Source organism: Toxorhynchites rutilus, chromosome 3 (genome assembly GCF_029784135.1).
Source record: "Toxorhynchites rutilus septentrionalis strain SRP chromosome 3, ASM2978413v1, whole genome shotgun sequence".
Taxonomy (NCBI): domain Eukaryota; kingdom Metazoa; phylum Arthropoda; class Insecta; order Diptera; family Culicidae; genus Toxorhynchites; species Toxorhynchites rutilus.
In genome coordinates this window covers 202673474-202795369 of record NC_073746.1, presented here as the reverse complement: position 1 = coordinate 202795369, position 121896 = coordinate 202673474, and the positions used below count along the sequence as shown (strand labels likewise).

Genomic DNA, 121896 nt, shown 5'->3' with positions numbered 1-121896 from the left:
TGTAAACATTATAAACCTTCACGAAGATGGCCAATAGCTACTTACTTCAACCGGGATTATTTCTTCAATTTCCAGTGAATCTGCTTCTCTATTCGTGCTTGTGGCGTCGTGGATCGAAAAAGCCAGAATAAAAAAAAATAAAGTTCAACGAGATCAATTTATTCTTACTGAAGAGACGTCTGTAATGCAAATGGCCGTATCGTATGGCAATTTGCTTATAAAAAGCGTATTGTGTTTTGTTTGTAAACAGAGCACAGTAGATTTTCAAGATGGCTGCAGAGTGGTTTTAGCAGATTGGCCCACCTAGTAATAATACTTCTATACATCTTGATGTCTACCACGGCTTACAGAGACCAAGACGGGTCTATGGTACTAGGTGAGGCCGTTTCGTCACTAAGTTGGTTAGGGGAGCGGTATATGAAAACAGCACGGAAGAAAGTAGAAGGGGAATTATTTGCTTGTAGCGTGAAAGAGACAGACTGATCACGAGCGAGCTTCGGCAATAGCGTATTGTGTTTTGTTTACAAACAAAACACAGTAGACTTCCAAGATGGCTGAAGAGTGGTTTTAGCAAGTTGGCCCACCTTAGTATATACTTCTAGGCGCCTTGACAGAGACAAGGCTAGCTACTCCGGATCAGTCATTTTTTAGTGACGTCATCTGAGTCGTTGAAGTAAACAATGTGTTCTTATTTTTTATTTTTCGTGCTTTGTAAGTTTGTGCGTTGATAATATAGTTGATTATATTTAACACCATGAATAATTTGATAAAACATTTATCCACAAAGAACATAATTTTCGGTTTTTCGGAAAGCGAAAGAATCTTTTTTTTGGTCCGATAATGTCATTTTCATAATTTATACACCCGCTCACAGCTCATTGAACCATTTTCGATTTTTCATTTCAGGAACATTTACGCGTAAGTCAGAAAACAAAATACAACTGGCGACTGTTTACACTGACGACTCGGATGACGTCATCAAAAAACTCGCTAAAGAACTAGCCTTGTCTCTGTAAGCTGTGATGTCTACCAGGTATTTCTTCATTCCATGAGAAGTTTTACATTTCAATTAAAAATTGTATTTTCCATGATTTTAGAATTGCCTCATTAGGGCGTAGCATCGCTGAAAACTAGTTTTTCATGAAACGTGCAATACTTTGTGATGAGAGTATATTATACGAGATTTTTGCAGTTCACAAATTATAAAAAAATAATTTTAGAGGAGTGTTAAAGTCAAATGTTTAAAGACCAATGTTGCTGTCTTGTTAGAATAAACAGATTGGTGATCGTAAACGGTGTCTCTCATAAGGAAATATGAATTTCATCGATAGTTTACTGAATCATATGTCTTCCACATTCAATCAGGAAAGTGTGTTGCCGAGACAAGCAGAAATCTCTATGGATGAAACCTTCAAATGGCGGGCTTTAAAAAATAATCAATTTGCCAGTCGGTCGAAGAACAGACGTCTATCAAAACACAAATCGAACAGTGCATGTAACATTTCCAATAACATAAAAGTCGTCGAAAGCTACACCAGCACCTCGGTTATTCTCGAAGACAATGTCATCGAAATTCAGATTGCAAACGACATAAGTAATGTTGAAATTCAAGAAGCTCTTGCCATTTCTATAGCTAGCCCCGATAAACCGGAGAATATAACCGGAATGAATCAGGAAAATAAAACATCATCAAATGAAAATGAAAACACTACACTTTACGCCAACGAAGAAAAAAGTCTCGAATCGTATGAGGAGAATGAAACCGTAAGTGCAAAACAGTTTGACAAAGATCTGCCTGATACGAATTCTTCGCCAACCGTATTCGTTTGCACGTCTCTTAAGTCGAGCCAGGAGAATTTAGATTGTTCGGAAAATATTCAACAACATCAAATTTCGCAATATGAGAAACAAGTCGATCAACTCGTGAATAACCATGAAAATCAAGTTGATACATTGAATATTTCAAAGAAACATCTTCCGATTCGGAGGTCAAAAAGACTGAATAATCAATCCGATAGGGAACTTGAACAGAAAATTGTTGAACAGACACAACAACCTGAGACAAAGAATCTGGAGAAATCGTTAACGCCAGTTAAATCGTTACAGTTATTGAGCTCGGAAGGTGTTGATGATTGTGGTTTTAATAATCCATTTGACAGTGATATTAAAATGAAGAATTCTAGTGTCAATACGCCAAAAAGTCAACACTGCGATACGCGTAAGGATAAACCGGTGAATAAATCTATGAAAATGACGAGATCTCGTTATGCCCAGAATACGAGAGCGAGAACAAGGAACAAACCTAAGGCGATTATCGACAATAATTCTCAACATATCAGTGTCAGGAATGGTAAAAATCGAAACCTACACACATCCATAGTTAAAAGTGTGTCGATTAACACTAACTGGAAAACTACAAGACAATGTAACAGAACCGCTAAGCACTATCGTAAGTCTCAGGAGCGTGCACGAAAAATAAAAAGTCTCAAAAAATACTACGCAAGATCATCGCAGCGTGTTTCGAAGGACGGAAGTGATGGGATATTAGCTTCAGCAATCGCTCGGAGAGAGAAAAATGATGCAGTAGGTTTCCAAGGAAGACTATCGCGTCCAATAAAACTGTCTGCTAAAATACTGGCAAACGAAGATCTGAAGAACGAATTTGAACTGCGAAAAATTGCGAGATCAAACACATTTTCAGATATAAAGGAAAATGCCATGCCAGCTGAAGCTAACAGCTCAGATAATTTAGAAAAATCAAAGCATCTACATCAACACAGATTGCCTCTAGAGCCACCCGATGACTGTTCTAATAAGAATTCGAAAAAATACCAAAGTGCACAAGACTGTTTAGGAGGTGGAGGAGAATCAGACCAAACTAGCGGTAAAAATAAGTTGTCTGAAGATGAAAGTTCATTTTGTCAAACTCAAAAAATGCTTGACTTAAAAGAAAAACATTTCTTAATGCTTGGTTTGAGAAGAAGAGACAGTCGTGATGTGGCACTTGAAGTATCTCAGGAACATGAGTCGAAAGCTACGGAATCGTGCCATAAAACGAATTCAAAATCGACCTTTGCACAAGACAGTGTAATTTTAGATAAAACAGAACATGCTGAAACCGCATCATCCGCAAAGATTATCTCCAAACAAGATGAACTAACCATGCTCCCGGTGGTACGACACCAGAAGAAATACGTTTGCCATTGCCAACAACGAAGCAAATTTTTCATAGCCAAAACACAAAGTAATGGTTTGTGTACCGCAATTGATGACATCGATGGATATTATGTGGGATGTAGGAAGAAGTTACACGGTGACCTTCAAAATTTGTTGCGGCCTGGTTGTAAAGTCAGCTATCAACTTTTATGCCACATGCATCGCAGGAGGCTAAGGTGTCACGACTGTTGTCCTGCGTGTGGAATTTTTTGTACGCAGGTAATTAAAATAATAACGTTTTTTCATTCGATTGGTCAAGGTTTTTTTTATTCCGGGTTGGAATTTTCGTTGAGTTCACGAGCCATCATCATTATTCAAACATTTTTAGCGGCTGTCTCTTGCTAACAGTGAACGGTCTTAATTTCTGAACACTTAATTTTTAAATGTAAATTTACTAAACTTTTATGTTATAAATAATTGAATAATAAAAACACAGACATTCTTTGAGGCATAGGCTTCATTTTGACATCAGTTACAGGTATCGATACAGCCTATAATTTAGATTATTAGACATTTGCAAAAAAAGTGACAGACAAAACTAATGATAAAATGTTTGCGTTAGCAAATTCCGTAAAAAACGAGCATCGTTCATTTTTTGTAATTTGTTTCAATTTTTGTAGTTGTTTCAACTATTTTGTAGACACTGTTCAATGGCCATATCAAAGCTTAAGTGTTTGGAATATGAGACAAAACGGTACGATTCATATTCCTGTGCAAGCTCAAGATCTTTTTAACCCTTTCGTCGCCCCGTCACCCAGATATGGGTGACACTTTCCTCGTTCAAATTTGATAGGATTTTCAAAAGGAATTTGACTGCATAAGCACCTAATTGTAACTATAGGATGTGTAGAAAAATAATAAAATCATAATCATATTAATATAATGTTTATACTATACTTTTTATGAATTCATAGTACAGAAGGTTTGTACTGGAGTTTTTTGCGAAACCCGTATAATATGACTTTGACATGTGCTATTGTTGTCAATTCGTCTTCAAATAGAAAGAAATTTCACTAGATCATGTAAAAGTTGTCTAAAAACTATGTTAGGTCTTCATTTAATAAATCATCCGCAATTTGGGCCTCGTGAGAAACTCAAAACCAGCGCATTAGGCGACGAACGTGTTAAGTATTGGGTCAATACTAACAGTGTTGTATGTTTTTGCAGGGTGATTTTGTTATTTGTTCCAGAAGACATCTTTTCCACCGTAGCTGCAGCAATCGGTACACTACCATTGAGAATAAGAATTCCAACATTATGCATTTGAAGTGCCCTCACTGTGGAATACAAAATCCAGATAACTGCTCCAATGTGCAACTCCGATGTTACATTGCACCCAGTCTGTTCAGAGTTGAAGGTGAGTCTGTTTATGATTTGGTAAATCTGAAGTGTAAATACTGTGAATACTTACACTCCAGACGAGCGAACGACATGCGTTTGTACGCCTTTTCAGATCTGTTTTTGAACATTGACCAACAGCTTTAGTAGAACCCTTTATGCTATAATACATTCAAGATATGTGGTTTACACTCTATGTGTACTAGTTTAGAGTTGATACTATCATTTCCAGGGTGTCGACTACCTGGAAAACCTTTAAAATCCAGGACCCGAAAATTGCGACAAAATCGCTGAATTAGCCGAGAAAGACCGGCATAGTAGCAGCCGTAGCATCGGCCAAGAGCTGGGGATAAGTCATCAAACCGTTATTAACCATTTGAAGAAGCTTGGATTCACAAAGAAGCTCGATATATGGTTGCCACACACGTTGACGCAAAAAAACATCTTTGTCCGTATTGACGCATGTGAATCGCTGCTGAATCGCAACAAAATCGACCCGTTTCTGAAGCGGATGGTGACTGGCGATGAAAAGTGGGTCACTTACGACAACGTGAAGCGCAAACGGTCGTGGTCGAAGCCCGCTGAAGCGGCTCAGACGGTGGCCAAGCCCTCATTAACGGCCAGGAAGGTTCTGCTGTGTGTTTGGTGGGATTGTCAAGGAATAATCTATTATGAGCAGCTTCCCTATGGCCAAACGCTCAATTCGGACCTGTACTGCCAACAACTGGACCGCTTGAAGGTAGCACTCATGAAGAAGAGGCCATCTTTGATAAACAGAGGCCGCATTGTCTTCCATCAGGACAACGCCAGGCCACACACTTCTTTGGTGACGCGCTAGAAGCTCCGGGAGCTCGGATGGGGGGTTCTTTTGCATCCGCCGTATAGTCCGGACCTTGCACCAAGTGACTACCACCTGTTTTTGTCCATGGCGAACGAGCTAGGTAGACAGAAGTTAGCCACAAAAAAGGCCTGTGAAAATTGGCTATCCGAGCTTTTTGCCAATAAGGAAGCGAGCTTCTATAACAGGGGTATTATGAAGTTAGCATCTCGTTGGGAACAAGTCATCGAACAAAACGGCGCATATTTGACTTAAAACAGATTTTTTTTTCCAAAAATCTATTTTTTATTAAGGCACATGTGGCGTTAGCCTGACGGGGCCGGGAGTCCAATATTTTGACAATTTTTGTCTTACAACTATGTTAGTAATATGTAACCGATTACTCGCGGTTGGCTCGAGGTTAGTATTACAAGTGTTCTCTTAATTGGTATGTTGCAGTCTTCGATGCTCTATACGTGTGCCCGACACGGGCTACTTCCTATTGGGATGCAGCTGACCATTAATCAGCAACGCTCCCTAGTCTGTACCCCATATCTAGCGTGGTGCGTCTTTCTCGACTCGAGGAATCCAGGATAGAATGGTCACTAGCCGGCGCAATCATCAGTTCGTGTAGAGTTGTCATGAGCGGTACAACCTTTGGCTCTTGTTGAATGATCAGTGGACTGCACAACCTTTGGCCCGTGCATCTGTAAAGAGTGTGTGTATGTATTGCCGCGACTAAGTAAAAGTTTATCGATCGGGTAGGAGGGTTATGAAACGGGGACACAACGAAGGAAACATCATTAAACGTTGACATCGGCGTTTCTGAGGAACAGGTATAGATGAAGCAGAAGATCAGGATCCCGGCTACCTAAGATATCCCGGACGGGGATATCCGATTGTCTGCCTTTTGCTCTCAGTGCTCTAGAGAGCTGAGAGCGAGCAGCATGGAACCGGATACACGACCAGACAACATGCTCGATGTCGTGGTAGCCATCGCCACAATCACAAAGATTGTTTGCTGCGAGCCCAATGCGATAGAGATGCGCGTTTAGGTTGTAGTGATTGGACATAAGCCGAGATATCACGCGAATGAAATCACGACCTACATTCAATCCCTTGAACCATGCACTCGTCGAGACCTTAGAGATAATCGTGTGTAACCAACGACCGAACTCATCTTCACTCCACATGCGCTGCCAACTAACGAGTGTGTCCTGACGAGGAATGTGAAAAAATTCGTTATAAGCAATTTGCCTTTCAAAAAGTGTGCCTTCTGAAGCGCCCAACTTAGCTAGCGAGTCCGCTTTCTCATTCCCCGGAATCGAGCAATGAGAGGGAACCCATGCTAAGGTAATCTTGAATAATTTTTCGACCAAAACACTCAATGTCTTATTCTTGTTAGGAAATAAGATGAGCGTTTATCAACTTTCATTGAGCGGATTGCCTCTATTGAGCTGAGACTGTCTGAAAAAATAAAATAATGGTCGATGGGCAGTGTTTCAACGATTCCTAGAGCATAGTATATCGCACCCATTTCTGCGACATACACGGAACAAGGATCTTTGAGTTTGAAAGAGGCACTGGAATTTTCATTGAAGATGCCGAAGCCAGTGGACCCGTTTATGTATGAACCGTCAGTAAAGAACATTTTATCAGATCCAACTTTCCCATATTTTTCCGAAAATATCGACGGAATAACATTGGAGCGCAGGTGATCTGGTATTCCATGGATTTTTTTGTCGCATGGACAGATCAAAAATGACAGAGGAATTGCAAAAGTATGGGAAGCAAACTTGGTTGGAGATGCCTGGTGAAGGGTGCACGTCGTGGGTAAGGTACTCATGGTATAAAGACATAAAACTTGACTGAGGAGTCAGCTGGAGTAGATTTTCGAAGTTATCAATCACCAATGGATTCATGATCTTGCAACGGATGAGAAATCTGTAGGATAATTCTGTGAACCGAAGAGTAAGCGGGGGTACTCCTGCCAAAACTTCGAGACTCATCGTATGTGTCGAATGCAAACACCCCATGGCTATACGCAAGCAACGATATTGTATCCTCTCCAGCTTGAGAATATGAATCCTGGCAGCTGATCGGAAGCAAAAACTGCCATATTCTAACACTGACAATATCGTTGTTTTGTACAACTGAATGAGGTCTCCTGGATGGGCACCCCACCATGTTCCGGTTATTGTTTGGAGAAAACTGATTCTTTGCTGGCATTTCTGTTTCAAATACGCAATGTGTCTCCCCCAGGTACATTTAGAATCAAAATATACACCCAGGTATTTGAAAAACATAGAGTGTTGGATCGTTTTGCCGGATAGGTAAAGCTGGAATTGGGCGGGTTCGTGCTTCCTAGAAAAAACGACCATTTCAGTTTTCTCCGTAGAGAATTCGATACCCAGCTTGAGGGCCCACGTGAACAGATTGTTCATGGTATCTTGCAACGACTTTTGCAGAGCGACGGGATTAGTACCCGTGATGGAAATAACTCCATCGTCTGCAAGTTGTCTCAGCGTGCAGTCTCTAGTTAGACAATCATCCATATCATTGACGTAAAAACTGTACAAGAGGGGGCTTAGGCAGGAGCCTTGCGGTAGGCCCATAAAACTGTAACGAGAAGATTTTGAGTTGCCATGAGAGAAATTCATGTGCTTTTCTGACAGTAAATTGTACAGGAAATTATTCAGAATTGGTGAAAGTCCACGATTATGAAGCTTCTCTGAGAGAATTTCCATGGAAACTGAATGAAATGCCCCTTTGATATCGAGAAAAACGGAAGCCATTTGTTCTTTGCGAGCAAATGCGATTTGGATTTCAGAAGATAGCAGCGCGAGACAATCATTCGTCCCTTTACCTCGGCGGAAGCCAAACTGCGTATTTGACAGCAAATTGTTCGTTTCGACCCACTTGTCTAAACGAAGTAGAATCATTTTCTCTAACAATTTGCGAATACAGGATAACATTGCAATCGGCCTATACGAGTTGTGATCGCAAGCCGGCTTGTTGGGTTTTCGTATGGCTATCACTCTCACTTGTCTCTAGTCATGCGGGACAATATTCAGCTCCAGAAACTTGTTGAACAAGTTCAGCAAACGCTGTTTTGCCAAGTCGGGAAGATTCTTCAACAAGTTGAATTTAATCTTGTCCGACCCCGGAGCTGAATTGTTACATGAGAGGAGGGCAATTGAGAATTCTACCATCGAAAAATTCTCATAATCGCATTGGAGCGGAATATCGCGTACGACGCTTTGTGCAGGAACAGAATCGGGACAAACCTTCCTTGCAAATTTGAAAATCCAACGGTCAGAATATTCCTCACTTTCATTGGTATGGTTCCAGCCACGCATTCTCCTAGCCGTATTCTAAAGAGTACTCATAGCGGTTTCCCTTGACAAACCATTGACGAACTTCCGCCAATATCCACGCTTTTTTGCTTTAATCAGACCTTTTAGTTTGGCTTCTAGAGCTTGGTACTTTCGAAACCATTCCACTAATCCAGTTTTCCTGAATTTTTTGAAAGCGGATGATTTTTCAAGGTAGACCTTTGAACATTCCTTGTCCCACCAAAGTGATGGAGGACGACGTCGGAAAGTGGTAGCCGGTACACGTTTCTTTTGAGCTTGAAGTGCGCTATCGTAAATCAAACTTGATATAAAATTATACTCTTCAAGGGGAGGAAGTTCATGCATCGAAATGATTGCTTCAGATATTAATTCTGCAAATTTTCTCCAGTCAATATTCTTCGTGAGGTCATACGCAATATCGACTGACTCACTAGATTTTGATTCATTGGCGATCGATAAAATTATTGGTAGGTGATCACTACCGTGGGGATCTTGGATTACCTTCCATGTGCAATCCAGGGATAATGAAGAAGAGCAGAGAGATATGTCTAGCATGCTTGCCCGTGCAGGAGGGTTGGCTATCCTAGTTGCTTCCCCAGTATTTAAAACTGTCATGTTGAAGTTGTCGCACAGATCATAAATCAACGTGGCACGGTTGTCATCGTAGAGTGACCCCCATGCTGTTCCATGGGAGTTGAAGTCACCTAAGATTGACCGCGGCTCCGGCAATGCCTCGATAATATCAAAGAACTGATGGCGGCCTACCGTAGTCCTGGGAGGAATATATATCGAAGCAATGCAGAGTTCTTTGCCATTGATTTGTATCTGGCAAGCGACAACTTCAATACCTGTAATCGATGGGATAGTGACTCTATAGAAGGAGTGACGTTTTTTGATCCCTAATAGTACGCCACCAAACGAGTCGTTACGATCTAGGCGAATAATGTTGAAATCGTGAAAATTCAGCTCGTCGGCTGAACAAAGCCATGTTTCACAGAGAGAAAATACATCACAGTTAGAACTGTGAACTAAAAATTTAAATTGGTCTAGTTTAGGGATGATGCTTCTGCAATTCCACTGTATGACAGTGGTCAAATCCTTGACCTCTTGCGCTGAATTAGGCATCGAGGGAAATGAACGCTGCTAAAAAGCCACATTTTTTTTTCAAAAATGTTCTCACAACCGGAAGCAAACATAATACTATGCTTTTAAGAGGATCATTTATATTTAAAGCATTTAAAATGTTATTCACAAGGTCTGAAGCGCAAGCAGGCCAGGTAGTGGCTGTTGCTTCGACCGCGAAAATGGAACAGACGTGTTCGTTGTTGTTCCGGGAAGTGCTGAGGACCCCTGGTTGGTAGCATGACCACGTAAACCGGGAGGTACTTGCTTCGGCCTATTCTCAGCACGTTCAGTTCGAGGCTTCATTCCAACTTGGGAAGTTTCGGTATTCTTTCTGGGGAGTGATGGAAAAGAAGTAATTTTTCTTTTCCTGATGGCACCCTGCGATGTACCGGAACATCCGGCATTGGGAGCGTCAGCAACAGGCTCGTCGTTCTGCAGAATGGAGTAGGGATTGTCCTGTGTCGTTGGCACGGAACTCTTAAGCATTTCTGCAAAAGTCCGCTTGGAACGTTCCTTTAAGGAACGCTTGAGTTTTTCCCCTCGTTGTTTGTACACCGGGCATTGAATAAGATCATGAGGAGTCCCGCCGCAATGAAGACACTTGTGCTCTTTCGCGCAAGGATTCTCATCATGGCTCTCTCCACAATCTGCGCAACGTTTTTTATTGCAACAATAGGCGGCCGTGTGACCGAGTTACATACATTTGTTGCATTTCATTACCCGGGGTACAAACAATCGAACAGGTAAACGAAGTGCCCCTATTGCAACGTAATTTGGAAGGGCGGAACCCTCAAAAGTCACACGAACAATCGTGACAGATGATTGTAACTAATTTTATGAACAAATTAAAATTTAAAAAAAATACCGCAGGACTTTTTTGACAGCCTAATATTACCAGACCTTCCGTCTGTGATCGATAAGCGACCGGCTCCTATTTCTACATATTTACGGTTCTCACCATAAATTCTTCCAGTGCAGGCGGACGATAAGCATCCGCTGCAACATATTTATTTCTTGCTCTTCGTTTCCTACGAGGATGAACAATTACTTTCACGCTGCGCGGCATCACTGGGAAATGCCTCCTGCCGGCCCTGATTTGGCCCTTTCGTCCGTGACAGTAAGAGTATTCCTTCTGTTTTTCCATTATCCAGTTAAACCACCGGACGGCGGAGACAGTTGATATGATCATGGTTGAGTTATCAATAGAACAGCAGCCCGATGTGTCTTGCAGAGCAGAGCAGTTGTATGGATGAATCGATCTTATTTCGACCGTGGATCAATCTCCATCGCTGATGATTGTTGCGTGGACGTAGTTATTCTGTAACAACACAAAGATGGTCAATGAGGGCCCCGAGTTTTGAACTCTCGATCGATCGCTTACTAAGCAAACGCGCAACCAATGTGGCTACGGAGACCACCCTTCCCAGCTTTATGATAAGTGGAAATATGGAGTTTTGTGGCTTTATTCCCGTTTCCTCTTCACGGTGTATCCGCGATGACAACGTTACGGTGTCGACATCCGGATACGACAATAGTTTTCTACCCAAGCTAAAGCTTCTAATATAAAATAATTTTCAAAACAATTTTTGCAAGAGATTATTTTACTACATGAAGAAAACAAAGTTTTCCATTCACATTGAACACTAATTAGATACTGAGTAGTTAATATTTATTCATACGTTCTATTTGAAAGGTGTTCATCCTGCATGAAAACCCCTTATTATCTTTGACGCTTCACTAACTCGTAAAACGTAGTTCAATGGCGTGCCTTTCATTTCGTTTTCATCGTGAAGTGGAAACAATATTTCACACGGTGCATTCAAGGATGGATGGATTGAACAAAAAAAAATTACAACAGACAAATCCTGTAATTTTCGTCTAGAATGTTAAAAACAGGAAGTGGGTTATATCTATGGTATAACCGCAAGGGTGACGTAGGACTATCGTTGATTTAGAGAGTGTCCCAGTGAAGCAGCAGCAGTGAAATCCATTCTGGTCAACAGGGCGACCAACGTAGATTCCATCCTCCGTTGTCTTGTGAGTCACTGAGCGACAAACAAGCAACGAATGTGTTCGATCCTGTCGTCCTTTTGCCAGCATCGTGTTGTGCAGCGGTTAATGGCGTGTTTCAGCCGCTGAAATTTCTCTGCTGGTGCGGCTGTGTGTCGCTGAGGGTAAATTATTTCGTGTTGTTTTACGGCGAATGTGCGCCGTGGTCCTTCGACGAGTCAATGCAAGCTGCGATCTGAGTGTGCGATCGTCAGCGACTTTGTGTTGTGTTGAGACAAAACAACGGGCACTTTATTGTCTCACTGGCACGGAAACATTTTGTACTGTGTCTGTGGATTCAATTTTTCCACTAGACGCTCAATTCTTGATCTGGCAGGACGATTATGGCGACCATAAACTTGACTGAGCGCTCTTAAAGTTGAGGCCATTGATTCCGAATTTCGGTAGTAAATTTTAATAATCACGACTCGTTGTTGGATTGTATATCTTTCCATTACGAAATGGCAAACCTTACCGAAGAGAGATGTCAAGAGAGTGGGAAACTAAAAGGTTCTGATAGTTTCCGTGATCGGCTCGTGTTGAACAAACGATGTACGATGTGAAAGCGGTTGCAGCAAAAACGATGATCGTAGAAGTCTACTGAGTGCGCGGAAGTTCACCCCCTCGAGCAAGTTAGGCGCATCGATTTGACCATAAAGCAGTTTTACAACGAAGGTGGCTTGTTGAATACGCCTACGAAGCTCAAGAGTATTCAAAATCAGTAAGCGACATCTAGCTGTATATGACGGCAGGGATAAGCGTTTGTTTTTTCGAATGTGTAATTTGTGAGAAATCCGAATCTAGTACAGTTTGCCATGTTAAAAAATGCTTATTGAAGTGATATTGAGTAGCACACATTGTTTCATCTTCGTTAATTGTTGCCCCTACACTAAAAGACAAATTTTCACTTCGGCCGCTTTTTTACTGTTTAGTTAGTGCAGATTTTTACGCGTGTTTGTCAGGGCCGTGAAGAATAGGCTTTTGAGCACAAATGTGAATTATTTGTTAAATAGGAGTTCGTGCCAAGGAATCAAAAACTGAACATTTAAGTTGGGTTTTTGTTCGTTGAAAATGATTCTGTTATGTGAAACTATTTTCATTCCCGGCGGACGGATTCATGTTCGTTCGTGTTCGTGTAGCTGGAAATGTGGATGTGCCTGTGTGAACTACTAAGTTGCATCGAGCAAGGATGGAAAACAAGGGAGCATGATGTGATTTACGATTAATCGCAAACTGCACAGATCGCAATCTGTGCAAACTGCGACTAACTATTAATCCTCACCCATCATAACCAAATGATTTTCTCTTGGTAACTCTGAGTTGACCAAAGCATTGCTAGACTGAAACTAGTTCGAATAATTGAGTTACTCTCCGTCCTCGTTTTGTTTACAACTCCTAACAAGAATTTGCTTTGAATGAGTGTCTCTATGACGTACGCTTTACGATTCTCGCTCTCTCGTCCGGGCGTTCAATTTTCCTTTCCGAGTGCGTTTACTTCGATGAAACTGGGTAAAATAAAAAAATGCGCTACAGCAGATAGGACGACTTTCATGTTTAATGTTTCACAGAGGATTTCTCAGATGGTGTTTAAATTAATCTACAAGAGACTACAATCAATAATCCTCCTCAAATCACTAATTTTATGAGTTAATGTAAATGCGTTATTGGCCAAGGCTATTACGACATCGAACACGTGGTCTTGCGAGATATATTTTTCCGCCACTCATCCATACTCATACAACTCAAATGGATAATGATTCTCTGCTATCACAAAGCTGAGAAAGTTTTTGACATTTTGTTTTACTATTGGTTCATTCAAAAAAAACTTTATTTTTCAATGTTTTCTTATCCTGAGACTGGCTCACCATATTGCACTGCTACTAAAACCGTAGGCTAACTTCAAGGATATTTTTTATTCATTTTCGGCGAATAATCAATAGAGTGCCGTGTTATGAAACATCAGAATAATAGCAGAAACAATATTACGATCATAAGGTGTTGGACAGGTTATTCCAGATCACATTGGAATATATTCCATCTGATCATCTTTAGAAAGGTTAATGACCTTCAAAGGATAAATTTATCTTGGGCACATTGAATTGATGTTCATGACTTCCAGTCGGATGTTTATCAGCTCTGATAATAATTGTGTGGTCCTCACAAAGCATATATTCCAATGCCGTCAGTTCACTGAAATTCTTCGCATACCGTTTGATGAAAAGGTAGGATGTTGATAATCATTTGCTGCGATACCTATTGTTCCAACAGTATTCATTCGACAAAATGAAGACTGAATACCTGAAATTAACCAGATTTAACCATGCAAATCTGCGGTCAAAGCAGTATGCACACTTGAGAGATGCAACAAGTTTGAAGTGATATAAAAAACATTAGTCGTTCGATAAATCTACTGCCAGATATGTCGGAAGTCCACGATATATGAATAAAATACGTCCATACTAATTCATTACATTTATTCGCAACGAAGAACGTAACCACACAGAATTGAATTAATCAAATATGTGATCCATTTTATCTACAAAATAAAAAAGGGTCTGAAATTCAATCGAATTCGAAAGGTGTTTCGTGAAGTCACTAATTGAATTACTATTGGAAAAATTATTTGGAGAGAACTGTGAATGTTCAGAATTATTGGTATCTAAAAAACGATTTTTGGCGGAATGAGATTCGCCCAAATCTGCTGGTAATAAAATTAATCAATTGCATCCATTTCCCGTCTGCTGTTAATCGGACGGGAGACGACAGCATAATAAAATCGACACGAGACTGAGTCAGCCACTCACTGCGGACAATGCAATAGAGAATTAAAAATTCCTCGATGAGTGTCGTAAGATTTCAGTTGATCGTCTCTTATTACACTTTCCGATCAAGAACTCATCATCCGCTCTATGGAATGGGATTAACCGTTTGTGGCTTGCACTCACGATAAAACTTGAGTAGTGGAAGTAATGCTTCGAGAGTGCAAGTAGTGGGGATTCCGCTTTTATATTGCTTTTTTGAGATCTTGGTAGCTCACCGTTCCAAGTATTCTCTCTGTGTACATATGAAGAATAAAAGAGCATCGCCTGCTGGGGGTGATTTAAAAATTTCCGACTAGAGGGATATACTTATTCATTGATCGTTGAATGTGATTTTTTACCATCCCTGGCATAGAGGCAGGGCAGATGCAGCGAAATAAGGAAAATTACGTTTTTCTAGGAGACCTACTCACAAAGTACAGCCGTCTCTGTACTTAGATTGAGCAGTGATGGTATCACAGTATCAATATGGTTGAGACGTCGCAGCTCAGTAGGACGATTAAGCTAAGCTACAGCATGCATTATTTATTATTCTTCTCTCCCTCTCTCCCACAGTATGTGGTTACTGCGTACATACAATTTTTTTTTTCATTAATTTGCACACGTGTTGTGTGTTACTCTTGTGATAACTGGGGGTGTCTGGTGTTTTGAATTGTTAATTGGAACGTAGAGTATATCTTTACGTTATAATAGCCATTCGTCTCTCATGACGTGGTTTTGAATGCATGGCTGTGTAATGTATGTGCGTATGATGTGTGCCTGTGCGCATTGCTGGAGATACAGTGCAGTTCCTCGTTAAAGAAGTCTTCCGATTTCAAACATAAATTCATGTGTCGTGCGGTTTTGAATTTCTCTCATATAAATGTGTCTTGTGTAAACATTCTGTTTCGTACTTATTCTGTGTCAAATGTGCCATTTTATTGTTGCGTATACTAGCGTCCAGCGCTATAAATGAAGAGATTTCAGAGGCAGATCTTTAAGTTGTGGATACAAATTCACAAAAATGGAAATTCATTTTTATTCATTACTCAATATATGTTTCTGTGGATACAACTTTGTTTTTTGTTTTAATAGATCTATAGGTCAATGCGAATCTTGTGCAGCATATAATAAAACAAGGATAGTGAACAGATAGTTTGTGTATACGAGTCGCCATCGTAGTGTACGCCATAATTATTTAACCCTTAAATTCTTTGATTCTTTTTGTTATTTTTTTGTTCCCGAATTATTCAATTCTTGAATTTTTAAATTATTTAATAATTGAACTATTTAGTTATTTGATTCTACAATTATTCAATTCTTTAACTCTTCAGTTCTTTAGAGTTTTTAGAGAAGTTTTCTACCTTCTCAGGTCAGGAAAAGTATCTATGTACTATGCACGATGAATAATGAAATGCATGACCGGTCCGATAAGAATGTATGTTTTCTTCAAATCTCATCTCGCCGCATAATTGAGAGTTCACGTTTTTAGAATCACATCACTTACCGCAGTGAATCCTGATTTTTCTTAACCATTCCCACTAACAACTATCCCATCCATGATAAACGCTAGGGAAACAAGCTATAGAGGCGACCCTTCTGGCCTTCGGGCGGCGAATATCATACTAACATTCCTTTCCTTCCCCTGGTGACTGTAAGGACGTGGCCGGCGTCGTTATTGACCATTTAAAGCTCGAATCACCGAAAATTGTACAACGAGAATGATTTGCTAGTCCCAAGCGTCATTCTGTGTGTTCTTTGTGCAATTTGGTTGGTTCAGGTCAATCACGGAGAGCAACTACGAATTGTACAGTCTACCCAAGCTCAAGCTCTAGCTGTATATGACGGCAGGTTCCGCGGGTCACGCCAAAGCAGATCTCTAAGCGCTCTACGGATGAACCATTATTGAATCCGTTCAATCCTGACGATCCACATTTGTTGGAAAGGGCTCCATAATGCAGATGCGGTTTCAAGAATTGGCCGAACCAGCGGGCAGAAGAGATATTTCAGGCAGTAGAGATCAGTAAAGTTCCTAGAGATTCTCGGAACAAACCCAAGCTGACGATTGACCTTGGATATCAATGCAGATTGGTGTGCGTCGAAGATGAGCTTAGGGTCAAGAGTTACACCCCAGTCGTTGACCTGACTGACTCTCTCCAAGATGAAATCATCGATCGTGTAGTCGAATATAGTTGGCTGTCTTTTTCGATGGAACCTCATGATGAAACAGTTATGCTGATGGTTAGTTTCTCCAGGCGACACCAACTCACGAACTGGTCAAGCAGGCTCTATAACCGATGGCAACCCTCGAGAGTATTGATGGCTAGATAGATTTTCAAATTGTCTGCATAGATCGACACACAGTCAGATGCTAGAAAAAGCGACACATCGTTATAGAAGATCGCGAACAGCAGTAGCCCTAGATTGCTGCCTTGCTGAACTCCCGAAGAAACAGCAAATGGAGATGAAGTGTGAGGATCTTGACACGGAGCATTTTTCCATAAAGGTTTGACCTCAGCCAGTTGATGAATTCGTCGGAAGCACCAAGACGGGATAGTTTTCTCAATAGGATGCGATGGTCAATTCGATCGAAAGCGGCTTTTATGTCGGTGTAGATAGCATCAACTTGGGCGCGCTCCTCTATTTAGAGGCGGCAGATAAACTGGTTATGCCACGATGCCACGTTACACTTGTCACCTCTTTTAAACACGTGAACTGTGTGGAAATAAAACTTTTCTTCAGCCTTGAGAAAGGCAGGCAATGGTTTCTGTGTGACATACCCAGTTTTGGCAACACGGACATATAGATATGTAGAGGTTTTAGGGCGCAATAAATGTTTTCACGGTGGTTAGACACTCCACCCCCCTCTCTAAGGGGGGGCTGCCATACTAATGAAACACAAATTTCTGCATTAAGCGCGATTCACATACAACATCCACGTCACGTTCACGTTCCGTCACGTAAAGTTGCGTCAATTATTCTTCCATGCAAATCTTATTGAAGCATTCACAAACACCAGCAACGGCAAGTCGATGTTGCCGTTGCTGGTGTATGTGAATGTTTGCATAAGAACTGCTTGGAAGAATAATTGACGCAACGTGACGTGGATCTTGTATGTGAATCGCATTTTACTCGAGAATTATCAAGCAAATGAAACGAAATTAGGTATATGGAGGTTTTAGGGCGCAATAAATGTTTTCACGGTGGTCAGGCAATACGAATGAAACACACATTTCTGCATTATTCGAGAATTAATCAAGCAAACGAAATCAAATTAGGTATATGGAGGTTTCAGGGCGCAATAAATGTTTTCACGGTGGTTAAACACTCTACCCCCCTCTCTAAGGGGGGCTGCCATACAAATGAAACACAAATTACTGCATTACTCGAAAATAATAAAGCAAACGAAACCAAATTTGGCATGTGGAGGTTTTAGGGTGCAATAAATGATTCTATGGTGGTTAGATACTCCACCCCCTCTCTAAGGGGGAGCTGCCATACAAATGAAAGGCAAATTTCTTCATAACTCGAAAACTAATCAAGCATACGAAACCAAATTTGGCATTTGGAGGTTTTAGGTTTGCAATTAATGTTCCTATGGTGGTTCGAAAACAAGTGAATCAAGAAAGTGCCAAATTTGGCATGCGAAGGTTTTAGGGTACCCAAAAAAGCATACATTTCCGCATAATTCAAGAACTAATCAAGCAAACGGAACTAAATTTAGCATGTGGAGGTTTTATGAGAGAGACATTTCTAAGGCGGTTCGACACTCCTCCCCCCTATCTAAGGGGTGCTCTCATCCAAATGAAACACAAATTTCTGCATAACTCGAGAACTAATCAAGTATACGAAACGTAATTTGGCATGTGGAGGTTCTAGGGTGCAATAAATGTTTCTATGCTGGTTCGGCATTCCTCCCCCTCTCTTAGGGTGGGCCGTCATACGAAAGAAGAACAAATTTCTTCATACCTCGAAAACTAATCAAGCAAATGGAGTCAAATTTGGCATGTGAAGATTTTAGGGGACACAAAACGTTTCTATGGTGAATAGACACTCCTCTCCCCTCTCTAAGGGAAAAGAGGGGAGGGGACTGTCTATATTCTATCATATTTTCTGTATCAAACATTTATTCCATGTAACGGAGAAACATGTTAACTTCAAGTGGTTTAAAAATCTTGAGCGAGAATTGTGTCTGAAAATAATCTGATGTTATAATGATGAGTTTTGGTAGAAGTACTAGGAGTTTTATAGTAAAAGGTAAATTCAACGGGGTCGATTAGGAGATCAGTCAATGAACAGTTCTGCGATTGGACTCATGAACCTGTGCTTAGTAACAAAACGTGAATGTTTGAAGGTGTTGATAACAAAAAACAAATTTTGGGCGGGACGAAGTTTGCCGGGTCAGGTTGTATAGTAAAACCAATTTTAGGAAATTTCCGAATCGTTTGGTATATCAATCGTCTTATTCCGTTCGCGACAAAAATAGTTATTAACGTTAACTTTATTTCATAAAATCGTGACCTGTTTTCTGATTTGGCACCCATAATGAAAGACGTAGTTCTCCGTCAAAATTGTCCCGCGCAGGCGCTCAATGTGTACATCGATGACGTCATGCCGGACCGGTCGAGTTTGGCGCGAACAACGACAAATGGTCGTAAGTCTATTAAACTCTCTGGAAAGTTAGCTGCAGCTCTCTTGGCTTCTGATGGGGTGGCTGCATCAGAAACAAACACCGATGCAAAGTGTTTTGAAAATAAATCGCACATTTCAGAAACAGAGGACGATTCCTGAATGCCCGAGAACACCTTAGACGAAATATCTGCTGTTTTTCGCTTGGAATCCACCGCTGTCAGTGGCGATACAGATTCGTTGATAGCAATGGTAATATCGGGAGCACAAAAAAAACAGATTCAGTTGAAGTTGCGCTACTGGAGATCGAGAAAGGTGACTCCATCCAATAGAACAGCACTCCCCGCAGAGGTCAAAGAGGGATTCAGATTAACAACAGAGTTAGTCTCCGGATGACACCAATACGTTACAACGTCATCAAACTGGTGCGATCCTCACGAGAGTAGCTGTGACGGAACACGCGTCATGATGGAGGGCACCATCTAACCGGTGCTTCGTTGGGAAGAGAAATCCCGCGAGGATGGCTGTGACGGGTTGCGCGTCAAGTTGGAGGGCAATTCCTAATCGGTACACGTCTCGACGGGTAAATGAATGCCTGCGCAATAAACATTCGGGAACAACGAATTGTGAATAAGAATATATAGGAAAAGGGTACGAACAACGCAAGTCAGCGTTGGAGACTCGTGAAGTGCATGAGCACAGCCGCCCCCTCAAGTAGTCGCCTAGATATGGTTCCGGGGGAAATGAGGCAACGAGTAGAGGGTTTGGTTTTAGTGGGTGAGAGCCCCACTCGACGTCTGGGTTAACCCTTCCCAGATAAGGATGTTGTACGAGGAACGATCACATCGAAAAACTTCGTAGTGCTGGTCAAGAATCTGAGTTGAGAGGGTTCTATCGTCCAGCTTAGTTTCGGTGAACGCAATAATGTCATTCGCGTCATCCGATGTTGCCAAAAGGTAATCGTTGGCACGCGTATTTCATCCATCTACGTTCTGGTAGTAGCAACGTAGCAACTAGCAACGGTCGATCAGATAACGTTGGCGGAGGTTGGCTGAAATCGAAGGACGAAATAAGAGTCATCGTGTGCGAAAATAGATACCGCGTTGCTTTTGAGAAGAGAAGAAATGTGATTCAACAACCAGAACATTTAGAATTTATCTTCACAATATTGTACCGGTTTCTTCAAAAGTCCAGCTCAGAAGCTAGTCACAACGCTTGTGTATCTTGGACCTTCGTGGTAGTCAAACTTCCAGTCGCTTTGTTGTTTGGACAACGAGTAAGCAACATCCGACGTTGTACATTGTTGAGTTGAAATATTTTATAAACCCGTAGTTTGACGAGATTTCCGTGCTATTTCTTTCGTAATCGATTCATCGAGTTTCGACCAACCTCAAAAGCTCATTGGTTTAACCCTTTGCGGTCGTATGTCTACTCTCAGCCACCACAGCAAGGAATCATTCTAAATACTTTGTCCACCAATATGTAATAGTTTACTCTTTTTCCAAACGAATTTTAATGTCTAGTGGACTTATTCACGAATTAATACGCAGTGTCTATGAATAATAAATAACAGTACTCGGTGTAAACAACGAATTATTAGCGTGGAAAGAGAAAGGGATCTCTTTCAAGGAAAATTTATTCCGACCACAAAGGGTTAAATGTCGCCACATATTCTTAGTTCCATAAAAAACCGTTCTTACTTCGATCCATGATTTTGAAGTTTATAAAATTGTTATGTAAACTAACGTTTCCTTTTATTCTTTATTTCCAGATAATGCTAAAGTCAATTGATGACATTTCAAATCAAAATCGTAGCAACATTATTAGATTTTATTCAGTAAAAGAACATTACAGTAGTAATTTATGTTTGTTAACTAAACATTTTGGAACGATCCCCAAAACCAAATTTAGTTCCTAGTTGTAAGATGGTACTGATCGGCGGGATTCCGTGAAGAAAATGTATTTTTGTGTTAGTGTTATGATTTAATAGAAAAAAAAAGTTTTAGATACCCGTGAATATGTCGATTAAAATAAACCAGCATCATCACTGTTTTTTTGTATGTATTAACGATAATTTGTGATAAATTTTGTAGTTAATCAGCCTAAACAAGAGAAATAAAATAAAATTATGTACATTTTTATTTTGTGGGTTCGGAAATATTTACACCTCCATTGTACCACTTTGACATCCATTGAAGATTAATGCGATATAGTGTCCTGAATTATCAAAACCGTAACACTGGACAACACCGTGAAGAGGTCTTGATGAATACATATTGCCATGATATTGTTCCTTCCGCGAAAATATGCTCTCAACCCCGAGATCAGTAGCGAGAACTGTAGGCAGACTCTTGGTGTTGAAGCCCCAGACGTTGAAGAAGCAGCCGTTCAACAACTAGTCGAAGAGTGCTTATCGATGGATAGTTCCAAAGGGTCAGGCGTTGTAAACGATGAGCTTCTTTTTTTTTCAAGGTAGGAGTTCAAAGTTGCAGTCAGACGAGATCTAAAATCTACCATCCGAACCCATCTACTAGGCCCCACAAATAGAGTATGGTTGAAATGTTCAATATTTTTGGAAACTCCCGCAATGCATCGATCCGGCCGCCAATTAAATTGACATTTGTCGCAATTAGACTTCTATATGCTTCTGCAACACGCGACATTTGTCCCTTTGTTTTGAGCCATATCATGTTGTACTCGCGTTGCGTATGTAATGCGTATTGGCGTTCATGACGCGTCACAACGAATAATCAAATTGATTAGGACCGGGACTGAATAGCATTCGAAGGTTCGAAACGTAGCAGGGGTCCCGTCTTGTTGAAATGCCACATTCTGACCATTATACTCTGTAACCCACAGAAGGATATACTTATTGAGATTGCCCATGTACATCTCCATATTCACGTCATCGTCTCCTGAAATGAATGCTGGCCCATTTTTTACCATCCGAAGTCCAAATCCATATACCTTAACACTAGTAGGAACGGACATATGGTCCACACGAACAAAACATTAAAACCGCTTAACACGTTGAGCCTCGACCAAGATATGGGCGACATTGTCGGAATGATCTTTTCGTTCGGCCCACGTCAGTCCCTGCTAGTGGTGGACTTTTCTTGGATTCATTTCATAACTTTGTTGCTGTCGTTTTCAGTACCTCTCCAAACGAAAAGTGCTCTGTAGGTGCGATGAGATCGTTGCAAAAAAGGCGGAAAAAGCAGTGTCAGTCTCCAGACACCGACGCGGGGCTTGACGTGTTAATGGTATTCATTCCGATCTGCATTTGGCTTCACATTAATAACCAGCAACAATGTGTGCGTGTGATGCAAAAATACACAAGCGCTCTCGACCAAACGGTCTGTATATTTTCTTTGACTTCCACGTTGTTAAATAAAGTTGCAAACAAAATCGAACCAATATTCCATCACTAACACGCCCCTTAAACAAATTCATGTAGACCGCTTGCTGTTAGGGGCCGGTTAATAGAGTTTGCAAATATTCTGCTTTTACGATCTGGCAGTGAGAGCAAGTTGCCATCGAGAGGAGCTTAAATTGCTAAATTTCCCCTATCCATACTGTCCGTTCACATGCGGCAGCATTTCGAGCGACCGATTTACGTGCGACTGTATTGTATGTAGTGATATTAGCAGTGGTAGTGTTAAGTAAGCACGCAAATGAGCAGAAAAAATGTATGGTAAAAAGGGAATGCTTCTTATTTTCATCAATTTGAACTACTTACACACTGTGGCTTTGTAGAGTATAGCATTAAAAATCTCGTGTCGCGATGTTCGTGGTCGAACTCCTCCGAAACGACTCGACGGATTCTTATGAAATTATACACAAAAAACTTGGTAGGCATGAGAATAGGTCATCAACTATTATGATAACGCTAGGATACCGATTACCGTGTATTCAATACCGACCAGGGTGGCCCTAGGCCCTAGGGCCCTAGGGTAGGCCCTAGTTGATGACCTATTCTCATGCCTACCAAGTTTTTTGTGTAGGGTGGGTGGCCCTAGGTCGGTATTAGGGCCACCCTGGTCGGTATTGAATACACGGTAATCGGTAATCGGCAGAAAAAAAAAACTGAATAATTATTATTGTATTTTTTTCTTAAATTTGGCTTCAAAATACATATAGTCCTTTATTCCATATTTCTAATCCCGGTTTCACATTTTTTATATAAACAATATCCATATAGTTTAACCGTCGTTTGTTTTTTCAAACAAAACGAATTTATTTACGTAGTCGCAGATGGCGATACGTCCGTTTCATCGAACCTTCATATATGAGGGGCTTAGAATGCAAGGGGTGTAAGTGACTTGATCGATTTCTCTTCATCAACTTTTTCTTTAGTTAATTACTCAATTGCAAAAACGTTCCAATTTAAGTTTGCTATATAATCTGATAGGTGAGGTTATGACCTGTCTTCCACATTGTCAAATACAGCTGGGAATGTATTTACAGCTAAGCTATGACCAAAAGAGAGAGTCGATGTAGAGAAATCGATCAAATCACTTACACCCCTTTCATTCTTAGCCCCTCATATGCATGCGCAAGCAAACTCAATTCGTCTAAAGCTAGGCGCTCAGCACAGTGACGCGAGAAATTGTAATTCGAAGAACGTTCGCCTTCTCAGCTTAGTATTACTTGCGTTATCTATTTTTATTAGTACTTAGTTGAGATTTCTGTGCCAAGCAACACGTCTTGAATTAATTCTGAGTGACAAGCTTTAGAATATGTGTGACCACAGTACAAGCCAGAAGACATTTTTTTGACGAAAAATCTCCCAGGCGTTCTGAAGAGACAAGACTGATATTGTATAAACATTAACCCTCTATAGCTCAAGCCCGCCTTTAGACGGGCTTCGCGGATTCTCTTTTCATATTATTCAGACATTATTTTCAATGTTCACCCCCACTAGAGCGTCTTTAGAATATTTTCATCTATCACATTGTTTTTATGCTGGCAGCTTTCTGCTAGAAGTATTTTATGTTGAAAGTCTGAAATTCGAGATAAAAGTGGAGTAGGTTTTTTTATCAATAAAAAACTTGGGCGGTAGAGGGTTAAACAACGAGATCCCGCAACAGGTTCTTCATTCATTAGAACACAATTTCTCATTTTGAATTATTATTTATAAATATGTAGTTAGAGGTGACCAAAGAGTGGAGTGAGTTCGACGAATTTTTATTTGTATCGTATAATAAGTGCACCCATGGCCGAGTGGTTAGCGTCTCACATTATTATGTCAGAGAAATTTCCTTCGACTTGCACTGTAGTCACGCGTATTCTAGAGCTTGCCCCTCGGAATACATTCAAGGCGTGTTATTTGGCTTATGAAATCTCATCTTAGTATTAATAAATGACGCTAGTTAATGCATACGTTGAGACGGCAAAAGTTCCACAGGGAACGTTAACGTCATTCAAGATGATAAGTAGACACGGCCAGGACAACGTCATTCTACGATGTCATGAACTGTGCCAACAGATCATGGTTGATATGTCGGCGAAAGTAGAGCACGAACGAATGCGATTCCTATGACACAACATGACCGGGGTGAGGGAGAATACATTCACTTGCGAGACGCTATCATGGGCAATGCCGACACAGTCGTTCGCTATATCTATATAACCAAACCGAAATGCAATGCATTCTCATGACGTTACAGATCGTGTGTTCAAACAAAAAATAAAATCTTTAATGAGTTTCAATGCAACATTTCACGTATTCGATCCCACACGTTGCTGAATGCATGAGGTTGAATGGTTGATTCCCCATAGACACATTTTTAGTTTGGATAGTCGAAGATTTACGCCTCGAGGTAATCGGAGGTATTTCGGAGCTTCCAGATCCGTCTACTAGTCCGCCATTCACCCGTATTGTGAAATCCAATCGAGTCATAATTACCCGAATGGATCGCAATTTTGCATTCTGTACTCCGTTGGACCAAAGCCCAAGTGAGTTGTGCGTTCTCATGAATTGTGCATCTCCCAAACCTCACTGTGTCGTATTTTCTGAAAAGCTATTGAGCTACATCCTTACAAGATCAAATTGACTCAAATACAAAAGCCACTTGACCATATGACGCGCTGAAACATCTCCGATTGGGCTCTGGAGAATTTCGAAGAAATTGATGAGTTTCATCGCAAAATCATCTTCAGTGATGAGGCTCATTTTTGGCTAATAGCTTTGCCAAAAGTTTGGTGAACGTGTTCTTTAAAAAAATTGACCTGTCAATTGGCCGCCTCGTTCATGCGATTTGACGCCATTGGATTTCTTTTTTGTGGGGCCATGTCAAGTCACTGGTCTATGCCAAAAAACAACTTTAGAAGAGCTCATAGACAACATCCAGCGCGAAATTCGCAACATTCCGGTCGAAATGTGTGGCTGAGTAGTTTAAAATTGGGTCATCGCTGTAACCGGGCCCGTTGTGGTATGACCGAAATCGAATTTCAGTCTTCAAATGTTAGAGTTGAACTAAGACCAGAATAAATTTGAAATTGAGTTCCTGTGTTTTATTGAAAATAGTTGACAAATCCCTAATGAAAGATCCGTTACTTATTTGAGATTTCTATGTCGGATAACACACCTTGAATGTATTCTGGAGTGGCAAGCTCTGAAGTACTCGTGGTCACAGTGCAAGTCGGAAGAAATCTTTTTCACGAAAAATCGCGGCATGATTATAAGGGACACTAACTACTCGGCCACGGGAGCACAAGTATGTGTTCTATATTACAGAGCAACGAATTCTCTGCAATTGATGAAAAATACTGAACGAAATAGTATCTGATAACGATTTTATATTATGGATAAAGTTCTGACGGAAATGCAAGGTAATTTATAGAAAAATAGTTAGGTTGGAGTCAGGCCCAGGGACCGACATCTTCGAGCTTGAGCTTCTCTCGTTTTCACAACACTCGGCATAGATTGCCTATTTTTGGACCGGTTATATATTCTATCATTAATGGCACATACTTTTTATAAAAATCCATAAAAATCGCGACGACCGAAAATTATCTTTGGAAAACCTGATAAGGTAACCGAGAAAACTCCTCTAGTATCAATCGATTATACTCTTTATAGAACTTTTATCGCTATGAGGGAAGGTCTTTGGGAAACCTGAGAAAGTAACCGTGACAACCCATCCTAAATCATTCGAACCGGCAATATATTCCATCAGGACCAGGGCCCGATATCTTCGAAGCTATACAAATATATGCCAAAGTAATCCTAGTCGGAGCGAAGCAACTGAGAGGAGAGTCGATTTTCATGTTTTCTCTTCGAAGGTGTCGGACCCTAGTCAGGAATATGTCTTCTAAGTATTTGAATAATATTTGCACAACTCGATTGTACTAGGGCCAAACGGGTTACAAAATGCTAAATTGCTATACATTCGGTTAGTAATTTAAATTTTTTTACATTTTAGATTTGATACATACATTGAAAATTTTTTGGTTTTGGTTTTTTGACGTAGAACTACGACTTTTAGGAAGGGTGCCAAATCAGAAAACAGCTCACGTTTTTAAACGGTTTTATTTAGCTTGCCCTGTAATCTGTTTGTATGTTTGTAGCATGTTTGTCTGTAGCGCTGACCCACATTAATAGAAATTTGACCCCCTTTCTGTTGACCGATTGATCTGAAATTTTGAACACACCTTTATCTCTGTATTCATTATAAAACTGCATATTTCATGATCTTGAAAATCCAAGATGGCGGATCACATATTCTCTCAAAACCTCATCGATATGGGTTTTCCAAAACCCCATCAATATGGGTATCAAATGAAAGGGCTTGACTAGTAGAACACAGTTATTTATGAAAAATACAAACCCAAGATTGCTGCCAATACAAAATGTCGGACTATATATTTTCTCAAAACTTCATTGATATGGGTATCAAATGAAAGGGCTTCATTAGTAGAACACAGTTATTTATTAAAAATGCAAATCCAAGATGGCTGCCACTACCAGAGGCGGGCTACATATTTTCTCAATACCCGATTAATATGGGTATCAAATGAAAGAACTTGAATAGTAGATCACAGTAGATCATGAAAAATCCAAACCCAAGATGGTCGCAATCACAAAATAGCAAATTACTTTATTAAACGGTTTTATTTAGCTTGAACTGCTTGCACGTCTGTAGGGTTGTCCCACATTAATAGAAATTCGACCAACAGGAACTGACCGAGTTTATAAAACACCTTTATCTCTGCTGTTATTTTAAAACTGCTTATCTTGAAAAATCCAATTTACCGCTACAAAATAGCTGATTCACCTAAAAAAAGGTTGATTGAGAAATGTGTATCAAATGAAAGAAATTGACTTGGAGAACACATTATGTATTTTTTGCTATTCACTCAATATCGGTATCAAATGAAATTATTTGACTAGTAGAATACAGTACAATGGTTTTATTGTAGAGAAATATTCTAATGAAACAGATAATGTACTAAAAACTAAAAATAAAATAAGTAAAAAAAACATTTTAAGTTAAACGGTTTAATTGTGATTAAACATAATAATGTACTGAAAACTAGAAAATAATTAGGCAAGTCGCAGTTAGCAGTTATCACACCTCTCCTTCATTAGTCTAGGGCATTGATAAGACTAAAATAAAATCGTGGGGCACGTTGGATTTCCATTATCCACAATTAGCGACTTCATCATATGTCCCACGATTTTGATTTGTGTGCTAACCCTATCCGTATTTCGAATGCTTATAACTCGAAAATTTCTTTATAGATCGGAAAGATGTTTGCATCAATTGATAGGAAATATTTCTACGCGTCTATCACAATTAATAAAATGTTATTTTTCATAAGATGAATAATTGAATAACTGTGAAATGCCAATCGTTATCTAAACGCCCTAACTGCCAAGTTTTGATTGACTTGATTTACGGTTTCCCCAACACAGACTTCAAAATCGATATACCTGTGGAAATCCGCTTTGCAAATATACATGCATGTCGGGAGTATTTTTGTTCCCACCGAGCTGTGTTCCCCTAACACGGACATCAAAATCAATGTGCCTGGGGGAATCCGCTTCGTCAAAACATGCAAGTCGGGGGTATTTTTGTTCCCACCGAGTTGTGTTTTCCTAACACGGACTTCAAAATTAATGTGCCTGGGGGAATCCGCTTTGTAAATACATGCAAGTCGGGGGTATTTTTTGGTGGTGAGTACTTTTGTACTCGCTTGTTGCTGTGCAGACCGGAATATGTTTTCCTTAAACGTGCTTTAAAACTGAGAAGCCTAGGAAAATCGTCATTTCAGATACTAGAGGTGAATGAACTTCGCGGTTCGAGAACTACGTAAACATGAGATATGCAATAATTTCAGAGGGAGATGTAAAATGCAATGATCGTTTGACAATTCTTCCGTTCAAATTTTTTTTTGTAGTCCTAGGCATCATATCAAACGTAAAAGGACGTTCATCCAATTTACTTTTAGCGAAGAACATAATCTATTACAAAAATTTCGATGCATTCTAAAATAATATTTGAAGTGGTAAACAAGTGGATATCATAATATAATTGCGTAGTTCTACGTCGCAAAAGCGGTCGTGTCCTAGATACAACCCCTCCCATTTTTTTATTTTTGTCGACGGTCATCGTCTATAGCACTCCATTATTCTGTATGTCATAGAAATGCTTGATGGCACTGATATTTCTGAATTGCTCCTTAATAAAACACAAGAGTCACGAACGTTCCACGTTTGTTTATCGAATGACATCAAACACACTTTCGTTGAAATCATCTCCGTTATCCTATCACAATAAAATTCGATTAATTCACATAAAACACATGCGAATAATCTACAAAGCACAACATCAATTGCCGGGTATTTCCTTTTTCGACTGGTATTGGGAGAGAGAGAGGGGAAAGAGAAAGAGAGAAAAAGAGTCTGGCCTCACAAAGACTTGTACTGAAGATCAAATTTCGTTACATTTCAAACAATGTATCCAGTGAGCGATTGATACTAAATATTTTCGTAGTCATATTTCAAAAACGCGGTCTAGTCATTTGATTATGACTGACGAACCCATGACAGAATCGCATTATTATCATACACAATTGCATTTTTTGTTCTACCGTGAAATATTGTAGCTTAGATTGAAGCACTCTCGCAATCCATTTAAGTTAAATCGCATACTCGTATTATGGAAAAACAAACAAGAATTATATGCGAGTCGCGGAATACAAATTCTATTCCAATGTTCATTTTTGTTGCAACCCACGTTTCAATATAAATGAAAATTACCAGTTTGTATTCGAATATCATTTATTAAATATTTTGATTTTAATTACTTCACTGAATTTTGTAACCAAACGTTAGGTTACAATAATGAATTTGGTGGGAAGGCCAACCGTGGGTTTGGACTTTACCGATATTGTACAAAAAAATGTAAAATATTTGTTTGTGCTGTCTTGTCATTTGAGAAATTTACAGTTCATGTCCACATCCTGTGTTTGACTTAATGTTGTTTCTCATATGACAATAAAAAAAGTAGTATTGGGAGTCTGTGATTAGCTGTCGTAGAAAAGATGACGTATGAGTCCAATTTTTGCAATAAACCAAATAAACAGTTAATCGCAGACCCCCAGGTTGGTGTATAACGAAGAGCTAATTTTATCGTAGTTTAGTTTTGTTGTATTTATTTACATAGTAGTAGGGAAAAAATATGTTTATTTATTTAGTTATTGATTTATTCATTCATTTATTTATTTATTTATTTATTTATTCATTTATTTGCTTATTTATTTATTTATTTATTTATTTATTTATTCAATTATTTATTTATACATTCATAGATATTTATTATATTCATATACAATTGCTTATTTTGCTTGTTCAATGATTTTTCATTTATTTATTCATATATGCGGAAAGCAAGTGTTAGGTTTAGTTGTCCAGGTATAGCATGCTACCTTAAATGTTTAGATGATAGTCGTGACACCAACCTAAACCAATATATTTAAGTGTGTTTGTTTGTCGGAGTAACCATCGTGTGTCTCGTCGTCGCAGCGAAAGAGGGATAGGGCGTCGGCATTGGAAACAGACCTTAATGGAAAAGTACCAGGGAACCTGAATAAGGTCAAAAGCTTGAATAGTTTGAAAGAATTGAAAAAGGCGAGCAAAGAATTTGAAAAGAAAAAAAAAGCGTTGAGAGGAGAAAATGAGACAGAATCGGGGAGTCTTCGTGAAGATTTTAAGGAGTACGGACGCAGTTGTGATAGCTGCCAGAAATTTGAAAACGATATCCCCAAAACTCAAAAGGGAAGCGACTGTCCGTGTGTGTGAGCTAGAAATACGATATTGCTAGTCTCCCAAAAAGTTGATCCGGAACCGGTTACAATAACCACATTAGTTTTCACAAGTTTTGTGAGTGTGGAAAATTGGAAAAAGCCATCTAGACACCCAGGCTTATTAATGTGGCCGGCCACCATCAAATCAGGCCGCGCCACGTTGTGAAAGGTGTTCCCGTCTTGTGATCGTCATCCAGTATCCTGTCCAGCCGAAGCCGCCCCGTTACCGTCATCAGTTCCAGCCCAGAATATCCCGGAAGTGCACCAACGCAGCGAACGGCCGCAACGTAACCGGTGAGCTCGAGCCATTTTGAGAAAAATTGTAATAAATAAAAAAAAGTACAGGAAAAGAAAATATTTATTAAGCGTTAATTGTGTGGCCCTCCAAACCGCGGTGTTTTCTTGTTCTTCGTTTTAATAGGTTATTGTGTAAATCTTGTTTTCCGCCTTTCCGTCAGTGATTTTGTAACGTGCTTTTCCACCAAATAGTCCGTCATTTTGTGTCCACCATTGTTCTGTGTCCGCGTCGCGAGTAAGAGATTCCTCAGCAAACGACCCAAGCTGCGTCGACAGAACCAGCTAAATCAAGTAAAAAACTATCAATTTCAATAAATGTATCGTCGTTAACAGTAGAGTCGAATCATACGGAAATGAGGAAAATGACAAACTTTACACACCCTTTGCAAATATTTATTCATTTGAGAAGCAACGCGTTGTGGTTACATGAGGGGAAAATGCCCACAATTTACAATCGGTCAACATGGCCAGACAATTTGGTGTAGTGGTAACATCCGTACTTGTCACACTAAAGATCACGAGCTCAATTCTCACTCCCGACCAGGGTTACCATCTACAGAATAATCTGTATTTATACATTTACACAGATTATTAAGACTTTTTTAATCCTAGAATCTGTAGATACATATTACAGATTTTTCTGGTTTTCATATAGACTTACAGATTTTTCAAAATAACTATCCAATATTAGTTTTTTTTTCCAAAATATATATTTTTATCAAGGCTCATATGGCGCTAGCCTGACGGGGCCGGAGTTCAATATTTTAATTTTTTTTTGTGCTCTTGAAATATTAGTTATGGCTCGATCTCAATAATATTTTGCAACTCACCACTTTTATTCATATATCATTTGAATCAATCTGAATGAGAGTCTTTTGGTATTCATATGTAGTACTGCTTTCTCATGTTCAATCCAAGGCGAAAGATACAAAAGTCTGTGTCATCGACTAGCTTTACAATAAATAAATAACATTGTTTATCTTTTTCCCACTAAAGCACAATGAATGCGGAGTTTTACGTCGCTACCAATAACATCACCGAATTCATATTAACTATTCCAATCAATAATACTAGAGCTAAGATTATGCTTCAAAATTGAACTTATAAATTTATATATAACTAGCTAACCCGGCAAACTTCGTCCCGCCCATTTACTTGATTAATTCTCGAGTAATGCAGAAATTTGTGTTTTATTTGTATGGCAGCCACCCCTAAGAGAGGGGGGAGGGGTATCTAACCACCATAGAAACATTCATTGCACCCTAAAGTTTCCATATGCCTAATTTGCTTTAATTTGCTTGATTAATTCTCGGGTAATGCAAAAATTTTGTTTCATTTGTACGGCAGCCCCCTCTAAGAGAGGGGGAAGGAGTATCTTAACACCATAGAAACATTTATTGCATCCTAAAACCTCCACATGCCAAATTTGGTTTCATTTGCTTGATTATTTATCGAGTAATGCAGAAATTTGTGTTTCATTTGTATGGCAGCCCCCCCCCCCTTTGAGTGGGGGAAGGACTGTCTAACCATCATAGAAACATTTATTGCACCCTAAAACTTTCACATGCCAACTTTGGTTTCGTTTGATTGATTAATTTCCGAGTAATGCAGAAATTTGTGTTTCATTTGTATGGCAGCTCCTCCTTAGAGAGGGGGGAGGGGTCTCAAAATATCACGAAAACCTTCCCCGGCCCCAAAAACCCCTACATACCAATTTTCATGTCGATCGGTTCAGTAGTTTCCGAGTCTATAAGAATCAGACAGACAGACAGACATCACTCCATTTTTATATATATATATATAGATAGATAGATAGATAATTCTTCTTCATGTGATAATCCTCAAAATCCAGTACTGGTTTTCGCATGTATCACAAAAAAATAGTTGGATGTCTTTCGACTTTTATCTTTTATCTGAACATGCAGAACAATGCTCTTGACATCTACACAGTTCCGTAATACATGGAGTTTTCCATTAATCCTTTCCTCAAGCATGAATGACAACTTTTGTTGATACTGAGTACCGTTATCTATCATTCATAATAGCATCGTTTTGGTTCTTGAATAAGTTCACAAGACATTAACATTCGTTTAGAAAAAGTGAGAGCTGATAAATTGTTACATAAATTATATTATTAATATACTTCTTTGCTGTGGTGGTTGGGAGCAAACAAGCGACCGTAAGGGTTTAATACAGATTTCGATACAGATTTTCTGAGATAAAACTCAGATAAAAAAAAAATTTGAGAACAAAAACACAGATTTTATTATGGCAAACTCAGAGACATTCAAAAGCCCCGCGAAACTGATACCCCCAGTTTCACTATATGACGTAGCTATTTATTTTCACCTACATATCAATTTATAAAGTACGCTCACACCTTACCTTAACTCATTGTGACCGGACAAACTTTGCACACCAGTCTCGCGTTACTAGAAAGTCATTTGATCAAACAGATGATCATTCACTTGGTAGAAGTAACGTTCGCTCACCCATTATTAGTATTGCGTAGTGCGTAGTGGAAAGATTAAAGAGTAAGTATTGCTTAATTTTCACATTTTTTCGGTGCATTACAAAATGAGAGAATTGTTAGCTTTTCGCGGAATAATAATGTTCGCCAATAAAAGTGTCTGTGATGCGTATCGGGAGCGTTTTGCGTCCCACATAAGTAGGAAACAGTTATTTCACCTCTCGAAGATCAATGATCGAGAGGAACGTGTCGGCTCATCGCTTTCATTGAAGTCTATCGATGGAGTTGTCTCGTGTTGTCCTATGATTGAAACCACTTGTAATTTTCCTGTTTTACAAGTATTTGAATTCATGAGAAGAGAGGGATAAGTTAAATTAAAATCAGCTTGAAATGCTTTCATTCACTTGCGCTATAGTTGTTTTTTTCCTAATTCGTTTTCGGTAGAACTTGATTTATTTTTTATGACTTTGAATCACGGTTGAATAAGACGTGCATTTATTCGAGGTTTGTTTAGTTATGTCGCTAAATGTTTCAATATTATAAGCTCATTCATTTTATTCTTATCAACCCCAAGAATCACGAAAGGAAAAAGTTTACAGTTCTATTATTTTGTAGTATAACTTTTGTTCCTGTTAGTGATCGCGCATCCCTTCTTCATTAAGTACACAAGTGTTTGGCACCGGTAAGGGGTATTGCAATCCACGAATAACAGAGCGCTAGTGCGGTGTTACTTGATCTTCAACAGGATTGAGGCACAGAGTTCGCGCAGCCGCATAGCAACAATCTTCTAATTTTTATTCAAATGTTAAAGTACAAACAAAACCGTGAATATATAATTAACGAATAACGAAACATGAATACAAAAACAATAAACACACGTTTTCTTTATTGAGAATAATAATATCGACATTTGATTTTCGGTTTTCCTCGTTCATTTCATTGGACTTAATGCACCGTTCTGACTCTAACGGTCTATCCCTTAATTTTTTGTTCATTCGTTTTCCGATCACTCGTACACCGTTATGTTTAAAACGGTTTATCGTTTCGCTCCGTTCACCGTTTATATGATTAACTTTTCAATTAAGTAGAAATAACCACTGTTCGTATCTTATTTGGGATTTTCGTCTGATGAGTTTGTAATGATTGAACAATTTTTCCCACGGCCAATTTTGATGGAACTTATTGTGAAACAAACAAAGCAAACAGTTCGGGGTTTGCGTGCTTTCTCTCACAGTTCAAGATGAGTAGTTTTTTTCCGGTATAACGTAATGCATCGAAATCCGGCCATATAAGCGCTTACGATGATAACATCAACTACTAAAAAATATTGACATATCAGAGCATGAAAAATTACCGTTCCTATAGAATAACATGGATTTCATGAAAGTTATCAATCACAGAATTCTACACAATCATGTTATATTAGTTCAAAGTTTGTAAATTTCTTTATTGTTTTCATTTTTGAATCATGAATTGAATTCCGCACACTTTTGCTTCAAATTTCGGACAAGTTTTGTCAGCAGCATTTCTTTGAGAGAAATTAGTTATTCGATTTCATTGTTATTCAATTAAAATCTTAAATCAAACATCAATGATGAACAAAAGATATGAGATTTATTTTATGATTTACTTATAGTTTTCATTTATCACTAGCCGTTTGACCAAGTTATTAACAACGCTCTTGGAAAGTTACTGGTGTAATTTCCTGAAGTTTTTGATCCATTTTGGGTCCATGGGTTTTGAGGGTATCCAACTTTCTGAGATTTTCGGCGACTTTTCCACCCCACGATAATTTTTTCGTCGAAAAGAATGTTGCTACATCTTTTTTTTTTGTGAATGGGTAGCGTTCCTTAATCTGATCTTCCAGTGTACTCCATGATATATTGAAGAGTTTTGCGTCTCCCGGATCGAACATCGTTGCTTCATACTTTCTATGGCTCGTAACATACATTTACATTTTTTTTTTTTTTACATTTACATTTACATTTATTCATCGAACAGAGAAGTCTAGATGAATTCCATAACACATTCTTTATACTTTGATCGTAGTCGTTCGGTATATACATTAACACTAACATTGAAATCAAATAAGTTGAAAACTTCGTTAAAAATAGCACACATTGCTCTGATTGGTTCGTTCTGCGCATATCATAAAAGTTCAGCCTAAGGATTTGCTGTGGACGGAGTTGTCTGTAAGGGACGCTGAAGTTGATTCGCGAAAGTATGTTGGGAGCGTCAATTTCTCCTAGCAGTAACTTCCCAACAAATATGGCTTCTTATTGGTTCCTCCTTATCTTCAAGGTAGTCATTCCAAGTAAACGACATCGACTCTCATACGGCGGAAGCTCGATTGGGTTATTCCAGAGTAAAACCCGTAGCGCATAACTAACAAATCTCGCTTGTACTGCTTTAATCCGCTTTATCCAAATACCATGGTGGGAACTCCATACGACAGTTGCTGTAGTATAGTACAAAGCTCGTAAGCAGTAGGAATCACGAAACTCCTTCGAGACGCGAAAGATGAAGCCTAGAATCCTGTTAGCCTTAGCGATTATGCTGGAGTAATGATCACGAAAGATCATTTATCCAGTTCAACTCCTAGATCTCTTATGCTCGAGACTCTTTCGAGCGTTTCTCCGCAGATAGTATAAGACCAAAATGGGTCAAGATAACGCTGCAGTTGCTTGCAGTCTTCAGTAGACCGTACTGTTGAGTAGATTTTTAAGTCATCTGCGTACAGAATTTTTCATCCTTGAGCCAGAACAAAGCACACGTCGTTGAAGAACCGAGAAAACAGAAGCGGTTCAAAATTACTCCCCTGAGGAACTCCAGAGCTGTTGGTAAAGATGCATGACTCGTGACAACCAAGCTTTACGCGAAGACGGCGATCTTCGATACCTAATCGTTACAGTTTAGCAAGCAAGATGCGATTATTAACACGGTCAAACGCAGCCTTTAAATCTGTATATGCAGTATCAGTGTGATAATCATCATGCATACTTAATAAGTAGCCAGATGTGAACTGGACCAGGTTAGTGGAAAAATCCATGCTGATCAGGAGATATATACGTTTTAGCGGTGTGTATCAGTATATTGTAAACTAGAATTTCCAACAACGTTGAACAAGCACACAATGATGTAACTCCATGGTAGTTTTCAATGTTTCTCTTGTCTCCTTTCTTAAAAGTCGGGAACATGAAAGAGTCGTTCCATCTATCTTGGAAAACAGAGTCCGAAAGTGATTTATTGCAGATGAATCTCAAAGGCTCACATACATTTTCAGCACATCTTTTCAAAATGATAGCTGGGATTCCATCCGGTCCCGCTGACACCGAGGACTTCATTTTTATCAAGGATGTAAGAACGTCCGAAACTGCGATGCCACCAATACGCAAGGAGAGTGCATTCACTGGAACGTTCCTCATAGCATTCCCGACTTGATTCTGACCCACCACAGTTTCGTCGAATACGCTTGAAAAATGTTCGGTGAATAAATTGCAGATGCCATCGAAAGACTCGGATGATTTGTCCTTCAAGAACATGTTAGATGGAAGACCATCTTCCTTTCTTTTGCTGTTCACGAACTTCCAGAAACTTTTTGGATTTTCTATGAAGTTAGATTGAAGCCGACGAACATGTCTAGCATATAAGAAGCGATTATATTTTTTATAACTAGCACTAGCTGCACAAAATTTCCTCCGACTTGCACTGTGATCACGCGTATTCTAGAGCTTGCCACTCAGAATGCATTCAAGGCGTGTAATTTGGCATAGAAATCTCAACTAAGTACTAATAAAAATGACGCAAGTAATACTACGTTGAGACGGCGAAGTTCCTCTAGGAACGTTAGTGCCATTGAAGAAGAAGAAGACTAGCTGCACAAAACCTTCTATTCGTCCAAGGGTTTTTGTATCTTGAATATTGTCTCAATGCTACTGCCCTCTCTCGGAGATAATGGTTTGACCATGGCGGTGATGGACGAGAGCGTGGTGGGAGAACATGTTCACAGAACAGCCGATATAGAATGCTAGTGAATAAATCAACAGCTTCATTGACATCATTGGAATCATATAGTCGGGACCAGTTAATCGAATAGAGAGCTTGATTTAAAGCAGCAAAGTTAGTTTTACTGAAGTTGAATTCCCTGTTGTCATTTGGTTCCTCGAATCTAATGGGGGCTGAGCATTTCAATAAAACTTGGAACGGGGGTGTAACTGATCAGCACATGTGAGCGGCTCGGGGGGATTAGAAACAACACAGAGCGATCTGGTATCTGCACTTACGAACAACAGATCTAATGTTCTGTTCCCTACGTTCCTAAATGAAATAAGTTGCTTCAAGCATAGAACCGACATACCGTCGAGCAACGCGATACTATATTGCGGGAACGATGATTCGTGAGGATCAGCAGTAGCGAACCCTCCGAAGGAAGTGTGCCAAACAAGTGAGGGTTGATTGAAATCCCCAAATATCAAGTGCAAGTCTAGGTCTTCAGATGAACTCAAAACTTTGTCAGCCGATTCAACAAGATTACTAATGTTGTTGGCATTCCCTGCTTGGTCAGGAAGAATATCAACAACTCCAACGTAAATTTTCCGAATTTTCGCGTCGATAATAGTCCAAACCTGTTCAATGTCGTCATCTACCTCAACAGAGCAACCGCTGGAGCTAAGTCGATTATGCACTGCTACTAGTACTCCTCCACCTCTTGTCTTACCGGTGCGTGCGCGATCACGATCCTTACGGTAAACTTGGTTTTGTCGTCCGGAGATTTTACGCGAAGAGATCTCGTCGTTCAGCCAGGTTTCAGTCACAACTTCGACGTCGTATTCGGTATTCGATATCCGACACTGCGAGAAGGAAATCGTCGAGTTTGGTTATACTCGACAATAGAAGCTGATGTTCTCTTCGGTGTGGGTACGAAAGCGCAAGGATGTTACAACATCTAGAGAAACAGTAAGTGCAGCCAAGTGGTATGCTTCGGAATCGTCACGAGTTGAATAGCTGGTATCCTCACTGTGATCACGTTGCATTATATCGGTGGGTGGCTCGACATTTAATAGTGTGGAATCAGCTGATGGAGCAATAGAACTGACAACGGCTTCATCATCCAATATGATTATGGTATTCTGATGGAAGGTACTTTTTTCAGTTGGTGTAGAATCTCGTCCAGCCTCGGCAGGACATATACCACTGTAAAACTTACCGGGAGAAACAGTAAATTCGGCAAAGTGGTATGTACCGTAGTCGTTGGCTTGGTTAGATGATGATGGTGATTGCTAGCTGAAGTAGTCGATTCGCTGCTTTGCATTCTTCAACCTTCTGTGAAAAATGGCGCACGCAGAGCTCCATGCTGCGTGTGAGGTGTCTATCGGATCATCCGCTGGCAAATGTTGACCTCTGTTCCGCTAATCGCAATTGATTAATTTTTCGTAGTTTGAATTACACTCGCTGATTAGGTGGCATTCCGCACACCTGGGGCAGCAGTAGGGGCTGAAAAACTACTTGGATATTGAAGGAGATCAGTATTTCAGGTTCAGTGCAACGAGCAATCAACAGTACATATTCCACGAATGTCGATGCATTTCAAAACAATGTCCGAAATGATAAACAAGCGGATTGGATGAAATATTTTTTGTCCCATGTCAAAAATGCGGTCGTGTGCTAGACACAACTCCAACCTTTTTTTTAGAAAGATAGCCGAATGAAATAAAAAATACTAATCATGGTTTATTATTCTGTTTTTCAGAAATATTATAGATACCACAATGGCAGAGTCGGATGCTAGTGTTAAAAGTTTCTATAAGAACAAAAACATCCTCATAACCGGAGGAACGGGATTTCTTGGAATTGCCTTGATCGAAAAAGTTTTGCGCGCATGTCCAGAGGTAAGTTTTGTCAGAGTTTATAAACGTAAGTCATCTATGTTCTATCCATGGTATCATATTCACCAATGGGTCATGAGTGCTGAGTAGCAGCTGATTGGACACATGACTTGCCCTTGCCGGTTGGATCAGAACTCGTAGTTCAGTGATCGAGATGGTATGCCTCCACTGAGTCACACCCAACGGACCTGAGGTTTTGGAAGTAGCTGAAGAGGCATCTGACTTGTATCGCACTTTCCGCTGTGACTTACTGTGCTGTGACACAGTGAAGGCAAAATATCGTGGAGGGTATGTTGCTGAAGAATGAATCTGATACGGGTTCGAAGCATAAACACTGATGGGTACAAACTTTTCCAACGCACTTATATATCACCCGAGCTTTATAAATCAAATTAGTTGCATAAAAAGCAGGTCGTTTGATACTGTGAAGACTATTTCGACAATTAGAATAGCATGCTTCACAACCACGTACATTTCGACAATTTAAAATGGTTCATTGTATTAGTTTTTTAATTTCTTTTCCAGGTCGGCGGAATCTATTTACTAATGAGGCCCAAGAAAGGAAAAGAAATCAACGAACGAATCGAAGAACTCACAAAAAATCCGGTATGATCTATTATTGTGTTTCAACAAAAACAGAAACTACTACCGACCTTTACTGAATTATTCGCTTTACTTTCAGGTCTTTGAAACATTACTTCAACAAACTTCCCCAGAAGTATTCAGTAAACTGTATGCGATTGCTGGCGATGTTGGGGAAGAAAATTTAGGAATATCTAAAGACGATCGTAGCACATTAGCCAAAACCATCGATGTAGTTATTCATTCGGCTGCAACTTTAGATTTCCAAGCCAACCTAAGGCCAACAGTTCAAATCAATCTGTTAGGAACGCGAAGAGTAATGCAACTCTGCCAGGAAATGCAAAACTTAAAAGTAATGTAGCAGCTGTTCTGTACATATTGTATATTTGAATGGCCTGAAGATTATTACTTGTTTTTCATTTTAATTTATGAATATCCACAAATTTCTAGTTAGTTTAGTGGTATTGGGTGTGTTAACGTTTGCATTAAAAAAGTGTTCTTTTTCGGATGGTGATAAAAAATCTAAGACAGATAATTGAGTTTGATAAATTTTCCATGGAAGGTAATTATATTAGCTAACTTGAAAAAAAATCTACGCCCTTGCGAGCGGTCTTCCGATAGTTAACCGGAACATTCGCCATGGAGAACGAAAACATGCGTATAGACATGTTTATGAGTTCTTTCTTCGTTTTATTTATCAATTCCTTCCCAGTTTTCGCGAAGAAATTGTTGAAGTTGATCTTACGCTCCAGGTTTGCCCAAACATTCTCGATGGGACGCAGGTGGGGGACGTCTGGCGGGTTCGCCGACTTGGGTGACACATCGATATTCAGCCGCTCCATCTCCTCTAACGATCGCTTCGAGTAGTTGGCCGACGCCAGATCCGGCAAGAATACCGCTTCTTCGCCCTTATGGTATTTCTTGATGAATGACGCAACTTCCGGCAGGCACTTCGTACTATAAATTTCCTCGTTCACGGCCAGTCCGGAGCTAGAGAAGAGCGGCTTTGAATCCCATCCTCGCTGATTGTCAGCCATAGCAGCACCTTCTTGGGGAACTTGGTGTGTGAAATGAACTTCACTTCGGAGCTCACTTCCTTCGTGGGGAATTTAACTACGAAGTTCCCTGCCAGTCGTTGCCATCCAGGGTGAGATAGGTCTCGTTGTCCATCACCACTGCGATTCGCCGGGAAAATCAACTTGACCATCTGATTCAGCCGCCGTCGCTGCGTCATTGCCTGCAGCTCCGAGACCAGTGGACGGGACTTCCGCTTTCTGACATGTATGTCCATGTTCGCCAGGTACTTCTCACTGTTTGGCCGGTTGCACCGACCTCCCGACCAAGCGCACGCAGCGATTTAGCCACTTTTCCCTCGAGCTTCCTCTTCAGCATTCATTGGAGCTTTTTGTCGCTCAGGATCGTCGGCTGCCCGAAACCGGGTTTTCTTTCGATGCTCTGATTGTTGTCCAATAGTGCCAAGATGTTGTAGTTGCCGGAACGGGCGTATCCGGCGTCCACAAAGTGCCATACAATTTTCGTTTTTGACGCGGCGAGATAACGTTCTTTGAACGCGCACACTTCTGAACGAAGCTTCACTGTTTTCGCCATTACGGTTAGAGTTTGACTGATAGAGCTGTCAATTTTTTTCTGCTGACTCATGGGTTACTATGATTGATGCTGCATGGGTAGTTTAGTCAGTGCGTGTGATCGACAATTTTTGTTAATTTTTTTAATGCAAACGTTAATATGAGTCCACAAATTCGCTTGTTTAGCTACGGACTATGCCTTCGCCCATTTGATAGTCAATTTACGGAGCTGCAATGTGCCCTCTCATTTTTGGTATAAATTTCGAAAGATGAATGAAACGAATGAATTTCTGCTACTTACAGTGCATGGTCCACGTGTCAAGCGCATACGTAAATGCCTATCTGAAGGAAGCCGACGAGAAACTTTATCCTGTCCATGAGAGCGCTGAGAAAGTTATAGATCTTGTCAATACATTGACCGACGATGCGTTAGATCCACTGACTGATCGGTATGTTTAACGATAAACAATAAACACATGTGTTCGAAATGCTCTTGAGCATTGAACGGGGTTCTGAAATGTCCAGCAAATATCCACTTATAACATTCTATACGGAACTGTCGATTTTCTTATTTTCATAATTTTAAGTTTTTGATTGTACCAAATGACAATAATATCACAACTATTTAAATAACGTGTGGTGAGTTTTTCCGAACCTAGTGTCATCCTGTCGGCGAGAAAAATTAGGCTACAAACTTTATGAATGCACTTTGTATTCGGAACGAATATTCTAGCCCAGCCTGGAGGAACAAAAAAAACAACAACAAAAATAGGATACTAATTATTTTTCTTTCGATTTTATCATTTTAGGCTGTTGGGAGAGCATCTAAACACCTACACTTTCACTAAGCACTTGGCAGAGCATGAAGTAGCAAAATGTACCGCGCTCTTCCCTTGCGGCATTGTAAGACCTAGCATGAGTGAGTTGTTTAAGTTTTATTACGAAGAGCACATGACGCAACCTACACACATAAGCACGTCAAGAATATTAAGTCTTTGGAAACTCCCGTACTGAAGTACCGGTTCGGTTCCTGGCTGCGCCTTTCTTAGAAAATGAATGCCTCAAGCTCTATTGGGATCGTACTGTTCTGAGAAATCTCACAATGTAGGAGAAATGCGGTTAAGACGGACAGTGGGGGTAATATGGACATGCGGTTGATTTGTATAGTTTAATTTTTAATAAGTTGAGGGGGGATCTGTACGTCCCTGAGCATCCGCGGGATAATCGAAGACCGCCCGAAACCGAACAGTAATTGCCTGCTAATAAGATGGCGGAAAATGCACGGAGTGCCCAACCCACTTGATCGCTAAACTGACGATGCCGTGTTGCCAGAATTGGGTGTGCCACACATCGTCCTTCCCCCTAAAAAAGAATTGAATAAAATAGACGAAAAGAACAAATGCATGTTGATTTTGTTTCAGTTTATTTTCCTTCACAGAAAACATTTGAACCACCTATCGTTATCATTTTCTATATGGTCGTTCTGAGCCGTATTTGTTCTGCATTTTTACATTTACCATTTTTACACGGCACGGTCGTTCTCTTATCATTATAATCCGTTCCGAGCCGTACTTGTTATGCGCGGTCGTCCCGATCCACACTCTTATCATTATTATTTTTTTTCATACGGTTGTTCCGATCCGCAAATATTTTTATTTCCATTTTTAAACCGCACTGTCATTCCGATTCGTACTTATAATAAAAGATTTATCTATTTGTACCTTGCTATATTTAAAAAAAAGTATCATATCGTAACATATCGATGTTAACAATTTGTTCGTGTTCCTTGTGCATCTAACGCAAATCGTCGTAATCTTGAGTTTTAATGCGTTATTGCGAAGAAATATGTATTGATGCAATGGAATAACAAGACATCAGTACTTTTTTTTTCAATATCGCCTACTAAACATAGAAACATAATTTTAAAAAAACATTTTGTTTTGTTACCCTAAAGCAACCAAAGTGTTAAGCTGCATTAGTTGAAAAATAAAACGTTGTTTCTGGAAACAGGTCTCAATTTGGCTATCATTCGAGTCAACCTGCAGTTCAACATGGAGCATTAAAATTTCTGCCAACCATGCTGTTTATTTTATACTTTTTCAAACGTATCATTTACTTACTACCATGCCTCCCATGGTAGGATAGTTCTGCTACTTGTAGTCTTCCGCTTCCTGGCAGGATCGCCAAAATGTGTGTCCCTGAGCTTCCGCGGGACAATCGGAAAGCCCACGAAGGCAACATTGGCGGTTGTCACTGTCCGGCTATATATTGGTGGCAATATAGCTCCCACCTGCCCGTAAAAGGGCTAACGTAAAATGTTTGTGGCAATATAGTTGCTGCCCGTCTAGCGGTGAACAAGAAAACAGGAAGTGGGTTATATCTGTGTTATAACCGCAAGGTTGACGTAGAACTATCGTTGATTTAGTGATCATTTGTTTGAAGTTGAATATGAATCCATCCTGAATGAATGAATAAATGAATATTTGGGGGACTTCGAAAACGAGAGCGTTACGTTGGAGGCACAAGGTTTTATGCATCCGATATTGGATATGAAATTATTCTACTGGTGGGGAAGATTAATCTATAGAAGCTTTCCAGTTAATTGCACTTGATTGAAAAATCACAAGACAAAATGCATTTGATCGCAGTATTATATGAATAGAAAACATTAAAATAAATACTTTCGCTTGAATGTAATTTTCAATTCCTAGGGGAACTGGCAGATTATTTTTCAGCAACGATAACATCTTTCCGGATTCTTCTCGATGCTCGATGCCCGCCAGTGGTTAATGCTAACTCGATAAACACCTGTGAATTGCACTTGATTGAAAAATCACAAAACAAATGTATTTTGTATTTTGTATTTTGAAAAAGTCATTTTTGGCAAAAATGCGAAAAAATGGATTTTTCGGACCACCCTAAAATGGAAATGGCCACTCTAACAAAAAAATAAAAAATACGGGTCTAATAATTTGCGACAAAGAACAAAACTACCACTTTTGACGAAAATCTGAGAACCACTATATCGGTTTGGCATGGAATGGCTGTATAGATATGCAAAATTTGCTGAAAAAATGACTTTCCAATTTCCCAACATTCCGAATGGTTTTCATAACTTTCTTGGCGTATAAACCTGACGCAGACTAAGATGCATCAAACCTGATACTGACTGTTAAATCCGTTGCTTCGTCCTTGAGTTAAATCGTGAGGAACGGTACCAATTAATTTTTATTTATATAGATACATCAGTATAGTAAAATATATTTTTAGGAGTTACATTGAAAAACACTTGAAGACATGACTTTTTTTTTATTTTTCTACATGACTTCTATATTATATGATTTTTTTTAAATTAAAAATACATATTTTAGATATTGCAAATCAAAGTTTTTCTTTCGTTAATAAAAAAAAGTGTACTATTTTTCCGTTTAAACATTTCTATAACTCTTCCTAAAACACTATTTCGGTACGACTCATAGTTCCTGAGATATAAATTATCAAAGATTTCTCTTACTAAAATCGATACGCCCTATTGAAAAGTTACACTTGAATTAAAATAGTACCAATTGCTGTGGAAAACTCATATTTCCTCCAACCCAAATGGAACACAAACTTTTATTCGAATCAAAAATACTCATGTTTTGTCATTTGTCGATTTCATTTGAAACTGCTCAGAAGCGTTATTAGGTATGTGCGGAAAAGTAAATTCATTTTTGAATGGAAAGTTTAAATTATTGAAATGATCGTACTGCTAGAGTTGAAATGGACAGTAAAACATTGAGATCACATCCAACGCATGATGGAAACTAATGGGAAGACCATTCACCTTTTTTCGTTCGTTCTTTTTGTTTGTTCTATTTTAGTTGCTGGACAAACGATGAGCGAAGTTATTCTTCTCGTGAGCAATAAATATCTACGTTTCGTATATTACAAACCTGTTCATTTTCCCGCACTGCCCGCAACGAAGAAGTTTAATTTTTTGAAAAACACTGTAAAACATTTGGTCGATTCATTCGATAAACAGTATATTGAATTGCATGAAACCGCCTTTAAGTTTTGAGATACAATTGAAGTTCTTCTTAACATGTCCGTATTCCTCTCACCTCTCCTTCTACTATTTAGCTAAATTGAGATGCGTATATCGTACCCAAACTTAATACTAAAATTTAACTTTTTGATCAGTAACTGGAGCCTGGAAAGAGCCTGTGCCCGGATGGACAATTTCAAAAAATGGACCTCAAGGTTTTCTTATGGGAGCAGCAAAAGGTGTAATTCGCAGACTGCCGGTCGGAACGGAACTCATTTACGACTACATTCCAGTAGACATAGTGGTGAATCAAATACTTGTGACGGGATTTTACATAGCAAAGAATGGGTAAGGTAGTCAACATCGGCTAATATCCATAGTAACAACATCATATTCTACATATAGGTTGAAGGAATTGTCCATCTTCCATTGTACATCCAGCACATGTAATCCATTCAGATGGATTTCTGTGAAGGATCAGATTAACGAATATTTACATAAGTATCCGTTAACCTCAGCAATTTGGTAAGCATATTATACGAGAGTCGTTCAAAAAATAAGTTTCAGTGCCTCAGAAATCGCGGAAAATAAAGTTAGGACAAAAAAAAGGTGATTTTCGTAATCTACGTTTTATTTTCTATTTTTCTACATAATCACCGTAACGTTCGAGACTTTTTTCATAGCGTGGCACGAGTTTTTCTATTCCGAGCGCGAAGTGCGCAGCGTCCAACTTTTTGAAGTACGATGCAACTACGTCACGAATTTCTTCAGTGTTATCGAATCGTTGACCGCCGAACGCCTGTTTCATCACCGTACTATTGTGAAGTTTTGAACCGATTAAGAACAAATGGCCAGATTTATTGACGAAAGGAGTGTTCCTCATCCACGATAATGCGCGTCCCCATTATACTCGCATAACTCAAGAGCAATTGAAAAAATTCAAATGGACTGTATTCGAGCATCCTCCTTACTCCCCAGACCTCGCCCCTAGCGACTATCACTTATTCCCGGTGATGAAACAGGCGTTCGGCGGTTAACGATTCGATAACACTGAAGAAATTCGTGACGCAGTTACATCGTACTTCAAAAAGTTGGACGCTACGCACTTCGTAGATTACGAAAGTCATCTTGTTTTTTGTCCTAACTTTATTTTTCCGCGATTTCAGAGGCACTGAAACTTATTTTATGAACGACCCTCGTATACCGATGTAAGCGTACACAGCAATGAATTAATGCACTTTGGAATTATAGGTATCCTCATCTGAAATTTCTACCAAACTTGTGGTCATACAAGATAGCAGCCATTTTTGTTCATTTCCTACCAGCGTATTGTCTGGATTTGTTAACGAAATTGTTCGGAGGAAGACCGATGTAAGTAAAAATTTGTAAAAGCACTTAACAAGTGCGATTAATGCGATTAATTTCCAGATTGGTGCGATTACATACGAATGTTTGGAAATCACTCAACACACTCGAAAAATTTATTTTCAATGAATGGAAATTCAACAACAAAAAAACACTGGCACTTTCTAAAACGTTATCTCGTGAAGATGATGAACTTTTCAAAATAGATATTTCTGAGCTGAAATGGCCCGAATATTTTGTATCTTTGGCACAAGGAGTAAGACGCTACTTGCACAATGAACACCCCAAAACGTTGGCAGCAGCTCGCAAAAAGGACTCAATGTAAGTTTTCGAATGCAGAGTGTTAACATTACCATCCTAATTTTTCTCTCTTTCAGACTCTATTTCGTTCATGCAATCTTCCAAGTATTCATCCTTTCTATGATATGGATGGTAACCTCGAAGCTTCTAGGTTTACCGATGCTCATATGCACAATATTGGTTGCCATATTGTACATTCTTATGAAATTGTTATAAGCATTTAACTGTTATAAGCATTGTTTGACCTAAATATTTATCGTGTTTGGTGAAATTTTGTTATTCGTTAGTATTAACATATTGAACGGTAAATGGCGTGGTAATAAAAGTTGTGAAACAGGTGATTCATTTTCTCCTCCATGCTTCGAAAACCATTCTGTGCACATGACTTTTTAAAAATCTCAGTAATCTCAATTCCTCTTCAATCATAGTCTCTAGATTCGAGGTTGTTTGAGACTGTCGGCTCGAATGGGACTTTAAACATGCTGAACTTCATTCGGTTGGATCGCGAGCCCCTGTTGAACTTGTGATAGATACGACCACAGATGACAGTTGTTTTTTTCGTTTCAATGTAGATCATAGGTGCGCAACTTTTTCTATGGGAATATTGTCAAATGTTCAGGATTACTCTTCCCTATGTATGAACGGAATTTTGTAAATAAACTTTATTGTTCACACTGGCTCAATATATTGTTGTCCAGTGGAGGATAACGACTTACAATGTTCTGTTTACTAGAGCTGATAAACCCTTATCACTTACTGTTATTGAAGAAGTCACTTGTGGCTGGCCTTATCAGAAAATTTCCGATAGATGGTGGTACTTTACCCTAAGCAACTCTAACAACATTTTTGTAAGTATGAGGAAATTTTCATTACGTCTCTAGGTAAATAGGTCCAGCTTATTTCACATATGTTTATCAAATTGAGCCAAGAAATGATGAAACAACACATAAATCTATCCCATTTAGTGTAATATATGTAAGTGGCCATTTTAAAAGTTTTACTCATAATGCGGGTCGATGCTCATTATAAGTTATTTATCAGCTGGCAGAATCAATGGAGGGATGATCTTGGATGGTTTTACTCTATTCTCCCCAATAATTTATTTATTTATTTATTTATTTATTCATTTTTGTAAAACAAATGTAGACTACATAATTATATATTAATGTTACAATGTTTTTTATTCATTGTTGTGTCAATTAATTCGCAGTATTCTGATTGTATATACGCATAATGCGATTGATAGGAGCGTTGTTTGCATAATTTGTTCTGGATTTTTTGGTTAGAAAACAATTGCGTGTTCTTAGTTGACGCCCAGGTACATAGAAACATAATTTTTCTAGTAATTCAGCTGTTTGTACTCGTTGTGAAATTAGGTCATTAACAAAAGAAAGCATTGCGAATTTACGGCGTTTCTTTAGGGCTTGGATGTTTATGAGCATGCAACGTGCTTCATATGAAGGAAATGGAAATGAGGTCCAGTTCAACATACGGAGTGCAAATAAGAGAAACTGTTTCTGGAATGACTCAATGCGTTCTTCATGTACGACCATATACGGGGTTCAAACGATGTTACAGTATTCCAGAATGGGCCTCACGTACGTGATATACGAAAGCTTGATTGTGTATGGGTCCTGGATGTTATATGAGAAGCGTTTGACAAAGCTTAACACACTATTTGCCTTATTGATTACAGAGTTGTAGTGTTCTATGAATGTGAGTTTACAGTCCAGGACGACGCCTAGATCTCTAACTATTTCACATTTCTCTACATTTTGATTTCCAAGACGTATTACAATATTCGGTACATAATTCTTTCTGCTTTTGCGTGAGAGGTATGGATGTTACCTTCACGCCAGATCGCCTCCATACTCGGGATCAATCTTTCAATATCGGGCGTTGATTTTATTAGAATAATTTTTTCGAACACTCTTGAGAAGATTGCTAATAGGTTCCACTTTCTGGGCGTCTTTCCCTGGCTTAGGAATCATAATGATAGTCGAAATTTTACATGCTCTCTGTCCGTTGATGTGGTCAATACCGGATGACTTTTTCACATTGATTTGATTTTTAATAACATGTCTCACCAGCCGATGTTTGATTTTAATTTTGTTTTGGTTAGTAGCACCAGAAAATTGGAGCGTTTCTTGAGTAGATTCCGATTGATTCGGAGTGAAAACTTTTTGAAGATGGCTATAAAAGTTGCTGCTTTATTATCGTCACTTCTGGCCCAATTCTCAGAGGGCATTCTAAACGGCGGGACCTGTAACTGATGTTGTTTTAGATATTTAGTTGTCTTCCATAGCTAGTAGTTAGTATCTGGATTTGACGACAATTCAGTGAGGTAATTATGGAATTCTTGATCTTTCTCGTCTTTTTTAGTTTAGTTTAGTTTAGTTTACATTGTGCCATATTGCGTTGGTTTTTAGATTCTGGCGATCATTTGTTTTGCCAGATACGTCTTAGTAGTCGCTTTTCTGCAACTGCTGCTGGGAGGCAGAAACAATTTTTTCGTGTTTCTGGGTCTTCATAGGTCATTTTTCATGAGTAAACTGAGCTGGTTAGCTGCGTTCTCGATATGATATTCGTTATCCAGAGGTAGATCAAGGATGTTAGAGGAGATATATAGATATTGGTGAGTGATCAGATGATAATTCCAGAATCTTGATCCCCAAAAGTGTGTTTTGCGTTGAAGTCACCAGCGACGATAAATAAGTATCCTTGAATTGAGAAGTCTTTCAGTTCCTCCTCCGAAAGGTGGTGGTTCGTCGAAGAGTAGAGTGCTGTTAATACTAATTTCTCTGATTTACTCTCGATGCACACAGTCGCTACTTGGGTATTTAGAGTACTGTGACGGTGCCATAGTGTGGAATATCTCGTTTGATGAGGACCGCAGTCCCTCCTCTTGCTAACTCGTGCGGGTGATTTGTACCATAGAAATCATTTTCGAAAAAGATTTTAAAAAAACTTTTGAACATTGCAGTTTTTGGATGAGAAGTTGCTGGCTGTGCAGCATTTCTTGCATCATTGTTTGCACTGATGTCATGAATTGCATAATCGAACCCATAAATACTTGTAATTGGTCCGCGGCAAAAATTATTGGTGTTGGAGGTAGGAAGATTAGAGCATCCCTATAAGTTGTGCTAGGTGTGTGCGTGAAACCAGGAGGTTGGAGTTTCGGGAGTGTGGCTGTATTTACCGTTGGTTGCAGATTTGGCTGATGCTTTGCAAGCCTGCTAGTTGTACCTTTTTGTCGAGATTACTTTTTTTTATCAATTTTTCTTCAATCAAGTGTATACAGGGCACCCTGTAGTTTGCAGTGTAGTTGCCACCGCAATTGCTGCAATTTTTTTGCATCTTTTGCTGTTCTTGGGATTGGGCATTTTTTTGTCTCATGTATGCCACTGCATACGACGCAGACTGCTGGAAGGTTACAATATCCTTTGGTGTGCCCGTATTCTTGGCTTGGTTTGTGCGGCTCTTCGAACATCACTACTTGATTCAAAAGTCGGGTGACTTTATAAATTGAATGCATTCCACCAGGCTTCAATTTTCTTGATGATGGCTCGAACTCTATTCTACAGAGCGGCTGGTGGTCGCATTTTGGCCGGCCGGGTGTCCGGGGTCTTTACTCGCTCCAGGATGGTAATTCACGATTTGAACCGTCGAATATAACGAAAAATCGAAAAATTTGTAGCGCGGGGAAAAAACTCGGTTTGTTTACTTGACAACAGGGTTGCCAGGTTTGGAAGTCATTGATGTTTGATCGTTCAAACATAACTCAGCCTTCAGATTTTTTTTGTTCCTGTGATCACGTTCACTGTTTTGAACTTCACACATTGTAGATACATCGATTCATCGAACGCTGGATTAATATGCTTCGTTAGTTTCTCAAAAAGAGAAGACTAATCGAGGGAATTGTGATATGCGATATGGAATAACTGGAACATAACAGTTCATAGGAGGAATGGAAATGTATTTAAGTTATTCGTTCAATGTACATTTTATGTTTTGGGAATTGGAATTCACAATTAATGCAGTAAAGCAAATCTAGCGCGATAATTATTTTAGTATTGCAAAACAGTAAAACGACAACAATCAAATCTTAAATGATACAATTCGCCATTAACAGTTCTAATAATACAAAGATTTCCTCATAGTTCTCCGATATAAGTGAATATATTTCATTCATTATTATCAATTTGAAACGTACTTTATATAGCTGTTGATGTTAGAAACTATTGTAAAGATTGCGTATCATATGTGAGATAAGAAATTTATTCTTTGTTCAGCGAACCTAAATCACTGAGAAATGTTTCTGGTGTAAGAACATGTGAAGAACCAATATAAACCTCCCAATTCTTAACAGCTGATGTTACTTCGTATGCACAACGTATTTCCGAGTAGCTAACTCCTCCGACCACGAACATGATTAGACGAGGAACGTTTTTTACGGCGGTTTGGGATTTGTCCTTATGCCAGTGGCCATATCGAGCACTGCAAAATAAGAAATACGAGGTGTTTAGTGTTGTGAATGTGATTTTCATCCCTCAGTTGAATCGGTCGGTCGGTCGATAGGGACTGATACTAAATTTTCCGTTTGTTTCGCATGAGTCTCATGTGACCGACAGTTGGTTTTTCGTTTGAAGAGCGTCGATATTAGGAATGAAAGGAAAATAATTTCAAGAAAAGTCCACTATCGATCCGCAGGGGTCGACATGGGCCTGATGGGAAATTCGTTGTTGGTCCACTAGTTCGATTGGGACTTTAAGACGTTGATCAAGGCCAATCAGAACCAAAAAATATACGCTGTGTCTGAGCCGTAAACTCACGTATTATGTAATGGGTGTGCAACCCCATTCGTTCTGTTTCCACAAGATGGCTCTATTCCATCTATCACTGATTGGATGAATATTAAACGTAAGCCCCACCCATAAGAAATGCAGAAACGCACACAAATGCAACAACAACAAATCTGTGTGCCAGGCAAGCGCGTGTGCTTATGTAGAGTTTTTTCAGTTTCATTTGAACCTTCAAACCGAAAACATTGTTAGTAGAATCAAATATAGAAGAAAAACTTGTTGAAAAAGTTGAGTTCCTTGTTTTCGATCGGACTCAGCTTGTAGATCAATTATAGGACCCCACCAGTGGTCATTATTTTGGGGACATCTACATGTATAAGAAATTCATACATTCCACATTTAAGAACCGACGACTGAATACCGATTTTTCATCCGAATCCGAACAGGCTCAAGGTGCTATAAATAATCGACGGCGACTGCTGATTTTTGCTGAATCGTGAAGTGTCGACATCTGTCGACAAATACTGTTTACAAGACTTTTACTCTTTGAAAACGTCCAGTTTCGTTGCTAAAAAGCACTATTTGCAGGAAATTGTGATTTTCTGTTTCCATTGGAAAACCAACGCTTGGACTCATGTTGGCGTTCGAGTTCAAAGCTATTTGGAAAATAGCGGATGAAGAATTCTGGTTTACCCGCCTTATAGAAGCGTACTTCTGTGCCGTTCACTTTCATATCAAGGAAGAAAATTGCCCCTCTTAGATCTATGTCTGTTCCGAGGTTTGAGCTTCAAGCTTGTGTGTGATACGATCAGACCTCGTATTTTCAAGCCCTTCATAGCCTACCGAATGGGAAATATTGGAAAACACGAATGATGCGTAATCGAAGTGGATAGATCGCTCTTCAATTGTAAAAGTCTATTTTCTTGGTTTTTCACTGAGAATATACCTAGTTGGTGCATGGAATCCAGCTGTTTTCCTTCCTCCAAGGAATGGGAAATGACGTTCATCTAACTTGTTATCGATCGAATCTTCCATGATGTCTTTGATTACTGGCGTCCATCGAGACATTTGATAAGTGTGTTCATTGATTCGTTCCTTCCGGGGTACAGTATAGGTTTTTTTTCGATTACCCTGTAACAGAATGACAATACGAGAATTAATACAACTACTATTTTCGAAGTAATTTTATGACATTTTGACACAATCTGTCAAAGGAAGTATTTTATGAAAAGCTAATGTTTCGTTCTAACGAATATCCTGAATATAAGAAATGTATACCTATGTCAAAAATGAAATATTTACCACTGCACTACTCGATTTGAAAAGAAAATATACTCTGTTCTAAACACCTAGCAGAGATATGTTTGGACGCTGAAAAGAGTTAATTCGATTTAGAAATAATATAAAAGTGTCTTTTTCCGACCAGATCTTCTAATACATCCATATAGACTAAAAGAATAGTTAATTTGTCGTTTTTTGTTAATTTTCATTAGCGTTTTCTACGATTTTTCAAATATTTTTTTAAGGATTTTCACGAAAGTTAACTGATCGGCCACGGGAGTGATGTCTATTTTTTCATAAAATCAGAATAATGACGAAACATAGAACAAAAAACGAAATATAAACTTAGCATGTTACTCACATCTGCTACAACATTGACACCCAAATAACTTAGGTTTGTTATCATTTCCCTCTCTTTCGGTTCAATTTGCGCATGAGTAACAAGTTTTGATAAGTTTTCCTCGGAAATGCCATTTTTAATCATTACATACAACGCAATTATGCGTACTTTATCGTAATTCGATACCGATTGGTCTAGCAGTATTGGAACAATATTACGCATGTGATCTTTAATTTTTTCTCCCTCCGCGTCGGTACCCATTGCAAGGTCCTGCTCCACGCGGCACAGTTTGTCGACATATCCTTGATATGCCTTCATACAATCTTCCGCAAGATGTAAATGGGTAGAATATTTTGAAAGTTGTTTCTGATATTGGGGCATCTTTTTTATCATTTGCGAAAGATCTTTCATTGATTGCTTCTCAGTTTGTGTAAGTCTCTTCGATTCGGTGAATGATTTTAAGTACTGAGTGACACTTTGAGAGACAACCGCAATATGTTGGTGACGCAAATCGACCCAAAGATCATCGTTTTCATCGAGCAATACTTCTTTCTCTGCGGCATTTGGTGAGGGAATAAATTTGTAGACATCATTAACAATAGGCAACAAATCGTAGGCCATTGCCTGTAAGGTTAACTCATGCAGCAGAGGTGAAACACAATCGAAACCACGATCCAGTATTATGAGTTGAGATCTGGCTTTTTCCGGACCTTCACCCATTGTTGGTTCATCCGCTTTGTATGCATCGAGCTTCTGTTGTACCATTTGGGCTAGCTCGACGTTGCCGTCCCATTCGCTGGAAGAGAAATGAGACAACATCAATTAGAGTAGCAAAAAATACAAAGCATATAGAATAATGTCGTTAGAAACACCCTGCCGGTGCCAATAAATCCCAAGACGATGCAAACGAATTTTTTATGTATTGAACTGGGACGAATTACCCCCTTTTACCCTTTACTATTATCCTTATTGTGAAGGCCATCTTACAGCTCTGGCGTTATGTGCAAATGCTTAAGGCTGGTTCAGAGCTCCCGTGGACGTGAACAAACACTTTTTTGTTAATAATTCATCAGTCCATATATAAAACGCGTTGAAAACATCTTAAAGCGATAGAAAGAAGCATTTCCTGGTTTAAAATCATATTTAAACACAACTCATATTGATAAAAATGGATTAATTATATATTTCACTACGATTTCACCATAGTACGCCGGCATCGGTGAACGTGAACGCGAAAACAGTGGTGAACATATACGTTAAAATATTTCCCCGTTCATGTTCACGTTCGAATGTTCCAAGGCATTCTGAAAATTATTTCACCTAGAACTGCTATTGCTGTTATACTTTGATAGTGAGTTATGGATGGTTTTTGTGACAATATTGCTATCCAAGAAATGGAGATTGAATTAGAAGAAATCATCCAAGCAGAAAACGGGTCCGACGTCATCCGCGAAGCCCACGATATCCACGTCTTTGGGAAGCTTCAATGTCAGGACTCCGTTGTCCCTCCACAATGACCTTCAGCTTTGGACCCAGGATAGAGCCTTGTGGCACTCCGGCTGTTATCTTTATCGGTACCTGACCTCTGCTCGTCTCGTAGACTAGGACGCGGTTCTGGCTTTTCCTAAGATTCTACATAGGTACTCAGGAACCTTCATACGGTGCAGGGACTCGACAATGGCGTCCCAGTTAGCGCTATTAAACGCATTCCTAACGTCGATCGTCAATTCTGCGCAGTATCGATCACTCCTCCGCTTTTGTTTTGACGACTTCTCCGGTTTTCCGATCACCGTTCGGATGGCATCAATAGTGAACCTGCCTTTCCGGATACCGAACTGCATTTTCGACAGGCCATGGTCCCTCTCCGTACATTTCGTCAGCCGGTTAGGGATAATCCTCTCCAAGAGTTTTTCGAGCGTATCCAGCAGGCATATACGCCTATATGATGTTGGTACACCCGGGGGCTCTCCTGGTTTCGGCAGCAACACTAACTTCTGTATCTTGTTTATTTGTTTATTTGTTTAGATATAACATTCATCTGACAAAATCGTCTTAATGAACAAATTCTTCCATTGTTAAGGAAAGGAGCCATCGCCCAGACATTTCTGTAGAACTGTCCTGAAAATGTCCGGGAACGCCTGTATCGCCGCTTTCAATGCCACATTGGGGATTCCGTCGGGGCCTGGCGCTTTCTTCATTTGTAGTCTTTTTGCCGCTGGTATGAGTTCCTTTTTGGAGAATAGTGAGCGTTCGGCAGCATTCTCTCCATACGGTGTGGGTGGCCAAGTTGTTGGATCATGCCTCGGGAATGGTCCCTCCACAATGACCTTCAGCCTCTCAGGACACGATTCGACGGGCGTCACTGGCCTCTGATCTTCGCATCACGACGCAATATGCATTGCCCCATGGAGAGGCATCCGCATCTCGGTTGTACCGAATCGGTAAAGCTCCGTAACACAGTTCGATTTGCTCCATTTAACTTCCCGTTTCAAGGCGGCTCTAGCTGCACGGTACACCGTACTACGTTCCTCTCTATCAGCGCTGTTTCGTGCTCTCTGGACTCGTCTCCTAGCTCAAAGACAACTAGCGCGAAGGTTGCGGAGAGATTCGTTCCATTAAGCTCACCAGTCACCAGTAAGCTGGGCGTCGTTTATTCTTCGGTTCGATTTTACGCGACATGGTAGTATCACATGTTCTCACCAGTAAATCCGTTAAATTTTCCACGCTCCAGTCAGAGTTCTGCTATTCAGACGAAGTGATTCCACGAAAAGATTCTTGTCGAAAACATTCGTCTTCCACTTCCGCTCGCAACTCATTGTCCTCCGTACTATCACGTGATTCTGTAACCGATTTTATACTGGATCGCTTGATGATCACTATGCGTATACGATTCGCACAATTTCCACTCCATGTTCGCCACCAACGACGGACTGCAAAAGGTGACGTCGATAATAGATTCGCAGCCATCTTTCCGGAAAGTGCTGGTGGTACTTTCGTTCAGTAACGCCACGTCCAGCTTTGCGAGAGCTTCCAGTAGACTGTGCCCTCTTACGTTGGTACATCTAATTCCTCACTCCACCGCACGTTGAAGCGTTGAAGACACCTCCAATGGCGATCGGTTTCCTATCGATTAATTCCGCGGTCATTTCGTATAGCATCTGATGGAACTGCTCGATTGTCCATTTCGGAGGTGCATAGCAATTGCATATGAAGGTTTAATTGATTTTGATGATTACGAATCTCGTCCGGATACCTGCACTCGACCACTGATTCCTGAGATAGAGCTGTCACGTTCGCCTCCTCGCCGAGCGACTTCTCGACAAGTTCTTTGAAAGCTGAGCTCTTGACCGTCGCATCTTTCTTAAGCTCGAAAAGCATCTCTCTTTTCTGGGTGCGCCTTGTTTTTACCACATTCGTTCCCAGTTCCTTCAACTCCGGATCGCCTGACTTTACGTAGGAGTGATCTGAAAATCACTTATTTTCAAACACATTTCGGCTGGTTCGTCACTTTTGCTTCCATTTTTGGAAGAATGTCGGGAGTGAGAATTGAACTCGTGATCTCTGCGTGAGAGGTATGGATGTTACCACTACGCCAGATCGCCTCCTATCAGGGCTTCCCCTCTATTTCGCTCGGTTCGGGGCCTAGTGGTTTTTCTTCTCCTGTACCGTTGTCTTCTTCTCTTCTCTCTTCTTTCGTTTCTCAATCTGGTTTTCGACCGTGCGCCACTGCCTTCTCCTTCATTCGTATTTAGTGGGTTATTGTTTTTTGCCTTCTCCAGGTCTTCTTCGTCTCCAGGAGTATCCCTCTTCCTTTTATCCGATCGTGAGTTCAGAAATCCTTTCGGCATCTCTAGTACCTCAACGGTTATCATATCCTTAGCCTCAACTAGTGTCTTTTCCGCAACTTCGGCTCGCGTGATCAGCTCCTTCTGCTCACGGTCAGCAGTCATAACGGCCGATTTGATGCTCGTCACTAGGTGCTTTATCTTGGTTTGGACATTGTTTTGACGTACAACTACGTCTTTCAGGAAGGGTGCCAAATCAGAAAACAGGTCACGTTTTTATGAAATAAAGTTAACGTTAATTACTATTTTCACTGTGAACGAATTCTCATGATTTGCATACCAATTGAATTGGAAATTCTCTAAGATTTGTTTGATATGCTATACATTACAATTCGCTAATCTATAAAAGGTTTGTATTCATGAAAACTGGAGGAACTTCCTTTTTTCCCATACATTTGTTCTTCTGATTTGTGTGCTAACCCTACCCGTATTTCTAATACTTATAACTCGAACATTTCTTAACAGATCGGAAATATGTTTGCATCACATGATAGGAAATTTTTCTACGCGCTATCGCAATTAATAAAATGTTATTTTTCATGAGATGAACAATTGAATAACTGTAAAATGTCAAGCGTTATCTAAACGCCCTAACTGCCAAGTTTTGATTGACCCGATTTGCGGTTTCCCCAACACAGCAAATCGGGGGTATTTTTTCCCACTGAGCTGTGTTTCCTTAACACGAACTTCAAAATTATTATGCCTGGGAAAATCCGCTTTGCAACTACTTGCAACTCGGGGGTAATTTTTGATGTTGAGTACTTTTGTACTCACTTGTCGTTGTGCAGATCGGAATGTTTCCGAAAAAAACGTACTTTTAAACTAAGAAGCCTGCGAAAATTGTCATTTCAGATACTAGAGGTGAATGAACATTCGCGGTTCGAGAACTACGTAAACATGAGATGTACAATAATTTCAGAGAGAAATGTAAAATACAATCGTCGTTTGACAATTCTTCCGTTCACATATTTTGGTAGTCCTAGGCATCATATAAACGTAAAAGGACGTTCATCAAATTTATTTGTAACGAAGAACATGATCTATTACAAAAATTTCGATGCATTCTAAAATAATATTCGAAGTGGTAAACAAGTGGATTGCAAATATAATTGCGTAGTTCTACTCGAAAATATGCGGTCGTGTCCAAGTATTAGTCTTTCAAAAACTTCTCCGCCTTCTCAACAGAATGCGACTGAAATTTTGATATACTGTCAAAACTTCAATCGCATGAAAAGCCCAGCAAAAATGAAGGAAATTCATCAACATCTTTTACCCGCTTCTTTCAATGTAATTCTAGCAACTGAAACTAGCTGGGACGAAAGCGTAAGAAGCGAAGAAGTTTTTGGAAATAATTTTAACGTATTCCGGCTCGACCGCAACTTATCGTTATCTCAGAAGAAGTCTGGAGGAGGGGTCATTGCCATTAATGCAAATTTCACTTCTGAGGAACTTATAACCGAAAAACATAAAGAATTTGAGCATGTATGGGTAAAATTATCTATAGCTGGCGAAGTACACATATTTGCTTCTGTGTATTTCCCACCCGAACATGCAAATAAAAAGTCGTATGAATTATTTTTTCAGACGGCAAATCGAATTGCAGAAACACTAGAACCAGAAGTGAAATTGCATATCTATGGCGACTTCAATCAAAATAAAGTAGACTTCATTCCCGATAATGATAATGAATGCATTCTACTCCCAGTCGTCGGGGAAAATGAAACCCTACAATATATATTTGACGAAATTGCACATCTCGGTCTTAACCAAATAAATCATGTAAAAAAATTCCAAAAATATTATCTAGATATTATTATTCACTAACATCACCGACGACTTTTGTGTGAATGAGTCCATGACTTCTCTTTGGAAAAATGAAAAATTTCACACAGCAATTGAATACTCAATCTTTATACATAATAGACAATTGCCTATCGACTGGGAGTATGAAGAAGTACCGGAATATAACAAGACGAACTTTGAAGCAATCAAATGTAGCCTACAAGCCATAGAATGGCAAACTTTATTAAACAGCGAACGAGATGTCAACTTAACGGTACATATTCTTCACGAAATTCTGAATAACATAATATCAGAATTTGTGCCGAAGAAAAGAAGACGAAATTCAACCAGCAAATATCCTATTTGGTTTAACGTTCAAATAAGAAATCTAAAGAATAAAAAAACAAAAAGCACATAAAAAATACAAAATAGACAAAAGTCATCAAAATTTGCTTGAATATCAAAATATTTCCCAAGAATTAAATTTTGCAATTAAAAGTGCACACGAAGAGTACAATAGAAAGGTCGAAACTGAAGTCAAATCATGCCCGAAGAAATTCTTTAATTACGTAAAGTCTAAGCTCAAAAGCAATAACTTCCCATCGCAGATGCATCTCGATGAGGATGTGAGGAATTCTTCGAACGAAATTTGTAATCTCTTTGCAAATTTCTTTCAGGAAGTATATACCCCATTTTCCGAAGAAAATCGCGATCGGAACTACTTTTCATTTTTACCGGATTATCCAAATGACATATCGGTGAACTATCTTTCACAACAGGAAATATGCCATGCACTAAAAAAATTAGACGGAACAAAAGGACCAGGACCTGACGGAATAGCACCTATATTCCTAAAGAACCTGGCTGAGGAACTCACCCTTTCCTTACATTGCATTTTCAATATGTCACTACAAACTGGAATATTCCCAGAAAAATGGAAACAATCTTTTTTGGTACCTATCTTTAAATCAGGCGCTAAATCTGACGTACGAAATTATCGTGGAATTGCCATTATCTCTTGCATTCCTAAACTATTCGAAGCAATAGTCAACGAAAAAGTCTTCCAACAAGTAAAGAATAGAATTACGTGTATGCAACATGGCTTCTTCAAAGGCCGTTCAACTGCAACTAATCTGTTGGCTCTTGTGACTTTTATTTTGAATGCAATGGAAAATGGCAAACACGTAGAAGCTCTTTACACTGACTTCAGTAAAGCATTTGACCGCATCGACATTCCATTACTACTCTTCAAATTGCAGAAAATAGGAATGGAACAAAGACTCTTAAACTGGCTCAATTCTTATCTAACAAACCGTGAACAAATTGTTCATTTTCAAAATTCTCTTTCAAATCCAGTAAAAGTCACTTCGGGAGTCCCACAAGGCTCTCATCTTGGTCCTCTTCTTTTCATTCTGTACGTTAATGACATCTCCTTCGTTCTTAAGCGTATCAATGCCGACGACATGAAGCTTTTCGCGGAAATTGGAAAGGAAAACGACATCGAAGCATTTCGAAACGAAATACATGTATTCCATACTTGGTGTGATAAAAATCTACTAACACTGAATGTGAAAAAGTGCAACTCTATAACATTTAGCAGAAAAAAACATGTACCAAATATTGTAATATGTCTTGGAAATCAAAATGTAGAAAAATGTGAAATAGTTAGAGATCTAGGCGTCGTCCTGGACTGTAAACTCACATTCATAGAACACTACAACTCTGTAATAAATAAGGCGAATAGTGTGTTAAGTTTTGTCAAACGCTTCTCACATAACTTCCAGGACCCATACACAATAAAGATTTTATATATTACATATCTAAGGCCTATTCTGGAATACTGTAACATCGTTTGGAACCCGTATATGGTCGTACATGAAGAACGCATTGAGTCAGTCCAGAAACAGTTTCTTCTATTTGCACTTCGTAAACTCAACTGGACCTCATTTCCACTTCCTCCATATGAAGCACGTTGCATGCTCATAAACATCCAAACACTAAAAGAACGCCGTGAATTTGCAATGCTTTCTTTTGTTAATGACCTAATTTCGCAACGAGTACAGTCAGCTGAATTACTAGAAAAACAAAATTTCTATGTACCTGGGCGTCAACTAAGAACGCGAAATTTGTTTCTAACCAAAACATCCAGAACAAATTATGCAAATAACGCCCCTATCAATCGCATGATGCGTATATACAATCAGCACTGCGAAATAATTGACACAACAATGAATAAAAAACAGCTAAAAAGAAACATGTACCGCAAAAATAATATTTAACCTAAGAAAACATTGTAACATTAGTGTATAAGTGTGTAGTCTACATTTGTTTGACGAAAATGAATAAATAAAAAAAAAATAGATACAACCCCTCACATTTTTTGTCTTTGATAAACTCGTAGAGTTCGTTTACTCGCTTTTCGACCTCCATCAAGCTTGACTACCCAAACAAAGGAGGTGGTGTTGATGGATTGGTGGTGCGTTGGGGCATTCTCTCCTTGTGGTTCTTGCTCCTGCTCTAGGGGAGTGTCATTTACAGAGTTCGCTGGGGTCTTCCGCACTGGTGATGTCTGTAGTCGACCGCTTCTTGCAAACACGTTCACCTATCCGAAAGCATGTACCTCATTTATTTTGTTTTTTATCGTTCGAATTCGTGATTTTATTGGGCCCCAACTCCGGGCCGCTTTCTCCGCTCGTTGTACATAGATGCTTTGTGATCCCATGGTGATCTTTCCAAGTAGTGAGGCCACGGTTCTTCATGGGGATCGTGTTCAGAGTCGGATCAGCGTAATCAGGAATGTGACATATGAGTCTAGTACCTAGTGCCAAAGCATAGACGAGCATCGAACGTACCCGAAGACTTGCTAAGATGTTACCCGGGGCAACCGCACTATTAGCCCACACGCCGTTTCAGGAAGGCGCGACTGTCAGCTTTTAGCGTCGAATTCAATTCATTTCCATGTCGTGTCCGTTTTTCGTGTCATAACCAGTTCGACGTAATCAGGATCTTACTGGCGTCGATCCTGATGTGCTAGGCACTGCTTTCGTAGCTCCAGTACACAGTATTTCCCCCGTGCAGTTTCCATAGGCTTTATCACGCCCTTACCCGCGTAGTCACCCGATTAGTCGCCTTCTACGACAGAGAGAGGGACCAAGACCCGAAGTGCTATTCTAGGCCGGCAACTCCACGGCGCACTGTACCGGTGTAGTCTACGTCATATCCTGTGTGCGTGTTGTTGAGGTGTTAATTGAAAAATGATTGTGAATGATTGAATTTCATGATTGTCGAGAGCGTTAAATCAGTTCCATCTTCTCGCACTCTGTCTTCCAGGCGGCGCTTTTTCTCCAGAAAACGGTATGTTTGCTGCCTTCGCTTCTGTAGTTATCATTCCGCGTTTCGTCGAGTCACTCAAACAGAACCTTTTCAGACAACTAGCTGTTGGGCACCAGCAATGATGGCATTTTCATTAAAATGATACACCCACGCGCCAGTTTCATGCCTAAACTGGGGATATAGTCATCACTCACAAAAGAGAAACCTTGCATTTTTCCCTTTCACCGACGAAAATATATAAAGATCCAGTGTGCGCTAATTGAGAGAAATCTTGGTGCGAGTGAGTCACACTCTATTACACTTTTTTTACTTTTGGGATTTCGAGTGTGCGAAAAACCTGTTTCTAGCACTGAAGCGCGCTGATCCGCACTCTGCCACACTGAAGAGTACAATCTACTTCTACTTCTGATTTCAAAACGGTTTTATTCAGCTTGCCCTGTAATTTGTATGTTTGTATGTTTGTAACATGTTTGTCTGTAGCTTTACCACATTAATAGAAATTTGAACCTCTTCCCGTTGACCGAAATCGATCTGAAATCTGGAACACACCTTTATCTCTGCAGTCATTATAAAACTGCATATTTCATGATCTTGAAAATCCAAGATGGCGGCCGCTACAAAATTTTACATATTTTCTCAAAATCACATCAATATGGGTTTTTTTCCAAACCTCATTGATATGGGTATAAATGAAAGGGATTGACTAGTAGAACACAGTTAGTTATTCATGAAAAATGCAAATCCGAGATAGCCGTCACCACAAAATGGCGGATTACATATTTTCTCAAAACCCCATCAATATGGGTGTCACCGCTAGCTGATTACAAAGCCGCTTACAGATTACAAAGAGCTGATTCATTACACGCACGCGTTAGCGAGAATGGGTATAGGTCAGTTGTGCTAGGATCAGCAATTAGATTTCGTCGCGGTTCAACCCAACCAGCGACTGGAAGAAAAACTTAACACATAAAAAGTATAGCATAGGCGCATTTTCCCGATTCGAAAGGGATACCGAATTTGATCGCCCTTTGCTTCCCGGGTGGCAATAAAATTATTGAATGAAATTGTGACTCCTTTCACACTGGGATGCAAGGGACATCAAAATTGCTGACAAATCAATATCTTAGTATTTAAGAACCAGCAAACCCTGTAAATAATCAGTATCTAACGAGTATCGAACTAGTAACGATAGAGTATTACGATCTAAACGTTCGGGTCCTCAATCATCCGAAAAAAGTTTCCTCCGGCGTGAGAAAGTTACTATGTTGATACTTTCACTTCGCTTACAATCCAAAGTTACTCTGTTTCACTTGTGCTGCAAGTGGAACATAGAAAACTTATAAAAAACTTGGAATTAGCATTGGCCTGTACTACAGGACGGTTCTAACCAACCTCCCTTGCAAGGAAGTTACCAAATTGAATTCTCGTTACGCGGGATTTTCATTGTCTAACTTCTGGTTAAGTCTTGGGCGGTCTGTTTTGCAGAACGTCGAATACTGACCGGCAACCAACTCGTGTCGTGAGGACGGCGTGTTTCGATCGCCGATAATGGGTATCAAATAAAAGCACTTGACTAGTAGAACACAGTTATACATCAAACAACAAAATGGCGATATATATATTCTTTTCCAAAACCCAATCAGTACGGGTATCGAATGAAATGGCTTAATAGAACACAGTTATTCATGCAAATCCAAAATGGCCGCCACCACAAATTGGCGGATTACATATTTTCTCAAAACCTCATCAATATGGGTATAAAGTGAAAGGAATTGACTAGTAGAACACAGTTATTGAAAAATGCAAACCCAAGATGGCCGCCACCACAAAATGGCGGATTACATATTTTATGAAAACGCCATCAATATGGGTATCAAATAAAATGACTTGACTACAGAAGACAATTATACATGAGGAATGCAAATCCAAAATGGCGCAACAACAACATGGCGATATATATATATTCTTTTCCAAAACCCAATCAAAATGGGTATCAAATGAAAGAGTGCACGTCGGATTTCTACTATCCACAGTTGTTTGTTTCATCATATGCACTACGATTTTATTTTAGTCTCATCATTGCCCTAGATTAATAAAGGAAGGGATATGATAACTACTTACTGCTTCTTGCCTAATTATTTTCCAGCTCTTAGTACATTGAGACGTTTAACTTAAATTTTTTTTTTACTTTTTTATTTACCTGTGCGCATCCACCAGAGCGCACAGGTGGAAGCTTATCAGAGTGTACTCTCCAGTGAATTTATCCGCTACACTGTAGAGAGTTGGGGCTTTCTTTCCACACTCTAGCGCCACCGAGTGTTGAGTAAAAAAACTGATCTTCTATCATCATGCGCTCGCACATATCTAGAACTATGATGATTATAGACCAAAGAGGAGCGCTCTCTATGAGGATGACAGAGAAGGTGGGTGAATTTGAATTTCTCTTCGCTACACGGAGGATATGGACATCATTGGGCACCAGACATTTCCCGACTGGTTACACGCAGACAAAAATGCGACAAACCAACGAAACATCAACTACTTACCTTCTGTAGCGTACGGAAGGATATTCACCAAGAGTAGCACATAGAGTTGCAATCTGTTCAGCAATTCGCTCCATATTTCCATACCTTGCTGATGATAAAGCTGGTGAATATGCACATTGGAATGTTACTGGTGAATCAAGCGAGTACACCTGTAAATACGATAACATTATTATATCACGGGAATTGATTTGTTAGTAGCTTTCTAGCAAATATATATGTAATATATAAATATAAACATCTTGTCCGTATGATGCATAAACATTTTATTCAAAGCTAAGCATGCGCCAGTTTTTTCAGATTTTAGTTTACTTTTATCGCACAACAATATGAAATAGAAAAATGTCCATTAAACTATACCTGTGACTCGTAAGGAAGGAATGCAATGTTGATCTCTTTCAGGGTTTTTATTTTCCTGGAAACCACCGACTTGCAAATGTCATTGAACAGTTCCTCAGGGCAAACTGAAATATAATTAACATTGAATCACCAATGTAAATTTTTTTGCTTAATGTTTTGTATAGAACTGTTCCTATTCAAGTATAAAGTCATGTGTAACTTGAAATTAAATACATTTTATAAAGTGAAACTGCGACTGAAAACTCCAACAAGCCATGAGTCGTTCGAATCGAAATAGATTTCCAATGAATCCAACAAACAAATTGTTTCGCTCGTTTATCGGTTCGAACTACGACCACGATGATCGACGATTCCAGCATTGTCGATCTCTCAATTTCATCGGAAGTACTCGTGTGCTTTCCGAACTATTGAAAAACCACAAGTTTGACATCGTAGCGCTGCAGGAGGTGTGTTGGAGAGGATCTACAGTAAACACAAAACTAACGAGCTAGGTACAGCTTTCATTGTGATTGGCAATATGCAGAAGCGTGTGTGGTCAATCAACCCAAGAATGTGTAGGTTGAGGATTAAGGTCCGATTCTTCAACATCAGCATCATTAACGTGCACAGCCCTCACCTTGCAAGTCCCGATGACGACAAAGACGAATTCTACGTGCAGCTGGAACGCGAATACGAACGCTGCCTGGAACATGACATCATCGTAGATTTAAATGCACAGATCGGTAAAGAGGAGGAGTTGAAACCTGTAATTGGTATGTACAACGCACACCAGTTAACAAATAAAAACGGATTTCGCCACCTCTGAGAATATGGTCGTACGCAGTACCTTCTTCCAACACAAATTCCTCCACCAATACACCTGGAGCACTAGGTGTATTCCTGGAGCAATACACCGACCATGTTCTGTTAGACGGTTGGCATTTCTCGAACATAACTGACGTCAGAACCTATCGAGGCGCTAACATCGATTCGGATCACTACCTAGTGATGGTTAAGATGCGCCCAAAACTCTCCGTTGTGAACAACAGTCGGTACCGATGCCCACGACGGTACAATCTTACGCGACTGAAACAAACATATGTCGCCCAAGACTATGCACATTCGCTTGAAGCTGTGCTGCCGGAAGAGGAACAAATTTACGAAGCTCCTCTTGAGGACTATTGGAGCATGATTAAAACAGCCATAAACAGCGTAGCGGAGAACATCCTAGGACACGTGGAACGAAGACGACGGTACAAGTGTTACACAAAAGAACGCTGCGCGGGAGCTAATGCTGCGTCAAGCTACCCGTCAGAACGTGGAACGATATAGACAGAAGCGGAGACAGCAAACCCAACTTTTCCGGGAAAAGAAGTGCCGCCAGGAAGAGTTTTTTCAAACTGACATACACGATATCTCAAGTTCTACTGAACCGATTTATGTCGAATTTATATGGTGTTATGAGACGAGCGTTAAACTTGTGTGATACGATTTTCAATAGATTCAGTCAATTCATCTGCTTCGCTGTTGACGTAGACATTGTCGGCAGAACATTTACACTAGGCTTAAGCACGAATCAGAGAGAATTGGACTGAAAACCAATGCGTCTAAAAACAAATACATGGTGGCTTCCGGATCCGAGCACGACAGGACCCGATTAGGTAGTAGTGTAAGTATCGACGGCGATGATTTCGAGATAGTGGACCTTGGCTCAATGGTAACGTCTGACAATGCTACCAGCCGCGAGATCCGAAGACGCATTATCAATGGGTGTCGTACCTACTATGGTCGTGCGAAATGTTCCCCGTATAAAACGCTAATGGGACCGGTTTTCCTCTACGGGCGCGAAACTTGGACAAAATTCGAAAAGGCCCTGCGAGCACTCGGAGTCTTTGAACGACGGGTGTTAAGAACCATCTTCGGCGGTGTACAGGAGAATCTGCGTATGGAGGCGAAGGATGGACCACTGAGCAGGACATATTGCAAGAATGTTCGACAACTATCCTCGTAAATGGTGTTCATTGGGAATCCGGCTGGAACGAGACGACGAGGAGCGCAAACGAGCAAGATGATTAGACCAAGTGGAGCATAACATGGTGAGCACGGAGTGCCCGCGGAATTGGAGAGAGATAGCCACGAACCGAGTTAGTTGGAGAAAAATTATTAATCAGGCCATGTTGCAAAGATGTTCAGCCAAAATGAATAAATAAATAATACTGCCTCCACCTTCCGAAACGAGGTCCGTGCGTCAAGATGCCTCCTTCTTTGTTCCTGCACATTTTGGCTCGCGGCACAAAGCATTCGTGCGAGGCGTTTTGTGTCTTGATGAACTTGTGTAATTCTCGAGAACGACGCTTTTTCCCGAAAGAGATGTGTTTGTTGCCTTCACTCCAGTCGGTATCGTTCAACGTTTTGTCGAGTCGCTCGTTGCAGCATGGCTGTGCGTGCTGCATCCTTCTCACACAGAAGCACTCAGCGCTCGTCGTGAAACCATTCGTTATGTTGTCCACGTTGTTCATAGCCGATGATGGTCTCTGTTGTGCTGTTTATTGCTGCTTTCAGGATGTTCCAGCATTCATCGAAGGGTGCAGCATTCAGTTCGTCTACTCCCGGTACATAGTTTCAAGACGCTCCGAGTATATTGCAGCAACGTTCGGCTACTGCAATCGTCGTAAATGGTGCCATGGTGAGCGTAGTTTAGAACGCAGTTTGACCATCAGAGGTCAGAAATCTAAAACGATGTTAGCGCCACGATAGATTCTGACGTCGATGATATTTGAGAAGTGCCGACCATCGATCAAAACATGGCCAATTAGTGTTTCCGTTTACATAGGTGATCTCCAGGTGTAGCGGTGATGGATGCTGTACTGGAAGAAGGTACTACGTATGACCATGTCCTTGAAGGCAGCGAAGTCGCATCATAAAACCTTTCCGACGCACCTCCTGAAGCGCTACGATATTAAAGTTGTGGACTACTCGTATTCGGTTACTTCCAAAAAAGTTGAGAGACTTGTAATTCCATCTCTCGAGTTTCTAATTTCTACTCCGTGTTCTATGTGTGGGTTTAGTCCGAATTTTCCTGTGCGTTTCATTTTTCCGAATGGCTTGCAGAGCCTGCACCAACCCAATGTGGCTTCCCTTTATGTTCCGAGTTTTTGAATGATTCAAAAATGTTCTGACGTGGATGAATCATACCCATAGGAAATATCGCCAATTCGTTGCTTGCCGTATTAGCGAAATTATATCGAAGTTGAAGTTCAAAGAATGGTTCCATCTAGAGAGAATGTAGCAGACGAAGTATCGAAGTGGAAATGAGGACCCGGCGTAACAACCAACTGAAGCCGGTGTAGAATAACGGTCTCAGACTGAGCGATGATCAGGAAGAATCTGTTGAAAATAAAACTTCGCCAAATCTCTAACTTTTTTTTGTGAATTCATACGAAATCATTCGATGTTTTAAATCAGAACAGATTAAAAACGTTACCATTAAGACATTGATATTTTTTTTTAATATCACTGAATCAAAGCGAAAAATTGTTTAGAATCATAAGAGGCATTGGTTGTTAGAATAATTTCGTTTGTTTAGATCATGGCTTCACCGGAACAATCTTAAGGCGGCTCGCACACCGGAGCAATAAACAACTAGCAACTATCAACATGCAATAAGCAATATTATCGCCAATGCATTTTTCCATTTGATTTTTGGTGATCTCGCACACCGACACAATACGGTATTGCTATCGCCTTTACAGAGCAACACATCGCTGGCAACACGACGTGTCGGTTGAAGAGCAACTTATCGCCCATAATTTGACAAGTTTCGACATTAAGTAGATTTTTTGCATAATGTCAGGCGTTATTATTGCTCTGGTATGCGAAGAACAACAAATATGTTGCCTGATGCATAATGCGTATTGCAGCTTGCTAGTTGCTTGTTGCTCCGGTGTGCGAGCCGCCTAACACGATATGATCATGCACGCTTGAAACGCAAAACCCCGTTTTATCTGCTCGAGAATTAGCATAACTTTTGAAATTTCCGAAATCCACAGTATGTGACGATCTGATTCCCAAATATGTCGTCGAGGGAAGCGGCGAAAAAGACAAATGTTTCGTATTTCTACGTCCAAAACACGAATATGACCGAATTAGGAAATTTGAGGGCCCAGATTGCACCAGAACGAAGTGCAAATCAGAATCTGCAGACAAAGAAGCGCTCGAGGAAACTTGACAAAATTTTGTGAATACAATATAATTGCGTAGCTATGGACGATGAAACGTTTCCGATCATATTTATGGGTATGAATGTTATAACTTGACCGAAAGAGTTCTCCGGAAGAATGAAATCATTATCTTGATTTCCATATGGTTGAAGTCATTAAGATCAATGCACTCATTTATTTATGTTTTTATAAGTAAAGGATAATGATGAATAAAAAAAAAAGGATGAAGAACTTATGTATATGATAATAATAGTGATCAATAAACAGTAAAAATAAAAACAGCATACCTTCGGTGAAGAAGACATGTGCAGCTTTATAGGTTGGCTTAGCTGGATTCTCGAAATCTCTCATCAACAATCTGATCGAATCCTCAGATGGTGTTATTAGGTAGACTGCTTCAATAGCTGGTAACGGTTCTCGTTTCTTATTGATATCCTCCACGACTGAAATCAAAGCATATTCAGAACAAAAACACAGTAGGATCACATTCATACTCACGTGTAATTCCCTCAGCACTTATTTCGTGCATTTTTGTACAAGCAGAGACCATACGCATAGCGAGCTTGTCTACAATTAAAATTCTCCATTCTGTTCCGGGTTTGGGCTTGGTTGGTGGTCCTTTATAGCGAACCACCTCATTCATAATCTCTGTAAAAATGAGAACAAATATCAATTTGTAATTAGTTGTGTCTAATTCTTGCTATTCCCAATTCGCAATGCTGTAATAGAAAACTTTATTGACAATCGCAATCAGTATCAGTCCTACTAATCAGATAGTTTCAAACAGAGGCTCTTTTATATTTTGCATTTTCTAGTGGATTGACATTTTTGAAACCATGATCAGAAACTTGAACAATATGGTTTTAGATTTTTTGCTATAGTGCCTCATTGGATTGGTAAGGAGTGAATTTATTTCGATAATCTCAATCGCATACCTTCAAGTCTCTTACCCCCACTCTATGGACAACTAATGGAAACAAATCTCTTGTTACAGTACACATTCAACAAGGGTTCATAATCTATGACAATGAGCGTCACAATCGCGTTAATAACATGGTAATGTTTCCCTGTTGATACAAGTATTGGTTGATTCTCCCGCGACCGTTGACTACAGAATGTTTTGATAATTCTCGCTTTTCTATTATGACAAGAAACGAAAACTAGAGTATATTTCATCAATTGAAAAAAGTATTTACTTAGAATATAGTTGACAAAAATCATTGAGCTCTATAAAACAGGAATGGAATCAAAACAATATAAAAAATAATTTAATTAACTAAAACCTGTTAGATTATTTTGCATAAATTTATACCATATTTCTGCATTCTCCACGAAGAACTTTTTTTCATATAAAGCTATATTTGAAGAAATCTTATTCGGGAGGGGCGTGAGAAAATTGAATCAATAGTAAACATCAATATTGATTTTCTTGATGCATGTGTTCAATATTGAAAGAATAATTTAGAAAATGAATCAGTCTAGTAAACGATGTTATAAAATGCTTTATTCAGGAAGAACTAGATTATTGTTGCAGTTCTCGTATACATATTCCTACATCCAAATCGCAAGATCTACTACGCATGAACAGAAATAAAAATCGATATGAAAACTGATTCAATACCACAAATTTTGTGCACTTCTAAAATTAAAAAAAAAATTTGATCATGAAAATATTCCTAAGCATTCCAAGGTACATGATCATAATTTCTTCTTCGGTAATTTGTCCAAAATATAGCTACTCTCTGGAACTTCGAGACCACTTCAAAACTGTCGGAGATTCCTGAAAAACCACTAGATTGAAAAATATATTCGATTCGGACAGCTTTCAATAATCGAAACATTCATTAGTTTCTCACAATGACACATCACGTTTTGCACAATAGCATAAATTGGGGTAGTACCTACAAAAACCACGATGATCATTCCATAATAATTACTCACTTTGTCCAACTAGCAGTTTCAGAGCCATGACTTCCCGATAGAACTTTAACGACTGATGTTATGATTCCACAAATTTCTCTTACTCACCACCAAGTGTTTGTATATTTACTCGAGGTGGCACCAAAAGTGACACAGAAGTGACAGAACGAAACGAAACTCAGCGCAAATCATTTTCCAGTTTCCACTAAGTACTGTTGATTGATTGCAATGGACTTACAACTCAATAAGCCGAACCATCAAATATTTTATGATAAATAAATAAACAATCTATATATATATATATATATATATATATATATATATATATATATATATATATATATATATATATATATATATATATATATATATATATATAAATGGATTTCTGCCTGTCTGTCTGGCCGTCTGTCTATCTATCTGATTCTTATGGACTCGGAAACTGAAAATAAAAATAAAAATGGATTTCTGCCTGTCTGTCTGTCTGTCTGTCTGTCTATCTATCTAATTTTTATGGACTCGGAAACTACTGCAACGATCGGCATGAAAATTAATATGTAGTGGTTTTTGGGGGCGGGGAAGGTTTTCATGATAGCCCCTCCCTCTCTCTAAGGGGTGGCTGCCATACAAATGAAACACAAATTTCTGCATTACTCGAGAATTGATCAAGCAAATGAAACGAAATGAAACGCATGTGGAAGTTTTAGGGTGCAATAAATGTTTCTATGGTGGTTAGACACTCCATCTCCTCTCTAAAGAAGGGGCTGCGATACAAATGAAACACAAATTTCTACATTACTCGAGAATTAATCAAGCAAATGCAGCCAAATTAGACATCTGGAGGTTTTAGAGTTCAATAAATGTTTCTATGGTGGTTAGACACTCCACCCCCTCTTTAAGGGGGGCCTGCCATACAAATGAAACACAAATTTCTGCATTACTCAAGAATTAATCAAGCAAACGAAACCAAATTTTGGCATGTGAAGTTTTCAGGGGGCAATAAATGTTTTTACGGTGGTTAGATACTCCTCCCTCCTCTCTTATGGGAGCTGCCATACAAATGAAACACAAATTTCTGCATTACTCGAGAATTGATCAAGCAAATGAAACGAAATTGAGCATGTGGAAGTTTTAGGGTGCAATAAATGTTTCTATGGTGGTTAGACACTCCACCCCCCTCTCTTAGGGGGGCCTGCCATACAAATGAAACACAAATTTCTGCATTACTCAAGAATTAATCAAGCAAACGAAACCAAATTTTGGCATGTGAAGTTTTCAGGGGGCAATAAATGTTTTTACGGTGGTTAGATACTCCTCCCTCCTCTCTTATGGGAGCTGCCATACAAGTGAAACACAAATTTCTGCATTACTCGAGAATTGATCAAGCAAATGAAACGAAATTGAGCATGTGGAAGTTTTAGGGTGCAATAAATGTTTGTATGGAGGTTAGACACTCCACCCCCTCTCTAAAGGGGGGGCTGCCATACAAATGAAACACAAATTTCTACATTACTCGAGAATTAATCAAGCAAATGCAGCCAAATTAGACATCTGGAGGTTTTAGGGTGCAATAAATTTTTCTATGGTGGTTAGACACTCAATCCTCTCTCTAAAGAGGGGCTGCCATACAAATGAAACACAAATTTCAGCATTACTCGAGAATTAATCAAGCAAACGAAACCAAATTTTGGCATGTGAAGTTTTCAGGGGGCAATAAATGTTTTTACGGTGGTTAGATACTCCTCCCTCCTCTCTTAGGGGAGCTGCAATACAAATGAAACACAAATTTCTGCATTACTCGAGAATTGATCAAGTAAATGAAACGAAATTGGGCATGTGGAAGTTTTAGGGTGCAATAAATGTTTCTATGGTGGTTAGACACTCCACCCCCTCTCTAAAGGGGGGCTGCCATACAAATGAAACCCAAATTTCTACATTACTCGAGAAATACTCAAGCAAATGCAACCAAATTAGGCAGCTGGAGGTTTTAGGTTGCAAAAAATGTTTCTATGGTGGTTAGACACTCCACCCCCCTCTCTAAGGGGGTGGGCTGCCATACAAATGAAACACAAATTTCTGCATTACTCGAGAATTATTCAAGCAAATGAAACGAAATTTGGCATGTGGGAGTTTTAGAGTGCAATAAATGATTCTGTGGTGGTTAGATACTCCTCCCCCCTCTCTTAGGGGGGGGCTGCCATACAAATGAAACACAAATGTCTGCATTCCTCGAGAATTTATCAATCAAATGAAACCAAATTAGGCATATGAAGGTTTTAGGGTGTATTAAATGTTTCTATGGTGGTTAGATACTCCACCCCCTCTCTAAGGGGGGACTGCCATACAAATGAAACAAAAATTTGTGCATTACTCGAGAATTAATCAAAGTTTTAGGGTGCAATATATGTTTTTACGGTGGTTAGATACTACTCCCCCCTCTCTTAGGGGGGAAGGCTGCCATGCAAATGGAACACAATTTTTTGTATTACTCGAGAACTAATGAAGTAAATGAAACCAAATTAGGTATATGGAGGTTTTGAGGCGCCAATCAAATGCCATACAAATGAAACACAAATTTCTGCATTACTCGAGAATTATTCAAGTAAACGAAACCAAATTAGGTATATGGAGGTTTTAGGGCGCAATAAATGTTCTCACGGTTCACGGCACACTCCACCCCTTCTCAAAGGGGGAGCTGCCATACAAATGAACGACAAATTTCTACCTGACTCGAAAACTAATCAAGAAAATACCAAATTTGGCATGCGAAGATTTTAGGGGACACAAAACGTTTCTATGGCGAATATACACTCCTCCCTTCTGTCTGAGGGGGGAAGGGGGCTGCTATACAAATGAAGCACACATTTCCGCATAATTCAAGAACTAATCAAGCAAACGGATCTAAATTTTGCATATGGAGGTTTTATGGGGAAGAAACATTTCTAAGGTGGTTCGACACTCCTCCCACCTCTCTAAGGGGGTCTCCCACACAAATGAAACACAAATTTCTGCATTACTCGAGAACTAATCAAGCAAACGAAACCAAATTTGGCATGTGGAGGTTTTAGGATGCAATAAATGTTTCTATGGTGGTTCGACACTCCTCCCCCTATCTTATGGTGGGCTGTCATACAAATGAAAATCAAATCTCTGCATAACTCGAAAACTAATCAAGCAAATGGAGTCAAATTTGGCATGTGAAGAGAACGAAACGTTTCTATGGTCAATGCACAATCCTCCCCCCACTCTACGGGGAGAAGAGGGGATGGGTCTGTCTATATTCTATCATATTTTCTGTATCAAACATTTATTCCATGTAACGGAGAAACATGTTATTTGCAAGTGGTTGAAAAATCTTGAACGAGAATTGTGTCTGAAAATAATCTGATATTATAATGATGAGTTTTGGTAGAAGACTACTAGGAATTTTTTAGTAAAAGGTAAATTCAACGGGATCGATTAGAAGATCAATCAATGATCTTCTAATCGAACTCATGAACTTGCGCTTAGTATGAAAAAGTGAATGTTTGAAGGTATTGATAACAAAAAAACAAATTTTGGGCGGGATGAAGTTTGCCAGGTCAGCTAGTGTTCATATAATTACGTGATGGACCAAGCCACGTGACATCAACACCAGCACAGAACGCATAAGTCAGCATTCTGCTCACAATAGGAAAACGCAACATCATCAACAACCATGAACCACGCCACCCGATCAAAGTCCATAGACGCCACCATCGAATCCGAAATGTCTCATCAGCAGATTTAGGTTATTTAAGATCTCACCTTCGAATAGCTAGGGCATTATGTATACAACCTTGTAGCGATAAAGAGTAAAATAAATGTTTTTTTTTCGATTAAACCGTGAATGTAAACGTAATTATATAAGTCTACGGCGCGATTGTCCATTGAATATACTATAGGTTCATTTTATTTATTTATTTATTTATTTATTTATTCGACAAATCAACGGGTATACAGAACCCAAATGACGCTTACGTACTAAATTATAATTAAAAACTTAATAACTAGACGGAGTATTTGTGATCGAAGAGATGTATCTCTTTCTAAGCGATGTGCGTGATATCCCGAGGTCAAAATAAATACTGTGTCTATTGAACTCTCGACATTGGCTCGTAGTATCCGAAATTCGTGCGTGAAAACGGTATCTGGAGGAAGTTATGAGATCTCAGATTCCTTTGCTGGATATTAAAGTTCACAAGTTGTAAAAGCTCTGAACAGTCTATGTGCGACAGTATCAAGTCGAAAATGAAACATATTCTGGCAAGGTTGCGGCGATTACACAAAGAATCAAGCCCGATGAGTCTGCAGCGATGTTCGTAACTGGGAAGGTTGCTGGGATCACTCCAAGGTAGATTTCGTAGAGCAAATTTAACGAATTTGCGCTGGATAGCTTCTAGCCGCAGAATGCTGTTTTGATAGTATGGTGACCAAACAATTGATGCATACTCGAGTATCGAACGAACGAGGGAACAATATACGGCCTTTATGCAGTGTATGTCCCTGAAGTGTTTTGTTACACGAAACATAAATCCGAGCATTTTGGATGATTTCATCGTTATATATGCAGTGTGCTCACGAAATGTAAGCCTAGAGTCGAGCATAACTCCTAGGTCCTTGACACAATTGACTCGTTGTAATATACAGCCCTGCAACTTGTAATTGAAGTGGACTGTAGTGCGTTTACGCGAGAATGAAATAATTGAGCATTTGGTGGGGTTTAGAATCATTCTATTTTTGTCACACCATGCAGCAAATGCATCGATTTGCGACTGTAGAAATGCTGCATCATTTTCACTATTAATTAAATAGTACAATTTAAAGTCGTCTGCGTAAGACAATTTTTGACAATCCAAAACAAAATTGATGTCGTTCAGAAATAGCAGGAAAATGTATGGTCCTAAGTGACTTCCTTGGGGAACACCCGAAGTAACACTGAAGGTCTTGGAAATAGTGTCACCAATTTTAACAGACATCTGTCGATTTACCAGATAGGATTGCAACCATTTAAGAAAGGAGCCGTTGAAACCGAGACGATTAAGTTTGGCAATTATTAACTGGTGATTGATGGTATCGAAAGCCGCCGAAAAATCGGTGTAAACTGCATCTATTTGATAACGCGACTGTAGAGCACGAGCAATAAATGATGTGTAAACAACTAGGTTTGTAGTTGTTGATCGCTTCGAAATAAATCCATGTTGTTGTTCAGCTATATAGCTCTTGTGTGGTGGATGCCCGCCTTAACGATACATTCAAGGCGCGCGATCAGCAGAATTAGCAAGAGTCCAAAGTTCCGAGAACAGGCGATTGCGATTTATGCTGACCGCGGCAGAAACTGTCACGTAGGCATCGCCGCATGCATGGTAGAATATGTCTGAGAGAGTTAATAAAATCATTCTTACACCTCAACTCATGGCGAGTAGTACATTGCTAATACCACGTCCCTCGATGTCTAAGCTGTACGAGTAGACATCAAATCATGGCGATCCCTCGCCAGTCGAGTAAAAAGTTAACCTTTTTAACAGAGTAAAAGTTGAGTTTTAACAGTGCAAAAGTCGAGGCAGAAGAAAAATCGATCACAGCAATCATTAATTACCGACCAACAATGGGTTGGTTTAGCAGCGACGAGATCGTCGCGCCGGCAGCAATTAACAGCACAGCCGAAAACAGCCACGCACAGACGATAGCAATCTGTATACTTGCGGCAGCCGCCGTGGGATACATCGCGATTAAATTAATTGCGAAATTGCACCGCCAACAGACAGAGCGAGTGGCCAACCGGACCATTCAAATGAACAATTTAGCAGCGAACGTTTAACCCTTAAACTTCTAACGATGTTTAACGTTTGTGCTATGTGAACTGTGAAGTGAATAATCATAAGGACCATAAAGTGAATAATTCATAAAGACCTAGACCAGCCGCACCGTAGTGCGAAATTCAAAACGAAAAATGGCACACAGTTAATTTAATTATCAAAATACTGTGACCGAATGAGAGCACCGGGACAGCAGAACGGTTAAAAGCAGCAACAATCAACCGCAGCGAACATCAATGAATGCATGCGACCATCAACATTGTCCTGTTATCATTTCACGACGCAATGCGGAATGCGTATCCACAGGCTAACTTCAAAATTAACAACAGGCTGCGTAGAGGAGAGCGGCTCCGCAGGCCAACAGCAACATTATCAACAGGCTGCGTAGAGGAGAGCGCCTCCGCAGGCCGCATCCAAACAACGAGCAGCCGGAAACCTGATTCAGACGACCGCCAGTGAAGTGTTCTTCAATCAGTTCAACGACCATGTAGATTAGTACAAAGCAAAACAACGAAAATTAATGTAAGTAAATGGATTTTATTTTTACAGTGGGGGATAGATTAAATAAGCTTTTAACTAATTTAAAAAAGCATAAATCATATACGCTACCCACAAAGAAACAAAAAATTAAAGATATCAAACAAATATTGCTAGAAGTTAAACATGTAGTGATTGATGCTAGAGGAACGGAAAATCAGATAGCTTTCAAAAATAGATACATCGATCTTAAAAACATAGCAAGGGAGTGTTTGGTAATATTGAAATCAAACGACCTCGAATGCACAGCTATAGAGGATGATGATTTAGAAATTGGGGAAAATACTGAAAATAAGGAAGACAAAGAAGAAGACGAAGTCGAAGAGCAAGAAGAGGTAGAATTGGAACAAGAAGAAGAGGAAGAACAGAATAGTGAATTTTCAGACTTATCAGAAGAGGAAACAAGTGAATCTGAACCTGAACCATCCAAAATGGCTACGCTAGATCTTGGAATAGCTATGAAACTTATTGAAAAATATGATGGCGAGCCAACTGGGCTATCATTATTTTTAGAAACGATGGATCTGCTCAAAGAATATTCGAAAGATGTTCCTGAGGCATCCATCATAAAATTCCTAAAAACTCGATTAATAGGAGCAGCCCATGGCTCCATTGAAAATGTGACTACGTTAGGACAAGTTAAGCAAGTTCTGAAAGACAAATTTACCATACGCTTCACCCCTAGAGCGGTGGAGAGCGAGATTCGTCAATTAAGACAACAGAACAAATCTGTCAGCGAGTTTGGCGCTGATATTGAAAAGCTAGCGACAAAACTAGCAGCGGCACACGTGTCGAACAATACCTTCACATCGGAAGCTGCTGCATCCGGTATTGTTCAGCCAATAGCTGTACAAGCTTTCATAGAAGGATTGAAAAATCCCCAGACCATGTTTTTCTTAAAGGCTAGAAACCCTAGTACTTTAAATAAGGCGATCTCAGACGCACTAGAATGTGCACCAGAAGCGTCAAAAACTGAAAATGCTTTCTGGTTTGGGTTTTCAAACAGATCAGGAGGATACAACAACAATGAAAGAGGCCGTGGATACTCTCGTGGAAGGGGAAACTTCCGAGGCCGTGGTAACCACCAACAACAACAACGAGGTAATTACCAAGGTCGAGGTAATTATCAAGGCTCAAGAGGACGCGGTAATTACCAAAACCAGGGGAACGGTAATAATCATTTCCAACAACATTCGCAACAGCAAAACCATAGGCAACATGCACATTTGGCAGATCACGAGCCTCAGCAATCGAATGCATCAGTTGCAGCACAGCAACCTACAGAGGAAGCTAATCTGATCGAGTTATTTCGTTGACTTGAATCAAGGAAAATTAAGCTCGTCACCCCGAACAGCATTTACCATTTTTGACAATACTATTAGTTTTATTATTGATAGCGGAGCATCGTGCAGTGTTATTGATATAAAACCTATACCTGAAAATGTGAGAATAGACAAACAAGATATAATCTCAATTAAAGGAATAAATGGATTAACAAAATCCGTTGGGTCCGTCAACACTGTATTGCAGTTCGGTAATGACTATTTCGACATTAAATTTAATGTTGTTCCAAAATTGCCGAGCAGCATAGCAGGATTGATAGGCACGGATTTCTTATTGAAATATAAAGCCAATATTGATTTTGAAGCTTTAAATTTGACATTAAGAAACAACCAAAATACAATGAATCAGATACCCCTAACACTTAATGGAACTGTGTCGAATGTTATACCACCAAGAACAGAAATAACTACCAATGTAAAAACAAAATTTTGCAACACGTGTGTAGTACTTAGCGAACAGGTTATGCCAAATGTATTTATTGCAAACTCAATTGGTCAACCCTCGAAAGGTACTATACCTGTTAGGATAATCAATTTAAAAAATAAACCAGTAATAATCAAGCAACTGGAACCGAATATAACATCAGCTGAAAAGTACAATGTTATCGAATTTAAAAAACAAGAGAATAATATTGACAAAACACGAGCGGAAAAACTATTGGAAGAATTGAAACTTAGTCATCTATCTGGGGATGATGAAAAAACAATTAAGCAAATTTGTCTGAAGTACTCAGATATATTTTGTGTAAAGGGAGATAAACTTGGAACCACCAATGTTTATTGTCCTTCATTGACCACCAAACCCAATAGTCAACCAGCGTTTAGTAAACAATACAGACTACCAGTCTCACAGAAGAATGAAATCTGTCGACAAATTGACAAAATGTTAGAGGAAAAAATTATTGAAGAAGCCAAGTCAGAGTGGAACAGTCCATTATTGCTTGTACCGTACCTATTTATATGGGCGAAAATTTGAATTGTACACAGACCACAGGCCTTTAGTGTACCTTTTTACATTAACTGACCCTTCAAGCAGGCTGACGAAGTTTCGTCTAGCTCTTGAAGAATACAATTTCGATGTCTATTACAAAAAAGGTTGTGAGAACGTAGTAGCGGACGCGCTATCACGTATTTCAACAGCTGAATTGAAAGACATGAATACAAAATTAAGCCAAGATGCATTCATAACAACCCGAATGCAAGCTAGAAAAGAAAAATCGGAATCTTCCACAGGTGATGTGATCAATGGCCATGATACTTCACATGGAAAGAAAGCTCAAATTAAAATACAAAATAATGATTTTCAAGAGAACATAACGTGGATCCCTGAGAAAGAAGAAATAATTATTAAACCAACAGAATCCTTGGTATCGTTACGACGAACAATGGATAAACTTGGAGCAATATGCAAAATTAATAACGTCGACGAATTATACATAAAAATCAACAATGAATGTGCGCACAAATTCTATGAAAAAATAATAAATCATGATTTAATCAAAGGGATACCAAATATAATTAAAATCTCAAACAAGGTGAAAATTATAACGGACGAATTAACTAAAAAGTTGATCCTTAATGACTATCATTTGTTGCCAACTGCAGGACATGCAGGCATCAAAAGAACAATAAACACGATCAGACAAAAATACTACTGGAAAGGCATAAACCAAGATGTAGCGAGATTTGTTAAATCTTGTGTAAAATGTCAAAAATATAAGTCAATCAACAAAGAGAAAATTCCTATGACAATTACTACAACAGCTGGCGCAGCGTTTGAAAAGATTTATTTAGACCTTGTTGGACCGTTGATTCCTTCAGAAGGTTATGAGTATATCTTGACAACGCAGTGCGAGTTGACAAAATTCATTACCGCAACTCCAATAAAGGACAAAGCAACTGAAACAGTAGCCTCAGCTTTCGTAAAAAGCGTCGTATTAAAATATGGCGTGCCAGAGAGGATTGCGACTGATAGAGGAACAGAGTTTATGTCGGAACTGTTCACATCAGTTGCAAAACTCCTGAATATTGAAAAACTAAATAGCACAGCATACCACCATGAATCAATAGGAGCATTAGAAAACTCACACAAAGCACTTGGAAATTTCTTAAGAATCCAGTGTGATAACAAGTTATTTTCATGGATAGACTGGGTACCATATTATGAATTTGCCTATAATAATACGGTTCATTCTACTACACAATTTACACCTTTCTATCTCGTGTATGGCCAACAGTCTAGAATGCCATCAAACCTTACAGACAACAAACCTGAACCTATTTATAACTTTGACGATTATAGTAAACGCATGAAACTACGACTACAAATATGTCACAACGAAGTAAAGGAAAGATTAATACGAAAAAAAACCGTCAGGACAGAACACATAAATAGAAACGCGAAAATAAGGAATTATAAACAAGGAGATTTAATCCTACTAAAAATGAAACAGCAAGGAAATTGGATGAGAAATATTCTGGTCCATTTCAAGTATTGGAAGATTTAGATCCAAACATAAAAATTTTAATTCAAGGAAAACAAGATTTAGTGCATAAATGTAGAGTCAAACCATACATAGGACGTGTGGTGGATGTTTAGAAAATGACAACAATAACAATAATAATAATAATAATAATAATAATAATAATAATAATTATAATATGCCATAATTGTAATTCACCATAATAATTCATTGTAACACTCTATTTGAAACATTAAATGATCTTCAATTAAATATATTTATACAATATTAATTTTTAGCGTGAACAGTTCAATATCAATACAATATCAATGTAATCAATTACAATATCAATTAATTACAATTTATCATCAACTCAATTTATTATATTGCTTATAATACTACTATAAATAAGAAGAAGATTATAACAACTTAAAACTTGATTTAAAAATTAAACTATATCATAATTTTTAAATTTAAAAGAAAGGGCGTGTGGTGGATGCCCGCCTTAACGATACATTCAAGGCGCGCGATCAGCAGAATTAGCAAGAGTCCAAAGTTCCGAGAACAGGCGATTGCGATTTATGCTGACCGCGGCAGAAACTGTCACGTAGGCATCGCCGCATGCATGGTAGAATATGTCTGAGAGAGTTAATAAAATCATTCTTACACCTCAACTCATGGCGAGTAGTACATTGCTAATACCACGTCCCTCGATGTCTAAGCTGTACGAGTAGACATCAAATCACTTGCATGTGTAGGAGATGTAATCCAAGACGATGAGCTCTAGTAGCTTAGATATTGCACATAAGCAAGCGATCCCTCTGTAGTTCTGCACTTCTTTCTTGCTTCCTTTCTTAAAAACCGGGAAGACATAAGCCTTTCTCCATATATCTGGAAATATGCCAGAATCTACGGAGAGATTGAAAAGGAGACTCAGTGGGTAAGACAAACTATCGGTACACTTTTTCAAAACAATGGAGGGGACTCCGTCTGGTCCAGGGTTGGAAGAACGTTTCAGCTTATGGCAGGCGTCTTTGACGATGTTCTGGTTAATTATAGGTGGTGATCCAAACGTTGCAAGATGAGGTATATTAGCGGTTGCGGAGACAATTTGCTCATGATTAAGACATTCCTTGACGAAAACACTCTTGAATTGGCACCAGAACAGCTCACAGATACTTTCTCTGCTGGAAGCTACTACATTTCCACGTGTCATCACAGTCGGTAGACCGGACTCTCTCTTTTAGTTGTTGACAAATTCCCAAAATCTCTTTAAAGTGGATTGCACGCGGTTTTGATAACTGGCAAATAAAACTTTGTTAAGACGTTTGTAATTGCTGTTGGCCAGCGCGTAACGGGTTTTCCAATAATACGAGCGAAATCTAGTGAAATTTCTCAAAACGGATCTCTTCGCTGCTTTCAAATTACGATTTGACCACGGAGGTTGCTGAATATTATGGATTCTTTTCTTCGGGACAAACTGGTCAATTGCATAGAGCAACACATTCGATAAAGCAAGAGAGCCAGATTCAACATCACATGCTAAAATGGCGTTCCAATCAATGTTCAGAAAAAATCTATTCATTGATAGAAAGTCAGCCTTGTTGAAGTTGTAATGGACCGATTCAGTTGTGCTTGCAAACATGAGTGGTGGCGAGACACGCAACGAAATGAGGAGCGGAGGGTGATGATGACACACTTTCACCAAAGGAAACGGTGACTCGATCACTGTTGTGTTTGAAATGAGCTCAGTATTGCAGAGAGGTTTCCCAGTGACATTCTCAGGTTTCTCATGGATAACCTCTATCGTCGGGTGTCAAAATATCTAGAATAATTAACTCAATTAATTCCTTTCGCTAGTAGGTCTAGTTGATGGTCAAGTTCAATGCGTAGATTGCTCATATTGGCGAAACGTCCTGGTGGCTTGATCAGTGTTGTCACATCTTGTTGCCATCATCTGTATCGGAAGGAGTAAAAATCTTTTTGATCTGAACTTTTTCTTCCAAAAATCTTTACCATCGAAAATATTCGTTATAGAGAAAAATCTGTTTTATTTGTTTACAAAAAAAAACACAATATACTCCCAAGATGGCTGAAAAGTGGTTCTAGCATATTGGCCCACTTTAGAATATCCGCGTTGACGGCATTGAGCTTCGTATTATGAAATGGGGGAGTAGGCACGCAATATTATACTTTTATCACCCTCATTCTCATTTACGGCCGTAACCGTATATTCATTCGTCGGATGTGATACGTCGTCATAGAAAAAGCCATTCTAATTTACGGCCGTATTTCTGTGTACTATATTCATTTTGGTAAACTGTATTATTGACATCGAAAACAGATGTTTTTTTTTATTTTTTCACTTCTGTTTTATTTTCATTTGAAATTCCCTCATTGTGTACTGTTTTTGTCGGGAAAACAAAGAAATTCCCAGTTTTCTGAGTGATCCGCAGACGTTTTACTGTGCGAACGTCGATAATGGCCAACTTATTCAGGTTACTCCATAACAGCACGATTGATCCAATGTGACAACAAATCGATGATATGTGAATGTAATCCGCCGGATGATAAGTGCATTGGTGTAGTCGCATGAAATTCATGCCAGCTTGCGTGTGTAACTGCATGCGACATTTATTATATCGAATTTGAAGCATGAAGTCGGAGCACAAGAGGTATGAAACGGCCAATTGCACATGTTCACAATAACAACATTCTTTTCCCTCAGCACTGTCACATTCACCCTTGAACGAAAGCTCCAGCCGGTCGGAACCATTCGGCAGCGGTTTTCTCGAATGTCAACCTGCCGAAGCGTATCAGGACAGTTTGGCTCTTGCAACCGAATATTCAGTTATTCTTGGTACAATTAATTAAATTCAAAAGCTGCACATTCGAACGGTACCAATGGGACCAGGAAGCTTCTCAATCGTTTGGTGTTATAACGGTGCGAATGGATCTTCAGGAGTCCCCAGCAAACATTAAATCGTATAATTTTGCACGTGCCAAATCTTACAAGAAATCCGAATAAATCATAATCGCATATATTATCAATCAAAGTATGTATCGTGTATATTTGAAATCGCATAAAATGTAACAACTCGATTTTATATACCATTATCAAATTAAGTCGCAATTCGGTATAATAAACATCAATTTTATGATGTACATTGTCGTAAAATATATTTAATCCACATCATATGCGTATATTATGCTGATGCAGTTTGTGTGTCGTATAAGTGTATAATTTAAATCGATTCAGTACTTTAGTAAATCGTGTTGCATGCTGAAGAAAACATGAAACAGTAAATCATATTAGATCCTAATAAAGAACATATTACATCATATTGAAATGTCATTGAAATGCTGATGCACTCGAAAGTTTTAACCGCTGTTGAATTAAATTTCAGACAGCCGCGTGAGATAGCTGGTGGATGATAATCCAGACGACCGGAGTTCGAACCTACATTAGAGCAGTTTTCACCAAACATCAATCTGTGATATTTTAAACATTCATATTCCACTCCCAACACAAGTCAATCAAACAATTATTATTTCTACGAACATAAATACTCATATATAAAAATGATGATTTGTGAGGTTTTAATAAACATTCCACGAAAATATTTTGCGTCATTTGTTTTTTTCTATGTCTGTAATAAATCGTATATAAGTATGGCAAAAGTCGTATTTGGTGCTTTGACAATTCATGAATATATTCATATTAGATCGCAATTCAATTCCAACATAATCGCTATTATTGCCGGTCAAAGTTGCATATTCATCCAAACTAATTCGGTAAGCATTTGCCATCCCAGCAAACATTAAATCGTATAATTTTGCACGTGCCAAGTCTTACAAGAAATCCAAATAAATCATAATCGCATATAATATCAATCAAAGTATGTATCATGTATATTTGAAATCGCATAAAATGTAAAAACTCGATTTTATATACCATTATCAAATTAAGTCGCATATCGGTATAATAAACATCAATTTTATGATGTACATTGTCGTAAAATATATTTAATCCGCATCATATGTGTATATTACGCTGATGCAGTTTGTGTGTCATATAAGCGTATAATTTAAATCGATTCAGTACTGTAGAAAATCGTGTTGCATGCTGAAGAAAATCATGAAACAGTAAATCATATTAGATCCTAATAAAGGACAAATTACATCATATTGAAATGTCAATGAAATGCTGATGCAATCGAAAGTTTTAACCGCTGTTGAATTAAATTGCAGATAGCCGCGCGAGATAGCTGGTGGATGATAATCTAGACGACCGGAGTTCGAACCCATATCGGAGCAGTTTTCACCAAACATCAATCTGTGTCATTTTAAACATTCATATTCCACTCCCAACACAAGTCAATCAAACAATTATTATTTCTACAAACATAAATACTCATATATAAAAATGGCGATTCGTGAGGCTATAATAAACATTTCACGAAAATATTTTGCGCCATTTGTTTTTTTTGACGTAGGACTACGTCTAACCGGAAGATATAGGGGGTGAAATGGAAATCTAGGCACTGAACAAGTAGGAAAAAATGCAAGATTTGGAACGCTTATAACTCGAGCATTTCTCAATAGATCGCAAAGGTTTTTGCATCAATTGATAGGAAATATATCTACGCATCTATCATAACGAATAACATTTCATTTTTCTTGAGATAAATAATTGAATAATTGTGAAATATCAAGCATTGTCAAAATGCACTATGTGCCCATTTTTGATTGGTCCATTTTGTGCTCCTCAAATCGTACCGACCAAAACGGTCAACCAGAGCAGCAGCGAAATAGAATGAAGCACGATTCGGAAGGAAAAAGAAAAAAATGAACGAAACATTGGTCGCAGCCTCACACATGCGTAATTCTCGAGCCAGCCAGTCAGCTTAAAAATCCCCGCTCCGCTGCCGTAACGATCATTCTTTGTGTGGACACCGACTGGACAACATCGTTGCTGGACGAGCTGGACGGCGAGGGATCGAGTGCCTTTCTCAAGGCAAGAGGGCGGAGGTGGTAGCGCTGAAGTAGAGTAGAGTAGAGTTTTCAAAGGGCCTTTCTCAAGGCTAGAGACGAATGAACTGCAAAAGTTTAAAGTCTCTATAATACAATACCTTCCTTCCTTCCGTAACGATCATTCTCATTCAAACCGTACACCACATCGGTTCGCCTAGCAGGCGACATATAGTTTCGGCCGCCGATGTTATCGAGTTAGCTGGCAAAGCTGCTCGCGACGATAATAAAACCCGCATTCGGAACAGAACAGTTGCAGCGAGTGGCGAGTGGCAAACGCAATCGCAAAACGGCAGCAGGTAGCAGAAGAAAAAAGTTTGTTCTTTACACAATCTGCTTTGGTGGCAAATCCAGAACAAGACGGCATCGAGGGCGTTCGAAATGGTTTTTTTTCAAAACCACGAGTACTAAGTTTTCTAAATTGGAACCATTCCATAAAACAAGGCGCTTTTCAGGGCCATTAAACCTTCCAAAAAAGAGTTTAGAAAATACAGTTAAATGCTTTCTAAAACATTATCCAAAATAATAATAAAACACAAATTGATTTTTTCATAATTTGTTTGCCAGGATCTGATGAGTATGTGAATTTGGCAGTTGTTCTGAGCTTATTGATAATTGGGGACTTTCCTGATTATTCAATTTTCACCAATTCTTAAATTGTTTCCAGATTGAAAGTACAGTAATTTACAATTAGTTCGACATTTAGCTAATTGGACGGACATGTAATGCGACTTATTTAGTTGGACATTTTTCCAACTGTGAAAGCTGTGGCGAGTGGCAACAAATCGCTAAACAGGAAGGTTTAGCCGAACAAAATGGGGATATCGAGTGATAACAAAACAATAAACTCTTTAGATTGAAGATAATTTTGTGATCCTGAAAAGGACCCTTTTTAGCCTTCATGTAAATCCAACGAGCGAACAAATCGTAATGAATGTATTTTTTTGCCATCGCTCCCTTTTAACGCTCATTCGTTCGTCTCGTTGGACTCGCCCCTCTGGCTGAGTCTGCCGATTTGTCTCTATCCTGTGAGTGTGTACCGCTAGAGTATAAAACACGCGGACCCCAAAAAAATATCTTATTTTCTTTCAAACCGTAAACCCGTGTGGTTGTACGGCATCGGCATCGTGGACGTAACAAAAGAGGACAAGTTAAGGGAAAGGCAAAGTCTCACTCGAACCGTGCAGGTCTCCAGTTCCCTGTTGGTCGCATTCACTGATTGCTCCGCAAGGGTAACTAGGCCGAACGGATTGGTGCCGGAGCACCAGTATACCTAACAGCGATTATAGAGTTTCGGCCGTCGGAGTGCTCGAGTTGGCTTGCAAAGCTGCTCACGACAATCAGAAAACCCGCATCAAGAACAGAGCAGCTTCGGTTCGGCGCTCATCAAGGTAACAATTAGTTTCAGTGAGTGGCAAAGTGTTTCTCCGGCACGTCGCATTAAATGTAATTTACTGAACAACATGTCACAAGCTGGATGGGAAGAAATTTTCCAACTGTGAAAGCTGTGGCGAGTGGCAAACGCAATAGCTAAACAGGAAGGTTTAACCGAACAAGATGGGAATATCGAGTGATAACAAAAACACAACACCAAAGGTTCTTTTCAGAACCATCAACATATTCATAAAGAGTAAACAGTAAACTAATCCATTTTTCAGGTAGATAGGTAGGTATTCACGTAGAAGAAGAAAATAAAACAATATATTTAAAATATATATTTAACAAAAGCTGTCCCGTTTGTATAGTCCTACGTCACTCCGGTTATGTCCCCGACATTACCCACCCGTCTTTTTCGATGTCTGTAATAAATCGTATATGAGTATGGTAAAAGTCGCTATCATAGCCGGTCAAAGTTGCATATTCATCCAAACAAATTCGGTAAGCATTTGCCATGTATGTATATGGCCTCCACTTTTGCATGCATATGCCTGTTAGGCGCATTATATGCCAACCAAATTTTAGGGCATTTTAGGATGTATGTATATGGCCTCCACTTTTGCATGCATATGCCAGTTAGGCGCATTATATGCCAACCAAATTTTAGGGCATATTTTATTTTTTGACGTAGGACTACGTCTAACCGGAAGATATAGGGGGTGAAATGGAAATCTAGGCACTGAACAAGTAGGACAAAATGCAAGATTTGGAACGCTTATTACTCGAGCATTTCTCAATAGATCGCAAAGGTTTTTGCATCAATTGATAGGAAATACATCTACGCATCTATCATGACGAATAACATTTCATTTTTCTTGAGATAAATAATTGAATAATAGTGAAATATCAAGCATTGTCAAAATGCACTATGTGCCCATTTTTGATTGGTCCATTTTGTGCTCCTCAAATCGTACCGACCAAAACGGGCAGCCAGAGCAGCAGCGAAATAGAATGAAGCACGATTGGAAAGGAAAAAGAAAAAAATGAACGAAACATTGGTCGCAGTCTCACACATGCGTAATTCTCGAGCCAGCCAGTCAGCTTAAAAATCCCCGCTCCGCTGCAGTAACGATCATTCTCATTCAAACCGTACACCACATCGGTTCGCATCACAACACATCCACAAACCAACCCAAGCAGCCATGTCTGGACATGGTAAAGGAGGAAAAGTGAAGGGAAAGGCAAAATCCCGCTCGAACCGTGTTGATCTGGAGTTCCCCGCAAGGGTAGCTAGGCCGATCGCGTTAGTACCAGTGCACCAGTCCACCTAGCCGGCGTTATATAGTTTCGGCCGCCGAAGTGATCGGGTTAGCTGGCAAAGCTGCTCGCGACGATAAGAAAACCCGCATTCGGAACAGAACACATTCGGTTCGGTGGACATCATGACAACAACAGGCAGTTGCAGCGAGTGGCGAGTGGCAAACGCAATCGCAAAACGGCATCAGGTAGCAGAAGAAAAAAGTTTGTTCTTTATACAAACTGCTTTGGTGGCAAATCCAGAACAAGGCGGCATCGAGGGCGTTCGAAATGGTTTTTTTTCAAAACCACGAGTACAAAGTTTTCTAAATTGGAACCATTCCATAAAACAAGGCGCTTTTCAGGGCCATTAAACCTTCCAAAAAAGAGTTTAGGAAATACAGTTCAATGCTTTCTAAAACATTATCCAAAATAATAATAAAACACAAATTGATTTTTTCGTAATTTGTTTGCCAGGATCTGATGAGTATGTGAATTTGGCAGTTGTTGTGAGCTTATTGATAGTTGGGGACTTTCCTGATTATTCAATTTTCACCAATTCTTAAATTGTTTCCAGATTGAAAGTACAGTAATTTACAATTAGTTCGACATTTAGCTAATTGGACGGACATGTAATGCGACTTATTTAGTTGGACATTTGTGAACATAGAGATCCAAAATATGATATGACATTGAAAGTCGACACTGTCCACTGTCATCGCAAATGTTCCATTACAGGTTAAAATCGTCTTCAATGCGACACTGAGTGGCGCTTCGGCACGTCGCATTGAATGTAATTTACTGTACAACATGTCACAAAGCTGGATGGGAAAAAATTTTCCAACTGTGAAAGTGGCAACAAATCGCTAAACAGGAAGGTTTAGCCGAACAAGATGGGGATATCGAGTGATAACAAAACAATAAACTCTTTAGATTGAAGATAATTTTGTGATCCTGAAAAGGACCCTTTTTAGCCTGCATGTGAATCCAACGAGCGAACAAATCGTAATGAATGTATTTTTTTGCTCCATCGCTCCCTTTTAACGCTCATTCGTTCGTCTCGTTGGCCCCTCTGGCTGAGTCTGCCGATTTGTCTCTATCCTGTGAGTGTGTACCGCTAGAGTATAAAACACGCGGACCCCAAAAAAATATCTTATTTTCTTTCAAACCGTAAACCCGTGTGGTTGTACGGCATCGGCATCGTGGACGTAACAAAGGAGGACAAGTTAAGGAAAGGCAAAGTCTCACTCGAACCGTGCAGGTCTCCAGTTCCCTGTTGGTCGCATTCACTGATTGCTCCGCAAGGGTAACTAGGCCGAACGGATTGGTGCCGGAGCACCAGTATACCTAACAGCGATTATAGAGTTTCGGCCGTCGGAGTGCTCGAGTTGGCTTTCAAAGCTGCTCACGACAATCAGAAAACCCGCATCAAGAACAGAGCAGCTTCGGTTCGGCGCTCACCAAGGCAACAATTAGTTTCAGTGAGTGGCAAAGTGTTTCTCCGGCACGTCGCATTAAATGTAATTTACTGAACAATATGTCACAAGCTGGATGGGAATAAATTTTCCAACTGTGAAAGCTGTGGCGAGTGGCAAACGCAATAGCTAAACAGGAAGGTTTAACCGAACAAGATGGGAATATCGAGTGATAACAGAAACACAACACCAAAAATTAATTGCAACCAGTGAATATGAACCATCAACATATTCATAAAGAGTAAACAGTAAACTAATCCATTTTTCAGGTAGATAGGTAGGTATTCACGTAGGAGAAGAAAATAAAACAATATATTTAAAATATATATTTAACAAAAGCTTTCCCCTATGTATAATCCTACGTCACTCCGGTTATGTCCCCGACATTACCCACCCGACTTTTATTACCCCATTTATTTATTTATTAGGCTCTTTAGCATTTTAGCTGTAACAGAGCCGGGTTTTAATCGTGTACATGTACATATGTTTATGTTTCTATAAACTGTAAATTACACAGTAGTTAGTAGTAGCCATTTAGGCGTTAAGTTTTTCTGTTCCATTACATTATGGTAAATTACACAGTAGTAGCCATTTCGGCGTAAGGGTTTTCTTTCTGTTCTTCCATTGTTCAGCAGACCGGACAGCGGAGACAGTTGATATTGATCATTGTTGGGTTATGTATAGAACAGCAGCCCGATGTTTTTTGCAGAGCAGAGCAGTTGTATGGATGAATCGATTTAATTTCGACCGTGGATCGATCTCCATCGCTGATGATGTTTGCGTGGACGTAGTTATTCTATAACAACACAAAGATGGTCAAATTGAGGGCCCTGAGTTTGAACTCACGACCGATCGCTTAGTAAGCGAACGCGTAACCAAGTGGCTACGAAGACCCCCTTTAGGGCGGTTCCCGGAATAAATCGCCACAGAAAACGACTGCAACAGAAACCACCGCTTATAAAATGTGTAGTAGGCTATAAATATTGTGGCGCGGTATTGTATTTCAAAACAAGAATTAACCGGGCAAACGTATCGCCCCAGGCAAACGTAACGCCCCGGGCAGACGTATACCGTCCGACGCTCGCTAGAGCTCGGTCGGACATTGCTAAAGGATCGTATCCTATGTTTCAAACTAACCGGGCAATCAGTGGATCCCAGGTTTGCGTGCGAGACACCGCCGCTTCCGACGGCGGGTCGGCGGTGGACTCGGATTGCGTCATCTTGGCGGCATGGGCCGCCTCGATTCCTTATCCTCGCCAAATGGGGACTTCGTCCCCATTACATTGTCCTCAGAATAAATTTCGAAAAACGAGAACAAGAGAATAAATTTATAATAGAAATGTGAGGCACATGATGTTTTTCCCGCGCCAAATATTTCTAGCCTACTACACTTTTTCTAAGCGGTTGTTTCTGTTGCAGTTGTTTACTGTGGCGATTTATTCCGGTCACCCTTTAGGGCATATGATGTTATATATACGCTTGTTATGCGATTTAATGTTTGCTGGGTAATCCAGACCTAGGTAGTGCGGACTGAATCAAAACGGCTGTCAAAAAAGATCCAATTGAAATGTCAAAAAAGATCCAATGATCAGGAGTGTTATTTTTCTTTTGATAATCAACACTATGAAAAAGGTATTGTTATCAAAGGCAAAAATCATTCCTCGCTAACAACTTGATGGAGCTGGATGTGCTATTCATCACTCTTCAAGCATTGTTCTCGAAGTTTTTTTTTCTCTTCTCCCCAACAAGTTGTTTTTTTTATCGTGTGTTCTGTGGTGAATTAGTGCCCAAAGTGCCCAAAGCAGCCAGAACCGAGGAAGCAGCGCCTCTGCAGTGGTCTGGATCGGCGTCTGTAGTGGATCAATAACCATAACGGCATCTTCAACACGTGGTTGACGCTCAGTTGAGTACAACAATAACTTCTGCTATTGTGTTGTCTCCGTAGCGCGTGACTTTTGTGTCTCCCTTAATAGGGTAACAGAGCGCATATCGGAACAACAAATTTATGTGATTATTTTTATTTTATTTAAGTTTTTTTTTATTTTTTTTTTACAAGTGAGATAAAAAAAATTGTAATAATCGTTCGTTCTAAGAATGGAGGAGGGTGGGGGTCTAGACATGGACATTTCAGACTCCCCCTCGCTTGCTCAAGCAGGGTGTAGTAAGTCCCTTAAACGGACTCCTATGCCCGAAGATTCTTCTTCTGGGGACGAGTCAACTCACACTACCAAGCCCCCCTCCAAATAAAACATTGCAAACCTTTCCCCTGATTCCTCCAATACGTCCACCCAATCATCGACATCCCTTCCCCCCTCTGATGTTACTGTCCCCACTCAAACCTTGTCCTCGAATTCCTCTCCTATTGTATCCGCTCCCCGTGTCAGGGTTTATCCGGACGATGCGCCTAGCGCTGGTCCTTGGGTTGTTTTTTTCCGGCCCAAACCTAATGATAAAGCCTTGAGGGTCGTACAGATTATGACAGATCTGAAAAGATACACCTCTGTTTCCGAAATTTGCAAAGTAAGACCGAACAAATTGCGAGTTGTCGTGACTAACCGAAAGGACGCGAACGATATTGTTGCTGATAAGCATTTCATCCTCGAATATCGAGTTTTTATTCCCTCCCATAACGTAGAAATTGGGGGCGTTATATCTGAAACGGGTCTGACGTGCAAAACTATAGAAAGTATGGGAGTTGGCAGGTTCAAGAGGCTTCCTTCGATGGAAGTCAAAATCTTGGAATGTCGCCAACTTGGAAAAGTTACCCAGGAAGGAGTAGAAAAGAAATTTACGCCGTACGACTCGTTTCGAGTCACTTTTGCTGGTGCCGCCCTCCCTGACTACGTTATGGTGGACAAATTGAGGCTGCCGGTGCGACTCTTCGTGCCAAAGCCCATGACTTGCAACAAATGCAAGTCAGTTGGTCATACAGCAGCTTATTGCGCCAACAAGGAGCGCTGTGCCACTTGCGGAGAGCAACATAAGGGGAAATCCTGCAGTGCGACTGAGCATAAGTGTCCATATTGCGGGGGATCCCCACACGTGCTCTCAGCTTGTGAAACTTACAAGAGTCGCTGGGATAAACAAAAGCGCTCTTTGAAGGAACGCTCGAAACGCACTTTCGCGGATATTTTAAAGGGCGCTCCCCCACTGGCTCAACAACACCGTTTATTTTCAAAGGGAATTCCCGGCGCAAAAATGTGTCCACTCCCAAAGTTCAACGACAAGTCCCATAGGTGGTACCCCATGTTAGCTTGCCTAAAATATCGAGTGCAGCGGACAAGCAAAATCAGTTTCCTCCTGGCTTCCGTGGGAATAGTTCACCTTCGAACGACCCATCACTCGAGGGGACATCAAAAACCCCAACTGTCCCTATTTTTCCGTCCAGCTCAACTTCCCAATCGGGATTTATAAAGTTGTCTGACGTTTTGGATCAAATCTTCAAGTGTTTTAATGTTTCCGATTCCATCAGAACCATTGTCATCTCAATGCTTCCAGTATTAAAGACAATTTTGCAACAATTGATGCAAACATGGCCCCTCCTTGCAATGATTATCTCTCTTGATGTCTAATTCAAATAGAGAGGTCGGAGATATCACTGTTTTACAGTGGAATTGTCGTAGTCTTATCGCTAAATTGGATACATTCAAATTTTTAATTCATAACTTCAATTGTGATGTTTTTGCTCTGTCCGAAACTTGGCTTTCTTCGCGAGATGATATCTCTTTCCACGATTTTAATATTATACGCTTGGACCGTGATGATAGATACGGAGGGGTGCTATTGGGGATCAATAAGTGCCACTCATTTTTTAGAATTGACCTTCCACCTATTGGAGGGATCGAAGCTGTTGCTTGTCATGCAAACATCAGAGGCAAAGACCTCTGTATTGTCAGCTTGTATTGGCCTCCGAGAGCTACAGTTAGCCGCAAGCAACTTATTGACATGTGCTCACTCCTTCCTGAGCCACGATTGATCTTGGGAGACTTCAACTCTCATGGAACTGCCTGGGGGGAACCGTACGATGACAATCGTTAATTGTTGATATATGACCTTTGTAACAGCTTCAATATGACCGTTTTGAACACTGGGGAAACAACACGTGTGCCTAAACCTCCTGCTAACCCAAGTGTTCTTGACCTCTCGCTTTGCTCGAATTCACTATCGTTAGATTGCAAGTGGAATGTAATACAGGATCCCAACGGTAGTGATCACTTGCCAATCAAAATTTCCATCACCATTGGGTCGAATTCTTCTGAATCTATAAACATGGCATATGACCTCACAAGACACATTGACTGGAAAAAATATGCGGACGCGATTACTCTAGCCATCAATTCCAGAGATGGTTTACCTCCATTGGAGGAGTATAACTTCCTTTCTCGTTTGATCTATGACAGCGCAGTTCGCGCTCAAACGAAACCCATCCCAGGTTCCACCATTTACCGAAGGCCTCCCAATCCATGGTGGGATAGCCAATGTTCAAAGCTTTATGTAGAAAAATCGAATGCATTCAAAACTTTTCGGAAGCGAGGAACCATTGACAATTTTCAAACGTATTTAGACCTTGAAAATCAATTTAAAAACTCGATCAAAGGTAAAAAACGTGCTTATTGGCGAAATTTCGTGGGAGGTTTATCACGAGAAACGTCAATGAAAAAATTATGGAAAGTGGCTCGAAACATGAGAAATCGCTCTTCATCGAATGAAGCGAAGAACATTCACATCGATGGATTTTTAATTTTGCGCCAAAGGTTTGTCCCGATTTCGCTCCCGTGCAAAGAATTGTTCGAGATATACCACAAGATAGGTGCGATCTTGATTCCGAGTTTTCGATGGTAGAATTCTCTCTTGTTCTCCTTTCAAGTAACAATTCGGCTCCAGGATCGGATAGAATTAAGTTCAACTTGTTGAAAAACCTCCCCGATGTGGCCAAACATCGCTTGTTGAATTTATTCAATAAGTTTCTGGAGCATAATGTTGTTCCGGATGATTGGAGACAAGTACGAGTTACAGCTATTCAAAAACCCGGAAAACCCGCGTCCGACTTCAATTCGTACCGCCCAATAGCAATGCTGTCTTGTATACGGAAATTGTTAGAGAAAATGATCTTGTTTCGCCTTGATCGATGGGTTGAAACGAATGGCCTACTCTCAGATACACAATATGGGTTCCGCAGGGGCAAGGGGACGAATGATTGACTTGCGTTGCTTTCTTCAGAAATTCAAATGGCTTACGCCGAAAAAAAACAAATGGCTTCAGTATACTTGGACATAAAGGGGGCCTTTGATTCTGTTTCAATAGAGGTTTTGTCAGACAAATTACACTTTCGGGGTCTGCCGCCTCTATTGAATAATATGTTATATAACTTGCTTTGTGAAAAACATTTGAACTTTTCTCACGGAGATTCGGCAGTAAGTCGGGTCTCTTACATGGGCCTCCCCCAGGGCTCATGTTTAAGCCCCCTTATGTACAACTTCTACGTAAGCGACATTGACAATTGCCTTACACAAAATTGCAGCCTAAGACAACTTGCAGATGATGGAGTGGTGTCTGTCGTAGGATCAAACGAATCCGACCTGCAAGAACCCTTACAAGATACGTTGAACAATTTTTCAACCTGGGCCATTGGGCTAGGGATCGAATTCTCCACGGAGAAAACAGAGATGGTGGTTTTTTCTAGGAAGCATAAGCCAGCAAAACCAAAGCTTCAACTTTTGGGTAAACTGATCACTCATGCTATGTCATTCAAGTATCTTGGGGTCTGGTTCGACTCCAAATGTACTTGGGGGGCCCATATTAGGTATCTGAGTAAAAAATGTCAACAAAGAATAAACTTTCTCCGTACAATTACCGGCACCTGGTGGGGAGCCCATCCCGAAGATCTTATAATGTTGTATCGAACAACTATTCTCTCAGTGATGGAGTATGGCAGTTTCTGTTTTCAATCAGCTGCCAAAACACACTTAATTAAACTCGAGCGAATTCAGTATCTTTGTCTCCGTATTGCGTTGGGATGTATGCCCTCAACGCATACCATGAGCCTCGAGGTTTTGGCAGGCGTACTCCCACTAAAAGATCGCTTCAATTTATTATCTCTTCGGTTCCTCATCCGGTGTAAGGTTATGAACACATTGGTGATCGGAAATTTTGAGCAGCTGATCGAGCTAAATTTTCATTCTGGATTCATGAGCTCATATCATGAATTCGTCTCCATGCAGGTTGATCCTTCTTCGTATATTCCCAACCGTGTTTGTTTTCCTGACTACATCAATTCCTCTGTGCATTTTGATCTGTCCATGAAGCAAGATATCCATGGATATTCAGATTACCAACGATCGAGGATCGCTCCAACGATCTTCGATTCAAAGTATGGGGGTATCAATTGTGATAATATGTACTTTACTGATGGGTCCTCTATGAATGAGTCCACAGGATTTGGAGTGTTCAACGAAATTTTTAGCACCTCCCACAGTCTTCAGAATCCTTGCTCAGTGTATATTGCTGAATTGGCAGCGATATACTGTGCGCTGGACAGCGTCGCCTCACGACCTGTTGAACACTATTAAATTGTAACGGATAGTCTTAGCTCTGTCGAAGCTATCCGTTCAGTGAGGCCGGAAAAGCACTCGCCGTACTTCCTTGAGAGAATACGAGAAATTTTGAGTGCTTTATCCAGACGCTGTTATGTCATTACCTTTGTCTGGGTCCCTTCACATTGCTCAATTCCGGGTAATGAGAGGGCTGACTCATTAGCAAAGGTAGGTGCGATTGAAGGCGACATTTACCAGCGTCAAATCGCCTTCAATGAATTTTTTTCTTTAGTCCGTAAAAATACCATCGCTAACTGGCAACGCAAATGGAACGAAGATGAATTGGGCCGGTGGTTTCACTCGATTATCCCTAAGGTTAGCCTCAAACCGTGGTTCAAAAGTCTGGACTTGAGTCGGGACTTTATTCGCACCTTCTCCCGACTTCTCCCGATCTTCGTGTGTGATTGTACCTATCTCCTTATACCCTCCTTTTCATCCATTGCGAGCAATTGGCCCCCTTGGTATAAACAGTAAAATAAGTTGAAATGTAAATATACAATAGATATACGAATAGATTTAAGAATCGAGTGTGATCATCAACATTGTAACAGTTCCCTTGTATCCCATCCCTTTCCTGAAAGATGTCACCCTCTAAACTCCGCGTAACCGCGAGTAATCGGTTTTCCACCTTACTAACCATAGTGTTAGGAAAATTATTTATGTATAGTTTTAAAACATATATTTAAGAATTCGGCTCCTTTAAACTAATGTAACTGAGCCTGTAAAAATAAACGATTTATATAAAAAAGACGGGTGGGTAATGTCGGGGACATAACCGGAGTGACGTAGGACTATACAAAGGGGACAGCTTTTGTTAAATATATATTTTAAATATATTGTTTTATTTTCTTCTCCTACGTGAATACCTACCTATCTACCTGAATAATGGATTAGTTTACTGTTTACTCTTTATGAACATGTTGGGGGTTCTGAAAAGAACCTTTGGTGTTGTGTTTTTGTTATCACTCGATATTCCCATCTTGTTCGGTTAAACCTTTCTGTTTAGCTATTGCGTTTGCCACTCGCCACAGCTTTCACAGTTGGAAAATTTCTTCCCATCCAGCTTGTGACATGTTGTTCAGTAAATTACATTTAATGCGACGTGCCGGAGAAACACTTTGCCACTCACTGAAACTAATTGTTGCCTTGATGAGCGCCGAACCGAAGCTGCTTTGTTTTTGATGCGGGTTTTCTGATTGTCGTGAGCAGCTTTGCAAGCCAACTCGAGCACTCCGACGGCCTCTATATACTCTATAATTGCTGTTAGGTATACTGGTGCTCCGGCACCAATCCGTTCGGCCTAGTTACCCTTGCGGAGCAATCAGTGAATGCGACCAACAGGGAACTGGAGACCTGCACGGTTCGAGTGAGACTTTGCCTTTCCCTTAACTTGTCCTCCTTTGTTACGTCCACGATGCCGATGCCGTACAACCACACGGGTTTACGGTTTGAAAGAAAATAAGATATTTATTTGGGGTCCGCGTGTTTTATACTCTAGCGGTACACACTCACAGGATAGAGACAAATCGGCAGACTCAGCCAGAGGGGCGAGTCCAACGAGACGAACGAATGAGCGTTAAAAGAGAGCGATGGCAAAAAAATACATTCATTACGATTTGTTCGCTCGTTGGATTCACAAAATTCACAAAATTATCTTCAATCTAAAGAGTTTATTGTTTTGTTATCACTCGATATCCCCATCTTGTTCGGCTAAACCTTTATGTTTAGCGATTGCATTTGCCAATCGCCACAGCTTTCACACCTGTAATTGAACATTTGCGATGACAGTGGTACAGTGTCGACTTTCAATGTGGGGTCATAATTTGGACCCCGAACTCTATGTTAACAAAAATGTCCAACTAAATATGTCGCATTATTGGTCCGTCCAATTAGCTAAATGTCGAGATAAGTGTAAATTACTGTAATTTCAATCTAGAAGCAATTTTAGAATTGGTGAAAATCAATAAGCTCAGAACAACTGCCAAATTTACATACTCATCATTACATACTCATCATATCCTGGTAAACAAATTATAAAAAAATCAATTTGTGTTTTATTATTATTTTGGATATTGTTTTAGAAAGCATTGAACTGTATTTCCTAAACTCTTTTTTGGATGGTTTAATGGCCCTGAAAAGCGCCTTGTTTTATGGAATGGTTCCAATTTAGAAAACTTAGTACTCGTGGTTTTGAAAAAAACCATTTCGAACGCCCTCGATGCCGCCTTGTTCTGGATTTGCCACCAAAGCAGTTTGTGTAAAGAACAAACTTTTTTCTTCTGCTACCTGATGCCGTTTTGCGATTGCGTTTGCCACTCGCCACTCGCTGCAACTGCCTGTTGTTGTCTTGATGTCCACCGAACCGAATGTGTTTTGTTCCGAATGCGGGTTTTCTTATCGTCGCGAGCAGCTTTGCCAGCTAACTCGATCACTTCGGTGGCCGAAACTATATAACGCCGGCTAGGTGGACTGGTGCACTGGTACTAACGCGCTCGGCCTAGCTACCCTTGCGGGGAACTCCAGATCAACACGCTTTCCCTTCACTTTTCCTCCTTTACCATGTCCAGACATGGCTTCTTGTGTTGGTTTGTTAATGTGATGTGATACGAAACGATGTGGTGTACGGTTTGAATGAGAATGATCGTTACGGCAGCGGAGCGGGGATTTTTAAGCTGACTGGCTGGCTCGAGAGTTACGCATGTGTGAGACTGCGACCAATGTTTCGTTAATTTTTTCTTTTTCCTTTCCAATCGTGCTTCATTCTATTTCGCTGCTGCTCTGGTTGCCCGTTTTGGTCGGTACGATTTGAGGAGCACAAAATCTCAAGAAAAATGAAATGTTATTCGTTATGATAGATGCGTAGATATATTTCCTATCAATTGATGCAAAAACCTTTCCGATCTATTGAGAAATGCTCGAGTAATAAGCGTTCCAAATCTTGCATTTTTTCCTACTTGTTCAGTGCCTAGATTTCCATTTCACCCCCTATATCTTCCGGTTAGACGTAGTCCTACGTCAAAAAAGTCGGGTGGGTAATGTCGGGGACATAACCGGAGTGACGTAGGACTATACATAGGGGACAGCTTTTGTTAAATATATATTTTAAATATATTGTTTTATTTTCTTCTCCTACGTGAATACCTACCTATCTACCTGAAAAATGGATTAGTTTACTGTTTACTCTTTATGAATATGTTGATGGTTCATATTCACTGTTTGCAATTAATTTTTGGTGTTGTGTTTCTGTTATCACTCGATATTCCCATCTTGTTCGGTTAAACCTTCCTGTTTAGCTATTGCGTTTGCCACTCGCCACAGCTTTCACAGTTGGAAAATTTATTCCCATCCAGCTTGTGACATATTGTTCAGTAAATTACATTTAATGCGACGTGCCGGAGAAACACTTTGCCACTCACTGAAACTAATTGTTGCCTTGGTGAGCGCCGAACCGAAGCTGCTCTGTTCTTGATGCGGGTTTTCTGATTGTCGTGAGCAGCTTTGCAAGCCAACTCGAGCACTCCGACGGCCGAAACTCTATAATCGCTGTTAGGTATACTGGTGCTCCGGCACCAATCCGTTCGGCCTAGTTACCCTTGCGGAGCAATCAGTGAATGCGACCAACAGGAAACTGGAGACCTGCACGGTTCGAGTGAGACTTTGCCTTTCCTTAACTTGTCCTCCTTTGTTACGTCCACGATGCCGATGCCGTACAACCACACGGGTTTACGGTTTGAAAGAAAATAAGATATTTTTTTGGGGTCCGCGTGTTTTATACTCTAGCGGTACACACTCACAGGATAGAGACAAATCGGCAGACTCAGCCAGAGGGGCGAGTCCAACGAGACGAACGAATGAGCGTTAAAAGGGAGCGATTGCAAAAAAATACATTCATTACGATTTGTTCGCTCGTTGGATTCACATGCAGGCTAAAAAGGGTCCTTTTCAGGATCACAAAATTATCTTCAATCTAAAGAGTTTATTGTTTTGTTATCACTCGATATCCCCATCTTGTTCGGCTAAACCTTCCTGTTTAGCGATTTGTTGCCACTTTCACAGTTGGAAAATTTTTTCCCATCCAGCTTTGTGACATGTTGTACAGTAAATTACATTCAATGCGACGTGCCGAAGCGCCACTCAGTGTCGCATTGAAGACGATTTTAACCTGTAATGGAACATTTGCGATGACAGTGGACAGTGTCGACTTTCAATGTCATATCATATTTTGGATCTCTATGTTCACAAATGTCCAACTAAATAAGTCGCATTACATGTCCGTCCAATTAGCTAAATGTCGAACTAATTGTAAATTACTGTACTTTCAATCTGGAAACAATTTAAGAATTGGTGAAAATTGAATAATCAGGAAAGTCCCCAACTATCAATAAGCTCACAACAACTGCCAAATTCACATACTCATCAGATCCTGGCAAACAAATTAAGAAAAAATCAATTTGTGTTTTATTATTATTTTGGATAATGTTTTAGAAAGCATTGAACTGTATTTCCTAAACTCTTTTTTGGAAGGTTTAATGGCCCTGAAAAGCGCCTTGTTTTATGGAATGGTTCCAATTTAGAAAACTTTGTACTCGTGGTTTTGAAAAAAAACCATTTCGAACGCCCTCGATGCCGCCTTGTTCTGTATTTGCCACCAAAGCAGTTTGTATAAAGAACAAACTTTTTTCTTCTGCTACCTGATGCCGTTTTGCGATTGCGTTTGCCACTCGCCACTCGCTGCAACTGCCTGTTGTCTTGATGTCCACCGAACCGAATGTGTTCTGTTCCGAATGCGGGTTTTCTTATCGTCGCGAGCAGCTTTGCCAGCTAACCCGATCACTTCGGCGGCCGAAACTATATAACGCCGGCTAGGTGGACTGGTGCACTGGTACTAACGCGATCGACCTAGCTACCCTTGCGGGGAACTCCAGATCAACACGGTTCGAGCGGGATTTTGCCTTTCCCTTCACTTTTCCTCCTTTACCATGTCCAGACATGGCTGCTTGGGTTGGTTTGTTGATGTGTTGTGATGCGAACCGATGTGGTGTACGGTTTGAATGAGAATGATCGTTACTGCAGCGGAGCGGGGATTTTTAAGCTGACTGGCTGGCTCGAGAATTACGCATGTGTGAGACTGCGACCAATGTTTCGTTCATTTTTTTCTTTTTCCTTTCCAATCGTGCTTCATTCTATTTCGCTGCTGCTCTGGCTGCCCGTTTTGGTCGGTACGATTTGAGGAGCACAAAATGGACCAATCAAAAATGGGCACATAGTGCATTTTGACAATGCTTGATATTTCACAATTATTCAATTATTTATCTCAAGAAAAATGAAATGTTATTCGTCATGATAGATGCGTAGATATATTTCCTATCAATTGATGCAAAAACCTTTGCGATCTATTGAGAAATGCTCGAGTAATAAGCGTTCCAAATCTTGCATTTTTTCCTACTTGTTCAGTGCCTAGATTTCCATTTCACCCCCTATATCTTCCGGTTAGACGTAGTCCTACGTCAAAAGAAAAAAGACGGGTGGGTAATGTCGGGGACATAACCGGAGTGACGTAGGACTATACAAAGGTGACAGCTTTTGTTAAATATATATTTTAAATATATTGTTTTATTTTCTTCTCCTACGTGAATACCTACCTATCTACCTGAAAAATGGATTAGTTTACTGTTTACTCTTTATGAAAATGTTGGGGGTTCTGAAAAGAACCTTTGGTGTTGTGTTTTTGTTATCACTCGATATTCCCATCTTGTTCGGCTAAACCTTCCTGTTTAGCTATTGCGTTTGCCACTCGCCACAGCTTTCACAGTTGGAAAATTTCTTCCCATTCAGCTTGTGACATGTTGTTCAGTAAATTACATTTAATGCGACGTACCGGAGAAACACTTTGCCACTCACTGAAACTAATTGTTGCCTTGATGAGCGCCGAACCGAAGCTGCTCTGTTCTTGATGCGGGTTTTCTGATTGTCGTGAGCAGCTTTGAAAGCCAACTCGAGCACTCCGACGGCCGAAACTCTATAATCGCTGTTAGGTATACTGGTGCTCCGGCACCAATCCGTTCGGCCTAGTTACCCTTGCGGAGCAATCAGTGAATGCGACCAACAGGGAACTGGAGACTTGCACGGTTCGAGTGAGACTTTGCCTTTCCCTTAACTTGTCCTCCTTTATTACGTCCACGATGCCGATGCCGTACAACCACACGGGTTTACGGTTTGAAAGAAAACAAGGTATTTATTTGGGGTCCGCGTGTTTTATACTCTAGCGGTACACACTCACAGGATAGAGACAAATCGGCAGACTCAGCCAGAGGGGCGAGTCCAACGAGACGAACGAATGAGCGTTAAAAGGGAGCGATGGCAAAAAAATACATTCATTACGATTTGTTCGCTCGTTGGATTCACATGCAGGCTAAAAAGGGTCCTTTTCAGGATCACAAAATTATCTTCAATCTAAAGAGTTTATTGTTTTGTTATCACTCGATATCCCCATTTTGTTCGGCTAAACCTTCCTGTTTAGCGATTTGTTGCCACTCGCCACAGCTTTCACAGTTGGAAAATTTCTTCCTATCCAACTTTGTGACATGTTGTACAGTAAATTACATTCAATGCGACGTGCCGAAGCGCCACTCAGTGTCGCATTGGAGGCGATTTTAACCTGTAATTGAACATTTGCGATGACAGTGGTACAGTGTCGACTTTCAATGTGGGGTCATAATTTGGATCTCTATGTTTACAAAAATGTCCAACTAAATAAGTCGCATTACATGTCCGTCCAATTAGCTAAATGTCGAACTAATTGTAAATTACTGTACTTTCAATCTGGAAACAATTTAAGAATTGATGAAAATTGTATAATCAGGAAAGTCCCCAACTATCAATAAGCTCAGAACAACTGCCAAATTCACATACTCATCATATCCTGGCAAACAAATTATGAAAAAATCAATTTGTGTTTTATTATTATTTTGGATAATGTTTTAGAAAGCATTGAACTGTATTTCCTAAACTCTTTCTTGAAAGGTTTAATGGCCTTGAAAAGCGCCTTGCTTTATGGAATGGTTCCAATTTAGAAAACTTAGTACTCGTGGTTTTGAAAAAAGCCATTTCGAACGCCCTCGATGCCGCCTTGTTCTGGATTTGCCACCAAAGCAGTTTGTATAAAGATCAAACTTTTTTCTTCTGCTACCAGCTGCCGTTTTGCGATTGCGTTTGCCACTCGCCACTCGTTGCAACTGCCTGTTGTTGTCATGATGTCCACCGAACCGAATGTGTTCTGTTCCGAATGCGGGTTTTCTTATCGTCGCGAGCAGCTTTGCCAGCTAACTCGATCACTTCGGCGGCCGAAACTATATAACGCCGGCTAGGTGGACTGGTGCACTGGTACTAACGCGCTCGTCCTAGCTATACTTGCGGGGAGCCTTTCCCTTTACTTTTCCTCCTTTACCATGTCCAGACATGGCTGCTTGGGTTGGTTTGTTGATGTGTTGTGATGCGAACCGATGTGGTGTACGGTTTGAATGAGAATGATCGTTACGGCAGCGGAGCGGGGATTTTTAAGCTGACTGGCTGGCTCGAGAATTACGCATGTGTGAGACTGCGACCAATGTTTCGTTCATTTTTTTCTTTTTCCTTTCCAATCGTGCTTCATTCTATTTCGCTGCTGCTCTGGTTGCCCGTTTTGGTCGGTACGATTTGAGGAGCACAAAATGGACCAATCAAAAATGGGCACATAGTGCATTTTGACAATGCTTGATATTTCACAATTATTCAATTATTTATCTCAAGAAAAATGAAATGTTATTCGTTATGATAGATGCGTAGATATATTTCCTATCAATTGATGCAAAAACCTTTGCGATCTATCGAGAAATGCTAGAGTTATAAGCGTTCCAAATCTTGCATTTTTTCCTACTTGTTCAGTGCCTAGATTTCCATTTCACCCCCTATATCTTCCGGTTAGACGTAGTCCTACGTCAAAAAAAAAAAGGCAAAAATAATTAAACTTATAAAATGAACAAACTACATTTTTCCGTCAATTTTTTAATTGGCTATTGCATCTCTGAAAGAGCATCTTATATTGCAAGGTATCAGAACCTGACAGAATATAAACAACCTATGAATAACACTTAGTTCACTCCAAGATTTTAATGTGGGAGCAAAATTCGACATTGGCGAATTTCGATACGTACATACATAGCAACACTTAAATGTTTTAGAGACGTTTTTCTAACGTCGGTGAAAACAGCTTTGCTGGTGAAGCTGACCGAATGAAATCCGCTTAATTATGATCTGCTAGTCCTGGTGATGAATATAACGGTAAAGCAATCTGCGCTTCGTGTTGATGATGGACGTAATCTTCTGAGTCAATTACCGGCTTAATTGTGGAGAAGACATTACGGTTTCTCACGAGGTTTCTTTTCCGGTTGAAATGTATCGATGTATTTGTAACCTGTAAATGTGTTTGAAAGGTATGCTACACTTTTGTTTTTCAATAATTGAAACATCGTACTTACTCCACCGATACGGGAACCCTTATTCGGAACTAGTTTGTCGTCTCCGCAAAAATCGACCCAGCGCGTCTGTAAATACGTTTCCGAGGGTTACGATAAAAGCTAACGCGAACATTTTCACTCGTATTCGGGCAGCCTTTCACTGAGCAACGCATTTTTAATGTCCACTTTCCTCGATATAACATTTCTCCGAACGAAATAAAAACAAACGAAGTCACAGTCACGTAAATGTTTACTCTACTTTGAAAACATTTGATGAAAAGTGGAAAATGGATTTTATTTTCGTAATTATCGATTGTATTTGTTTTTATTGTATTCATGGCTTTTGACTCTGTTCATGTTAGGGGTCCTCAGCACTTCCCGGAGCAGCACCCAACAAGTCTGCTCCTTTTTCGCGGTCGAGGCAACAGCCACAATCTGGCTTGCTTGCGCTTTCTGACCTGGTGGACAACATTTTAAATGCTTTAAGTATAAACGACCCTCTTAAAAGCATAGTATTATGTTTGCTTCCGATTGTGAGAACATTTTTGAAAGAAAAATGTGGTTTTTTGGCAACGTTCATTTCCCTCGATGCCTGATTCAGTGCAAGAGGTCAAGGATTTGACCACCGTAATACAGTGGAATTGCAGAAGCATTATTCCTAAACTAGATCAGTTTAAATTTTTAGTTCACAGCTCTAACTGTGATGTATTTTCTCTCTGTGAAACATGGCTTTCTACAGCCGATGAGCTGAATTTCCACGATTTCAACATTATTCGCCTCGATCGAAATGACTCGTTTGGTGGCGTACTATTGGGGATTAAAAAATGTCACTCCTTCGTTAGAGTCACTCTCCCATCGATGACAGGCATTGAAGTTGTTGCTTGCCAGACACAAATCAATGACAAAGACCTCTGCATTGCTTCGATATATATCCCTCCCAGAACTACGGTAGGCCGCCATCAGTTCTTTGATACTATCGAGGCAATGCCGGAGCCGCGGGTAATCTTAGGTGATTTTAACTCCCATGGAACAGCATGGGGATCACTCTACGATGACAACCGTGCCACTTTGATTTATGATCTGTGCGACAACTTCAAATTGACAGTGTTGACGTAGGAATACGTCTAACCGGAAGATATAGGGTGTGAAATGGAAATCTAGGCACTGAACAAGTAGGAAAAAATGCAAGATTTGGAACGCTTATAACTCGAGCATTTCTCAATAGATCGCAAAGGTTTTTGCATCAATTGATAGGAAATATATCTAAGCATCTATCATAACGAATAACATTTCATTTTTCTTGAGATAAATAATTGAATAATTGTGAAATATCAAGCATTGTCCAAATGCACTATGTGCCCATTTTTGATTGGTCCATTTTGTGCTCCTCAAATCATACCGACCAAAACGGGCAACCAGAACAGCAGCGAAATAGAATGAAGCACGATTGGAAAGGAAAAAGAAAAAAGACGGGTGGGTAATGTCGGGGACATAACCGGAGTGACGTAGGACTATACAAAGGTGACAGCTTTTGTTAAATATATATTTTAAATATATTGTTTTATTTTCTTCTCCTACGTGAATACCTACCTATCTACCTGAAAAATGGATTAGTTTACTGTTTACTCTTTATGAAAATGTTGGGGGTTCTGAAAAGAACCTTTGGTGTTGTGTTTTTGTTATCACTCGATATTCCCATCTTGTTCGGCTAAACCTTCCTGTTTAGCTATTGCGTTTGCCACTCGCCACAGCTTTCACAGTTGGAAAATTTCTTCCCATTCAACTTGTGACATGTTGTTCAGTAAATTACATTTAATGCGACGTACCGGAGAAACACTTTGCCACTCACTGAAACTAATTGTTGCCTTGATGAGCGCCGAACCGAAGCTGCTCTGTTCTTGATGCGGGTTTTCTGATTGTCGTGAGCAGCTTTGAAAGCCAACTCGAGCACTCCGACGGCCGAAACTCTATAATCGCTGTTAGGTATACTGGTGCTCCGGCACCAATCCGTTCGGCCTAGTTACCCTTGCGGAGCAATCAGTGAATGCGACCAACAGGGAACTGGAGACTTGCACGGTTCGAGTGAGACTTTGCCTTTCCCTTAACTTGTCCTCCTTTGTTACGTCCACGATGCCGATGCCGTACAACCACACGGGTTTACGGTTTGAAAGAAAATAAGATATTTATTTGGGGTCCGCGTGTTTTATACTCTAGCGGTACACACTCACAGGATAGAGACAAATCGGCAGACTCAGCCAGAGGGGCGAGTCCAACGAGACGAACGAATGAGCGTTAAAAGGGAGCGATGGCAAAAAAATACATTCATTACGATTTGTTCGCTCGTTGGATTCACATGCAGGCTAAAAAGGGTCCTTTTCAGGATCACAAAATTATCTTCAATCTAAAGAGTTTATTGTTTTGTTATCACTCGATATCCCCATTTTGTTCGGCTAAACCTTCCTGTTTAGCGATTTGTTGCCACTCGCCACAGCTTTCACAGTTGGAAAATTTCTTCCTATCCAACTTTGTGACATGTTGTACAGTAAATTACATTCAATGCGAAGTGCCGAAGCGCCACTCAGTGTCGCATTGGAGGTGATTTTAACCTGTAATTGAACATTTGCGATGACAGTGGTACAGTGTCGACTTTCAATGTGGGGTCATAATTTGGATCTCTATGTTTACAAAAATGTCCAACTAAATAAGTCGCATTACATGTCCGTCCAATTAGCTAAATGTCGAACTAATTGTAAATTACTGTACTTTCAATCTGGAAACAATTTAAGAATTGATGAAAATTGTATAATCAGGAAAGTCCCCAACTATCAATAAGCTCAGAACAACTGCCAAATTCACATACTCATCATATCCTGGCAAACAAATTATGAAAAAATCAATTTGTGTTTTATTATTATTTTGGATAATGTTTTAGAAAGCATTGAACTGTATTTCCTAAACTCTTTCTTGAAAGGTTTAATGGCCTTGAAAAGCGCCTTGCTTTATGGAATGGTTCCAATTTAGAAAACTTAGTACTCGTGGTTTTGAAAAAAGCCATTTCGAACGCCCTCGATGCCGCCTTGTTCTGGATTTGCCACCAAAGCAGTTTGTATAAAGATCAAACTTTTTTCTTCTGCTACCAGCTGCCGTTTTGCGATTGCGTTTGCCACTCGCCACTCGTTGCAACTGCCTGTTGTTGTCATGATGTCCACCGAACCGAATGTGTTCTGTTCCGAATGCGGGTTTTCTTATCGTCGCGAGCAGCTTTGCCAGCTAACTCGATCACTTCGGCGGCCGAAACTATATAACGCCGGCTAGGTGGACTGGTGCACTGGTACTAACGCGCTCGTCCTAGCTATACTTGCGGGGAACTCCAGATCAACACGGTTCGAGCGGGATTTTGCCTTTCCCTTTACTTTTCCTCCTTTACCATGTCCAGACATGGCTGCTTGGGTTGGTTTGTTGATGTGTTGTGATGCGAACCGATGTGGTGTACGGTTTGAATGAGAATGATCGTTACGGCAGCGGAGCGGGGATTTTTAAGCTGACTGGCTGGCTCGAGAATTACGCATGTGTGAGACTGCGACCAATGTTTGGTTCATTTTTTTCTTTTTCCTTTCCAATCGTGCTTCATTCTATTTCGCTGCTGCTCTGGTTGCCCGTTTTGGTCGGTACGATTTGAGGAGCACAAAATGGACCAATCAAAAATGGGCACATAGTGCATTTTGACAATGCTTGATATTTCACAATTATTCAATTATTTATCTCAAGAAAAATGAAATGTTATTCGTTATGATAGATGCGTAGATATATTTCCTATCAATTGATGCAAAAACCTTTGCGATCTATCGAGAAATGCTAGAGTTATAAGCGTTCCAAATCTTGCATTTTTTCCTACTTGTTCAGTGCCTAGATTTCCATTTCACCCCCTATATCTTCCGGTTAGACGTAGTCCTACGTCAAAAATGAACGAAACATTGGTCGCAGTCTCACACATGCGTAATTCTCGAGCCAGCCAGTCAGCTGAAAAATCCCCGCTCCGCTGCCGTAACGATCATTCTCATTCAAACCGTACACCACATCAGTTCGCATCACAACACATCAACAAACCAACCCAAGCAGCCATGTCTGGGCATGGCAAAGGAAGAAAAGTGAAGGGAAAGGCAAAATCCCGCTCGAACCGTGTTTAGTTTCGGCAGCCGAAGTGATCGAGTTAGCTGGCAAAGATGCTCGCGACGATAAGAAAAACTGCATTCGGATCAGAACACATTCGTGGACATCAAGACAACAGGCAATTGCAGCGAGTGGCAAACGCAATCGAAAAACGGCAGCTGGTAGCAGAAGAAAAAAGTTTGTTCTTTATACAATCTGCTTTGGTGGCAAATCCAGAACAAGGCGGCATCGAGGGCGTTCGAAATGGTTTTTTTTCAAAACCACGAGTACTAAGTTTTCTAAATTGGAACCATTCCATAAAACAAGGCGCTTATCAGGGCCATTAAACCTTTCAAAAAAGAGTTTAGGAAATACAGTTCAATGCTTTCTAAAATAATATCCAAAATATAATAAAGCACAAATTGATTTTTCCATAATTTGTTTGCCAGGATATGATGAGTATGTGAATTTGGCAGTTGTTCTGAGCTTATTGATAGTTGGGGACTTTCCTGATTATTCAATTTTCACCAATTCTTTAATTGTTTCCAGATTGAAAGTACAGTAATTTACAATTAGTTCGACATTTAGCTAATTGGACGGACATGTAATGCGACATATTTAGTTGGACATTTTTGTAAACATAGAGATCCAAATTATGACCCCACATTGAAAGTCGACACTGTACCACTGTCATCGCAAATGTTCAATTACAGGTTAAAATCGCCTCCAATGCGACACTGAGTGGCGCTTCGGCACGTCGCATTGAATGTAATTTACTGTACAACATGTCACAAAGCTGGATGGGAAGAAATTTTCCAACTGTGAAAGCTGTGGCGAGTGGCAACAAATCGCTAAACAGGAAGGTTTAGCCGAACAAGATGGGGATATCGAGTGATAACAAAACAATAAACTCTTTAGATTGAAGATAATTTTGTGATCCTGAAAAGGACCCTTTTTAACCTGCATGTGAATCCAACGAGCGAACAAATCGTAATGAATGTATTTTTTTGCCATCGCTCCCTTTTAACGCTCATTCGTTCGTCTCGTTGGACTCGCCCCTCTGGCTGAGTCTGCCGATTTGTCTCTATCCTGTGAGTGTGTACCGCTAGAGTATAAAACACGCGGACCCCAAAAAATATGTTATTTTCTTTCAAACCGTAAACCCGTGTGGTTGTACGGCATCGTTTAACATCGCATCGCATCACATCGACAAAGCAACACAAGCAGCAACGTAGACGTGTGGACGTGACAAAGGAGGACAAGTTAAGGGAAAGGCAAAGTCCCACTCGAACCGTGCAAGTGTGTCAAGTCCCCGTAGGTGTATTCGCCAATTGCTCCGCATGGGTAGCTAGGCCGAGCGCGTTAGTACCAGTGCACCAGTCTACCTAGCCGGCGTTATATAGTTTCGGCCGCCGAAGTGATCGAGTTGGCTGGTAAAGCTGCTCGCGACGATAAGAAAACCCGCAATCAGAACAGAATACATTCGGTTCGGTGGACATCAAGACAGCAACAGGTAGTTGTAGCGAGTGGCAAACGCATTCGCAAAACAGCAGCAGGTAGCAGAAGAAAAAAGTTTGGTGGCAAATCCAGAACAAGGCGGCATCGAGGGCGTTCGAAATTGCTTTTTTCAAAACCACGAGTACTAAGTTTTCTAAATTGGAACCATTCCATAAAACAACGCGCTTTTCAGGGCCATTAAACCTTCCAAAAAAGAGTTTAGGAAATACAGTTCAATGCTTTCTAAAACATTATCCAAAATAATAATAAAACACAAATTGATTTTTTCATAATTTGTTTGCCAGGATATGATGAGTATGTGAATTTGACAGTTGTTTTGAGCTTATTGATTTTCACCAATTCTTAAATTGCTTCTAGATTGAAAGTAAAGTAATTTACACTTATCTCGACATTTAGCTAATTGGACGGACCTGTAATGCGACATATTTAGTTGGACATTTTTGTAAACATAGAGCTCGGGGTCCAAATTATGATCTCACATTGAAAGTCGACACTATACCACTGTCATCGCAAATGTTCAATTACAGGTTAAAATTACCTCCAAGGCGACACTGAGTGGTGGTAATGCGACGTGCCATTGAATGTAATTTACTGTACAATATGTCACAAGCCGGATGGGAAGAAATTTTCCAACTGTGAAAGCTGTGGCGAGTGGCAAACGCAATCGCTAAACAGAAAGGTTTAGCCGAACAAGATGGGGATATCGAGTGATAACAAAACAATAAACTCTTCAGATTGAAGATTATTTTGTGATCCTGAAAAGGACCCTTTTTAGCCTGCATGTGAATTCAACGAGCGAACAAATCCTAATGTATTTTTTTGCCATCGCTGCCTTTTAACGCTCATTCGTTCGTCTCGTTGGACTCGCCCCTTTGGCTGAGTCTGCCGATTTGTCTCTATCCTGTGAGCGTGTACTGCTGAAGTACAAAACGCGCGGATCCACTGAAAAATATATCATTCTCTTTCAAACCGTGAATCAGTGTGGTTGTATGGCATCGTTTCACATCACATCGCATCAACGGATTGGTGCCGGAGCACCAGTATACCTAATAGCGGTTATAGAATTTCGGCCGCCGGAGTGCTCGAGTTGGCTTGCAAAGCTGCTCAAGACAATAAGAAAACCCGCCTACAGAACAGAGCACATTCGGTTCGGAGGCAACAACTAGTTTCAGCGAGTGGCAAACGCAATCGCAAAACGGCAGCAGGTAGATGAAGGAAAAAGTTTATACAGACTGCTTTGGTGGCAAAACCAGCCACCGTAAAACACCGCGCTTTTCAGGGCCATTAAACCATTCAAAGAAGAGTTATTAAAAGTTATTCACAATACCAATGCATTCTAAAGTGACATAATATGACATATAATATAAACTGATTTATTTTGTTTATGCTTGTTCTTGAACTTATTGGTGGTTGGGGTCTTTTAAATTGATCATTCAGTTTTCACAAACCCATGCTTGGTTTCCGAATTAAAAGTGGCTTCAAATTACAACACATTGTATGCAGGATGGCATTGACGAATTTTCTCGGTAGCAAGGACTGCTTTCTTTGGTTGATAACTGATGTTGAAAATTGACTGACGTTACATCTGCATTGTATAGAAAAATAACTAAGGAACAACATGATGAGCTATGTATTTCCTGCTGCTCTGTTCTTATTTTAAAGGACTTTAATCCGAAGGTCATCCGTCCCTGTATTTACTGTTGGTTTTTCAGAACGCTTCTAGCTCGTTTATTTCTCGACAGATCGTAGAGTTTCCAAAACCTCAGTTCTTTTTCATTTTTATTTACTTTGTTTGCGGAGACTACAAATCTTACAATTCATTCGTCTCCGAAACCACAGTTTTAGGTACGGTAATGTGGTCAATAGTGAAATATATGATAGTGAATGAACTGATAACCACCTATGCATTCCCTATCACAGCCATCATTTTGATTGTACGATATGTGCATACACCGAAAGATGCCCGGCGTTGAACATTTAATAAGTACAAAGCCTTCAGAAAAAACATGAAGTGGGTTATATCTATGGTATAACCGCAAGGGTGACGTAGGACTATCGTTGATTTAGAGATTATTTGTTTGAAGTTGAATCTGAATTCATTCTGAATGAATGAATATTTGGAGAACTTCGAAAACGAGAGCGTTACGTTGATGGCACAAGGTTTTATGCATCCAATATTGGATACGGAAATATTCTACTGATGGGGAAGAATAATCTTCAGAAGCTATCCTGTTAATTGCGATTGATTGAAAAATCGCAAAACCAAATGTATTCGGTCACAGTGTTACGTGGATAGAAAACATTCAAATAAACTTTTTCACATGAATGTATTTTTAAATTCCTAGAGGAACTGGCAGATTATTTTCCGGATCTTTCTCGATGCTGAACGGCATCCAAACGGGAAGAATTCCGCGCGTGTATGTGTGTGTGTAGCGACTGCTTCGAGATCTTCCCGGCGAACCGTTTATGGCATCACTCTCCTCCTGATTGATTCCCTTCTGGCCTAAGGTGCACAAACAGGCTCTTGGTGACACCGTTCATCCGCGCTTTCATGATAAATTAAGAGCTTCACCACAACAGCGACAACATGCACCAATCGCTGTTCAATTTGAACTGAGTGGATTTCCGAGCGGCGCTCGCTTATATACCGATTGGTGATTTCAATAGCCTGTTTTGAAAGCAAATTTAAGACTATTGAAACAAGTTTTTGGATCAGAAAGTAACAAGTATAGAACGCGTAGACATTTTATCTTTCGAATGAAGTGTTTATCATACCATTTCGTTCAGTTGTTTAGGAGCTATTAACACTCAAAATCTCGGTCTCCGGCGTAACGCTTTCGTTTTCGAAACTTTCATTTTACACCCCGGTATAGAAATGAAAGACGTAGTCCTACGTCAATAAACAAGAATCAAGTTTGTAAAAAAAAACGCAAAAACACAACACCAAAGGTTCTTTTCAGAACCCCCAACATGTTCATGAAGAGTAAACAGTAAACTAATCCATTTTTCAGGTAGATAGGTAGGTATTCACGTAGGAGAAGAAAATAAAAAAAAAATATATTCGAAATATATATTTAGCAAAAGCTGTCCCCTTTGTATAGTCCTACGTCACTCCGGTTATGTCCTCGACATTACCCACCCGTCTTTTGAATACTGGGGAAGCAACCAGAATAGCCAACCCTCCTGCACGGGCAAGCATGCTAGACATATCTCTATGCTCTTCTTCGTTATCCCTGGATTGCATGTGGAAGGTAATCCAAGATCCCCACGGTAGTGATCCCCTACCAATAATTTTATCGATCGCTAATGAATCAAGCTCTCGTGAGTCAGTCAATATTTCGTATGACCTCACGAAGAATATTGACTGGAGAACATTTGCGGAAATAATATCTGAAGCAATTGTTTCAATGCATGAACTTCCTCCACTCGAAGAATATAACTTTATATCGAGTTTGATTTACGAAAGCGCACTTCAAGCTCAAAAGAAACGTGTACCGGCTACCACTTTCCGACGTCGTCCTCCATCACTTTGGTGGGACAAGGAGTGTTCAAAGGTCTACCTTGAAAAATCATCCGCTTTCAAAAAATTCAGGAAAACTGAATTAGTGGAATGGTTTCTAAAGTACCAAGCTCTAGATTGATTAAAGCAAAAAAGCGTGGATATTGGCGGAAGTTCGTCAATGGTTTGTCAAGGGAGACCGCTATGAGCACTCTTTGGAATACGGCTAGGAAAATGCGTGGCTGGAACCATACAAACGAAAGTGAGGAATACTCTGACCGTTGGATTTTTAACTTTGCAAGGAAGGTTTGCCCCGACACCATTCCTGCACAAAACGTCGTACGCGACATTCCACTTCAAAGCGATTATGAGAATTTTTCGATGGTGGAATTCTCAATTGCCCTTCTCTCATGTAACAATTCAGCTCCGGGGTCGGACAAGATTAAATTCAACTTGTTGAAGAATCTTCCCGACTTGCCAAAACAGCGTTTGCAGAACTTGTTCAACAAGTTTCTGGAGCTGAATATTGTCCCGCATGACTGGAGACAAGTGAGAGTGATAGCCATACGGAACCCCAACAAGCCGGCTTGCGATCACAACTCGTATAGGCCGATTGCAATGTTATCCTGTATTCGTAAATTGTTAGAGAAAATGATTCTACTTCGTTTGGACAAGTGGGTCGAAACGAACAATTTGCTGTCAAATACGCAGTTTGGCTTCCGCCGAGGTAGAGGAACAAATAATTGTCTCGCGCTGCTTTCTTCTGAAATCCAAATCGCATTTGCTCGCAAAGAACAAATGGCTTCCGTTTTTCTCGATATCAAAGAGGCATTTGATTCAGTTTCCATGGAAATTCTCTCAGAGAAGCTTCATAATCGTGGACTTTCACCAATTCTTAACAATTTCCTGTACACTTTACTGTCAGAAAAGCACATGATTTTCTCTCATGGCAGCTCGAAATCTTCTCGTTACAGTTTTATGGGCCTACCACAAGGCTCCTGCCTAAGCCCCCTCTTGTACAGTTTTTACGTCAATGATATGGATGATTGTTTAACTAGAGACTGCACGCTGAGACAACTTGCAGACGATGGAGTTATTTCCATCACGGGTACTAATCCCGTCGTTCTGCAAAAGTCGTTGCAAGATACCCTGAACAATCTGTTCACGTGGGCCCTCAAGCTGGGTATCGAATTCTCTACGGAGAAAACTGAAATGGTCGTTTTTTCTAGGAAGCACGAACCCGCCCAATTCCAGCTTCACCTATCCGGCAAAACGATCCAACACTCAATGTTTTTTAAATACCTGGGTGTATATTTTGATTCTAAGTGTACCTGAGGGAGACACATTGCGTATTTGAAACAGAAATGCCAGCAAAGAATCAATTTTCTCCAAACAATTACCGGAACATGGTGGGGTGCCCATCCAGGAGACCTCATTCAGTTGTACAAAACAACGATATTATCAGTGTTAGAATATGGCAGTTTTTGCTTCCGATCAGCTGCCAGGATTCATATTCTCAAGCTGGTGAGAATACAATATCGTTGCTTGCGTATAGCCATGGGGTGTTTGCATTCGACACATACGATGAGTCTCGAAGTTTTGGCAGGAGTACCCCCGCTTACTCTTCGGTTCACAGAATTATCCTACAGATTTCTCATCCGTTGCAAGATCATGAATCCATTGGTGATTGATAACTTCGAAAATCTACTCCAACTGATTCCTCAGTCAAGTTTTATGTCTTTATACCATGAGTACCTTACACACGACGTGCACCCTTCACCAGGCATCTCCAACCAAGTTTGCTTCCCATACTTCTGCAATTCCTCTGTCATTTTTGATCTGTCCATGCGACAAAAAATCCATGGAATCCCAGATCACATACGCTCCGATTCTATTCCGCCGATATTTTCGGCAGAATATGGGAAAGTTAGATCTGATAAAATGTTCTTTACTGACGGTTCATTCATAAACGGGTCCACTGGCTTCGGCATCTTCAATGAAAATTCCAGTGCCTCTTTCAAACTCAAAGATCCTTGTTCCGTGTATGTCGCTGAACTGGGTGCGATATATTACGCATTAGGGATCATTGAAACATTGCCCATCGACCACTATTTAATTTTTTCAGACAGTCTCAGCTCATTAAAGGCAATCCGCTCAATGAAGGTTGATAAACGCTCATCTTATTTCCTAACAAGAATAAGACAACTATTGAGTGTTTTGGTCGAAAAATTATTCAAGATTACCTTAGCATGGGTTCCCTCTCATTGCTCGATTCCGGGGAATGAGAAAGCGGACTCGCTAGCTAAGGTGGGCGCTTTAGAAGGCACACTTTTTGAAAGGCAAATTGCTTATAATGAATTTTTCCACATTCCTCGTCAGTATACGCTCGTAAGTTGGCAGCGCATGTGGAGTGGTGATGAGTTCGGTCGTTGGTTACACACGATTATCCCTAAGGTCTCGACGAGTGCATGGTTCAAGGGATTGAATGTAGGTCGTGATTTCATTCGCGTGATATCTCGGCTTATGTCCAATCACTACAACCTAAACGCGCATCTCTATCGCATTGGGCTCGCAGCAAACAATCTTTGTGATTGTGGCGATGGCTACCACGACATCGAGCATGTTGTCTGGTCGTGTATCCGGTTCCATGCTGCTCGCTCTCAGCTCTCTAGAGCACTGAGAGCACAAGGCAGACAATCGGATATCCCCGTCCGGGATATCTTAGGTAGCCGGGATCCTGATTTTCTGCTTCATCTATACCTGTTCCTCAGAAACGCCGATGTCAACGTTTAATGATGTTTCCTTCGTTGTGTCCCCGTTTCATATCCCTCCTATCCGATCGATAAACTTTTACTTAGTCGCGGCAATACATACACACACTCTTTACAGATGCACGGGCCGAAGGTTGTGCAGTCCACTGATTATTCAACAAGAGCCAAAGGTTGTACCGCCCATGACAACTCTACACGAGCTGATGATTGCGCCGGCTAGTGACCATTCTATCCTGGATTCCTCGAGTCGAGAAAGACGCACCACGCTAGATATGGGGTACAGACTAGGGGGGCGTTGCTGATTAATGGTCAGCTGCATCCCAATAGGAAGTAAATATCCCGTGTCGGGCACACGTACAGAGCATCGAAGACTGCGACATACCAATTATGAGAACACTTGTAATACTAACCTCGAGTCAACCGCGAGTAATCGGTTACATATTTCTAACATAGTCTAAGCAAACATTGTCAAAATATTGAACTCCCGGCCCCGTTAGGCTGACGCCATATGAGCCTTAATAAAATATATATTTTGGATAAAAAAAATGGCTTTTGACTAGAGGGCGCTATATTTTTAATATTTTTGTCTTGAAAGATGAGGATGTTTCACATAACATATCTCGATTTCAGAGATGTTATTTTTTTCGTTTTTGAGATATGATTTTTCAAAAATCATTTTTCCCCTTGAAAACGCATGGAATGGCTGTATATATGTATACTAGCTGACCCGGCGAACTTCGTCCCGCCCAAAATTATTGTTTTGATATGAATTCTTTAGAACGAATTTCTAAACTTTTTCTCAGTATAACATTGTTCTAATCCTATGGGCAGAATATGTTTTCAATCAGCTGCCAAAACATACCTCATTAAACTCGAGCGAATTCAGTATCTTTGTCTCCGTATCGCGTTGGGATGTATGCCCTCAACGTATACCATGAGTCTCGAGGTTTTGACAGGCCTACTCCCACTAAAAGATCGCTTCAATTTATTATCTTTTCGGTTCTTCATCCGGTGTAAGGTCATGAACCCATTGGTGATCGGAAATTTTGAGCAGCCGATCGAGCTAAATTTTCACTCCGGATTCATGAATTCATCCCCATGCAGGTTGATCCTTCTTCGTATATTCCCAACCGTGTTTGTTTCCCTGACTACATCAATTCCTCTGTGCATTTTGATCTATCCATGAAGCAAGATATCCATGGATATTCAGATTACCAACGATCGAGGATCGCTCCAACGATCTTCGATGAAAAGTATGGGGGTATCAATTGTGATAATATGTACTTTACTGATGTGTCCACTATAAACGAGTCCACAGGATTTGGAGTGTTCAACGAATTTTTTAGCACCTCACACAGTCTTCAGAATCCTTGCTCAATGTATATTGCTGAATTGGCAGCAATTCATTGGGCGCTGGACAGCGTCGCCCCACGACCTGTTGAACACTATTACATTGCAACGGATAGTCTTAGCTGTGTCGAGCTATCCGTTCAGTGAGGCCGGAAAAGCACTCGCCGTACTTCCTTGAGAGAATACGAGAAATTTTGAGTGCTTTATCCAGACGCTGTTATGTCATTACCTTTATCCCTTCACATTGCTCCATTCCGGGTAATGAGAGGGCTGACTCATTAGCAAAGGTAGGTGCAATTGAAGGCGATATTTATCAGCGTCAAATCGCCTTCAATGAATTTTATTCTTTAGTCCGCAAAAATACTAACTAGCAACGCAAGTGGAATGAAGATGAATTGGGCCGATGGTTTCACTCGATTATTCCTAAGGTTAGCCTCAAACCGTGGTTCAAAAGTCTAGACTTGAGTCGGGGCTTTATTCGCACCTCCCGACTCATGTCCAATCACTGTTCGTTAGATGCACTACTCTTTCGTTTCAATCTTGCCAGCAGCAATCTCTGCGTTTGTGGCCAAGGTTATCACGACATCGAGCACATTGTTTGGTCGTGCGAGGTGTATCTGGTCGCCAGATCGAATTTAGAAAACTCCCTTCGGGCCCGAGGAAGACAGCCCAATGTGCCGGTGAGAGATGTGTTGGCTCGGTAAGACCTTGATTACATGATCTTCGTGATCTTCGTGTGTGATTGTCCCTACATCCTTATACCCTCCTTTCCTTCCTTTGCGGGTAATTCGTCCACTTGCTATAAATAGTAGAATAAGTTGAAATGTAAATACACTATAGATATACGAATAGATTTAAGAAATGAGTGTTCATCAACATTGTTACAATTTCCTTATATCCCATTCTTCTCCTAAAAATATGTCACCCTCCTAAACTCGAGTACACCGCGAGTAATCGGTTTTCCACCTTATTAACCGTAGATGTAAGAAAATTGTTTATATATATATAGTTTTCAAATTATATTTAAGAATTCGGCTCCTTTAAACTTAAGTAACTGAGCCTGTAAAAATAAACGAATTAATAAAAAAAAATATGGGCAGAATACAACAAATACAACGAAATGAAGATGGCTCAAAAGGGACCTTTTCTTCAACGGATTTTACGATTAACAATGTGTATTTGGTTTTCCATTTTTACCATTTTTATTTATATAGATAGACAGATAGAATATAGAGGAATGCATTGTTCTGCCTGAAAATGCATTTCCACTTTCGAACAAAGATCAACTTCGCTAGCATAAATATCGAATGGCCTAACAACGCTTATCATGATGTAATTTTTGATCATATGCGAATTCAATTTTCCAAATTTTCCGACATTCCTTCAGAGTTTTCCTAAAATTCTCCGATTTTGCTCTCCACTATGTTGATCTACGGGAAGAGATGAATACAACAAAATAAAGAAGGCTGAAATCGGGCCATCCCTTCTTCGGGTTTTTCGCTTACGAACAGATTCGGCTTTCCATTTATATATATAAATATAGATAGATAAAGGCTAACAGTGCGATGTTGAAGGGATGCTCACGAACTGGGAGTAAACGATCTCCGTTATCGCTTGGATGTAGTCAATCTTAATATTACTCAAAGATGTTCAGTCTGGGCTTTGAGAATCAACTCATTGTCGTTTACTCAAAAGAGACCCCTCTAGGAGTCATTTTTAACGACATTAGCGACGCACATGTTGCCGTCCACACGTTTGCTAAAAAAAATTATAGGAGGTTGTGTCCAAGATACGACCGCATTGTTGACGTAGAACTACGCTGTTATTTTATATAAATCGCTTGTTTATACCTTCGGATATTATTCCATAATGCTATGAAATTTTAGAAACAACTGCTTAGTAGAATAATCTCTGAAATGATTTTTTCATTGTAGAATCAGTTGACGATAATTGATTGATGATTCATTCTTGCCCTCGCAAAACAATCGTATGTCGCAATTTATTTCATGTCAATGCATTGGAAGTTTAGCTCGAAGGCTATTCCGGTGGGCTTTTTCGAAATTGACATAGACTCGGCTACAGTCGATTATATACATGTTGCACCAGCACCATTATTCCATATCTCATAACTACATCAATATATCTTTGGCACCGTATGTAAACAACAACAATGACAACACTTGCAAGTATCAAATATCATGCTACATGTTATTTAGTATTGCCTCAAAGGAATCGCACCTCTAGATATCGTTCGTACAAACTAAGCGTAAACCAAGCGCCAAACAAGCATTTACCATAGCATGCATACAGAGCCATACATTGGTGGCTTGAAACTACTAGCAATTTAAACATTTCACATCATTTTGCGCTATTCTCAAAAAAAACGCTTCTGTTAATATTACTGGCCTCGAAAAGAGTTGCATTACTTTCTCATGCTCGAGAGAAGTGCAGCTGTCACCCTTAGTGGAGGAAGTTTTGCTACTGGCAAGCAAAACCTAATCACATATAAAATTTCAGAACATTTACTTTCTTGATGACTAAACAAGAGAAATAAACTCTTTTTGTTAATAACAACCTCGAAAACAGTACCAATGCTTCATTATGA

At 39.9% G+C, this 121896-nt stretch overlaps 3 protein-coding genes across 6 annotated transcripts; 2 read left to right on the top strand and 1 right to left on the bottom strand.

Moving 5' to 3' along the window:
- The first annotated feature begins 906 nt into the window (after nt 1–906).
- Nucleotides 907–21453, top strand: LOC129777169 (uncharacterized). 2 transcript variants are annotated; one of them, XM_055783264.1, is made up of 4 exons: nt 907–1033; nt 1098–3435; nt 4384–4573; nt 21100–21453. In XM_055783264.1, exons 2-4 carry the CDS (start codon nt 1315–1317, stop codon nt 21117–21119), a joined length of 2331 nt encoding a protein of 776 aa, XP_055639239.1. In that variant the 5' UTR covers nt 907–1033; nt 1098–1314; the 3' UTR covers nt 21120–21453. The 2 variants fall into 2 exon arrangements, with proteins under 2 accessions (XP_055639239.1, XP_055639238.1); XM_055783263.1 differs by lacking the exon at nt 907–1033 and having other exon boundaries at nt 1040–3435.
- A 9155-nt stretch (nt 21454–30608) lies between these two features.
- On the top strand, nt 30609–47494 carry LOC129777173 (putative fatty acyl-CoA reductase CG8306). Its single transcript, XM_055783279.1, has 11 exons — nt 30609–30935; nt 39158–39296; nt 39819–39899; nt 39976–40227; nt 41765–41910; nt 42271–42380; nt 45644–45836; nt 45894–46013; nt 46740–46859; nt 46917–47174; nt 47231–47494. Exons 2-11 carry the CDS (start codon nt 39177–39179, stop codon nt 47367–47369), a joined length of 1539 nt encoding a protein of 512 aa, XP_055639254.1. The 5' UTR covers nt 30609–30935; nt 39158–39176; the 3' UTR covers nt 47370–47494.
- Nucleotides 47495–51108: 3614 nt separating this feature from the next.
- LOC129777172 (protein ROP) lies at nt 51109–71699 on the bottom strand. Of its 3 annotated transcripts, none has more exons than XM_055783277.1 (8): nt 71580–71699; nt 70137–70286; nt 69926–70081; nt 65440–65543; nt 65083–65231; nt 53598–54372; nt 52902–53086; nt 51109–51650 (listed from the first exon to the last, which is right to left on the bottom strand). In XM_055783277.1, the coding sequence occupies exons 1-8, from the start codon at nt 71605–71607 to the stop codon at nt 51431–51433; spliced, it is 1767 nt and encodes a 588-aa protein (XP_055639252.1). In that variant the 5' UTR covers nt 71608–71699; the 3' UTR covers nt 51109–51430. The 3 variants fall into 3 exon arrangements, with proteins under 3 accessions (XP_055639252.1, XP_055639253.1, XP_055639251.1); XM_055783278.1 differs by lacking the exon at nt 71580–71699 and adding an exon at nt 71540–71576; XM_055783276.1 differs by lacking the exon at nt 71580–71699 and adding an exon at nt 70951–70978.
- Between the last annotated feature and the right edge of the window lie 50197 nt (nt 71700–121896).

Excerpts from the sequence above, each read along its gene's own strand:
- LOC129777169 (XM_055783264.1), top strand. The coding sequence starts at position 1,315 with ATGAATTTCATCGATAGTTTACTGAATCATATGTCTTCCACATTCAAT. Across the intron at positions 3,436-4,383 it reads GTGGAATTTTTTGTACGCAG|GGTGATTTTGTTATTTGTTC; the intron begins GTAATTAAAATA and ends ATGTTTTTGCAG. Across the intron at positions 4,574-21,099 it reads CAGTCTGTTCAGAGTTGAAG|ATAATGCTAAAGTCAATTGA; the intron begins GTGAGTCTGTTT and ends CTTTATTTCCAG.
- LOC129777173 (XM_055783279.1), top strand. The coding sequence starts at position 39,177 with ATGGCAGAGTCGGATGCTAGTGTTAAAAGTTTCTATAAGAACAAAAAC. Across the intron at positions 46,014-46,739 it reads CCGTTAACCTCAGCAATTTG|GTATCCTCATCTGAAATTTC; the intron begins GTAAGCATATTA and ends TTGGAATTATAG. Across the intron at positions 46,860-46,916 it reads TTGTTCGGAGGAAGACCGAT|ATTGGTGCGATTACATACGA; the intron begins GTAAGTAAAAAT and ends ATTAATTTCCAG.
- LOC129777172 (XM_055783277.1), bottom strand. The coding sequence starts at position 71,607 with ATGGCTCTGAAACTGCTAGTTGGACAAA. Across the intron at positions 70,287-71,579 it reads GAAACTGCTAGTTGGACAAA|AGATTATGAATGAGGTGGTT; the intron begins GTGAGTAATTAT and ends TCATTTTTACAG. Across the intron at positions 70,082-70,136 it reads AAGTGCTGAGGGAATTACAC|TCGTGGAGGATATCAATAAG; the intron begins GTGAGTATGAAT and ends CTTTGATTTCAG.